The 144,179-nt window shown below is 42.5% G+C and overlaps 1 protein-coding gene across 1 annotated transcript; it reads left to right on the top strand.

Moving 5' to 3' along the window:
• The first annotated feature begins 43,289 nt into the window (after positions 1-43,289).
• On the top strand, positions 43,290-117,613 carry ANO6 (anoctamin 6). The gene is made up of 21 exons (XM_072146842.1): positions 43,290-43,384; positions 43,469-43,652; positions 56,372-56,454; positions 66,879-67,016; positions 87,832-87,897; positions 89,253-89,531; positions 90,406-90,519; positions 90,620-90,735; positions 96,050-96,184; positions 99,236-99,341; positions 100,071-100,131; positions 101,839-101,984; positions 102,072-102,149; positions 102,570-102,795; positions 104,807-104,976; positions 106,198-106,295; positions 106,970-107,097; positions 109,258-109,463; positions 112,555-112,757; positions 113,494-113,599; positions 113,983-117,613. Exons 2-21 carry the CDS (start codon positions 43,586-43,588, stop codon positions 114,187-114,189), a joined length of 2,733 nt encoding a protein of 910 aa, XP_072002943.1. The 5' UTR covers positions 43,290-43,384; positions 43,469-43,585; the 3' UTR covers positions 114,190-117,613.
• The last annotated feature ends 26,566 nt before the right edge of the window (positions 117,614-144,179 follow it).

The raw sequence follows: 144,179 nt of genomic DNA, 5'->3' as shown, positions 1-144,179 counted from the left end.
AGGGGCAGGCTGTATACCAGGGGCAGGCTGTATACCAGGGGCTGATGCTGTACGCCTGGGGCTATGTGCTGTACGCCTGGGGCTGGCGCTGTATACCAGGGGCTGGTGCTGTATAGCGGGAGCAGGCTGTACACCAGGGGCTATGGGCTGTATACAGGGCTATGGGCTGCAATACTGGGGCTATGAGCTGCAATACTGGGGCTATGGGCTGTAATACTGGGGCTATGGGCTGTAATACTGGGGCTATGTGCTGTACACCAGGGGCTCAGGGCTGTATACAGGGCTCAGGGCTGTAATTATGGGGCTCAGGGCTGTAATACTGGGGCTATGGGCTGTAATATTGGGCTATGGGCTGTATATCAGAGGCTGGTGCAGTGTACTGGGGCTGTGGGCTGTATATCAGAGGCTGGCGCTGTATACTGGTGCTCAGGGCTGTAATACTGGGGCTCAGGGCTGTAATACTGGGGCTCAGGGGCTGTAATGCTGGGGCTCAGGGGCTGTAATGCTGGGGCTCAGGGGCTGTAATACAGGGGCTCAGGGGCTGTAATACTGGGGCAGGGGCTCAGGGGCTGTAATACTGGGGCAGGGGCTCAGGGGCTGTAATACAGGGGCTCAGGGGCTGTAATACTGGGGCTCAGGGGCTGTAATACTGGGGCTCAGGGCTGTAATGCTGGGGTTCAGGGGCTGTAATGCTGGGGCTCAGGGGCTGTAATGCTGGGGCTCAGGGGCTGTAATGCTGGGGCTCAGGGGCTGTAATGCAGGGGCTCAGGGGCTGTAATACTGGGGCAGGGGCTCAGGGGCTGTATACTGGGGCTTTCTGGCTGTATACTGGGGCTATGGGCTGTAATACTGGGGCAGGGGCTCAGGGGCTGTATACTGGGGCAGGGGCTGTATACTGGGGTTGTCTGGCTGTTTACTGGGGCTGTCTGGCTGTTTACTGGGGCTGTCTGGCTGTAAAATGGGGCTGTCTGGCTGTATACTGGGGCTGTCTGGCTGTATACTGGGGCTATGGGCTGTATACTGGGGCTGTCTGGCTGTATACTGGGGCTGTCTGGCTGTATACTGGGGCTGTCTGGCTGTATACTGGGGTTATGGGCTGTATACTGGGGCTATGGGCTGTATACTGGGGCTATGGGCTGTATACTGGGGCAGTCTGGCCGTATACTGGGGCACGGGCAGTCTGGCCGCATACTGAGGCACGGGCAGACTGGCCGCATACTGGGGCACGGGCAGACTGAATATACTAGGAGGGCTGGCTGGCTGTATACTGGTGGGCTGTATATATACTACAGTGAGCTGGATGTATACTGTGGGGGGGTTGGCTGGCTATATACTGGGGGGGGGGGTAATAGTAGCTATATTCCTGTACATAGGGGGCAGTATTATAGTAGTTATATTCTTGTACGCAGGGGGCAGTATTATAGTTATATTCCTGTACATATGGGGCAGTATTATAGTAGTTATATTCCTGTACATAGGGGGCAGTATTATAGTAGTTATATACCTGTACATAGGGGGCAGTATTATAGTAGTTATATTCCTGTACATAGGGGGCAGTATTATAGTAGATATATTCCTGTACATAGGGGGCAGTATTATAGCAGTTATATTCTTGTACATAGGGGGCAGTATTATAGTTGTTATATTCTTGTACATAGGGGCAGTATATAGCAGTTATATTCTTGTACATAGGGGGCAGTATTATAGCAGTTATATTCCTGTACATAGGGGCAGTATATAGCAGTTATATTCTTGTACACAGGGGGCAGTATTATAGTTGTTATATTCTTGTACATAGGGGGCAGTATTATAGTAGTTATATTCTTGTACATAGGGGGCAGTATTATAGTAGTTATATTCCTGTACATAGGGGGCAGTATTATAGTAGTTATATTCCTGTACATAGGGGGCAGTATTATAGTAGTTATATTCCTGTACATAGGGGGCAGTATTATAGTAGTTATATTCTGGTACATAGGGGGCAGTATTATAGTAGTTATATTCTTGTACATAGGGGGCAGTATTATAGTAGTTATATACTTGTACATAGGGGGCAGTATTATAGTAGTTATATTCCTGTACATAGGGGGCAGTATTATAGTAGTTATATTCTTGTACATAGGGGGCAGTATTATAGTAGTTATATTCCTGTACATAGGGGGCAGTATTATAGTAGTTATATCCTTGTACATAGGGGGCAGTATTATAGTAGTTATATACTTGTACATAGGGGGCAGTATTATAGTAGTTATATTCCTGTACATAGGGGGCAGTATTATAGTAGTTATATTCTTGTACATAGGGGGCCGTATTATAGTAGTTATATTCCTGTACATAGGGGCAGTATTATAGTAGTTATATTCTTGTACATAGGGGGCAGTATTATAGTAGTTATATACTTGTACATAGGGGGCAGTATTATAGTAGTTATATTCCTGTACATAGGGGGCAGTATTATAGTAGTTATATTCTTGTACATAGGGGGCAGTATTATAGTAGTTATATTCTTGAACATAGGGGGCAGTATTATAGCAGTTATATTCCTGTACATAGGGGGCAGTATTATAGTAGTTATATTCTTGTACATAGGGAGCAGTATTATAGTAGTTATATCCCTGTACATAGGAGGCAGTATTATAGTAGTTATATCCCTGTACATAGGGGGCAGTATTATAGTAGTTATATTCCTGTACATAGGGGGCAGTATTATAGTAGTTATATTCTTGTACATAGGGGCAGTATTATAGTAGTTATATTCCTGTACATAGGACGCAGTATTATAGTAGGTATATTCTTGTAGATAGGGGGCAGTATTACAATATATTTTACTTAGGGGCAGTAGTATTATACTAGTTACATTCTTGTTTATTGGAGAATGTATTGTAGTATGTTTTTAGTGTACATATATGGCAGTATTAAGTTGTGTGCTCTTAAAATAGAAGTGTTATTCCTTTACAAGGAGGCAGTATGAGTCTCTTTCTCTGCGGTGTACATGTTGATTTAGACCATCTATTAACAGTTTGCATGGAGTTTAGTAACTCCACCCACATCACAAGGCCACGCCTACTTGTTTTGACCCCCGCCCACCGAATGGGGCCACTTTTACAGTTTTTTCCAGGGCCACTTTAAATTCCCAGTCCGCCCCTGTCTGCATATCATCTTTTGTGAAAAAAAACCCAATCTCAGGTCACATCACAGGGTGCACTTACGATAGAGAGACTCACATTTAGTACATAAAGCCCAGTCCCTCAAAGTTGTGCTTCTGCCTACTCCCTTAGGCCCCTTCTACACTTGCGAGTGTGATGCGATGAACTCGTATCACACTTGCAACGCGTGCTGCCCGGATCGCACGGCCCGAATGCTGCAAACTGGAACAGAACTGACATGCTGAGTTCAGTTCCGGTTTGCAGCGTTCGGGTCATGTGATCCGGGCAGCGCACGTTGCGAGTGTGATGCAAGTTCATCACGAGTATAGAAGGGGCCTTAGCCCTCTCACTAACACCAATACTCACTGCCACCACCTATACTTTTCTATAAGAAGGCAAATAGGCACCTGTCTACATAAATCCCTCAACAATTTAGAAATCCAAAGTACAGATTACCCAATTAACTAAAAGACTGCTCAAAACTGATATCAATAACGTTATATTTTGTTAAGGCTACAAGCAGAGACTAAAGTTTTAAAGATTTAATGGATGTGCAGTGAAAACATTGAAATCAGACATAAGCCCGGTAGAGAGGCACAATTGCCTCCAATCAAATGTGCACCTCATTAGCCTCCACCCTATATCAGACAGGAGGGTTTTTTTTATCCAGGAATGGGGGTGTAAGGTGATTTAGTATCATTAGCCCACTAGATTTAAAACATTTTCATTGGTAACACAAAAGGTGACTTCTCCCACTCCCACACCTTTTTCTTAAAGGACACCTGTCATCAGGTCTCTGTCACTATTTCTGTCACCTCTACCTGTTGGAGCAGCTCACAAGGATCCATCACAGCCTTTATCTAGTCAATTCATACATTAATCATTATAAAATCATATTTTCTTTATTATGTAAATGAGGCTGGTCACATGGTCAGAGACAGTGATGTCACCCCTGTTACCCCTCCCCTCTCCTCCCCCTGCTCATGTCTGTGTGTAATGTATAGTAAAGTATTGCTATTGTCTGTGCTTTATCAGCTGACAGGCTCTCCCTCCTATACACATGTATGAAACACAGACATCAGCTACACAGGTACCTGACATGTTCTGTGATACACATGGCTGCCTGCAGATGTTGTATCTCTCCTATACACACACCGGCTGCAGGGGGCGTGGCCAGCACCAGGAAGCACATGGAGGAGCCATTACACCATTATACCTCACATCATTATACAGGCTGTCAGTCAAGCACTGGGGGTGGGGCTGTGCCTCCCACTCATGAATAAGCTGGACAGCTTGAATATGATAATGACTCACTGGACATCTTACAGGTCATTTGTTTACAGCATTAGGATCTCATTGCTTAAGTTTACAGGCATGTAGAGGGACAATGAAGGGATAGAAGGGAAAAATGGCAGTTTTTGAAAATATATTTAGTTTAGGGGGTTAATTTGCCTGACAGGTTCTCTTTAAGTCCTTGTCCTTTACCATTTCTTAAAGGCAACCTATCACCACATTTTAACATATACAGCCAGTGACAGGTTATAATAATTCTTTCTATAATAATTCTTTATTTATATAGCGCACACAGATTACGCAGTGCTGCACAAGCATGTCAAATTGGTCCCTGTCCCCAAGGGGCTCACAATCTAAACAACCTAACAGTATGTTTTGAAGTGTGGGAGGAAACCGAAGTACCCGGAGGAAACCCACGCAAACACGGAGAGAACATACAAACTCTTTGCAGATGTTGACCGGGGTGGGATTCGAACCCAAGAACCCAGTGCTGCAAGGCAGATGTGCTACTCACTCAGCCACTGTGCCGCCCTACTCAGCCACCGTGCCGCCCTTTGGAGCCATATTAACTGACACCCTTCTATAAGCTAAAAATTGTTTCACTTACATCCAAAAATATAACCTTTTATCTTATATTACCAGGCATCAGAAGGGGCATGTCCTGCTTGGCTGGCCCCTCCCATCTACTCCTCCTCATGCCTTCTGCCTCCTTACTATTAGCAGTTCAGGTCATGGGACCATAGTGACAATCTCAGGTCCAATCACCTGTACCCCATGTATGTATCTGATCACATGTAGTCACAGCTGCCTCTATGGACTTCTACTCCTCTCCATCCTCCATGGAGGCTGCTGTAATTTTATGTGATCACATACAGGGTGTACAGTTAGTTATTGTTAGAAGGTTAACAGACCTATGATGATGTCACTCTGGTCACATGACATGAATGTAAAACAGAGCACTGTGTAAAAATTTACACAATATTTCCTATAAGTAAATAGAGCATTATAAGTCTGTATTTGAATATTAGTAGACAGTCCCTAAGTACAAGTAGGCAGGGCAGTGATTTGAAGAGACACAGAACTGTTAGTCAAAATAACGGGGTGTGGTTGAGGGGTGACACAGTGGTTAGCACTACAGCCTTGCAGCGGTGGGGTCCTGGGTACAAGTCCCATCCAGGTCAAGATCTGCGAAGAGTTTGTATGTTCTGTGTGTGTGTGGGTTTCCTCTCACATTCCAAAACATACTGGTAGATTGATTCAATTTTGAGCCCCATTGTGGACAGGGACTGAATTGGCAAACTGTGTAGCACTGCGTAATCTGTAGGCACTATATAAATATAGGAATTAGTGAATTATTATTAAGAGTCAGAGCCAGCAGACAAGCGTCAGGAAAGCTAATTTGCATATCAGAAAAATGGCTGTAATTAAGGTATAGTGCCTCACTGGAAGCTGATTTCAGGTGATATGGGGAGGACTTGTAAACCTTTATTGACAGGCCTTGTTAGCCAGGGTTGTAAAATTCTGGTGGCAGGTCTTTAAAGTCACATACCACATCTAGTTTGCTTTCCCATCTTAGCATATATCCTAGCTTCTGTTTTTAGGAGCATTATAGGATTATTAGGCCATATAGGATATTGAGATGTTTCTTTTTTTCTGTACATACAGCGATCCTAAGTGAGCACCCTGGCTGAGATTTGAGGCATCCGTGGTCAGGATTACTGGATTCAATCCCTAGAAGAAACGACCTTCCTGAAACCGGTGGGGACCAGCCACCATTGAAGTTCCGCTTTCATCATAAAGCATTCAGTTGTTCATACCTAATGGAGATCTGTCCCAGGCGTTGAGGACTGCTTGCCCATGGAACAGCCTCTATTACAGAGGTCAGAAGCCCCAGAGATTTCACCGATTAAATTACTATACATTGTGAATCATGTTCTCTATTCTTTTTTGTGAGAGAAATAACTTCACTTGAATGGTATCCACAATGTATCCTAGAAACTTTATTTTGGCAGAGGGAAGTAGGATAGATGTGTTCATATTCACGATAAACCAATGTTGGGATAGTATGTTTAGGGTAGCAGATAAATAAGCTCTCAGGATTCCCTGGGACCGTGCCCAAAACAGCCAGTTTTCCAGATAAGGGACAATGTCAGGCGGACCGGAATCTAAGTGGCACCCGGTTTTCACCAGAGCCCGCTGCAAAGCTGATTGGACTTGTTGCGGCATGGTACCACCGGTAGCAGCCAAGGCAATTTACAGTGACTTTGAGCAGGATCGTGGTCAGGGACAGACAGGAGGCCAGGACAGGCAGCACAGGATCGGAGTCAGGGACGTAGCGGAAGGTCAGGACAGGCAGCACAGGATGGAAGTCAATAACGGAATCAGGTCACAACAGGAAATCACGATAACAGCGCAGGGCATAGGGACAAAGCTCTTTCTAAGGTAGAAGGCATGAAGATCCTGCAGGGGTAACAGGAAGAGGCAGGGCAAATATAGAACACTGGATGGCTGGCGCCAAAATCAGTGCACTGGCCCTTTAAGTTTCCGAGAGCGAGCATGCGCGCCAGAACACAGGAGGCATCGCAGGAACACGGCCATACTGGGGCACAGGGAGGCACACAGGTGCACCTGCAACCCAGGACATGGGGGCACGATAATGAACTTTGCCGCGATTCACAAAGATTGTGCGCTCGATATCCTGCATCTGTCGCTTCCCCGCTCAGGTCCACCGGAGTTCACCTTCTTGTTACCAGTGTATGCAAGTTCATGTCTTGTGACACAATTTTAAAGTTAAATCCAGCGCTCAGTCCGAATCCGTCAGATCGTCCGACGGCCCATCCCCCTGATTTCTGTCGCATGAAAGTCAGCACGACTTTCTAAAAATTTCTAAAAACCGACGAAAGTGCGATCTGCGGGACCCTAAGTAAATAAGCCCAACTGGATTCTTTCAGAGCTGCCATCAGGACACTATCATTTTGGTGAATTATCAGGGTGCAGAAGTGATGTCAAAGGGTAGGCAAGTAAACTGTAGGTGTCAGGTTTCGTTCTGAAATCTGAATGCTAGGCGAAAGTAATTCTTGTGTTTTGGTTTCCAGTGGATCTTCTGTGGATCTGCCGCCAGAGGTGGTACTAGCCAAAACCTGGGTCCGCAATCCAAGTGGCACCCTCACCTGTAAAGCTTGCTGCGGCAGGGTACCACCAGTTCATTCCACAGGTGCGACTAGCACGCGGTGGCATCCGAAGTCAAGGTTCCTTAGAAGGAGAAAGTCTCGTTGTCACAGTTCGGAGGGGATGAACTGTCTGAGAGTCTCTTTGGGAAGAGTCTGTGGACCCTCTGGACCATTATGGGAGGTGATGAAGCTAGCCGCAACCAGAGCCCCCTCCAAAGCGGGATGGTCTTGCTGCGGCGGGGTGCCAGCAGGTCGTTCCCACAGGTGCGACTAGGTCCGCGGTGGCAGCCAAGGTAGTACTGCAGGAAATGCAGGAAACAGTCCAAACCTGAGATGAAAGCAGGAAACACGGAGGAACACTGGTAACGCTGGCACACAGAAGAACACTGGTAATGCTGGCACAGACTGAAGGGAGGCACAGCAGGACACAGGAATGGCAGGAACATGGAGGAATTCTGGCAACGCAGGAACACGGAGGTACACTGGAAACACAGGGAACGCTGGAGGGATTTCACTTAGCAGAAAATGATTATAAGCGCAAGCCGGATTAACAAGCTCCAATCAGGTGGAGCTCGCTAGCCGCAACCCCGGATTGGAGTCTAAGTGGCACCTGGTCTTTGCCAGGCCAGCGGTGGCAACCGAGCTAGTTACAGCGGAAAATGCAGGAAACAATCCAAACCTGAGATGACAGCAGGAAACACAGAGGAACACTGGTAACGCTTGCACACAGAGGAACACTGGTAATGCTGGCATAGCTTGAAGATTCCGCTGCACAGGAGCCCCGGGAGGCACAGCAGGACAGGAACCCTGGAAGGCATAGCAGGACACAGGAATGGCAGGAACACGGAGGAACTCTGGTAATGCAGGAACACGGAGGTACATTGGAAACGCAGGGAACACTGGAGGCTTTCACTTAGCAGGAAATGATGCTGAAGATCCGGCGGGGAGTGAAGGGAGGTGCCGGATTATAAGGCCGAGCCGGATTAACGAGGTCCAATCAGGTGGACGCTGACCCTTTAAATCTTGAAGAGTGGGAGCGCGCGGCCTAGTCGGGAAGCAGGAGCACAGCCAGTAGCGTGGAGAGGTGAGTCCAGGCCGGGGAGTGGAACAGCTGCAGCGGGGACCGCGGCACCAAGAGGGAAGACTTCAGGAACCTTTTGACAACCAGAATGAACACGTGTGCCATGTAGGGTGCATGGACCATCCCTCCTCGGTGCAGTGCAGACACCATGTTCCTCCCATTGTCTGTCACCATGGTTCCGATTTGCAGTTGTTGTAGAGAAAGCCACCGATTGATTTCTTCTTGTATGAAGCGGAGCAGTTTCTCCCCTGTGTGACTTTGTTCGCCCAGGCAAACCATGTGTAGAAAAGCATGACACCGCTATGCCCTGCACACGTGGAATGATGGAGGAGCACTTGTGGAGGCTGAGGTGGTGGTGGAGAAGGAGGAGTCGGGGATTGGCGCAAGAGCAGCAGAGAAAGCGGCTTCTCCTGTTCAAGTTGTTGGTGTGGCTGGGCAAGAAGCACATTCACCCAGTGTGCCATAAAGGACATATACTGGCCCTGACCGTAGTTACAGCTCCACACATCCACGCTGCCGTGCATCTTGAAAGAAATCAATAAGCTCAAGGAATGGCCCACCTTCTGTTCTACATATCTGTGAAGGGCTGGAACTTCCTTTTTGGAAAAGAAATTTCGTCTTCGAACTCTCCACCTCGGTTCGGCACAAGCCATTAGTTCTCTGAAGGCTGCAGTGTCCACGACTTGGAAAGGGAGAAACTGCAGTATCAACAACTTGGACAGGAGCATAATCAGCTTCTGCACTTTAGGATGGCTGGACACAAACAGTTGTCTCTTTCAACGACTGTTGGCGCCATGCGTAGCGAGGAGCAGGAGCATCTGGACCGGTAGATGATGTCAAAGACAAACAGCTCCCTTTGGCTGCTGTTGCTGCAACGCAGGATGGATCACCAAATCTGAGAAACATTTCTCCCAGGCCATTGGATGGTGACGCTGCATGTGTTGACGCAGGGCTGTGGTGCCAACGTTAGTTCCCTGGCCATGCTTCACTTTCTGCCCGCAGTTCTACATATACACACGTTCGGCTCCTCTGGTGTCTTAACAAAAACCTGCCACACCACCGAGTTGGTGATTTTACCGCCAACACTCTGCACTGAGTGACTACTAACGCTGCAGCCTCGCTGAGCCCCTGTGCCACTGCTTACTTAGACCTGCGGCCATTTGGCTCCCGTCCTCGCACTGCTGCCACCCTGCTGACTCACGGCCACAGTATCAACTTGCTACCTACTTCACTGCCTGACGTGCAAGCTGACACCCTCTTCTCCGATGATGATGATGATGAAGTCATTGCTTCACCCAGCTCCTGAATGCAATCTGTTACATCATCATCGATTTGTGTTTCCCTGTCACTGCTATTCTCCTCAACGGTCTCAGAATGCACAGCCTTACTACTTGCAAGTGCAACATAACCTCCTGAGCCACTCTCCACATCTCTACTTTCCCACCTACTGCATGAAGCAGCGGATGTCTGCCCCATCTCTTCACTGCCAAGCAGCTACTGACTGTCCTTGAACAGTTTGTCCTTGCTGTATAGTGGCGCTTAGCCCAGACCACCTAGCAGATCTCTCTGGCTGAGGGAAATGAATAGGAAAGAGGCTGGTTGAGAACAGGTGAGGGCCTCTGACCTGCTCCTGGGCCATGCTAACTAAGGGTTGTATCTGATGAACCCACGGACTCTTGGCTGTGGTTGTCAGATGTCATTGGGGAGGAAGTGGATTAGTCAACCAATCGAGAACCTTTGGGTTGTTCATCAACACACTGCTGCTAGATGACACCGGAAGTTCTGGCCTCACAGAGTCACCAATGCTGCGATGTCCCCTTACTGTGCTGCAACCTGTGTTTGCTCCACCTGCCACCTCTCTGTCTGAAATATTGGTTAATCAACTAGGTTGATTTGACACAGATTTTTTGATATACTTGATACTCTTGATGCTTTAACAACAAAAAGAATAAAAAAATGGGGAATACAGAACCCCAAAAACTGGCACCCTGGACTTTGAGAAAAAAAATCACTCCAGCAACAATGTGGATTTGACACCGATTTCTTGATATCAACTTTAGCAACACAACATAATTGAAATTTGGGGAATACAGAATCCAAAAAACTGACACACTGGACTTTGAAAAAAAAATACCCCATCAACTATGTTGATTTGACACGGATTTCTTGATATCAACTTTAGCAACAAAAAAGAATTGAAATTTGGGGAATAGAGAACCCAAAAACTGACACCCTGAACATTGAGAAAAAAATCACTCCAGCAATTATGTGGATTTGAAACGGATTTCTTGATTTCAACTTTAGCAACACAACATAATAGAAATTTGGGAAATACAGAACCCCAAAAAATCACACACTGGACTTTGAGAAAAAATCACTCCAGCAACTATGTGGATTTGACATACATTTCTTCATATCAACTTAAGCAACAAAAAATAATTGAAATTTGGAGAAATACAGAACCCCAAAAACTAACACTTTGGACATTGAGCAAAAATTACTCCATCAACTATGTGGATTTCACACAGATTTCTTGATATCAACTTTAGCAACAAAAAAGAATTGAAATTTGGGGAATAAAGAACCCCAAAAACTGACACCCTGGACTTTGAGCAAAAAATCACTCCAGCAACTATGTGGATTTGACACGGATTTCTTGATATCCACTTTAGCAACAAAAAAAGAATTGAAATTTGGGGAATACAGAACCACAAAAACTGACACCCTGGACTTTGAGCAAAAATTACTCCATCAACTATGTTGATTTGACATGGATTTCTTAATATCAACTTTAGAACCAACAAAGAAATGACATTTGGGAAATACAGAACCCCAGAAACTGACACCCTGGACTTTAAGCAAAAATCACTCCAGCAACTATGTGGATTTGACACAGATTACTTTATTTCAACTTTAGCAACAAAAAAGAATTGAAATTTGGGGAATACAGAACCCCAGAAACTAACACCCTGGACTTTGAGCAAAAATCACTCCATCAACTATGTGGATTTCACACAGATTTCTTGATATCACCTTAAGTAACAAAAAAGAATTGAAATTTGGGGAATACAGAACCCCAGAAACTGACACCCTGGACTTTGAGCAAAAATCACTCCACCAACTATGTGGATTTGACACGGATTTCTTGATATCCACTTTAGCAACAAAAAAATAATTGAAATTTGGGGAATATAGAACTCCAAAAACTGACACCCTGGACTTTGAGCAAAATTTATTCCATTAACTATGTTGATTTGGCACAGACTTCGTGATATCTACTTTAGCTACAAAAAAGAATTGAAATTTGGGGAATACAGAACCCCAAAAACTACTCCATCAACTATGTTGATTTGACACGGAATTTTTTATATCAACTTTAGCAACTAAAAAGAATTGAAATTTGGGGAATACAGAACCCCAACAACTGACACCCTGGACTTTGAGCAAAAAATAATCACTCCAGCAACTATGTGGATTTGACACGATTTCTTAATATCAACTTTAGCAACAAAAAAGAATTGAAATTTGGGGAATACAGAACCCCAAAAACTGATACCCTGGACTTTGAGCAAAAAATCACTCCAGCAACTATGTGGATTTGACACGGATTTCTTGATATCCACTTTAGCAACAAAAAAATACCGTATATACTCATGTATAAGCCGAGTTTTTCAGCACAAAAAATGTGGTGAAAAACGTCCCCTCGGTTTATACACAAGTCTATTAAAAAAAAATTGCCCACTTAAAAAAAATAAACTTATATACTCACCCTCCGATGTCAGCGTGGGTCCCCGATGTCGGCGCAGCTTACCGATGTCCCCCGATGTCAGTGTGTTCCGTCTTCTTTCTTCGCCGCGGCTCCTCCTTATATATGGTAATTGAAATTTGGGGAATACAGAACTCCAAAAACTGACACAATGGACTGACAAAATTCACTCCATCAACTATGTTGATTTGACACGGATGTCTTGATATCTACTTTAGCAACAAAAAAAGAATTGAAATTTGGGGAATGCAGAACCACAAAAACTGACAAACTAGACTTAGAGCAAAAATTACTCCATCAACTATGTTGATTTGACACAGATTTCTTATTGTCAACTTTAGCAACAAAAAAGAATTGAAATTTGGGGAATACAGAACCCCAAAAACTGATACCCTGGACTTTGAGAAAAAAAATCACTCCACCAACTATGTGGATTTGACACAGATGTCTTTATTTTAACGTTAGCAACAAAAAATACCGTACATACTCGTGTATAAGCCGAGTTTTTCAGCACAAAAAATGTGCTGAAAAACGTCCCCTCGGCTTATACACGAGTCAATGCAGAGTAAAAAATACTTAAAAAATAATAAACTTATATACTAACCCTCCGGTGGCCCCGATGTGCAGCGCTGCTCCCCCAATGTCCGTGCGGCTCCTCTTCTTGCTTCCGCGCCCGTCTTCTTTCTTCTGCTGCGCGCCGCCATGTTTTTTGCCCCGGGCAGCGGCTAGTATGACGTCAGCAGCAGCGCGGACATCGGGGGAGCAGCGCTGCACATCGGGGCCACCGGAGGGTGAGTATATAAGTTTTTGGTTTTTTTAATGCGGGGCAGGCTGTATACTACTGGGGGCAGGCTGTATACTACTTGGGGCAAGCTGTATACTACTGGGGGCAGGCTGGACTGGCTGTATACTACTGGGGGCAAGCTGGGCTGGCTGTATACTACTGGGGGCAAGCTGGGCTGGCTGTATACTACTGGGGGCAAGCTGGGCTGGCTGTATACTACTGGGGCAAGCTGGGCAGGCTGTATACTACAGGGGGCAAGCTGGGAAGGCTGTATACTACAGGGGGCAGGCTGTATAATACTGGGGGCAGGCTGGGATGGCTGTATACTACTGGGGGCAAGCTGGGCAGGCTGTATACTACAGGGGGCTGGCTGGCTATATACTGTTGGGGTCTGAGACCAATGCATTTCCCACCCTCGGCTTATACTTGAGTCAATAGGTTTTCCCAGTTTTTGGTGGTAGAATTAGGGGTCTCGGCTTATACTCGGGTCGGCTTATACTCGAGTATATACGGTAATTGAAATTTGGGGAATACAGAACAACAAAAACTGACACACTGGACTTTGTGTCAAATCCACCTAGTTGCTGGAGTGATTTTTTCTCAGATTTCTGGATATCGACTGAAGCAACAAAAAATTAAGGAAATTTGGGGAATATAGAACCCCAAAAACTGACACCCTGGAATGAGCAAAAATCACTGCATCAACTATGTTGATTTGTCATTGATTTCTTAATATCAACTTTAGCAACAACAAAGAATTGAAATTTGGGGAATACAGAACCCCAAAAACTGACACCCTAGACTTTGAAAAAAAATCACTCCAGCAACTATGTTGATTTGGCAGGGATTTCTTGATATCAATTTTAGCAACACAAAAGAATCGAAATTTGGGAAATACAGAACCCCAAAAACTGACACACTGGATTTTGAGCAAAAATTACTCCATCAACTATGTGGATTTGACAGGAATTTTTTAATATCAATTTTAGCAACAACAAAAAATTGAAATTTGGGGAATACAGAACCACAAAAACTGACACCTTGGACTTGGAGAAAAAAATCACTCCTCTAATTATGTGGATTTGACACAGATTTTTTGAGATCCACTTTAGCAGCAAAAAAGAATTGAAGTTTGGGGAATACAGAACCCCAAAAACTGACACCCTGGACTTTGAGAAAAAAATCACTCCATTAACTACCGGTATGTTGATTTGGCACAGATTTCTTGATATCTACTTTAGCAACACAAAAGAATTGAAATTTGGGGAATACAGAACTTCAAAAATTAACACCCTGGACATTGAGCAAAAATCACCCAATCAACTATGCAGATTTCACACAGATTTCTTGATATCAACTTTAGCACCAAAAAAGAAGTGACATTTGGGGTATACAGATCCCCCAAAATGGACACCCTGGACTTTGAGAAAAAGCAACACAAAAGAATTGAAATTTGGGATATACAGAACTTCAAAAACTAACACCCTGGTCTTTGAGCAAAAATCACTCGATCAACTGTGTGGATTTAACACGGATTTCTTAATATCAACTTTAGCAACAAAAAATAATTGAAATTTGGTGTATACAAATCCGCCAAAATGGATACCCTGGACTTTGAGCAAAAATCACTCCATCAGCTACTGAGTACAAGCAGCTAGACGCTAGAGACAGCACATGCAGTGTGAAATGGCGGAATTGCAAATAGTCGTCTGTTTTATAGGGCTGTGACATCACATAAGCCTGCCGGTCGCTGATTGGCTTACATGTCTGCACATGTGATTGAGGGTGTTCCTTTCTTTGCAGCCATTTTGCTAATAAAGAGCAAAAAAAAAAAAATTGTTCCCACAAATCACTGTAAACTTTGGATTCATGCTGAACCGCAGTTTTCCTGAAATTCTAAACGAATTCCACTTAGTTAGAATCGATTCGCCTATCTCTAATCAATAGCCAAATCACACAAATATTCAGATGCTGCCTTAAGCATGGGTAATCCATGTTGAATCTGTTCTCTATCTACTACCTCAGTGAGGTCATGGGACAGGTCACTAAGCCAGATCCTTAGGGCTCATGCTACCAGAACCGCTGGGGTTGCAATCTTACACAGTGTAGCAGAAGAAGTATATGTTTTCTTGAGAATGGAATCAGCTCTTTTATCCATTGAATCCCTTAGTAAAGAATTTTCTTCTGAAGGAAAAAAAGGACTTACTTGACAGACAAATCATTGGAAGGTCCACCCCTGCAAGAGACTCTCACTCAGTAAAAGGCCTTGGCATCAAGGCCAATCGTTAGGAATCGGCTGATGGCCCTTTGTACACAAGCTATGTTTGTTTTTTCTACTCCTTCCCTCGTTGAGGGAGAGGAGGCTAGAGGTGTGGGGACCGGAGAGGCCATCTGCATGAGAAAAATACACCAAGTTAGTTTACAGCATTGTAAAAGCATCTACAGGGAATAAGAGCAGCGATAAATACCCTGTGTTGCACCCATATGAGATGCGCCATTTTAAATAAGTGTTACCGGTTCAACCTCTGGGGCTGTGAAACTTTCCGGAACCATCCCAGCAACATGAGTACCCTGGGGAGAGCCAAGTTTTGAGTTAAAAAAAAAATAAAATGATGAACATTTTTTTTTACTCGAAACGCTTAGCTGTTTGTGGATACCACTATGTGCTGATCGATTTAATATAATGATTTAATAAAGAAGCAAGAATTTTAAAAAATTATATAAATGATAAAAAGTGCTGGATCATTTGAATTTTTTTCATTTTCCACGCTGAGCGCTGAGGTCCGATGGTAAGCAAATGACAGCACTTGATAACAAACATGGAGAGCAATCAATCCCAACATACCTTATAGTTTCTGGGAGCGTGTCATCCCAGAAAGAGGGGAGAATATAAATCCCCGCCACTAAAGGGAGAAACTTGATCCCTGCTTTTATGAGAGGAAAATTAACGATTCTCAATCAATAGACGAAATTCAAGTCCTTGGAGACAGGGGCGGACTGGCCATACCCACCTGGAGAAATCCCAGTGGGCTAATTCGATTGGGGCCAATCTGGGACTTGTCTGGGGCCGGTCAAAAAATGCCCAACATACTAAAATAAAAAAACATGTACTCACCTTTCCAACGCTCCCCCGTTGCTTAATGCTGTCTGACTGGAAGTGACAAGTCCGTGCGCAATGGCGGCTCACAGACTATGACATCAGCTGCTTGCCGACGTCACAGTCTATGCTACGCCAGCGTGCCTCGAGGTGTCACTGCCGGCCGGACTGCGGAGCACCGTGGGAGCTACGTGGGAGCGTCGGAAAGGTGAGTACATGTTTTTTTTATTTTAATGTGCTGGCAGGGGACTGGCTGTATACAGGAGGGGGCAGGCTGGCCGTATACTGGGGGACTGGCTGGCCATATACTAGGGGGCTGTCTGGCTATATACTTTGGGGGCAGGCTGGCTGTATGCTGGGGAGACTGGCTGGCCATATACTGGGGAGACTGGCTGGCCATATACTGGGGGACTGTCTGTCTATATACTGGGGGGCTGGCTGACTATATACTGGGGGGGAGGCTGGTTGGCTACATACTGGGAGGACTGCCTGGCTATATACTGGGAGGGGCTGTCTGGCTATATACTGGGGGGACTGGCTGGCCATATACTGGGGGGGCTGTCTGGCTATATACTGGGGGACTGGCTGGCCATATACTGTGGGGGGCTGTCTGGGTATATACAGTGGAGGCTGGCTGTATACTGGGGGGGTGTCTGGCTATATACATATGGGGATGGATGGCTGTATACTGGGGGACTGGCTGGTAATATACAGGGGGGCTGGCTGTATACAGGGGCATTGGCTGTATGCTGAGGAGGGGCTGGCTGACTGTATACTGGAGGGACTTACAGGCTATATACAGGGGGGCTGGCTGTATATTGGGGAGGGATTGGCTGGCTATATACAGGGGGGACTGGCTGGCTATATACTGGGGAGGGGCTTGTTGTCTATATAATGGCGAGGGCCTGGCTCCCTATATACAGGGGGACTGGTTGTATACTGGGGGGACTGGTAGTACACTGGGGGAACTGGCTGGCAATATACAGGGGGGCTGGTTGGCTGTATACTTGGGAGACTGGCTGTATACTGGGGGGGTGGCTGTATAATGGGGGGGCTGGCTGGCTGTGTACTGGGGGATGTTGGCTGGCTGTATACTGGGGGGGGCTGTCTGGCTATATACGGGGAGGCTTGCTGTAATCTGGGAAAGGGCTGGCTGGCTGTATACTGGGGGGCTGTCTGGCTATATACAGGGGGTCTGGTGGTGTTATATGGCATAGTAGTAGTAGTCCAGTACATAGGGGCAGTATTATAGTAACTATATTTCTGTACTTAGGGGGCAATTTTTATTAGTAAAAACAAACAAAAATATACTATACATTCAGGTCAGAATAAACAAACAATTATTTAACAGAGATCAAACACATCAGCAAATAATAAATTAAGAATAACTTCAAATTAAAAAGTCCATCACTGGCAAAAAGGAAAAATGAAGAAATAAACAGAGATTCATGATACATAATCTATCACTGTAGATTTATTTTCCTCTATAACTGAACATTCTCACTCTTTTTCCCAAACTCTAATGATCGGATCCACCTTCGCTCTGACTGTATCTGTTTGAAGGACTTGGCTGGAAGGACTTGTTATCGGTGGACACTCCTGATGTGACAGTGGTAGTACATATTTACCGTAATGATCAGGTACATGGTCCCCCTGTCTATGGCAGGAACTTGTGATGTCACCCCATAGTTTATATCAGGGTAGGTTAGAGACTGCAGTCTTCGTATTCTTAATCTGCAAGACAACTCCCGCCATATCTGCCTCCCTCCCAGGCATTCGGTAGTAAAGTGCTGCATTGTCTCATCCTGCTGACATCCCAAGGGGCACATACGATTCAAGACACTCTAACTTTAAATTGCCCCTAACCAAAAGCTTCCTGTGCAGAGATAACCAAGCAACATCAAAGAATTTTGCTGGAAGCCTTAGACCATCGAGGAACCGTATACTTTCCTGCATAGTAACCGTTTTGCAGTCCTTCAGAGCTGGTTGTAATGTATACAATCATCTACAAAGGTCCTTCCTGGTCTTACTCTCCAGATATGTCTTATCTATTCTCTACTTTTTAATGCAACTGAGACCATACTCCAGATACTGGGGGAGGTTGCCAGGAGTCCATCTGCCTCGCACCCAAGACTCTGCAAAAGACAATATCCAGTCCCTGACACTACTTACCCACAGGAGACCATTATTTGAGTCCAGGCAACCAAAATTGAAACATGGACTCAAAGAAAACCATTGGATTTAACGTATCCAGCCCACCATCTCTCCTCTTCAGGTAGGTGATCCCTCTTTTGACTGGGTTCAACCTTTACCCCCATAAAAGTTGGAAGAACAGGATAAAAAGCCTAGCAGAGAAAGATTCTGGCAAAGGAAAGACAACCGAGACATACAGGAAGACAGGGACCAGGTAAGTCTTCAGCAGAGTAAACCCTTCCTCTATAGGTCAGCCTCCAGTTCTTCCAACGCTGAACCTTTGCATTTCCGGCTTCCAATTTCTCTTAACAATTTAGCTTGCCATTATCTTCCCTCACAAATTTTAGTAAACACATCCACAAGGATCAGGGCTAAGAGGTCTCTAAATTTCTTATAAAATTCAGATGTCATCCCATCAGGACCTGGTGCCTTCTTCAGACATAACTTATCAATGGCTTCTTTAACCTCCTCCTCTGTTATTCCTGCTGTCAAAGGAGAAAAATCCAAATCTCTAGTGTTCTTTTTCTGAAATAATTCAGCATAGTAAGATCTCACCACCTCCAGGATACCCTGCCGAGATTCCTGCAAAACTCCCTGGGAGTCAGTAAAACCTATGATCGTTTTCTTAGCCACGTGCTCCCGGCAATTTTCATACGGATTAGGGACGTCTACTTTCGCGTAATCTTGCTCAATTACCAGGGACTTGTAGCAGCTATACTGATACTGCTTTATTTCAGACTTTAGTCAGTTAATCTATTGTTTGTCATCTCCACCCGCGGGAATACAGTTACTCCAATTCTTTCCGCAGCTTGAGATACTGGTTGTACTTACTGTTACCCTTCTTCACTGACAGTCTCTTTAAGAGGGACCTTATCTCCTCCTTGACGTTCTCCCACCAGTCAGATATGTTGTCATAGAAGTCCACTCTTTCAAGTTCACCCTGTATAAGATAATGGACATGATCCTGGACCAAGACTTCTTCGAAGAGACTAGAGTTGATCCTAAAAAAAGGGAGTAGACACAGTTCTGGACATAGACATCATCCAGGATGCTAGAATTAAGCCTCCATAGCGTCTGACCAATATCAGAGCGGTAAGGCCAGATGGTCAGAATATGGGATGACGTTGTCAATCATCCCACTGACATTCTCTGAGGGACTCACAAATGCCATGTCACTCCTACTGTTCCTGTCAACACATGTATCGGTGTACCTAGGTTTCCTTCCACCCAGGGTAAATACATCACGTAGATCGGCCTGTGATAAGAGGCTACAGAGGTCTCTAGAGTCTCTGACCACTGCTGTGCCCGAAGACCTGTCACCTGATGTCAAAGTAACTGTCTGTGGGCCATACATGTTAATCAGCCGGAGCTGCCTACCATGGATGGTCCCTTCCAGCACCAGGCACCTCCCCATAGCGACCTCTGTCAGTCTGTGCACCGTCAAGTCTGTGGTACTAAATAGCATACCGACCATGGCATATGGCTCTACAGCCAGTGACCAATAGGAAGGACTAGACCGCCACTCATGCTCAGCCTCACGGAGATGCCCTACAGTGGTGAGACGGGTCTCCTGTATGAAGATGACATCGGCATCCAGATATCACAGGTGGTCATACACAACGTGCCTAGCCCTTCTTAATTTAAAGCTGTTAACATTGCTAGAAGCAACTTTTAGAGAGAATCCAGTCATTACAATGAAAAAAAGCATAGCAGTGACCCCATCATCATATTTCAAAAGTCACAGTCTCCCTGTCTACCACCAGTCTCCATGTCTGACTCCTCAGGGGCCTCTACAAGAGGGGGCTTATTTTTAGTTGGAGGATCCCCTGTGTCCACCTCACACTCATTGTCAGCTCTTTCTAGTTCTTTTTTATAATCCCCATCTGACTCTGTCAAAGCATCAAACTGGTTATAAAGGACCATGACCCCGGCATCTCCACTGGACTTTCTCCTGGTCTTAGGCTCTGCACTGTACTCCTCAGGCTAACTGGAAGATTTATCTTTTTTCTTTCTTTTATTCTTTTTCACCTCCTCATATTCAGGAGGTGCTACAGAGGTGTCTTCCTGAGGCTGGTCCCGGGTTACAACCTCCACACTCCCCTGAGCAGTATCTGACAGATGAGGTTCTGGTACTGCCTCACCTGAGCCGTGTTGTACCTCCCGCCAAGTCAGAATTTTCCCTGATACCAAGGCCTCCTCCTTTAAGGCATCAGCCTCCTGCACCATCTCATCGTCTGAGAAGTCCCTAGCGATGTTGTGCCAGGCCTACTGGCAATCCTTGTGTGGGTGGGCCATCTCTCCGTACAAATTACATCTAACTGTCTCGCAGTTGGCGCTGAGATGGCCGACCTCCCCGCACAGGTTGCACTTAATTACCGTACATATTTTGGCCACATGACCAATCTTACCACATCTAAAGCACTTCCTTGGTTCCCCAGGATAGAAACATACGCCTTTCTCTCTGCCTATATAGAAGCTGTTGGGGAGATGTAGGGTGATGTTATTATACTGGCGCAGTTTCACCAGCACCTTCCTTGGTGAGGTCAGACACCAGATCACAACGGCATCTGAGCCACACCAGAATGTCCTGAGGTGGAACTGACTCATTCCAGTAGATGATATTCATCACCACGGTATCTGGTTTGGAAATTGGGACAAATATAAACTTATTCCAGCCATCTGTGTCCCTGAACCAGGGGAATTTATCCCAGAACCTGCCCAGACTAGACATGAGCTTAAAGCTGACATCACAGCCCTGTCTGTCTGGTAGGTTGATGAGTGCCAGGATCTCATCTGGTGAGAACCCCATCTGGCGGCACAGGAGATCCCGCACCACAAACCTATCTGGGAGATCTGTGCGCCAGAGGTTAAAAAGGGAGCACCGCGGCTCCAGGCGTTTCTGGGAGGCTCCTGACAGGGTTCACTCTGGTTACTGGGGGGAGGGTCTGATCTAGAGGGACCTGACTCAACTAGGGGAATCGATGTTAGAGGGGTGAAGTCACATACATCAACCTGTTCAACCCCCTTACCCCCCTTCCACCTCTTTGCTATTATCAGATGGCTGCATATCCGAGATAGACCAAGGGTCCCTTCCATCCCCCAACCCATCTGGTTCATCAGAATACCCCCCAGTGTTCCCAGTCTCTGTCACAACAGTACAGTTGTCCTGAGATAATGCATCAGACCGACACATAGAAGTAAATGCACTGTCCTGCTACTGGACAGTCTCTGCTGGGACTTGTTGTACTACAGCTTCATGCTCTTTCCTAGTGACTGCTGCAGAGGCCTGCGGCTGATCCTGTGTCTGTCCCTTCTGAAAACTTGCGGGTTTCAGTATTGTTGTCACACAGGGCGCATCTGGGATCCTGGGTCTGGGGTCACAGTTCTGCTTCTGCTGCGAGAAGCGCTCTCTATTTCTATAGAACAAAGTCCATGTCTCTGACCACCTGTGCCAGCTCTGTGGCTAGTGAGTGCAACTTGGTGTCATACAGTTTGTTACTCTCTGGGTGTGCGGTTTTGAGTCTATACAAACAGTCTATCTGCATGTGCAGCATTTGCTTATGGTGGCTAAGCTCCCCCATCCTCCTTACCAGTCCTGGGATCTCCTCTGCTAACCTCAGCGCTCATACGGTCTACTTTCCCCGCTGTGCTGGTTGGTGTGCTGCTCCAGGTGATTTTGGAGCACCCATCTCTTTTGCTATCCCAGGATTTCTGCTTGCAGTGACTAGTTCACACTGTGCAGGAACACTTTGCGGCTTTGCTGTAGATCTTGTTCACCCTGTACAGGCCATGCTGGAAATCACATCCTTCTGCTGCAGGTTTTCTTGCAGTTTGTCTCTCCAGTGATGTTGTTCTCCTTCTGTGTGCAGGAGTGGGAGGGAAGGGGGGCTGTGCACCTACTTGTCCTGCACTCACCACCTGTGCTTCCTCCATGATGGCCGGGCTTGGAACTTAATTCCATCATTACTTCACTCACTTTTATCTCTTGTGCCTTCTTTACAACAACCACATTCTCTTGACTTTCTTGCTTGCAAATGACTCCATCCATGATTTCCATCCCTTGTAGAAATTGTTTGGGAGTTTACGCCCAGTGTAGTCCTGGAAGCCTGGGCCTTGGGGAATCTCCCAACCCAAGGTTGCCCCGCCCTGGGATGTCTCTAGGCATGAGGAGATTCACAAACACAACTCTCACACGTCCTCACGCTTAGGAGGCAGTATTATAGTTATAATAATAGTTATATTCTTGTACATAGGGGGCAATATTATAGTCGTTACATTTTTGTACATAGGGGCAGTATTATAGTAGTTTTATTCTTGTACAAAGGGAGCAGTATTATAGTAGTTTTATTCTTGGACGTAGGGGGCAGTATTATAGTAGTTATAGTCTTGTACATAGGGGCAGTATTATAGTAGTTATATTCTTGTACATGGGGGCAGTATTATAGTAGTTATATTCTTGTACATAAGGGGCAGGATTATAGTAGTAATATTCTTGTACATAAGGGGTAGTATTATAATATCTTTTACTTATGGTAGTTACATTCTTGTTTATCGAGGAAGTTATTGTAGTAGTTTTTTTGTGTATATATAAAGCAGCCTAAAGTGGTGTTCTTTTTAAAAAAAAGAAGCTTTATTCATGTATAAGGGAGGCAGTCTCTTTCCCTGTGCTGTACATGTTGATTTAAACTATCTATAAACAGTTTGTGTGGAGTTGAGTAACTCATGACCAAGCAAACTTGTTTTGACCCAGTCCACAGAATGGGGTCACTTTTCCAAGGCCACTTTAAATTCCAATCCGCCCCTACTCAGAGATGTTTAAATCCCTTATTCATGGAGTCCTTCTATCCTATGGAGGCAAACAAAAATGCATCCTAAACTTGGTCTTGCTCAACGGGTACCACCAGGTCGTTCCACAGGCGCAACTTTGCTTGGGATTCAAGGTCTGTAGAGAACACCAGGTTATTGTCTAAGTAGACCATGACACAGGTATAAAGCAAGTCTCTGAAAATGTCAATAACAAACTTTTGAAATACGGCAGGTGCATTACAGAGTCCAAAAGGCATGACCAAATAGCCAAATTGCCCATCACGAGTATTGAAGGTGGTCTTCTATTCATCGAATTCACGGATGCGGATGATTTATATGCCCCCCATAGGTCCAACTTGGTGAAAACCTTGGCACCACTTAGACGGTTGAAGAGTTTTGCGAACAGAGGTAGTGGGTAGCGGTTCTTCACCGTAACTTTATTAAGACCGCAATAGTCACAGCATGGGCGAAGGGAGCCATCCTTCTTGGCCACAAAGAAGAATCCAGCATCGGCAGGGGAGGAGGACTTGCGTATGAACCCCTTCTCTAGATTCTCCTTCTCATAGGCCGACATAGCTGCGATTTCAGGCACAGACAGTGGATACACCCGACCCCATGGCAGAGACGTTCCCGGGACCAAGTGATTTTTTTCCAATTTGTCCTGCATTGCCCCGGGTTTTTGGCGCACGCGATAGGATTGTGGGGCATTGGCGCCGGCTTGCATGCGATACAAATTGGGGGGCGTGGACGCCGGACAACCTGACTGATTCAGACAAACCATGGAATTTAAAAACCAGGATCAGATCAGCACTCACATGCACTGGGAAGAAGAAGGTGAACTCCGGCAGACCTCAGTGGGGGAAGCGACACATGCAGGAAATTGGACGCATGATCGTGGCAGCTCCGAATCCTCGTCGGACATTCCTCATCGGCGGCATCAACAGGACGGGTAAGTAAATGTGCCCCAATGAAAACAACCTAAGCTTAAAATACAATAATAATAGTAATATATGTATGATGCCTGGGTAGAACATACAGCAAACAAGAAAGAGCACATGTAATATACAGATACCAGTTCGACCAGTTTTATGAACTGTTAGCATACAACCCATAATCCCCTTTTCTTTACCCAACTATAAGCCTCTAACCTTTTAGGCCCAGTAAGAGTATGGCTCTACTAGAATTGCTGTGTAAAACCGACAGCTCTAATACAACAAAATAAAGAATTGCAATGTGAAGTGCCCTAGTGGGACAATAAAGTTTCATAAAATAATTTAAAAAAAAAACTTGCCTGATATTAAGTTGGCTAAAGGACTTACCGTAAATACTCCAGTATAAGCTGACCCGAGTATAAGCCGAGGTACCTAATTGTAACACAAAAAACCTATTGACTCAAGTATAAGCCGAAGGTGGGAAATGCATTGGTCACAGCTGCCCCCAGTATATAGCCTGCCAGCCCCCTGTAGTATATAGCCTGCCAGCCCCTGTACTATATAGTCTGCCAGCCCCTGTAGTAATAGCCTGCCAGCCCCTGTAGTATAAAACCCCCCACTGTACTCACCTTTCCTACGCCCTCTTCGGCTCTCTTCAGGTCTTCGTGCTCGGCCAGCACACACAATGACGCCAGCCGCTTGCCAACGTCATTGTTTGTGAGCTGCCGCCATCACGAGTGGACCTAAAGAGGAGCGGAACGACCCGAAGAGGAGTAGAATGACCTGATGGACCCGAAGAGGCACTGGAGAATCGTAAGCAAGAAGAGGATCCACAGGGAGAGTCAGAAAGGTGAGTACAGTGTTAATTTTTTTTTAATAGACTTGAGTATAAGCTGAGTTAGGGTTTTTTCAGCACAAATTTAGTGCAGAGAAACTCGGCTTATACTTGAGTATTGTGAGAAAGTAAGAGGTGTTGTGTGGGAAAACCGTTATCTGTCATACAGGCAGATGAGGGTGTGTGGTAAAAGCCCTGGATTTGTCTGCAGTAACCCAAGGGTTAATGCAGACATATAGTAAGCAGGAATAGTCTGTTTGGTCCCTGTTGGCCTAGCTAACATGGACACATTGGTAATGTCCGTACTGGGTCTGCTTATTATGGAGTAGGGGTAGGGTGGTAGTGGGACTCCTACTCCATCCGGGCTTTGGTCCTGGGCTTTTGTATAGCCCACAGGTGTGGTTCCCAGGCCTCGTTAGAGCCTGATTTAATCTGCAGGCCAGAAGCAGTAGGAAAGGCACTACCTGGAGAGCTGAAGGCTAAGACTGAGTTCACACAGCAAAGGTAACTGAGTGCCTCCTGTACTACTGCTGGCCAAGAGGGTCTGCCAGGCAGCCTGGTACCTGTATAGCTAGGACCTGATATTGTATTAGGCAGTGCCTAGCCGGGCAGGATTTATTTTGTTGCATTATATGTGCCAAAACCAAGGCTGAATTTGTGTTGTTTTCTGAAGTGTGAATAAAACAATTTATTTGGACTTTAACCCTGCATGTGTCCCTGCTTCCTGCACTACTACTACCAGGCATCTACCTGAGCAATTCCCCACAGTATATACGGTATCCAAAAAACAAGCCATTTTTAGTGAACATATGAAAGTTATTGCTCTTAGAATTCGTACACACAAACAAATGATTTACTTCATAACAGGTCATTTCCACATATTGGCATAACTAGAGTCCACTGGGCCCTGCGGCAAAAGTCCTAACGGGGCTCCCTCCCCTCCAATCGTAAACCACCACCATTACTGCTACACCTTTGTCATTTGTAGGCACTGCATTTGTGTTGAAACCCATATAACATAAAAAATGTTTCAAAATTTTCCAAAAATACCAAATTTTAAGGATTTTTAATTCTTTTATTCACTGATTCTCAATTACATAGTAAAATCCTTTTGGGACAAAAAATTTTTACATCAACACCATTCAAACTCTGAGGGTCAGGCGCGTTACTAGGGTCATAAAAAATCTGGGGCATGGTTCCAAATGGTTATGAATCAAATTCTCTGTAGTATCAACTCTTGCACACATCCACCCAAATGCTTTTGAGTCAAATACACCAGTTTGTATAATATGCAGATACAGAAATCACAAGAGAATTCTCTTCCTATTACATCCAGTGAAGTTGGGGTCATTTTCAACCCAGAGGGACTTATCATATATCCTGTGGAAATACTAAAATAATAAACATGAGAATACCCCTCTAATAATACCCACTCAATATGGCACTCAAACCTTAAACTGTCTACACCAATTTCCCTGCTATGCCCCACCTAATAACCCCCCCTCAATGCAGCCCCCTACACTTAAAGGAAACCTGTCAACAGATTTGACCCCATTAAACTTCCAACTCCGCAGGTAGGGTATGAAATGTGCTCTCCAGAATTTCCTATTTCATATTAAATTTCACCTTTTCACCTATATAAAAAAAATCTTGTCATGTGAAAATGAGCAAAAAAAAGAGTCATATTATGAGTAAATCAAAGTTCCAAATATGGACGGCACCCAAACTGCGTCTCACCTTGTGCTTGTGGATATTAACAGTGTATCTAAATTAAGGAAATGGCCCCGGCACTTCGAGGTAGCTTTTAACTTCTTTTTATTGTAGGTACAATTTGTCATAAAGTATAGCATCCATTTTATATTCCGGACGCATTTTGGCTCTCCTGAGCCTTTTTCAACCTTTGTTAATTACCTTCCCCTCGTTCCCCCGCAGCAGTCATGATTGCTCTTCTCCTACCAGGATTTTGAAGCTGACTCGGAGGAGAGGGACGGGAACAGCCTAGGACAGTGATGGCGAACCTTTTAGAGACCGAGTGCCCAAACTACAACAAAGACCCGCTTATTTATCGCAAAGTGCCAACACAGAAATGTAATTTGTGATTTATACTCCCTTCTCTGTCACAGCTTTCATTGATACCAGCACCTGAGGACACCAATAATGCAGAAAATAGTCCCAGGTAGAGCTGTCACTTTAACATACCTCTGTGCACAGCAAGTCCTGGGCTGTCTGGGACTGCAGGAAGATACCTGGAGTCATCTCTGGTGATGGCCTGGGTGCCCACAGAAAGGGCTCTGAGTGCCACCTCTGGCACCAGTGCCATAGGTTAGCCATCACTGGCCTAGGAAATGTCTGATAAAGAGATGAATCATATATGTGTGAAGGTAGCAGGAAGCTAATCCTGTCTCTTGGTTTTGTTCCTTCGGCTGCACTGGCTCTGCAGTTTGTCAGGATTGGGACCAGTAGAGGGACAAAGCAGGACACAATTGGACAATCACCCAACCACCCAGGACAGCGGGAAAGCAGTTAAACATCCCAAATCTGGGATGGGTGGGACATATGCAGACCACAGTGCCAGGTACAGGACTATGCATAATAGTGTTATATGATACAAGGAGTTCCAGTGTAGCAGGCCAGAATAACCCCTGAGTATAACCATGAGTCAGGGGCATAACTACAGGGGTAGCTGCCATAGCTAGCTATGATACTTAACTCATAGAATGAATGGACATCTAAAGCTGCTCATGTATAGATGATACAAAGGGATACACAAATTAGATATTTAATTGCTAAGACAGATCCTACCTTTCAGAACCATACATGCTTCTGTTGAATGTTGATACTGTATGAATTTTATAAATATTTGCTCATCTAATCAATTGAGTATCCTCATATTAGACTCTTTAACCCCTTGCCTCTCTGCGCCGTAGCTATACTGCGCTGAGTCCCGCGAATAGCGCTCAGCGCAGTACAGCTACTGCGCAGAGACAATCCCGGTTCAGCGCTGCACAGCAGCCGAACCGGCATCGTTAGCCGCGGCATCCCCGGCTAACACCCGCGGTCGGAGTGGGCTCCGATCGCGGGCGTTTAACCCGTTAAATACCGCGGTCAACGCGACCGCAGCACTTAACATGCCTTCCGGTGGGCTTTACCCCACGATCGGCCCCCCGCACCGTTTTCAGGGGGGGGGCGATCGCTGTTTTGGCACCTCTGGGGTCCGATCGAGACCCCAGAGAAGCCTGAAGGCAGTGCCTTTAAGATGGCCTCTGTGACGTCATCTTAAAGGCAAAGTGTCAGCCTATGCATCTGCATAGGCTGGCACTGCTAATACCCTGCAATACAACAGTATTGCAGAGTATTATCATGAACAAGCAATCAGATGATTGCTTGTTCATATCCCATGGTGGATCAAGTAAAAAAATGTAAAAAAAAATGTTTTTCAATAAAAAATAAATTTATAAATCACTAAAAATGCCCATAAGCCCCAAAACATATAAAGAGACATATAACGCTCAAAAAAGTCTAAATCATAACACAAACCGCACATATATAGTATCACCGCGTCCGTAACAATCCATAGAATAAAACTAAATAACTATTGAACCCATATGATGAACGCCGTTTTTAAAAATGTTAAAATCCCGCCAAAAATTATGATTTTTACCTATTATATCCCACTAAAAATGCAATAAAAAGTGATCAACAAAACATATATACGGCGATGCAAAAATGATAGATTTTTCCCCACATTAGGGTTTTATTTGGCAAATTTAGTAAAACATAAGAAAAAATATTCATGTCTGGTATCCCCGTAATCGTATCGACCCATAGAATAAAGATAACAGGATTATTAGGATATACGGTGAACACGAAAAAAAAAAAAGTAAAAAATCCAGTACAGAATTGATGCTTTTCTACTCATGACCTCAAAAAAAGTTCCTAACTTTTCAACAATAGGCGATACCAACCCCGAAATGGTAACACTGGAAAAAGCATCTCGTCCCGCAAAAAAAATGCCGTCACATGGCCCAAATAACGAAAAAGCAAAAATTTTATAGCCTTCAAAAGGGGCCAATGAGGAAACTAAAATCCTGGCAGCTGCAGAGTGCTCCTTCCCTTCTGCGCCTCGCTGTGCCCCCATAACACAAGTAATGTCCACATGTGGGGGGTTGCTGCACTCAGGAGAAATTGTAGAACAAATTTTATGGTGGGTTTTCTCTTTTTATCTTTTGGAAATGTGTAAATTTTAGGGCTAAATGAACGTATAACCGACAAAATTTGACCATTCTAAATTTCACCGCCATTTTGATTCAATTACTATGAAGATCTCAAGGGGATAACAATCTTTGTAAATGCTGTTTCTGATTGTTTGAGGGGTGCAGATTTGAAAATGGGTTGGTTATATAGGGGGTTTTTGATGCTAAATATGTAAAATTTAATTTCAAACAGTATTTATCCCAAAATAGTCAATTCTGAAAATACGGAAAATCGCTATTCGATTTGTAAGCCGCGTGACGTCAAAATAAATTATCCAAACATTTAAAAAATTATGAAAATGTAAAGTAGACAAATGGGAAATGTTATTCGGCAAGTTATTTAGGTGGTAAATCTATCTGCCTGAAAACGCGGTGATTTTGAATTTCGAAAATGGCAAATTTTTCTAAAAATTCGTCATTTTTTTTCTTTTTTTGGTAAATAAACACAAAACTTATCAGCCAAAATTTACCACTAAAATGAAGTACAACATGTGGGGAAAAAACAATCTCAGAATCGCTTTGATAAGTAACAGTGTTCAAAAGTTATAACCATATAAAGAGACGCAGGTCAGAATCCAAAAAATGGGACTGAGCCTTAACGGAAACCTACCATTTAGAATGGTAGGGGTAAGCTGTAAGTACCGAGCACCAGCTCAGGGTGAGCTGGTGCCGGTACTTACTTTTGTTAGTGTTATAAACCGCGGTATCGCGGTTTTAACACTTTTTAAACTCTAGACCAGAACAGGCTTCGGCGCTATTTCCGCTATTCTCCTATGTAGGCGCGCGCACGTTCGTGCGCACGCAGCGCCGGAGCCTGTTCTGGTCTAGAGTTTAAAAAGTGTTAAAACCGCGAAACCGCGGTTTATAACACTAACGAAAGTAAGTACCGGCACCAGCTCACCCTGAGCTGGTGCTCGGTACTTACAGCTTACCCCTGCCATTCTAAATGGTAGGTTTCCTTTAAGCTGTAAAATGGCTGCGTCCTTAAGGGGTTAAATGACATTGTATGAATTTATTGCATATACCTGTTTATCTAGCCCATTAAGTGTTCCGTTATTATATATTGTTTCATAAAACAAACATCTTTGCGACCAAGGAGATATGTATAGATATATTTGTCGTATAATGCAATCCAGGCAATAATTTTTTCTCACAAAGGCATGTCACTAAAATCCAGTCCACAGTTTTTATAAAAAAAATTTTTTAGATCATGGTATCCGGGCCAGGTTTTCCAAAATACCCTGAACACTACTATAAAACAGAGGAAAAGACAAGGAGGTTTACAAAGGCTACTGAGGAAAGAGCTGTTTGCTCTGAACAACCACTCACGGAGAAAGTACCAACAATTTAAAACACAGCTCTTACAAGACCCACAACGGAATATTCCTTGTTACAAACTCTATCGCTTGGGATGGACGCATCCCACTGTATGTAACAATCACTTACTTAGTGCAAGAGGAATTATCGGGACTGCGAGAGGAGGAGACGAGACAGCCAGAAGCTTTGCCGTTTGACGCAGGAACCGCGCCACAATAGCTGTCTCGGAGCGCCATTGCACAACACACGTGGCGGTGAAGACGCCAAATTGTACATAACCTACATAACCCTCCTTTGCCCTCCATCATGAAGAAACTTTGATTAATATGAGAACAAGCCTGAACCGACTAACCGTGAGTGCATGACCACAACTATATAACGTTATCAGTCATTTTCATTGGGCTGATCCTATTCTTAGCCATATACTGCAGGTATATGGCCTATGTCCTGCTAGTCACAAAAGATACCTCCCGGATACTTATCCTTTTTTTTTATACGATATCTGAACTTTTTTACAAAAAAATTTTTTTCCTCTCCTTTTTCCTTTTTACTTTTTTATACCGCATAATATAAGTCTAATATAAATCCTTGATGTATCTTTAGATCGCTAGAATCTTTTTATTTTAAGCTAGTAGTCTTTTTGTTATAAAGACCAATTTTTTCATTACAGACGTCTGTAGGTCTGATTTTTATATTTATATGTATCTATATGTTTTGGACTGCACAAATTAAAACTACTATTTTAAGAAACCTGGAACCAATCCTTATTAGTGCCCACCTATACATTTACTTTTATGAGGTAGCTGCCATAGCAGCTGCTATGCACCCCACAGTGTAAGGGGCCCCGGCATCTGGGGTATTGGGTGTGAATATTCTGTATTTGTGATATGCATATGTGATGTGTATATGCTGTATGTCTGTGTATATGATGCATGTCTGTATATGGTATGGTATGTACAGTCATGGCCATAAGTTTTGAGAATGAAACAAATATTATATTTTCACATGATCTGTTTCCCTCTGGTTTTTATGTGTGTTTGTCAGATGTTTTTATCACACACAGAAATACAAGTGCAATCATATTATGAGGAACAAAAGTTTTTATTGACAGTTAGAATGAGTTAATGCAGCAAGTCAATATTTGCAGTGTTGACCCTTCTTCTTCAGGACCTCTGCAATTCTCCCTGGCAGCTCTCAATCAACTTCTGGACCAAATCCTGACTGATTCAGTCCATTCTTGCACAATCAATGCTTGCATTTTGACACAATTTGTTGGTTTTTGGTTGTCCACCCGTCTCTTGATGATTGACCACAAGTTCTCAATGGGATTAAGATCTGGGGAGTTTCCCGGCCATGCACCCAAAATCTCTATGATTTGTTCCCTGAGCCATTTAGTTATCACCTTTGCTTTATGGCAAGGTGCTCCATCATGCTAGAAAAGGCATCACCAAACTGCTCTTGGGCGGATGGGAGAAGTTGCTCTTGGAGGACATTCTGGTATCATTCTTTCTTCATGCATGTGTTTTTAGGCAAGACTGTGAGAGAGCCGATTGCCTTGGCTGAGAAGCAACCCCACACATGAATGCAGGATGCTTTACAGTTGGCATGAGATAAGACTGGTAGTATTGCTCACCTTGTCTTCTCTGAACAAACTGTTTTCCAGATGTTCCAGACAATCGGAAAGGGGATTCATCAGAGAAAGTGACTTTACCCCAGTCCTCAGCAGTCCACTCCCTGTACCTTCTGCAGAATATCAGTCTGTCCCTGATGTTTTTTTCTGGAGAGAAGTGGCTTCGTTAATGCCCTCCTTGACACCTGGCCTTGCTCCAAGAGTCTCCGCTTCACAGTGCGTGCAGATGCACTCATACCTGTCTGCTGCCATTCCTGAGCAACTTCTGCACTGCTGGTAGCCCGATCCCGAAGCTGAAACACTTTTAAGAGACAGTCCTTGCTGGTCCTTCTTGGGCGCCCTAGAACCTTTTTGGCAACAATGGAACCTCTCTCCTTGAATTCCTTGATGATGCAATAGATTGTTGGCTGAGGTTCAATCTTTCTAGCTGCGATACTCTTCCCTGTTAGGCCAGTTTTGTGCGGTGCAATGATGAATGCATGTGTTTCTTTAGAGATAACCATGGTTAACAGAAGAGAAACAATGATGCCAAGCACCACTCCTAAAGTGTCCAGTGGTGTGATTCTTACTTAAAGAGGACCTGTCAGCACCCCAGACTTCCCAAACTGAGCATACCGGCATGTAGGCGCTAGTATCCTGATTCTGGGGCACTTGGAATTTCCGTTCTAGCCCCCTCCGTTCCCGAGATATGCCCCCCGTGATCTGACGATTCCGAGGTCTGTATCGTCAGAAAGGAGGAGCTTCAGCATGGGTGGGGGGCGTGAGCATGCTAAAATATTCTGACACCATCCAATCAGCGTGGGATGGTGTCAGCTAAGAGACTCCTTTGCCTTCTGATGTGGGCGCGCTGAGCAGCAGCTGCGCGCTCCCGGCATCGTGTGTCTGCAGTGCCGAGTGCGCGCTGCCGCTTGTCCCTGGCAGTACACGGAATACAGCATGATCTTGCGAGATCACACTGTGTTCCGGAAGCCGACGGCAGACAGCATCGCGGGAGACGTTGAGTGGCGTGAGGTAAGTATTATACTTCACCACTCCTATACAACGAGCAAACGTGAGGCCACAACCAATGCCACTATATCAACGGTACTGACAAGGAGAAGTAGCCCATATACCCCCTGGCAACGAGCAGTAGGCCATATACCCCCTGGCAACGAGCAGTAGGCCATATACCCCCTAGCAACGAGCAGTAGCCCATATAGCCCTTACCCCCTGGCAAAGACATGAGCGTGCCTATGTTAGTCCCCCTGGCAAAGACATGAGCGTGCCTCTGTTAGTCCCCCTGGCAAAGACATGAGCGTGCCTCTGTTAGTCCCCCTGGCAAAGACATGAGCGTGCCTCTGTTAGTCCCCCTGGCAAAGACATGAGCGTGCCTCTGTTAGTCCCCCTGGCAAAGACATGAGCGTGCCTCTGTTAGTCCCCCTGGCAAAGACATGAGCGTGCCTCTGTTAGTCCCCCTGGCAAAGACATGAGCGTGCCTCTGTTAGTCCCCCTGGCAAAGACATGAGCGTGCCTCTGTTAGTCCCCCTGGCAAAGACATGAGCGTGCCTCTGTTAGTCCCCCTGGCAAAGACATGAGCGTGCCTCTGTTAGTCCCCCTGCAATGTGTACATAAGTAACATCTGTATCATATCACTATAATAGTATGCATCAGTATCCACAACACCCCTGCCGATGAGCATGGTGTGCATCAGTAAACACAACCCCCCTTATGAACTCTTACTTGATAACTTCATTACTTCAATAATATGATTGTTGCTTGGGTATTACTATGACCGGCTTCTAGATTCCTTTTTTTAAAAATTACATTTTCTTTTTCATTTATTATAGGCTAGATATTAGCAAGACCACAGACAAATTTAAAAATCCTCAGTACATGTACAAACAGGTAAAAATAATGGCATATTGTCAAACCATGTTTTAAAATTTTGGATTCTAACAATTTTTTAAAAATTTTTATAAGACAGGTTTCCAAAAGAAAAATTTCAATTGGTAAGTAGGCTAAAGGGAAGTATCTCAGAGGTTCATCAATGGAGAGAGAAATAAGAAGAATCACGTTATTATTGGTTTCATCAAACCATTGGTTTGTTGCCATGGAAGAAGAGTTTGTTCAACAGTTTGGAGTTCAAGTTATAATTTCAGTTACACAAGTTAGAGGTGAGTTCTCAATTCTTTACAAATTTTTTATAAATTGCTATTTTACCATGCTGATAAACCTTATTTTTCTTTTTACAGGTAACAAAAACATGCCAGTGTGTTTGGTTTCTAGATGTTTTTTTTAAAGCTGGCCAGATCTACAACGGCCATGAAATAAAACTGCATTCTTTTCCAAATTCGGTTGAGCGTATAAAAGAATGGCTGTTACAGGTTGGCCAGCCTTTCCAGGATATTAATAATTTGGCCCTGAAGATTTTGGAGAACAAGCAAAAGAATTCCAACAAGTATCGCTTTTGCTCAAGACACTTTGCTGACGATTCATTTATCCAAAACGTCAGTGGCCGTGTTTTAATACCAAACGCCATACCCACCATTTTTGATAACATTCCGGAAGGTTCAAATCCAATACGAGATGACATTGAAAAAAGGAAGAGTGTCAAAAGGAAGAAAACAGATATTTCTTGCTCATCACAACAATCTTCTGATAATACAGACAAAACATCATTTGAATTCTTCACTTCTGCCCGCGAGTTAGAATCTCAAAAGCAATACCGGGATTGCGAAACTCAAACGGACTTCACCATGGAAAACTCCGTCATCACCTTTAGTGCCCAAACTCAATTAAATTTGCAAATGCATAATGAACAACAAACCACAATAATGCTTCATTCCAACGCCTATACCTGTCAAACAACAACATTGTGGCTATTTATGTCCCGAAGAGATAGATGAGATTAGTGTTTCTCCATTGAAAATTGTAAAAAAATCCGCAATGTGAAGAAGAGAATTTTGAAGAACCATTTTTAGCAGAGGACCAGGTAAGTGGTGTTTTTCCTTTAACAGGTCAATTTCGGTGTGAAGGCTCAACACAAAGTAATTCAAGCATACAAGATGATGGTCAACTTTACAACCCAATGGATGCATCTTACAATCCTTTATTAGAAAGCTGTTGTTCTTTGGAAAATAATGAGATAACGTCAATTACAAATTCAGAAGTCATTTTTGAAAGAGAATTGGATGAAAAAGAGATATGTAATGATCGCAAATTTATTATCTTTGAAAGCTGCTTGGATAAATTAATCAATCAAATAAAATTCAAACACGAAGAAGGATGCAATCTCACTGTTGTAAAAATAAGCAAGGAGAAGAGAGGAAGTGCATTAATAATACGTGGCAAATGCAGAAGAGGGCACACATCACTCATCTGGAGAAGCCAGCCGAAGACTGGAAGATTCTGGAGTGGAAATGTTCTTTTAGCATCTTCAATTTTGTGCAGTGGTCAAAATTTCCACAAAGTAGAGGAGCTCTGCAACATTCTCGGCCTATGTATTATTTCGGAAAAAAAGTACTACTGATACCAAACCAAGATGATCTTTCCAGCTATTGAACTTGCTTGGCTTGATGAAAAAACAAAAGTTAAATCGGAACTGTGTGTCATACCAGTGTGCTTGGCTGGAGACGGGCAGTGTGACTCACCAGGTCACAGTGCAAAATACTGTGTCTACACAGTGATGGATCTCTACACGGAAAAAATCATCGATTTTGAGGTAATACATAGGAGTCAGTGTACTTCTGGCTTTCAGACTGTAATGGAACGTGTTCTTCAAAACGGTTTTGACGTTTGCATTTTTGCTTCAGATCGCCATGTTGGAATAAAGAAGATGATGAGAGAGATGTATCCAGACATAAACCATCAATTTGATATCTGGCATTATGCGAAGTCACTAAAGAAGAAACAAACTACAGAAGGCCAGTAATGGCATTCAAGGAAGAATTTTAAAACCCTGGATTGAAAAAATTTACAATCATTTTTGGTGGACAGCAAAAACATGTGACCACAATGAAGAGAAATTCAGAGAAAGGTGGTTCTCGTGCCTCAATCACATTGTCAATATTCATGAATGGAAAGAAGGTGAACACTATAAAAAGTGTGTACATGTAGAATTAACACCTTCAGAAGAAACAGCGGTCGGTTGGATAAAGAAAGGAAGCTCAGCTTATCGGAAAATTGAGGAGGTTGTGAACAATCAACAAATGATAAGTGACATTCCACATCTTGTACGAAATTGTCACACTGGACCATTAGAGGCCTTCCACAGTTTAGTATTAAAATATCGTACAAAAAGAATCCATTTTGGCATTGATGGAATGGAAGCCCGTACAAAACTAGCTGTTCTTGCTCATAATAAAAACGTGGGAAGACAGCTTGCAGTTGTTCAAGTGGTGAAGAAAAATACTGCACCGGTCGGGAGCAGAAGAACAAAATTAGTTGTTCCTAAAGGAAAAAAACGGTGGAATGTGAAACATGTCTACAAGAAGATGAGCAATGATCACTTGGAATATATTTTAGTTGATTGTCTGAAGATAGCCAAAGGAGATCTCAATCACACTTGGATCAGTAGAGCGCCCACCCTTCCACCAAATATAGCAAATCTTGAAACACCCAATAAGGATGAAATCGTGGCTTGTCATTGGCCATGTTTCGGTGTCAAATAGACCACTTTTTGCAAGATTATTACTTTAAAGGTTTGGTTTCATAGAAAAGTGTTTTTGAATGTTCTTCAGCTGTGTTTTTGTTATTAACAGTCTTTTTCAAGTTTTTTTTTTTCTAGTTTAAAGTTGAATTATCCTTCATTGGACTGGACAGTTTAGTTGAGGTAAGTTACTTTTGTAGAATTTGAATAACATTTTGTCTCATTAATCAGATGGGTAAAGAACAAGTTTTAGTGTTTCTTAGTTCTATGTAACTTAATTTTTTAGGGATGAATTTCTTCTTTGTGTCTAATATTTTCTTGCCGCAAGTATAGCGCCGCAAGAATCAGCAAAGAAAAGAAAAACATATGTTCTGGTTGTCTATTAAAATAAATATGTTTGGGTTGTCTATTTAGAGGATCAGTCAATGCATCCTTCTTCCCTGGAAGGATTAATCGGTTTTGGCGTCTCCGAAAAACCTGTTGATGTTCCATTTCTTCCATCGCAGACAACAGGTAAGCCGAAAGTCTGCATGTGTAGTGTTGCTATCTTATGTTACTGAGAGTGACTTTGCTTCCTTCTTCCCTGGAAGGATTTATCGGTTTTGGCGTCTCCGAAGAACTTATCGATGTTCCTTCAATCAACTATATAGGTTAATTGTTGTTATTTTTTATTCCAAAAATCATTCACATTAGATAATCATGTATAATGAATAAATGTCAAATGTTTTTGTGTTTTTTAGATTGTTACATTGCGTATTTGAGAAGACTTTGACTATTTTCTTTATTTTATAGGCATAGTTAAAGCTTTTTCTAATAAGCTCACTGAAGAAACTGATTTATTTTTTTTTGTCTATTAATAAAAAAACTTGTTTATTATAAATGTGTGTATACTGTATATACTCAAGTATAAGCAGATTTTTTAAGCACAATTTTGTGCAGAAAATTCCACACTCGGCTTCTACTTGTGTATATAAAAAACCCCCATAGTACTCACCATTCTGACATCCTGGGCAGCTCCTATTCTATCTTGATGCTCGCGGCAGGTCCGCGACAGCACCGCGCGCATGGTGATGCTGGCCTGGCCATGCGCACGGAGCTGTCACGGAACTGCTGCGAGCATCAAGATAGAATAGGAGCTGCCCAGGACGTCAGAATGTTGAGTAGTGTGTTTTTTTTGTTTTTTTTTTACGGGCTGGCTATATAATAGTGGCTGCCACAAAATATGTGTTAGGTGCGGAATGGTAAAGGCTATGAGGGGATATGGAGGAGGCCTTGCCTTGTGGCAACTTTTTCAATATTCAAATTTTCGAACAACAAAATACTAAAATGATCCCTTTTCTTGTAACGGCAGATATATTGATATATTGATATATTTGTAAACTAACAGTTCTGCTTGCAATAAAGCTATGTTACTTCTACTTATTGAATTGCATTGACTTTATTAACCACATCAAATTCTTTGATATTCCAATAACATTTATTATATAACAAACAATAAAACAATAAAAAATAATATATCAAACAATAAAATTTCTTAGTGCAAACTTTACACTGCAAGAGGGTGGGAATAGGGGTTCTGCTTTTTCTATTCCATTGCTAAATATTCAGCTGGTTCTTCCGCAAACATTAAAAACCCACAATAATTTTCTTCTGGATCAGGAAAATTCGATCGAATACGATGGACACAGCATGAAGGAATTGGCCGACGGTTTCCAATACCCAAATAGCCATGGATCCATGCTAGAAATCCCCTGTATGCTGTTTTTCTAAGAAGCCTAAAAAATACAAATGACAGTAAATACTATTTCCACAGCAGATGTACATTGTCACATAGTTGTTAGACACTGATAACATGATTCACCTATTCAAATCCTTATCAGGGGGAGGTCTTCTAACTTGTGCAATAGCGCGCATTGAAATGCGAACAGAATCGCGATTCTTCACGACTAGCACTTGGACATGGTGGTGTGCCATTATCTTCACAGCTTTCTTTCTCCATGGAAATACAATAATTTTTCTAAAAAAAAACAAGAAAAATTAGATGGTCGTTACTAGAGAGAGAAGACTAATGAGGCACATATTGCTCATCGGCAGGGGGGGTTGTGGATACTGATGAATACTATTATAGTGATATGTTACAGATGTTACTTATGTACACATTGCAGGGGGACTGATAGAGGCGCGCTCATGTCTTTGCCAGGGGGGACTAACAGAGGCACACTCATGTCTTTGCCAGGGGGACTAACAGAGGCACGCTCATGTCTTTGCCAGGGGGACTAACATAGGCACGCTCATGTCTTTGCCAGGGGGAATAACATAGGCACGCTCATGTCTTTGCCAGGGGGACTAACAGAGGCACGCTCATGTCTTTGCCAGGGGGACTAACAGAGGCACGCTCATGTCTTTGCCAGGGGGACTAACAGAGGCACGCTCATGTCTTTGCCAGGGGGAATAACATAGGCACGCTCATGTCTTTGCCAGGGGGACTAACAGAGGCACGCTCATGTCTTTGCCAGGGGGACTAACAAAGGCACGCTCATGTCTTTGTCAGGGGGAATAACATAGGCACGCTCATGTCTTTGCCAGGGGGACTAACAGAGGCACGCTCATGTCTTTGCCAGGGGGAATAACAGAGGCACGCTCATGTCTTTGCCAGGGGGACTAACAGAGGCACGCTCATGTCTTTGCCAGGGGGAATAACATAGGCACGCTCATGTCTTTGCCAGGGGGACTAACAGAGGCACGCTCATGTCTTTGCCAGGGGGACTAACATAGGCACGCTCATGTCTTTGCCAGGGGGAATAACATAGGCACGCTCATGTCTTTGCCAGGGGGACTAACAGAGGCACGCTCATGTCTTTGCCAGGGGGAATAACATAGGCACGCTCATGTCTTTGCCAGGGGGACTAACAGAGGCACGCTCATGTCTTTGCCAGGGGGACTAACAGAGGCACGCTCATGTCTTTGCCAGGGGGACTAACAGAGGCACGCTCATGTCTTTGCCAGGGGGACTAACATAGGCACGCTCATGTCTTTGCCAGGGGGAATAACATAGGCACGCTCATGTCTTTGCCAGGGGGACTAACAGAGGCACGCTCATGTCTTTGCCAGGGGGACTAACAGAGGCACGCTCATGTCTTTGCCAGGGGGACTAACAGAGGCACGCTCATGTCTTTGCCAGGGGGACTAACATAGGCACGCTCATGTCTTTGCCAGGGGGAATAACATAGGCACGCTCATGTCTTTGCCAGGGGGACTAACAGAGGCACGCTCATGTCTTTGCCAGGGGGACTAACAGAGGCACGCTCATGTCTTTGCCAGGGGGAATAACATAGGCACGCTCATGTCTTTGTCAGGGGGACTAACATAGGCACGCTCATGTCTTTGCCAGGGGGACTAACAGAGGCACGCTCATGTCTTTGCCAGGGGGACTTACATAGGCATGCTCATGTCTTTGTCAGGGGGAATAACATAATCAAGCTCATGTCTTTGCCAGGGGGACTAACAGAGGCACGCTCATGTCTTTGTCAGGGGGACTAACATAGGCACGCTCATGTCTTTGCCAGGGGGACCAACATAGGCACGCTCATGTCTTTGCCAGGGGGACTAACATAGGCACGCTCATGTCTTTGCCAGGGGGAATAACATAGGCACGCTCATGTCTTTGCCAGGGGGACTAACAGAGGCACGCTCATGTCTTTGTCAGGGGGAATAACATAGGCACGCTCATGTCTTTGCCAGGGGGACTAACATAGGCACGCTCATGTCTTTGCCAGGGGGACTAACATAGGCACGCTCATGTCTTTGCCAGGGGGAATAACATAGGCACGCTCATGTCTTTGCCAGGGGGACTAACATAGGCACGCTCATGTCTTTGCCAGGGGGACTAACAGAGGCACGCTCATGTCTTTGCCAGGGGGACTAACATAGGCACGCTCATGTCTTTGCCAGGGGGACTAACATAGGCACGCTCATGTCTTTGCCAGGGGGACTAACATAGGCACGCTCATGTCTTTGCCAGGGGGAATAACATAGGCACGCTCATGTCTTTGCCAGGGGGACTAACATAGGCACGCTCATGTCTTTGCCAGGGGGAATAACATAGGCACGCTCATGTCTTTGCCAGGGGGACTAACAGAGGCACGCTCATGTCTTTGTCAGGGGGAATAACATAGGCACGCTCATGTCTTTGCCAGGGGGACTAACATAGGCCCGCTCATGTCTTTGCCAGGGGGACTAACATAGGCACGCTCATGTCTTTGCCAGGGGGAATAACATAGGCACGCTCATGTCTTTGCCAGGGGGACTAACATAGGCACGCTCATGTCTTTGCCAGGGGGACTAACAGAGGCACGCTCATGTCTTTGCCAGGGGGACTAACATAGGCACGCTCATGTCTTTGTCAGGGGGAATAACATAGGCACGCTCATGTCTTTGCCAGGGGGACTAACAGAGGCACGCTCATGTCTTTGCCAGGGGGAATAACATAGGCACGCTCATGTCTTTGCCAGGGGGACTAACAGAGGCACGCTCATGTCTTTGCCAGGGGGACTAACATAGGCACGCTCATGTCTTTGTCAGGGGGAATAACATAGGCACGCTCATGTCTTTGCCAGGGGGACTAACAGAGGCACGCTCATGTCTTTGCCAGGGGGAATAACATAGGCACGCTCATGTCTTTGCCAGGGGGACTAACAGAGGCACGCTCATGTCTTTGCCAGGGGGACTAACATATGCACGCTCATGTCTTTGTCAGGGGGAATAACATAGGCACGCTCATGTCTTTGTCAGGGGGAATAACAGAGGCACGCTCATGTCTTTGTCAGGGGGAATAACATAGGCACGCTCATGTCTTTGCCAGGGGGACTAACATAGGCACGCTCATGTCTTTGCCAGGGGGAATAACATAGGCACGCTCATGTCTTTGTCAGGGGGAATAACATAGGCACGCTCATATCTTTGCCAGGGGGAATAACATAGGCACGCTCATGTCTTTGCCAGGGGGACTAACATAGGCACGCTCATGTCTTTGTCAGGGGGAATAACATAGGCACGCTCATGTCTTTGCCAGGGGGAATAACATAGGCACGCTCATGTCTTTGTCAGGGGGAATAACATAGGCATGCTCATGTCTTTGCCAGGGGGACTAACATAGGCACGCTCATGTCTTTGTCAGGGGGAATAACATAGGCACGCTCATGTCTTTGCCAGTGGGAATAACATAGGCACGCTCATGTCTTTGACAGGGGGACTAACATAGGCACGCTCATGTCTTTGCCAGGGGGAATAACATAGGCACGCTCATGTCTTTGCCAGGGGGACTAACATAGGCACGCTCATGTCTTTGCCAGGGGGAATAACATAGGCACGCTCATGTCTTTGCCAGGGGGACTAACAGAGGCACGCTCATGTCTTTGTCAGGGGGAATAACATAGGCACGCTCATGTCTTTGTCAGGGGGACTAACATAGGCACGCTCATGTCTTTGCCAGGGGGAATAACATAGGCACGCTCATGTCTTTGCCAGGGGGACTAACATAGGCACGCTCATGTCTTTGCCAGGGGGAATAACATAGGCACGCTCATGTCTTTGCCAGGGGGAATAACATAGGCACGCTCATGTCTTTGCCAGGGGGACTAACATAGGCACGCTCATGTCTTTGCCAGGGGGACTAACAGAGGCACGCTCATGTCTTTGCCAGGGGGACTAACAGAGGCAGGCTCATGTCTTTGTCAGGGGGTAAGGGCTATATAGGCTACTGCTCGTTTCCAGGGGGTATATGGGCTACTGCTGGTGGCTAGGGGTTATATGGGCTACTGCTCGTTGCTAGGGGCTATATGGGCTACTGCTCGTTGCCAGGGGGTATATGGGCTACTGCTCGTTGCCAGGGGGTATATGGGCTAATGCTCGTTGCTAGGGGGTATATGGCCTACTGCTTGTTGCCAGGGGGCTATATGGCCTACTGCTCGTTGCTAGGGGGTATATGGGCTAATGCTCGTTGCCAGGGGCTATATGGCCTACTGCTCGTTGCCAGGGGCTATATGGCCTACTGCTTGTTGCCAGGGGGTATATGGGCTATATGGGCTACTTCTCCTTGTCAGTACCGTTGATATTGATATAGTGGCATTTGCATTGTTGCAGAAAGATAACAAATAATCTTAACTTCAAAAGCAACAGAGTGCGTGACATTATTCTATGTGATGCTATGGGGCAGAATCCTCCTCAGACAAGATGTTTTGTATACAATAGCCCACTGTATAGCTATACCCCATGAAGCAGTCACTGAGGGTACAGCCATGTGCTGGTGTCACCCGGCAGTGCCCTGTGCTCTGCTGTAACATAACAGGGCAGTAATGCTGCCTCGCCCTTGTCTCTACATCCTCCAGGCTTCGTGCACTGAGGCCGGGGAGCCGCTCTCTTCTTGTACATGTCTCCGGGCCCCTCCTCCCACCTTGTGAGCACTGCCCCACAGCCCTGCTCCTCACCAAGACCTCTACTGAGCTCCGCACTGCTAATGCCTGCTCTCTCCCCTCTATAGAGAAGGACATCCCCGGTGTGACCCAAGGAGGAAACCTCCCTCCAGCCACGGAGACAACACCCTGACAACTTCACATCGCTGCCTGCAGCTGCGGAGGAGCCCCATCCTGCACTCACTATGGCTTTCCACAGCGATGAGAGCGCCCTGGAGATGGATGACATGTCAGAGGACGGGGAGATGATAGGTGGGTAGTAGCTATGTGTTACCCGCTATCCCCCTGGATGCACAGAGACTCTAGTCCCAAGTTTTCTAAGCTCGGGAGACAATGACCGCGCATGAGCAATGTGTTCTACTGTCTCCTCAGAGTTGGAGACGGAGCTGAGCCAACTTCTCACATTACTGCTATTTTGCTGAGCCCAGTGGGTTGGTGTGTAGTCCTGACAAGTGAAAAGTTGTGACCAATCTGTTACAGACGTATTAGTGATTAGCGCTGTATGTAATGCACGTGACAGTGTGTAAGGGATGTTTAAGGTACAGGCAGACTAATTTACCTGCTGTAACCCCTTATCTTCGCTTATACTTGTGAGGAAAGCAGAATCGGGCCTCAGCAGTTTTATAGGACTTGTTTTGTATTCCAAAAAAACATGGTTGCTTCCTAAAAAACAAAAACCCATTGCTGCAATAGTCTTCAGGTTGTGTGTGGTGCTGTAGCTGCCGCTTCGTTGAAGTGAATACCACACATAACCAGGAAACAGGTTTGGCTCTATTTTTGGAAAGTAAATGCAGTGGGGCAGATTTCTGAAAAATGTCATAAGGTCAGAAAAAACTGTGTTATGCTGCACAAGATCCATAGAAGCGTCTGGTGCTGGATAATAAATGTGTCTTTGGCCTTTTGTCCACAGCCAATTGTAGTCAGTGAAAAAATGTCCCGTGTGCTGAAGGGTGCGTTCACACGTTCAGTTTTCAGATGCAGTTTTAGAGTAAAGTAAAGACAAAAGCAGTTGTAGAGCATAATGGGGGAGGACATATCATTGAGAGGTGCTTCTCCTCCTCTTTTTCACTCGACTTCTGGTTTGGATATTGAAAACTGCATCCGAATCGATCTCCTGACCCGAACATGACATGCTGAGTTCATTCCAGTGATTGCAGGTTCAGGTCGGGAGATCCCTTCAGCACACAGAGCAATTTTCACTAATTGCACTTGCTTATGGGCAAGAGGACACACTTGGCGTTTTTAGTTAGTGCGTTTTCAGATTGTAAAAAATGCATGCATTTTTAAAAACGCATCAGTTTTTGTCCATTTTTGATTGAGCAAATTCGGAAAACCGGACAAAAACGGCTGCGGTTTTTAAAAACTGATGCGTTTTTTAACGAAAACTAAAAACGGCCTAAAAACATCACCCTAAGGGTGAAGACACACATGGCGTTTTTGGTCCGTTTTTACTAAGTGCGTTTTCAGATCGTTAAAAACGTGTGAGTTTTTTGAAACCGCATGCGTTTTTGTCCGTTTTTCCGAAATTGCGCAATGAAAAACGGACAGAAACGCATGCGTTTTCAAAAAACGCATGCGTTCTCAAAAAACGCATGCGTTTTTTAACGCATGCGTTTTTAACGATCTGAAAACGCACTTAGTAAAAACGGCCCAAAAACGCCATGTGTGTCTTTCACACAGGCGAGACTACAGCCACGCGCTGGAGAGGAGCATGGGTGAGAGCTGCTCACCCTTGCCCTCTCCATAGCCAGGCACAGTGCCCAGATGTATGTACAGGGAAATATACAGCATACAGGCAGTCCCCGGGTTACATACAAGATAGGGTCTGGAGGTTTGTTCTTAAGTTGAATTTGTATGTAAGTCGAAACTGTATATTTTATAATGGAAGTTCTAGACAATTTTTTTTCTTTTGCCCCAGTGACAATTGGAGTTTCAACATTTTTGGTGTAATTGGACCAAGAATTATCAATAAAGCTTCATTACAGACACCTTACAGCTGATCATTGCAGTCTGGGACTATAGTAAAGCATCCAGAGAGCTTCACCAGAGGTCACAGTGGGCAGGGGGGTCCGTCTGTAACTATGGGTTGTCTGTAAGTCGGGTGTCCTTAAGTAGGGGACCGCCTGTACTCTATATTTTCCCCGTGCAGCTGTGCACTGCAGAGGAGGAGGAGGTGACCCCTCTAAACCTCCATAGAGAAAAGCAGCACACGGCGCACACACAGGGAAAGATAGTGTGACACCATACCGCAGCCGGACCGCCATTGCCATCTATGGGGGCCTATATACATCCCCACAGATGGCCGTATGAATGTACTCGAAAACTGTCTAGTTCAGGGGTCCCCAAACCTTTTACATAGAGGGCCATTCACTGTCCCTCTCAGACCGTTGGAGTGCCGGACTAAAGTTTAAAAATAAATAGCGGTACATGTCATCGCATCCATCATACGGACGGACGGAGGCCCCTGCCCGACTGCCGAAGGCCACCGGGGGCCCCAGTAGGAGTCTATTAAATGGCGCTTTTGGTGTGCCAGCTCGGGGGCCCCCAACCAATAGATCCGGATGTGGGGGCCAGCACTGCCGCTCCAGGAGCGCCAATGATGACGGGGCCAGATAGAAACGGTCTGCGGGCCGTAGTTTGGGGACCCCTGGTCTAGTTGTATTCTGCAACTCCTATTACTTGTCTTATTTTACACCAGAAAACTGGGACAAAATTCTGTCAGGTTAGCATTATTTTTGGTGCAAGGCCACAGCCCTATACTAGGTAGAAGTACCTGAAAACTACTGACTAAACCCCTTTATAAATGTGGTGCAGACAGTTTTCACAGGGAAGGGCTTGGCCCAATTACATATGCATTTAAACATTGTTTACCTACAAAACATTTTGTCCTTGTTACCAATCACATACGTTTGGCTGAAAAGTATTTGCTACCTGGCTAAACCCCTCCTTGCTCTGGCTTACTTTATGCAAGTCAACCGGAATATTTAAACACAGTTTAAACATGGGAAAGCAGCCTAAAAAGCCACATTGTAGGGTCAATGTAAAGCCACGTTCACATGCAGCATTTGAAATGCATATGAGCAGCTCTGCCCAATTGCTGAAACGCTAGCGATCGAGCAAGCTCCTCTCTTCAGCATTTGGATAGTTATTCCTTAGGCTACCTGTACACGAACATGTGCTTTTCTCTGGATTCAAACAGCAGATCTATGGTCGGTTTTTGTGGTCCATGTGTCATCAATGTGTAATCCAATATCCATGTGGGATATTTATCATTGGGCAGGGACAGTTGGCACTGTATGGCGCACGATGACGTAACACAGGGAAAGATAGGACATGTTCTATCTTTTCCCTGTGTACGGAGTGGTACGGCACTGTATATACGCCCCCCTATGGACGTGTGAATATAGCATTACCATTTATGTTCAGTAAGTATCAAATGTGGCATATCTAAAAAATAATAGTGGGGTGATCTGTTGGATGTTGTATGTATATAGAGTTACCCTCCGAGTACCATTCAGTGGAGCACCAAACAGACTTTAGCCCCCAAATATCAGGTATTAGGATAAAAATCCTGTTCAGCTTTGTATACAAGCTGAGCTGGTCCTCTACTTACGGATTGAGTTCAGTTATCCTATGTACAGGGTCATCAGGAGAGGAAGTTATCTGGCTGTGATCTTATTCACCAGCACAGCCTTTGTGTAGTAGAATATGCATAAACATTAATGTAAAAGGCAGTTTATGTCTTGATTCATTTTTGCATCATGTGGATGAGATTACCCCATGGCAGCTAATCTGCTGAGAATAAGTCCCATGTGGATGTATCATATGGTACTGTAAATTGTTAATAACTCTTACTTTTACTAACATGGAGGGCAAAACTGACATTGTAATGTGCACAAATCATGGTCTGTAGTGTAGTGAAGAGTTCTGTGTCCTAATGAGTGTGTGTATTGTAACATTAGCCTTTTCTGTAAAGATGTTAGTATAGTATAAAGCTCACCCTGTATTTGCTTTTTAGCTTGTGAATAACCTTACCGAAATCCACTTTTACTATCTGCAATCTTTGACGGTGAATTGCTTAGCAGTGGAATTCCAAATATCTGGGATCCACCTTTGTAATAAGAGCTGTGATTTTCTCAAGATCCCGTTATATTTTAGCCTGGGATTGTGCAATGGATTGTGTTTTTCAGAACTGGAGGCGAGCGCATTACTAATGTGCTATACTTATCCAGACTTGTCTGTGATTTGGGGCGTAACGTGACAATAGTTCAGGCTACTACACTTCCTGTAATGTGATAGAATGTTACCTCACAGTAGTTCTGTAAAACCACGTTAACTAGAATTTGACTGCTAAAAAAAGGACAGTGTTTCCAAGTAAATTCAGTTTGTTCATGGCTAACAGCACTACACAGTTCTATACATTTTGTCTTATAATGAGAGCAGGGAACGTTACCGTTACCTCCTATAAGTCAAATAAAAGGATCAATGTGTTCATGGCATTGTATAAACACAATTACATGTATTGTGTACTCAGAATTAGCAATGTTACTGTCCTCAATTCACTCTGTATCAGCTGTGCATGAGGAAAGCTATACGGAGTGTAGACATTACTGTGTATGGTGTATTCATTTGGTGTCCACTCTTTAACCCCTTAAGGACGCAGGGTTTTTTCGCTCATTTCTCGCTCTCCACCTTCAAAAATACATAACTTTTTCATTTTTACGTGTACAGACCTGTGTGAGGGCTTATTTTGTGCGTAACAAATGTTACTTTCCCGTAATGTTATTTATTTTAACATGCCGTGTACTGCGAAGCGGGAAAAAAATTCCAAATGTGGAAAAATTGAAAAAAAAAACTCACGTTCTTGTGGGCTCAGTTTTTAAGACTTTGACTGTGCACTCAAAATAACACCTCAGCTTTATTATTTGGTTCGGTGCGATCGCGGTGATACCAAATTTATACAGGTTTTATTGTGTGTTAATACATTTTCAAAAATTAAACAAATGTGTACAAAAAAGAACATTTTTGCCATCTTCTGAAGCTAATAACTTTTTCATACTTTAACGCACGGAGCTGGGGGAGGTGTCATTTTTTGCGAAATGAGGCAACGTTTTCATTGCTACCTTTTTGAAGTCTGTGCAACATTTTGATCATTTTTTATTCCATTTTATTATGTGATATAAAAAGGTGTAAAAGTCGCATTTCGGACATTTGGGTGCCATTTCCCGTCTCGGAGGTCACCGCCGGCCGTAACCGTTTGTATATTTTGATAGATCGGGCATTTTGGGACGCGGCGTTACCTAACGTGTCTGTGATTTTTACTGTTTATTATGTTTTATTTCAGTTCTAGGGAAAGGGGGGTGATTTGAATTTTTAATATTTTATTAATTTTTTTCTTTTAATTTTTTTTTTTTCTTTTTTTCTTTCACTAATTCTTAGACCATCTAGGGCAGTGATGGCTAACCTATGGCACTGGTGCCAGAGGTGGCACTCAGAGCCCTTTCTGTGGGCACTCAGGCCATCACCAGAGATGACTCCAGGTATCTTCCTGCAGTCCCAGACAGCCCAGGACTTGCTGTGCACAGAGCTGTATTAAAGTGACAGCTGTACCTGGGACTATTTTCTGACCCGAGGCTACCATGGCAAGCGATCGCCGTCGCACCCCGCCCCCCCCCCCCCCCGATGACGTTCGGGGGCGCGACGATTGGAATAAAGATGGCGGCGCCCACATGCCGTCTTTTAAATGCAGCCGGCGACTTTGCCGGCAGCAATGAAAGGGTTAATAGCCGCGATCGGTGCAAGCACTGACCGCGGCTATTAGCGGTGGGGGTTTGCTGCAATATGCAACAACTCCCCACCCTTGTATGAAGAGGATTCAGCCCGTGAGCCCTCTTCATACATTCCCTGTACCTCTGCGCCGTAGAGCTACAGCGCAGAGCGTTAGGGGGTTAATACTCTCATTACATACACTATGGTATGTACTATTCTCCCCAGGATGAGTTGGATATATACTAAAACTTTTGACATGCCTTATTGCATCTGTTTTGATAAGTAAAGCTGAATCCAGTATCCAGCAAAAGTGGATACAAATTCTTGTATGATAGATTTATTTTTACAGAAGTGTAAACAGTAAAGTACCACTATGAAATACATGTGACTAGATGCATGTGAGTGTACACCTGAAGTGCACTGTGTACAAAGCCTTGGGGTATGTTTATATCATCTTTCTATTCAATCACCTCCTAAGTGGGTCAGCTTAAAATCCAAACATCCATTTTGCTTAGGTTATAATTTTTTTTGTTATTTAATTGTTAATCTGTTATGGTCCCTGTTTTTTTTTTCAGTTTCTTGTGTTATTTTAAAGCATTTGGGAGCACAAAAACTAAATGTTAACCACTATAAAGGTATCTTTTTAAATGACATGTGTAAAATTGTAAAAGAGAAAATGCACTCTCACCTCATGGATCTGTTTAGTGATGTTGTAAGATGGGGCAATGTCACTGAAGATTTTTACTGATTGAATAAGGTCTATTCCTACAAATGTAATGGAGACCGATATCTGGCACCATTATCTGTTACTACGGCGGCCCTATGCTCCTCTCTAGTGCTCTGACACATTCTTAGCTGGGCAAGCACACGTTCGGATGAATGTGCCCTTATGGTGAAAATCCACTGTCTTGGGTCAATATTAGATTATACAACCCCTATTTATAAAAATCTAAATTTATTGCAAAAAGGTGGAAAACTTCTACAGTTTAAAAATTGATTCTATACATAAGCAGTCAGGTAAAAACGTGGCAAGTACTGCACAGATAGAATTCATCCCAGACAACCATGGAGAGAAAAATAGCATCAAAAAAGTATCATGAAAGGTTACTGAGACCATAAAAACTATGGTAAATATAAATTGGGATATGGTATAGCTGAGTTATATCTAATGTCAAAAGAGAGACACACAGCCATCTTCCTTATCCATAATAAAGAGGGGTTTTAAAGGACACCTGTCATCAGGTCTCTGTCACTATTTCTGTCACCACTACCTGTTGGAGCAGCTCACAAGGATCCATCCCAGCCTTTATCTAGTTATTTCATACATTAATCGTAGTAAAATCATCTATTTTTTATTATGTAAATGAGGCTGGTCACATGGTCAGAGGCAGTGATGTCACTCCTGTTACCCCCCCCCCCCCTCTCCTCCCCCTGCTCATGTCTGTGTGTAATGTATAGTAAAGCATTGCTGGTGTTTGTGCTGCATCTGCTGACATGCTGCATCCTCCTAATACACATGTGTGAGACACAGACATCAGCTACACAAGTACCTGACATGTTCTGCTATAACATGGCTGCAGCCTGGAGCTGTTGTATCTCTCCTATACACACACAGGCTGCAGGGGGCGTGGCCTCCAGCAGCAGGAAGCACATCATTATACAGCCTCACATCATTATACAGGCTGTCAGTCAGCATTGGGGGGTGTCTGTGCCTCCCACTCATGAAGAAGCTGGGCAGCTTGAATATGCTACTGACTCATTGGACACAGGTCATTTGCATACAGCTTTAGGACCTCATTACTTAGGTTTACAGCTATGTAGAGGGACAATGAAGGAATAGAGGCAATGCTCTCTAATGGTTTCATAGTTTATGAAAATCTATTTAGATTAGGGGGTCATTTTGTTTGACGGGTTCTCTTTAAGGGTTGCTGGGATGATGTCCACCCCAATGCTTCTTTCGGCTAGGCATCCTATATCTGGGGGTGGCGTCATCCCAACAGCGAATCCGTTTTTTATTCTGCTCTCTTCAATCCCCAAAAAAAGAGAATCATTTGTGGACTAATGATTCCTGATTATTTATTATGTGGCAGGATCCAGGCCAACTTTGTTGAGTGCCGTCTTTCAGAAGTGAGCACATAGGCTCATGTGATCGGATGCAGACACGCAGTCAACAGCAAACAATTACTGGATACTTTTATTTTTGGCCTCCATTTTTATTTGGCAATATTGGTATACATTACGTGAAATGCAGAGGGACTAAGCACATTTATTTCCATGGAAATCATGGCTTACTAATTTCACTAGAGAGCGCTCTTGTGCTTTGTGTTTTGAATTATTCAGAAGGTTCCTAAGCTCCCTCCAATGGTGACTACAGGTAGCCAGAACATAGAGCAGTGGCGGCGAACCTATGGCACGGGTGCCAGAGGCGGCACTCAGAGTCCTTTCTGTGGGCACCCGGGCCATCGCCCCAGCACACCGGACAGGACTCAAAGAATCTTCCTGCAGTTGCATGCCACTTAAGAGACGCTGCTTTTAGACATATTTTGATACTTGCTTCTCGACTTAGAACTGTAGGAAGAGGGAGAATGAGTAGACGGGGCCGAATTATCTTTGGAGGAACTCCTGCTGGCCCCACGATTCTCTGTGTACAGAGGGACACTGAAAGAAGAATTTTCTATTTTTCTACTGTGTTGCTGTCCTCAGGAGGCTAATCTGATTGAAAGTTGTTGAAGAACAGGGAGCAATAACTTACTGCTTTAATTTTTGGTTGGCACCTCGCAATAAATAAAGGGAGTTTTGGGTTGCAGTTTGGGCACTCGGCCGCTAAATGGTTCGCCATCACTGACATAGAGGATATTGCAGAAAATAAGTGAGGGAGATTTAACAATGTGGCGCAGGCTCTGCCGGTGCAAAGATAGATGACACAAGTTTTTTGCTGCGCCACATTTATCACTGTGTGGTTAAGTTCTGATGCAGTTTAAGCTGTGACATTTTACTTTTCTCCTTCATAGAGTTCTTCTAAATTGTGCAGCACAATCTGGCGCAAAGTCAGATTTGGCACATAGGCTATTTTTTGCCTTACCACCCTGTTCTCACAGACCTTTTCCCCTTAGTTAAACAAGTTGGAAAAGTTTAAAATCCTGTCTATTTTGGAATGAGCAGCTTAGGTTTTGCATTACTTGCAAGAAAAACATGTGGTGCTCTTTCCAAAATGCATGCATTTCTGTGGAAATGCATATGCTTTTTGGCCAAGCCCCTCCCACTTGCGATTTGTATGCGTTTAAAAAACACATCCAAAATGCTATGTGTGAACGCACCCTGAAACAGAACCTTAAGCTATGATTGGCCCTCATGTGCTGCCTGAATTTGATTCTGTTTCCATCCAGTTCCCCCCTCCCATCACAGAAGCATCCACAAAACACTCCTGCTGAGTTACCAAAGGGTTCAGCTTCATATGACAATACAGTGCGCCTCTTCTGCATCACTTTCTATGACTGCAATGTGTATATAGCTTTCTGACAGCAGACGGTCTGTTCCTGGTAAGTGTGAAGTTTATTTTGGGGAAGTGGGACCTGAAGGAGTCCTGTTTGGACTTTTATGACTGCTGTGATTACTGGGGAAGTGATTGGTTGAGGGATGTGACGAATTCAAGGGAAATGTGGAGGGAGAAGGGGGTTCTTCATTGATTATCATTAAAGTGAGATTTATTGGGGTTTTTCTGAAAGTTACAGAAATATCCTTGAAGGCTTGGGTACATGTTAAATTATTTTTTACTTGATACTATTTTGAGTCTCTAACTGTACTTTTATTGTTTCCAATAAATCTCATTTTGATATTTCTTTTTTGGATTAGATTAATTCTGACTGTTTGGTGAGAAACACTTCAGACATTTCAGCTAATTGTAGGGTTTTGTTCTCGATTTTCTTAATTGATCTCATGTCCTAATCTGTAAACAAAACAATACATTCGTGACTTACTGGATCCCCTGAGAAAATATAAGGTGTAAAGATGCCTTATAGTGCATAAACAAAGGTGCGTTTCTGTGGGGACGAGACCATTTTCTTACGGTCTATTCCTGTAACACTATTCATGAGAATGGAGTGTATATGTTATATAGGAGAAAGATCAGAGAGTTTTAGATCACATTTTGTGTATGTGGTAAGTACATTTTTATTTGTTTTTAAGTGGTTGGATATTGAGCACAATAAATACTTTATGCTGTAAAAATGTGGTTAGGTGTAAGGAACAGTTGTTTGTAAATTATGTATATTACATTGGAATAGTTTATGGTGTTCTCTAGGGCGCGTTCACACTGTGCGTTTTGGCTGCGCTTTCATTGCGTTTTTAAACACATTAGAACAGCCGTGGAGAATAGATATACCTAATTACATTATTCTTAACATTTGTGTTTAGAAAATGCATCGTAAATGCGATGTTAACACATGTTTTTATTAACACATACGTTAAGATTGTGTCAACAAAACCGCACGTGTTAACATAGCGTTTGTGATACATTTTGTAAACGTAAGTGTTAACAATTATGTAATTGGGCAAATCACCTCTCTTCAGCTGTTCTAATGTGTTTCAAAACGCAATGAAAACGCAACCAAAATGCACCGTGTGAATGTGCCCTAAGGGTTTTAAGTGAAAATGGTGAAGAATCGGATATATATTAAATAAAGTTATGGTTATCACTATGAAAATGCAGTCCACTCTGTAGGCAGCATGTTTCACAGCAAGGAGATATGCAATGGTTGGTAATGTAACAAGTTCCTAGCTACAGTGAATGAGCATAAATACATAAAGTTGTTTGACGTTTTGATGTTGTTTGGCCAATTCAAAAAGAAAATGCAGAAACATTACTGTTTACACAGCGTATACTGTTTGCTGTAAGGCTACATTCATACGATCGATGTAGCTGTAATTGAATAGTCAGATGTTCAATGTCTGGTACAATGTTTAAGCCTTATAAATGTCAATTAGAAGGAAAGAAATTGTGTTACGTGTATCATCAAGGAGCTAATGATTCTCTGCTCCAAGAAATGGAATGGTAAATGTTTGCATTTCCACTTGAGGGTGTAACTTAATGTTTTAGCAACTCCTGGCTGCAAAGGAACAAAAGGGTATACACAAAAGTGTATTCTTACACTTTATGGGAATTTAGACACATTACTTCAGGAATATTCTGTTCAGACCATCTATTATGTAAGTGAAAGGGAATTGCTGGGCACAGTGACTGTTATTACATATGACTCTAGGGGACAGCGATCTGATGGCTGGCATATAGCTATTATGATTTTTTTTGTCACATTATATTATTTTAGAGACTAATCATAACTGCAAATTATGTAATTGGGTTTGCTGTAGTCTGTGCCGCCGTAAAACAACTCTAATTTTAACAAATTTGCTACTCCCTGTAGTTATATTTATTCCCTATCCACAGGATGAAGCATACTACTTTAAATGGAGATTGTAGGAGTCTGATAGAAATGTCATGTTAATAAGCTGTTTTCAGCACAGTTTACAGAGCAGGTGTTATTTTATGTTGTGCAGTGGCTGTTCAATTCCAACTTACAGGTATCTTTTATTCATCTGAGTTACATTAGCATGTATTGTATTGTATTGTATCGTAAGTGAAGTAGGAAAAAATACTGTGGTGTAGCATTTTCAGATCTTTATTTGTTTTAAACTGCTATGATTTTTCTCGTTCAGATGAAAATAATAATGCAGAGTTGGATAGATTGGAGAAGACCTAAGCTATCTTGACCTTTGTTATTGGTCGATGTGTAGAACGCTGATGGTTCATAGACTAGATTCTGATTTGATACTAGACATAGCATTCTTGGAAAGATCTATGCATGCATCTGCTTAAACCTGAACATATACTATTTTGGGAAACTTGACGTTTTTGGTTTCAAACGGCTGGCTCTGAAGGCTGCATACTGCATACTGACCCCACAATTCTGTCTGCTATAAGGAGTTGTCAGTCTTGTAGACTTCCTATGTCTGTGACCCAGGAATGCACAGAAATGTGGAGAGTTTGAGGACTGAGCTAGTTATTAGATCATACATGGTAATGACTCCAGTTTTATAGATGCCAATGTGGGGATTTTACACTGCTTCTACCCATGGACGCAGCTTGATGTACCGACCGGGACGCAGGGGGCATGGCCTTTATCATATGTCCAAGCACAATATATCCCCCCCCCCCCCCATCTCTGTATGCACCATTAAAAAGTTGATTTCTCTGAAACATTAGACAATGCTAAAATCAGAGTGTCTGTCAGTACTTGGGCAGAGGGCAGCATAAAGGTGATGATTGCTTTCCTTCAAGTGACCTGCTGTCTGTGCCTGTATATAAGGCCACCACTTGCTTACATTAATTTCAGTGACAGAGTTTTACTGAAAATTGCATCAAATGTGCAAGTAGGCTGTGCAAAAATTTTTACTGATAGCCTATCCTCTGGATAGACCAACACCTGGCCTCTTCAATGATCACATGTTGCAGTCAGCTGAAACTCAGATCTGCGACCTGGCATGGGCTATGGCACTCCCTGAAGTAAATGAGCGCTATTACAGCTTCCAAATATTATTCATGACATAAAGCCATCTGCTTTCAACTTCACGCTTTCTGTTTATGAAGGCAATAACAGCTGATGATTGCGGTGGCTGCGTATTGGCATCTCAAACATTGATGGCCTACACTGAGGACAGGCCAGCACTAAAATACTTAAGAAAATCACTTTAAAGGAAATCTACCATCAAGCGTAGATAAACTAGTGACACTTACTCATAGCTCTAGGCATTATAACTGCGGTAATCTTTTTATTTGTTATCTATGACCTCCTTTCTTCCATAATTTTAAAATCACCTTTTGAAATTATGCCAAGGAACTTCAAGGTCTCCTGTGCTGCAGATTCACAGGCTGTTACACTGTGCAGGAGCACTTCCCCCTCCCACTGTGTGCTGAAAATACCTTTGCTCCCTTTTGAAGTTGATTTTTAGAAGGAAGGAGGTTATGGATCAAAAATTATATAAGAATATTACCACAGTCACAGTTCCTGTATATATGAGTAAGAGTCTGGTTTATCATGCTTGATGGTAGCTATCCTAAAAATAACAGTTTAACAATTTATGTTGAAATATGGTTTGTGAAGAGATCCAGTGTTATTCTTCTTTAACAAGTCTTTATTTTATTTTAGTGTCTGAAGAAATGGAGCAAACAATTTTACCAACCTATGGAACTATACAGGAAAATGGAATGAGATTTCATACTGCAGAAATGGTAAATCTAAGCACAAACAATAGTTCAGAGACTGTATATTACAGTCAACTCCAAATGAAGATAGTTATAATTGGTGCATAAACTGAATCAATTTTTAGAAGCATAAATCCACAAGCAATCCTCTCAATATAGATGGCTGAAGGCACTATTTGTGGTGTTCTTGCACCATACCACTTAAAGGGGTAATCCGGGAATATGAACATTTTATACAATGCTGTCAAAACTTGATGTCAACAATACAACAAAACTTGATGTCATTAATCACAAAAAAGAGCTTAATCTACCATTTGTTTTCATGCATTGTGAACCAAACATAGCTTGAGAATGCTGTAGCAACACAGAAACAGAAACATATCTTGTTTCATCCCTGATCCGAGTGGTTTTGCTCAAAACATAATTATAAAATTCAGGACTGGGTTGCATGCTGGCTGCCATTCATTACACCGAGCTTTCTGTCCTGTCCAGACAGGACTAATCTGAGCTGGATGACTGGTATACACAGCAGCTGGGGGATGATGCAGTGATTGATTACTTTTGCCTGTCAGGGACAACAAACTGATTACATCATTCTCTGGAGCAGAGCATAATTGGGGTAAGAGGAGAAGTGCTGAGCCAGCCGTAGCAGCAACAGAGCCTCATTTTAATAATTTTATAATTGTTTTTTTTAGCAAAGCCAGTCAGTTTGGGGATTTAACAAGATGTGTTTCTGCATCAGTGTAGCTACAGCATTCTCAAGGTATGTTTGGTTCACAATGCTTAAAAATGATTGTTATATTTCCTTTAAATAGGTTGCTTCTATGATCATGTAAATTGTATGGGCTTTCTAAAGGCAGAGTTGTCTCTAAGATATCTAACAAAGGATACTACCACTTTTATGAGCCCTCAGTTTCATTTACAGCTTTTCCCTCTCATGCTCTACTCACAACTTTTGTGCTGTTACCTAAGTAATGGCAGTTAATAAACCACATATTTATCTCACTATACCTGTGTCACTTACATGACTGCACATAACCTCAGCCCCACTCATATCGTGTCTCACCACAATATTGGCCATGCTGGATGTGTTGTGTGCAGGATAAATCCCACCCTATATCAGTCCTGCAATCAGTCCATGTCCTTCCATATGCTCATTGCCTCCATCTAAATCATCATCCAGACCCCTCGAACATACAGTGCTGTGTAAAACCACATTCTCTTCATTTAAAGCTTCTGTCTAGCATTTGGCATGTATTCATCACCACACTTGACTACAGTTGTGCTGATATTATAGCTCAGCTGTAGAAAAATTAAAGGGGTTGTCCACTTTCATCAAATAATTGACATGGCTTGTATTTCCCACATGCTCTCTATATCAATTCCTCATAGTTCTAGAACTCTAAAAATAGAAACTCACTGGCGTGGTTTTAGGTTGAGGGGTGCTGCAATATACAAAATATCTCCTATCATGATATTAGAGAGTACAACAAATTATACATAACAAAGTATTTTGCGCTATATATATATATATATATATATATATATATATATATATATTAGATGGCAATAACTATTTATTTTCCACTCACTAAATCCAACTGATGTATATATTTGCTGTTGCTTGTAATCCAATCAGGACTGTAGAGTTCGCATTGACTTCTTACTGCAGCAGATCCGATTCAGCCCCGGCCAGTAGTTGTGTTCCGTGTCCGTAGTTGCTATATAATGTTCGCAGGTTTCTGCTTTGATGACGTCAGCAATTGGCTACAGAGGACAGTGAAGTGAGAAATTTGCTATGCGTTTCGGAAGCTATTTGGCTTCCTTCGTAAGAGATCTAGATCTCTGCCTGCTGTCCTTCTATAGAAAGCTTCTATGTTAACTTCCAGTGGATAGAAATCTGTCCTGTTACATGATGATCCCAATGCAGACTCTCTTACTGTGCGTCAGTACATGTGCATTGTGTGTAAGGTCTAGTTCACACCTCCTGTGGGGAGTCCATGGCAAAATCCAATATTTTAATGGCACTAATAACTCTAGTTGCAGTGCTATTTTCAGTTATAAATAACAGGTGCATGACAGAAGGCGAGTGGGAGTCAATAGGAACGGATGCTAAATGGAAGGGCTTCCATTTACCATTTGTTTAAGTTGTCCGTTTTTCTAGTCCATAATCGAATAGACTAATAGACACCAGTTAATTTCTCCTAAGAAGCCAGCCACTTTACACGTAGATCATATGGGCAGGCGCTAAATTACAATTGAAATAGTGCATGTGCAACACCCTCGCCGATGCAATGGCGAGGTAGTGCTTGCGAATACGTCCCATCTGTAGGTAACACCACATTACACTACATGGTCCTTATAGGATCAAGGGGAAATTGCAGTGGTTAATCCTGCCTGGCAAGGCAGATGTTAATTTGTGATGTAATTATGTCAACCAATGTCTGTGTTACATCCTGCCTCTGTGCACTGATAGGTAATTGGAGGAGCAGCCACCACCTGACCAAAGGGAGGTAATAAAACCCCCTAGCCTGGAATGTTCTGGAGGAGAAGGAGAGAAGTCTCTCCCCAGAGGAGAAAGAGAGAAATCTCTCTCAGGAGAGAGACCGGTCCTAGTCAGGCCCTCTGGGTCTGTAGGACACAAGCAGAGAGTAGTTAGCTGAGCAGCAGCTCAGAGACTCTAGCATACCAGACCAGTGCAGGAAGAGCCTAGCCCCTGCCTGAAGTGGAAGCTAAGACTAGAGGTAGTGTAGTGAGGAAAAGGGGTATCATTCCTACCTTCAAGGGTGATACCTGAAGAGATCCAGGACCGAGCTGAAGCCTCCTCTAAGGACACAGCTGCCTCCCAGCCTGCTCTTACATCCAGGCTGGTGAAATACATCCTGTGGCTCCCTCCAAATACCTCTCCAGTACTCCACCTGTTAAAGACACGTTTTCTGCAGTTCCTGCCGGTTGCAATAAACGAACTGTAAGTTGTTTTCTTCAACCTCTGTCTCCGTCTGGTCCCTGCTACTACAACTCCCATCATCACCGGCACCCTGTCCACCACACAGAGACTCACACTCGGGACATTAAGGGGTTGCCCCAGGGAGATCCGCTATAGCAGCCTCTCCCTCATCTTTTCTTGCCAACACCACCCTGCTGGAGACCTGCCAGGCTGTAGGACAGCCCTCCGGTTCCCCCGTACCAAGCACCGTGACAATAGCGTGCTTAGGCCGCAACCGCCAGCCACTCCGGTACCGCGGGCCCCGGCTGTCACCAGGCCTCACCTCAAGGGCTAGGCCCCGGTGGGGGATCCTGTTCGTGACGCCACTTGCAACATCCCCCACCGGGGCCTAGCCCTTGAGGTGAGGCCTGGTGACAGCCGGGGCCCGCGGTACCGGAGTGGCTGGCGGTTGCGGCCTAAGCACGCTATTGTCACGGTGCTTGGTACGGGGGAACCGGAGGGCTGTCCTACAGCCTGGCAGGTCTCCAGCAGGGTGGTGTTGGCAAGAAAAGATGAGGGAGAGGCTGCTATAGCGGATCTCCCTGGGGCAACCCCTTAATGTCCCGAGTGTGAGTCTCTGTGTGGTGGACAGGGTGCCGGTGATGATGGGAGTTGTAGTAGCAGGGACCAGACGGAGACAGAGGTTGAAGAAAACAACTTACAGTTCGTTTATTGCAACCGGCAGGAACTGCAGAAAACGTGTCTTTAACAGGTGGAGTACTGGAGAGGTATTTGGAGGGAGCCACAGGATGTATTTCACCAGCCTGGATGTAAGAGCAGGCTGGGAGGCAGCTGTGTCCTTAGAGGAGGCTTCAGCTCGGTCCTGGATCTCTTCAGGTATCACCCTTGAAGGTAGGAATGATACCCCTTTTCCTCACTACACTACCTCTAGTCTTAGCTTCCACTTCAGGCAGGGGCTAGGCTCTTCCTGCACTGGTCTGGTATGCTAGAGTCTCTGAGCTGCTGCTCAGCTAACTACTCTCTGCTTGTGTCCTACAGACCCAGAGGGCCTGACTAGGACCGGTCTCTCTCCTGAGAGAGATTTCTCTCTTTCTCCTCTGGGGAGAGACTTCTCTCCTTCTCCTCCAGAACATTCCAGGCTAGGGGGTTTTATTACCTCCCTTTGGTCAAGTGGCGTCACGAACAGGATTGATACTTCTGTGCCTTATTACGGCATTAAAGACTTTCCTTTATTAAAAGACTGTGCTGCCTAACCCTGCTGCCATCCGGGTTTAGGCCCAAGGACTTGTGTGTTTCTGGAATGAACTGTGTTATACTGCTGCCACGTGTGGTCGAGCGCCGCTCCCGCACTCCAGAGGTTAATCCTGGCAAGAACTGTACCAGCTCTGCTACATCCGGCGCTGCCGCGCCTAAAGATTTTTACCTCAGAAACTGTGGCGCAGCAAATAATTCCAGCCCGCCAAAACCTTCACTGGCGGGAAACCCAGATGACGCATCAAGCTCCACCCCCGCGCGAAGCCCGCCTCCTGTGGCGCAGGAAAAATTAGAGCCCGCCACAGCTCTTGGCGGGAAGGACTTGGACTCCTCCCACTGGCTCGAGGCGGACTTCCTGCCCTGCCTCAGAGAAGCGCCAGAACTGGAGTGGACTTTGGACAGAGAGGACAACGCCATGTGGGGTCCTCCGCCTCTCCCTCCTGTGGAGCGTCCGGACTTTTACGAGGTCCTAGAGACTATGGTGGTGGTCTCTGCGCAGCCTGTCCGGAGACCCTCCGCTGGACATCGGCTGCACCGAGGTTTGACTCGGGCCTTCGTCACCAGGACATGCTACCAAACGGTGACGCAGTATCAAATCCCACCCGGGCGGTTCCTCGTCCCTATCCCGGCTACCATCCCGGTACCGCGGGTCCACGTGGAGGCGCCACGTGGGGAGGCCCCGACTCCTGCTGAGCCAACGCCTGGGCCTAGTGTGGCCGCTCCACCTGCTCCGAGGCCCACTACTCCTGCTGCGCGGCCTGCTAGCCCCGCTGTGGTGATTCCTGACCCTCCGGTGGTTCCTGCTCCTGTTCCGGCACCTACCTGTCGTCCAAGGAGATCCGAGCCTGCACCGGAGCCACGAGCCCCAGCACCGGCACCTCCGCAGCCTCAAGGCCGAGGTGAGGCCGCCCGCCGGCAACTCCGAGACGCTGTCTCGGACCAGCGACGCAGAGAGAAGGAGGCCCAGCGGTACATGGCCGGTCGATCTACAGCTGGAGCCTGGGTCGAGAAGAACCGCACCACCGGCATGGTCCGGTTCTTCGACAAGCGGAAGGACTATGGCTTCGCCACCCAGGACTACACCGGACGGGAAGTATTTATACCCCGCCGGTCTGTCAAGAGGCCTGATCTGCCAGAGAGACTGCACAACCTGAAGCCGGGAGAGTGCATCGAGTTCTCCCTGCAGGAAGGACCTCGAGGACCCTGGGCGGCTGGTGTGATCCGGATCCCCGACTCCGATGAGGACCGCTACTTCCCGCAGGACGACTGGTATGAGGACGACGAGTGGCCGGAGTCTCCGAACACCTCTTCCTCCTCGGCTGCAAGTCCTCGGGCGGTGACCCACGTGAATGCCCCATCCACAGAAATTGTGAGTACGGGTCCCATTGCCATCCATGGGCCGGGCATGATACAGGGCGCCACCCCCACCGGTTCCCCTGCCGGGAGCATTGCCAGGTCCCGCGGCTCTTCTGTGGGAGAAGACATCCCGGCTAGCGAACCTTGTCCGGAGGTTCCATCTAGGCCCGCATCTCCCCTTGCCGGTTACCAATGGGGTGATGACCCGGCCCCGGAAGAACCGGAGCTGGAAGGAGCCGCGGCGCGGCCGCTGGACTCCGTTTATTTTTTCCTGGACCCCTCCGTGGTCCCTGGCTCAGTTGAGCCCCCGGCTGGAACAGCCGACACCCCGGGCGACAGCGCTCCTCCCCCTGAAGGTCCGGAGGATGTTGCTGCACCTGCAGTACCCACTGCTGCCACCGGGTGTCCCCAGCCGGCACCTACTCCCGCTGAGGACGCACAGGATTCCCTGCAGGAGCTGGATCCTGTCTTTGCTGAACCCAGCGATACTGACTAATCCCTGAAGGGCTGTAGCCCTCTCCAGGTACTTTGTACATATTGTGTGTATAGCTCCATTTTCCCCAAAGAGCCAGAGACAGTCCTGAGACTCTTACCCTTATTTATCTCAGTCAAGAGACTCTCCTTGAACTGATTATTGTCCTGTGCTATGATAGCACCCTTTCTCTGCCACAGCAGAGAATTTCTTCAAAGGACTCTGTCCCTCTACACATAGAGGAGACCCTTTGCATCTTCATTGCACTTTTCCCCACATCAAGGGCTGTACCCAGAAGATGGACTTTGTCAGTAGAGACCTTCTGAGAGACTTTCGCCAGATACTCCAGGGAAAAGTTGCTATTGCTATTGACTATTATTTTGCACTTAATGCCTTCCTTTCTAGGTATGGACATTCTGCTTGCACTTCTTTATGCCTTTTTCTTTTCAGGAAAGAGACATTTGCTACCGTGCTACTCTGAGTAGCCTATCCACCTCTGTAACGTTATGTTATAAGATGTGTACCCATTGGGCTGCTACGCCAATGTGATTTTGCTAACCTGTTGCACACTGTCATATCTGCCAGTAGTCTGCATTAACCCTTTTATAGGCTTTTCAGGTTGTAGTGTGGCTGTGTCGGACCGTCTTTTTGTGTAAAACACTGACTGTTACCTTATCCCCAAACCGAGGTTTGCACATGGGGGTAGTCCGTAAACTGCGGGTCCTTCGGGGACCGGGGGTGTTACACAGATAGCACCTGGATGCCACTCATTCTATGGGTAAGGACGTCAGGAGGTACTTGTGTCGCATATGCTAATGCAATGCAGATAGACACACTATATAATTGCCGCCAGGGAAGAAGCGTTGATCAAACAAATATACAGGCCTTGGTGCAAGGAGTGGATTACAGGACATGACACCACACCTTTCCTACTGTACAGTTCGGTTTAATGGCGTCAGCGACCAACTGTCATACAGCTCTTACATATTTTTGTCTTAGTCCGACACCAACCCAGGTGCCTGTCTCCAGGACCATGGGCGGTTTGTCCCTACACCTCACATAGCCTGCACTTCCCAGAGGTGCCCTTAGCCCCCTCTGTGCCCCAATACATCTGTAGTCGAGCCGAGGGCGGCTCTTTCAATTGCCCCCGGGGTATGCAACACCCTCGCCGATGCAATGGCGAGGTAGTGCTTGCGAATACGTCCCATCTGTAGGTAACACCACATTACACTACATGGTCCTTATAGGATCAAGGGGAAATTGCAGTGGTTAATCCTGCCTGGCAAGGCAGATGTTAATTTGTGATGTAATTATGTCAACCAATGTCTGTGTTACATCCTGCCTCTGTGCACTGAGAGGTAATTGGAGGAGCAGCCACCACCTGACCAAAGGGAGGTAATAAAACCCCCTAGCCTGGAATGTTCTGGAGGAGAAGGAGAGAAGTCTCTCCCCAGAGGAGAAAGAGAGAAATCTCTCTCAGGAGAGAGACCGGTCCTAGTCAGGCCCTCTGGGTCTGTAGGACACAAGCAGAGAGAAGTTAGCTGAGCAGCAGCTCAGAGACTCTAGCATACCAGACCAGTGCAGGAAGAGCCTAGCCCCTGCCTGAAGTGGAAGCTAAGACTAGAGGTAGTGTAGTGAGGAAAAGGGGTATCATTCCTACCTTCAAGGGTGATACCTGAAGAGATCCAGGACCGAGCTGAAGCCTCCTCTAAGGACACAGCTGCCTCCCAGCCTGCTCTTACATCCAGGCTGGTGAAATACATCCTGTGGCTCCCTCCAAATACCTCTCCAGTACTCCACCTGTTAAAGACACGTTTTCTGCAGTTCCTGCCGGTTGCAATAAACGAACTGTAAGTTGTTTTCTTCAACCTCTGTCTCCGTCTGGTCCCTGCTACTACAACTCCCATCATCACCGGCACCCTGTCCACCACACAGAGACTCACACTCGGGACATTAAGGGGTTGCCCCAGGGAGATCCGCTATAGCAGCCTCTCCCTCATCTTTTCTTGCCAACACCACCCTGCTGGAGACCTGCCAGGCTGTAGGACAGCCCTCCGGTTCCCCCGTACCAAGCACCGTGACAATAGCGTGCTTAGGCCGCAACCGCCAGCCACTCCGGTACCGCGGGCCCCGGCTGTCACCAGGCCTCACCTCAAGGGCTAGGCCCCGGTGGGGGATGTTGCACATGTGCTAGTGCTATGATTTACTGATGGGAGCTGAGTTGCTCAGGCTCCAACTTGATCAACTGTATAGATACGGCATTATGGTGCCAGGTATGAATTGATACATATGAGTTGTGACCTATTTTAAAGATGGGTCAACAATATGAAGCAACCCTTTTAATAGATCAGCAGTATGGATGTGTGTGTTAAAAAATAGAAAAATCTTTGTATGCGCAGGCAATGTTGAATGGATAATATTGCAAATAATAGGTTCTAATGAAAATAAACTAGGATAAATGTTTTATATATGGACTTTATCTTCTTTAAATAATTGAAGGATTAGGAAAGTACTTTGTGACCAGATAACATTCTATGTTCAATATGGAATTGGCACACAGAAAGATGCTTTTACTTCCTTTATAGCTGCATTTGAATTACCACTTTCTCCTAAAATATAGTTACATCTGATATTATAATCTTTCCCTGATCAACCAATCACAAAGCAGCTTTATTTTTTCAGAAGCAGAGTAAGCACTACTGAGGGCAGTAAAGAATTTTGCACATGTTTATATGGGATATATATGATGCAAGGTCGGCGACGGAGCAAGAGGTCAGGGCTGGCAGCGAAGGGGCAAAACACTGTGGAAAGCTTCCTCATAGGCATGAAGCACTAAGATCAGGCAGGGAATGCTGGGAGCCGCCAGTCTTTATAGGAATCTGGGAAGAGGGTAGCGCCAATCAGTGGCATGCTAGCCCTTTAAATCCGAAAGTGCCGGCGTGCACATTGGCCAGCCGGGACGGGAGCCAGAAAGTGGTGAGTTGAGTGAGGTTGGAAAGGGGCGCCACCACGGAGAGGGGCAGAGGTGTTCCTGGGATTCAAGACCTAGATCGCAGGGGCACCCGTGACACTAGGACTATCTATCTACTAGGGGGCATGTGCATATTGTACGGCTCTTACGCAATAACATTTTAAAATATGTGGCGTTCATGGCTCTCTCAGCCAAAAAGGTTCCTGACCCCTGCCCTAGAGGGTCCAAAAATTGTAAAAAATTTTCAAAAAAGTTTTAAAATTTATTAAAAATGGTAAAAAAAAAAAACTAAAAGTTCAAATCACCCCCCTTTCCCTAGAACTGATATAAAATGGAATAAACAGTAAAAACCACAGACACAATAGGTATCGCCGCGTCCGAAAATGCCCGATCTAAATATAAAACTGTTATTGGCCAAAACGCAACCTTTACACCATTTTACATCACATAAAAAATGGAATAAAAAGTGACCAAAATGTTACACAGACCTCAAAATGGTAGCAATGAAAACGTCAGCTCATTTCGCACAAAATGATACCAAACACCTCTCCATACGCCACTGTATGAAAAAGTTATTAGCGTCAGATGATGGCGTAATTTCTTCTTTTTTCTTTTTCGTACAATATGCAATATGCAGCAAAGACTTACTGGCTATGGAGAGGGCTCAGCCTGTGAGCCCTTTCCATGCACCGGTACCCGACGCACGCCATACTACTACAGGGCATGTCGGTAAGGGGTTAATAAATTCCCTCCAATGTGTTGAGAAAAAAAAATCAGCTGGATATCAGTGTTCTAAAGCTATAACCACATAAAAAAAACATTATGGCTTCAGCATTAAAATAAATATATTTGCATCCATCCAAATACAATTTTTTTATACTATGTTTTATACTAATACTGCAGAGGTCAGGAAGTGATGTCTTTCCCAGCCATGCTTTTGGTTCCTGTTTTTGTCATTGGTGTGGCTGTTAGAGTTTTTTTAGAGAGAAAGCAGCAACTTGTATGAAAGGTAGTGTGACTTTCCAAAAAAGCATAGGATAAACAGTGTGATAAACCAAGTACAGGCAGTCCCCGGGTTACATACAAGATAGGGTCTGTAGGTTTGTTCTTAAGTTGAGTTTGTATGTAAGTCGGAACTGTATATTTTATCATTGTAATCCCAGACAGAACTTTTTTGGTCTCTGTGACAATTGGATTTTAAAAATGTTGGGTTGTCATAAGAATCAATATTAACACTAGACACATTTGATAACTGTTTCAGCTGTTTATTGTAGCCTAGGACTAAAGTACAATAAATTACCAATATCCAGAGGTCTGTTTGTAACTAGGGGTCGTATGTAAGTCGAGTGTTCTTAAGTAGGGGACCGCCTGTACTCTGGTAGCTCTGTTAAGTTATTTTTAACGTTTTAATGTTTCACAGTTTAAATTTTTTTTTTTTTTCACAATACTAGGTGGAGTTTAATCAAAACTCAGAATCATTATACTTCAATGATGATCAAAGGCGAATCGATTATGTATTGGTTTATGAAGATGAGATTCTCAAGGAGCAGACCAAGAATACAAAGAAGAACCTTCTCCTAAAGCAGAAGGTACATGACTGTTTTAGAATTTGGGATTTGCGGTGGTTTGTGAATTGTTAGCATAATTTACAAACTTTGCTGATAAACTCAAAATCAAAGCAACAAATTTTTTCCCCCAATTCGATTTTTTTTTTTATATTCTTGGGTTAGTGCACTGCAGCTATCTTCTTAAAATCCCGCCAAAGATGTTCTATGGGGTTCATTTCAGGAAACTGTGATGGTCCACTCCAGAACCTTCCATGACTACATATGTGTGCTCCTTATACCCTGGCCATTATCTTGAAACATCTAGCAAAATCTCACCCTGCTGTCACTGTACCCGCCACAGTTACCGTATTTACTGTAGTATAAGCCGACCCGAATGCAAGCCGAGGCCCCTAATTTTACCACAAAAAGCTGGGGAAACCTATTGATACGAGTATAAGCCTAGGGTGGGACACGCATTGGTCACAACCAGTATATAGCTAGTAAGTCCCCTTTCCCCTAGTATATAGCCATCCAGCCCCCGCCCTAAGTAAATAGCCTGCCAGCCCCGGCCCCCAGTATAGCCTGCCAGCCCCGGCCCCCAGTATAGCCATTAGCAACTGCCCCAGTATATAGCCTGCCAGCCCCCTGTCCCCAGTATATAGCCAGCCCCAGTTTGCCTAATTCATAAAAAAAGAAAGTCAATACTCGCTTTTCCGACACCACCCGCTGGTCTTCTCTTATTCGGTCCAGCATCGGACGGCGCACACCCTGATGTAAGCTTGTGCGCCAGAGGGTCACATGGACCTGCCGCTGCCGAACTGAAGAAAAGACCTGCGGGGGCATCAGAACGCTGAATAATGAGCCAAGTTTAGGCTTTTCAGCACATTTTTTGTGCTGAAAAACTCAACTTATTCTCTAGTATATACGGTAGTAATCAGCATTGCTGGGAGAAGGGAACACCCCATCAGAGTACATTAGCCCTGCCAAGACTTTAATGTGCTACCATTGTATCCCAACAAAGTTACCGCTCAGCAATTCTGGGGAAAGGGAACACCTCATCCAAGACTGTAGTTAAACTCTTATTGCTGGCTGGACTTCCTTGCTATCTCCTGTCACAGCTTCCCCGATGGAGAAATTTAAAAAAATTAAAAGGCAAGATTAAGTAAAGGAAGTGGAAGTAGCATAAGCTGACCTTTTCAAGAGATATGGGCCAAGATGTATGGCATCTATAGATTTTTAACCCCTTATCACCAACACTAGTTTTCAGCTCAATGACCAGACTCAATTTTTCAAATCTGCCGTGTCAGGATAATTGGTTATAACTTCGGAACACTTTAACATATCGAGGGGATTCTGAGAATGTTTTCTCGTGACGCATTGTACTTCATGTTAGTTGTAAAATTTAAGTGATAAGTTTTGCGTTGCGGTCTGAAAAAAAAGGGAAAATTTGGCAAAAGTAGGTAAAAATACTTCATTTTCCAAGTTTGAAATGTTCTGCTTTCCAGACAGGAAGTAAAACTACCCAAAAAGCTTGATAATTAACATTTATGGAATGTCTGCTTTATGTTGAGATTATATTTTATGCATCCTCTCATTTTTCTAGGATGATATGAAGCGCAGAACTTTAGATGCGATTTTTCTCAATTTCATGAAAATCCCCAAAACTCACATTTTGAGGGACAACTCATCTTCCAAGTGACTTTGAAAGGCCTAAATAATAGTAAAACCCCATAAATTACCCCATTATAGAAACTTCATCGCATGTAAAACAACTTCTATTGAGTCTATTAACCCTTTAAGTGTTTCACATGGGTTAAAACAATATGGACCTGCAATTTAGAAACTTTTAAATTCTTTTGGAATATACATTGATTTAGGCCAAAACTGACAGTTTCATAATAAATTAAATGATGAAATGCTCAGGAATGTTTGATGCCCAATTTCTCCTGAGTGTACTGATACCCCATATGTGGTGATAATCTGCTGTATGGGCGCACGGCTGGGCATAGAATGAAAGCAGCGCCATTCACAGCGTATTTGTAATGTCACATTGTACAAGCTATAAATTTTAATTTTTTTGGTAATGCGAACATATGAGGCTTATTATTGGTGGGATGAGATACAATGTATAGATATTATTTTTGGGGGCCTTAAGCTTATTCATGAGATTTTATTAACTATTTCAAGGGGGACACAAACAAAATCATCAATTTTTATTTTGGATTTTTAGCACTTTTTTTTCCCCGATCACTGTAACGTAAAAATAATATTTTATCTTTATTCTTATACTCGGGTATATAAAAAAATAAACTCAATACTCACCATTCAGACGGCCCGGGAAGTTCCGCTTCCATCTTCATGTCCGCAGCGGGTCCGCGGCAGCTCCGTCTGCAGTGCCTCTTCTTCTTCGGGCGGGTGTAGGACCGCGACAACTCCGTACTCCCCGGCACACGACTGTGACGTCAGCAACTGTGATGTCACAGTTGTGTGCCAGCAGGGCCGTGCGTACTGTGGGCAGGCTGTATACACCGATGGGCTGGCAGGCTGTATACACCGGTGGGCTGGCAGGCTGTATACACCGGTGGGCTGGCAGGCTGTATACACCGGTGGGCTGGCAGGCTGTATACACCGGTGGGCTGGCAGGCTGTATACACCGGTGGGCTGGCAGGCTGTATACACCGGTGGGCTGGCAGGCTGTATACACCGGTGGGCTGGCAGGCTGTATACAACATGGGGCTGGCAGGCTGTATACAACATGGGGCTGGCAGGCTGTATACAACATGGGGCTGGCAGGCTGTATACAACATGGGGCTGGCAGGCTGTATACAACATGGGGCTGGCAGGCTGTATACAACATGGGGCTGGCAGGCTGTATACAACATGGGGCTGGCAGGCTGTATACAACATGGGGCTGGCAGGCTGTATACAACATGGGGCTGGCTGGCTGTATACAACATGGGGCTGGCTGGCTGTATACTGGGGAGGCTGTGAGCAATGCATTTCGGCTTATACTCGAGTCAATAGGTTTTTCCAGTTTTTGTGTTAAAATTAGGGGTCCGGGTCGGCTTGTACTCGAGTATATACAGTATATAGTTTTGATTATCTTTGCTCAATTTTACTGAGCAAAACCAATATTGGAGAAAATCGCACTGTTTTTACTATTGACAAATTTTCAGGGCCAAAACTTCTGTATTTTTCTGTTGTCAGATCTAGTTGAGGGCTTATTTTTTTGCGTATAGAGTTGTTCTTTTCAGTCGTATCGTATCAGGGAACATAACTTTTTTTGATCACTTTCTAGAACATTTTTTGTGATGGTGTTTGATGAAAAATTGTATAGTACGGGAAGTTTTTCGTGTTTTTTTTTTTTTTTACGTCGTTCACCTTTTTCACCTTTTTCACCATTTTTCACCTTTTGTTCATCTGATCGCTTGTTCAAGCCTTTACACTGCAATACACTTGCATTGCAGTGTATAGTGTAAGTAACTGAGCATGCTGAGCATGCTCAGTTACATACAGCCGGGTCCTGCCGGGAGGGGGAACCCGGCGGGGCCAGAATCCAACAGCCTCGGGTCACTCGCTGGAACCCTGGACTGCAGCAGGAGGGATCGGATCCAATCCCCCGGTAAGCTCACCGGGGGGTGCGATCCACGGTGGGGACACTTACATGCAGCGGTCATGCTTGACCACGGGGTGTAAGGGGTTAAACACCCGGGATCAAAGTTTTTCCGAACCCGGGTGTTAGTGCCGGTTCTGGGCTGTGATATCACCAACCTAACCTGATGTCCCGAAATCATCTTCTAAGAAAGGCGTTGCGTCAGAAGAAGTACCTTTAATGACCGCCAGAAAAAGCCGATAAGGCGGTCATTAAGGGGTTAAGAATTTTTCTAGAAGTAACACAAAATTCTAAATGATGGCCATCGCTGGATATATATTTTTTAATATCTGGTCTACTTTTAATAGAATCCAGGCTTGCACAATTAAAATCTGTGCTGTGATTATAATTATTTAATTTACTATAACAAATAAAAGCTTTACATTAATTGGTTACCACCGGTAACTGACAGTTGCTTCTCTTAGAAATCTACCCCATTGTTGTCATCTCTAGTCATTCCAAGACTGCATAATACTTCTAAAAAATGTTTAACGTCCCCGTTATACCTTTTTTGTGTTTAAATTCAGTTTCCAGTGCAAAAGAAAGTAAAATTGTCAGATACATAACCCCTGCCAATACCCTTTTGTAATGGAATAAACACACAGCAGACACGCACATCCTGCTAGTGGGATATTTCCTGCCGCAGATGTGTTGGTAGGACTTTTTTTTTTTTCTTTTCTTTAAACTACTATACATTTGGTGAGATCAATAAAAACCAGAACAGCATTTGTTTTCCCTTCTAACAGAATATTAGAATACATGCATGGTTTTCATTTGCTGTGTCTTATGTAGACTCATGTTTTTTCAATTTAAACCTGCATGGGAAGTAGGGCGAGTCATATAGTTTGTGGGAATCTTCCAGTTTACAATTCATCGGAGAGAGAGACCTGGGAGGTTCTGACTCACATTCTTTCCCAGCAACATGGAGGAGATTAGGAAAACATATTCTTGTTGCTTATAATGTGGTAGATTAAACTAACCAGTCTAATCACATTATAGCTATAGCTTGGATTAGCTTTTTATTTCTGTAGAACATGTATTGATATAAAATAAAACTTTATTTATCCAAAGGGAAATTATTACTTCTGTATATACTCGAGTATAAGCCTGTGCTGAAAAACCTCACTATGGATCCAGGTAACATGTTACACAGAAAAGTAAATGCAAAACAATGCACATTGGTACAACAATAATTAAAAGGGTTATCAGGGTTTAAGAAATAACTTCGGGCTGGGCGGTGGCAGGCTATTTTAAAAAATAATAAACGCGTACTTACCTCCGTCACTGCTGATGTCCCACTCCACGGTCCGTCTGATCCGCACCCCTGTTTGTTTACAGGGGCACAGAAGCCACGCACAGGGAGCTTTGCCCAGTAAGACGTGACTTGAGAAAGGTGAGAAACTTTCTGCTTCTGAGGAGAAAGTTGGTGCGGTGGAAGACCAAATCCCTCCAATTAATAGAGCGGTCAAAAAAACTTCGCCTCAAGTGGCAAATTTGATGGCTAAAGCTGATGATATTGAAAATGGGCTACGCCGCATTAATGTCCGCATTATAGGGATACTAGAAAGAGCGGAGGGCAATAATCTGGGAGAGTATTTTGAGAACTGACTCCTTAAAACATTTGGCAAAGAGGCCCATACACCTCTGTTTGTGGTGGAATGCACACACAGAGTTCCAACCCGCCCCTTGCCACCGGGGTATCTATTGCAGTCTGTGCTAGTAAGGCTACTCCATTTCAAGGACAGGGATTGCATTTTAAGAATGGCCAGAAACAAGCCTCAGCTACGCATCGAGGGGGTGGAAAGGTTTCCCGCTTTCCTGATTTTTGGGCTGAGGTAGAGTGAAATTGTGCCCAGTTCCAGAATGTGAAGAGAAGGCTCCTGGAGCTTCAGCTGCCATATGCAATGTTTTTATCCTGCAAAACTGTGGGCATCAGCAATGGATACAAACCACTTTTTTGAAACACTACAAGCCGCCACCTCGTGGCTGGATATGAAGGAAAATCGTCCATGAGCTGACCAGGAAGCACGGCACTTGATCACTATGACCTATGAGGAGTCAGTATATGGTGGGAGAAATTGTTCTGCATGGTTGGATTTGCAATTATGTTACCTGTTTTTACCTTTTTCTCCCTGGAGGAACTGTTACGGTTTAATAGAGACAAATGGGTAGAGACGTTTCTATTGAGGGTCTCTCAGAGCAGTGGCTCTTTTACCCCCTTGAGCACCCCAACTCACAGCACGAGCAGTGCTAATTAGATACACTTCTCAATACTTAGGTTGTGGTGTTTTTTTCACCCCATGTGCTATTGTTCTGGTTGTCCGGTGGGTGGGGGAGGGGTGTTTGGGTTTAGGGTATATATTTTCCCTTGTCGCTGTCACACATAGACTTTGGCAATGACAAAGTGATTACACTAGTCACTCAGGTATATTATTTAACTGAATCTCTATTGGATCATGCCCCAATAAGGGTCGGTCTAGAGCTGGGAGATTATAGGCGCAGTTGCCAGGATGTGTGGAAATTGATTGCGTACTGGTTGCCAGTGCTAAACAATTCCCCGTAGATTCAGGCTGATATGGTTGAATTCTTTGCTGACAATTTCAACTCCGTTTGTACAGCGGTATTGTGGGACACGGCAAGTCGCACTTGAGAGGGCAGTATAAGAAACATATTTTGGGCATTAAGCAGAGCACTGTTCTTACCATTATCCCTAGACCTGGCAGTGGCAAGCTCCACTACGGGACTTGCTAGAGAATAAATGGCTAGAGTCTAAAGCTCCTGACGGAACACCTACATCAACAAGCAGCAAAGAAGCGCATTTTCACTAAGCAACAGTTATTTCATTGAAGGGGAAAAAGCAGGACATTTACTGGTCTCTGTGGTTAATGCACAAAACGAGGTGTCGCATATCCCCTGTTTAAGGTCCCCTGAAGGTACGTTAGTGGTGGAGTCGGCAGCAATTGAGGCTGAAATCCAGAGGTATTGTAGAGCGTTGTACTCCTCTAGGCTATGCAAATCTAGTCATACCTAGAGGCTGTAACCCTGCCTTCACTAACAGGGGTGGGGCTGCTGCAGGGAGCAGAGAAGATCTTAGCTCCACAGCGCAAGACAGAAAAGCAAGATGGCTGCCAACCCTAAAGTCAGAAGATGCATGGTCGGAAACTATGGGCAACTGAAATTGTGTACTCAAGGACTCATAAACAGGTTGGATAATTTCTGTGAAATGCTGTATTTTTGTTAATAACAGGGAATTAACTCCTTAAGGACCTAGCCCTTTTTTTGTTTTTATCCATTTCCATTTTTCACTCCCCACCTTCAAAAATGTATAACTTTTTAATTTTTACACGCAAAGAGCTGTGTGATGGCTTGTTTTCTGCGGAACAAAATGGTGAGTTTTCTTGTGGGCTTGGATTTTATGGCTTTTGCTGTGCGCTCCAAATGCAGTACAAACACGGGATTACCAAATTTCGTATAGGTTTTAATATTTTTATACATTTACAAAAAAATTTTGGGGATTTTGCCATCTTCTGGCGCTAATAACTTTTTCATACTTCGTTGTACGGAGATCAGGGTGGTGTCATTTTTTGCAACTTTTTGATGATGTTTTGAATTCTATCATTTTTAGGCCTATATGACCTTTTGATCACTTTTTTTTATAGATTTTTAAAAAAATATTTTTCAAAATGCAAAACAGTGCCACTTTCGACTTTGGGTGCTATTATATATTTTATAACAGGGAAAGTGGGGTGATTTGAATTTTTAAGTTTTTTATTATTTTTACAGTATGGCAGTATATGGGGATTTTCCTCCTCATTCATTGCAATTTGCTAAAAAAACGAGACGAGACAGCCTCTGGTCATGTCACGGGGAGCGATGATCCTCGGCAAGATGGCGACCCCCATGATCCGCCATCTTCTCAAAGCCGCCGGCAGCTTTGCCAGCGGCGATCAGCGGCATAACACCCTAGCACCGTTCGCGGGTGTTACCAGTAAGTCTTTGCTGCAATATGCTACAAAGACTTGCCGGTTATGGAGAGGGCTCAGCCCGTGAGCCCTCTCCATGCACTGGGACCCAACGCGCCTTGAATACACGGCAGGCGGTCAGGAACCGGATAACAGTTGATATCTCTGGCTCTGTGAGGCACCCATACACAATATCATATTAAAGGGAAGATTCTCATGGTTAATTTGATACCAGAATTGTGTTTCTAGATAACCGGGTCTGGAGATATAGCAGTTTGAAGTTGGCTACTGTCATGAGGTAAATTAATGTCTTTTTGGCAATTTGTCACAGTAAAAGCTTTATATTTATATGGGGTGGTCGTGAAGAGGTTAAATGAGTTTATTTTGTCCATGTGACTGCTTGTATCCATTGCATCTGTCAACTTCCTTCTTCTGTTTCTCCTTCTCCTCCTTTGACCTTCAGCTAACAGACTGGAAGGTGGGATATTTCAAACCGTTGATATTGCATAAGCATTGTGTTTCTAGGTGCCACACAAGCAGTATTAAAGTTAGTCATAAGGGTGAGTTTTAGAAATGGCTTCCACTCCAGGCTGTACCTTTAACCGTGGACATCTCGGGTTCTATGGCACCTAGAAACTCTGTTTAACCGGTTCGCGACCGCCCGCCGTGAATACACGGCGGTCGCGTTCCGATGCATGGAGAGGGCTCGCGGGCCGAGCCCTCTCCGTAGCCGGTAAGTCTCTGCTGCATATTGCAGCAAAGGCTTACCGGTAACACCCGCGATCGGTGCCGGCACCGATCGCGGGCGTTTTCTTGCAGAACGCCGCCGGCAAAGCTGCCGGCGGCTTCAAACAGATGGCGGCGCATCCATTGCCATGGTAGCTTCGGGTCTCACAAAGACCCGAAGCTACTTCGGGTTAACCCATTCATTACAATGTGCTGTCAGCACATTGTAATGTATGAGGAGTAAAATCCCCATATACTGCCATACTGTAGTATGGCAGTATATGGTAGGATCGATCAGACAACCTAGGGTTAAAGTACCCTAGGGAGTCTGAAAAATAGTAAAAATAAAAATTAAAAAAAAGTTTAAAAAAAAAATAATAAAAAACCCTAAAAATTCAAATCACCCCCCTTTCCCTAGAACTGATATAAATAAACAGTAAAAATCATAAACACATTAGGTATCGCTGCGTCCAAAAATGCCTGATCTATCAAAATATAATAACGGTTTTTCACTGCGTTTAACCCCGTAACGGAAAATCGCGTCCAAAGTCAAAACTGGCACTTCTTTGCCATTTAAAAAAAAATTAAAAATTCTATAAAAAGTGATCAAAAGGTCGTACATTCCTAAAAATAATATAATTGAAAACATCATCAAAAGTCGCAAAAGATGACACCACCCTCAACTCCATACACCAAAGTATGAAAAAGTTATAAGCACAAGAAGACGGCAAAATGTAAAAAAAAATTTGTTCATGAGGTTTTAATTTTTGTAAATGTATGAAAACATTATAAAACCTATACAAATTTGGTGTCCCTGTAATCGTACTGACCCAAAGAATAAATTAGATGCGTCATTTGTGGCGTGAAATGAAAGCCGTAATATCCAAGCCCACAAGAATACGACACAAATGCGTTTTTTCACCATTTTCACTGAATTTGGAATTTTTTTCCCGCTTCCCAGTACATGGCATGGAATATTTAATACCATCACTATGAAGTGCAATTTGTTACGCAAAAAACAAGCTATCACATAGCTTTTTATGTGTAAAAATAAAAAAGTTATAGATTTGTGAAGGTGGGGAGTGAAAAATGGAAATGAAAAAACGGGAAAGGGCCCGGTCCTTAACCGGTTAAGGAGTTTGTCCTTTTTAAATTATATTACAGCTGTGTTTCTAGGTGCCACGGATCACAATGTACAGCCATTGTAACAAGGGCTTATTTTGGGGTAAACACCAAAGGATGGCATCCCATTAAATGCAATTGTATTTCTGCTTCCTTTCTAATATTCCAGAAATCTTTTTAAATACCGGTATGTTTAGTTCTTGATTAGTAGTATCCTAAAACCAAAGTAGTGGTAGTGAACTCCAAGGACCTTTTGGCATAAAAAGAAAAGTCCACACAACCTTTTATCATCCACTTGTAACTTGTCTGTGCACATGCTTTCTCACAACTTAAGAAAAGTATGCACTGAATGATGTGGTTGCCAACCATGAATATATTTATCCTTAATTATAGCATTGTTCTTATATTGTGGTGAGAGCAGAATACCTCAGAGATTTGTGTTGCTGTTGGTTTGTGTCTCAGTAGTATAATTAAGATGGTTAAGGGTTGTATCTTTACTACCACGTGAGGCAAAAGTATGCTTTAGAGAAGAATTCTTCTACTCTCTTGTAAAAATTTGTATGTGCATATAATAAGATTGAGGCTGTGTTCATTTCATGATAGTAGCCTTCCTTTGACTATATATTTTGGGTGAATCCATGTATACATTTGGCAGAAGACTGTATTGTATGCCACTGTAAAGGCATGGAACACCAAGGACACCCTGTTAACCCCTTAATGCTGAAGCCACTTTTCACCTTCCTGACACGGCCCATTTTTTAAAATCTGACATGTGTCTATTTAAGTGGTTATAACTTTGGAACGCTTTAACATATCCAGTTGATTTTGAGATTGTTTTTTCATGACACATTGTACTTCATGCTGGTTGAGAAATTTAATCAATATATTTAGTATTTATTTATGAAATAAATGGAAATTTGGCAAAATTTTTGAAAAAAACAATGTTTTCCAAATTCAAAAGTTTCTACTTTTTGAAAAGTTGGTCATATCACTAAAATAACTTGATAACTAACATTTTCCATATGTCTGCTTTAACTTGGCATCATTTTTCAAACATCTTTTCCTTTTTTTAGGATGTTAGGAGGCTTATAACTTTAGGTGCTATTTTTCAGATTTTCATGAAAATCATCAAAACCTACTTTTGGAGGGTCAATTTAGTTAGAAGTGACTTTATAAGGCCTACATGACAGAAAACCCCCACAAATGACACCATTTCAGAAACTACACCCCTCAAAATATTCAAAACAACCTTTGGGAATTTTGTTAACCCTATGAGCGTTTCATGAGGATGAAAGATAAATGAAAGTGAAATTACAGAAATGTAATTTTATCTTACTATAGATTCATTGAACACTAAAATTTGCACCTTCACAATGGGTTAAAAAGGAAAATGCATTTTACCATGTTTAGGGCAATTCCTCCTGAGCATGCCAATACCCATTTTGTCACTGTACCCTGCTGCACGGGCACAGGGGGGCACTTGGAAGGGAAAGAGCATTGTTTCGTTTTTGCAGGGCAAATATGGCTGAAAAAGTTTTCATGTGTCAGGATGCATTTGGAAAGCCATAATGGTACCAAAACAGAGGAAAGCCCCAACAAGAGACACCATTTTGGAAAGTACACCCCTTGGAGAGTTTAGCAAGGTGTAATTTGTGTAGTTGCCCCAATAGTTGTTTGATTCAATTAGGCCCCAAAAGGGAAAAAAGGTGAAAATTTTCTCAAAAAAGTCACTTTTACCCCAAATTTTTGTAAGCCACAAGGGATAAAAGATGAAACAACCCCCATAAATGTGTAAAACTATTTCTCCTAAGCACAGAACTGCACCACTTTTGCATATAAAGTGTTGTATGGGTACACAGTGGGGCTCAGAAGGGAAAGAGGGCCGTTGGCCTTTTAGAAGCCAGATATGACAATCATCCTTTACAAGTGTCAGGATGCATTTGGAGAGCCCTAGTGGTACCAAAACAGAGGGGAACCCCAACAAGTGTCACCATTTTGGAAAGTGCACCCTTTGGAGAATTTAGCAAGGTGTAATATGTGTATTTTCCCCTACAGGTGTTTGTTTCAATTAGGTCCCAAAAAGGAAAAATATGAACATTTTCCCAAAAAAGTCACTTTTACGGCTATTTTTTGTATCCCATAAGGCATTAAAGATAAAACAACCCCAAAAAATGTGTACTAGCATTTCTCCCGAGTATAAAATTGCCCCACACATGCAAATAAAATGTTGTATGGGTACGCAGTGAAGCTCAGAAGGGAAAGAGGGGCGTTGGCCTTTTAGAAGCCAAATTTGACAGACATCCTTTACATATGTCAGGATGCATTTAGAGAGCTGTAGTGGTACCAAAACAGAGGGGAACCCCAACAAGTATCACCATTTTGGAAAGCACACTCCTTAGAGAATTTAGCAAGGTGTAATATGTGTATTTGTCCATAAAGTTGTTTGATTTAATTAGGACTTAAATAGGAAAAAGGTGAAAATTTTCTTATAAAGGTCGTTGTACCCCTAATTTTTTATAGCCACAAGGGATAAAAATATGTAATAACCCCCCAAAATGTGTAGACCTATTTCTCTCGAGTGTAGAAGTACCCCACATGTGTATATAAAATGTTGTATGGGCGCACAGTAAAAGGGAAGGGGGATGTTTGCCTTTTATAAGCCAAATTTGACAGAAATGTTTGACATGCATTTGGAGAACCCTAGTGGTATAAAACAGATAAGAATCCGAAAAGTGACCCTAATTTTTGAATGCACACCCCTTAGAGAATTTTGCAATGTGTAATATATGTATTTGCTCCTACAGGTGAATGATCCAATTAGGCCCTAAACATAAAAAAGGTGAACATTTTCCTATAAATGTCACTTTACCCCTAATTTTTGTAAGCCACAAGGGATAATATATTAAATAACCCCGAAAAAGGTGTAAAACTATTTCTCCCGAGTGTAGAAGTACCCCACATGTGCATATAAAATGCTTTATGGGCGCACAGTAGAGGAAAAGAGGGATGTTTGTCTTTTAGAGGCCAAATTTGTAAGAAATCCTTCACATGTGTCAGGATACATTTGGAGAGCCGTAGTGGTACCAAAACAGAGGAAAACCCGAAAAGTGACCCTAATTGTTGAATGTACACCCCTTGGGGAATATAGCAAGGTGTAATATGTGGTGTAGTGTAATACACGTGGTGAAATGAGCATTTTGAACATACAGGTGGTTTCCAAATATGATGTGCAATGGAGTCCAAGATGGAAATTGCAATTATTTCTGGAAAGTTCAGTGCCCGTTATGTGGCGCCCCTTATGAAATAATGGAGGGTTATAGGGAGCAACGGGACCTAACAGTTGTTACAATTATTCATTTTACCTAAATGAATTCACAACAGGTTGGGCGTGAATTGTGAATGTGTTGCGTATAAGGAGGTAGATGATACCAAGGGACCAACTAAACTTTTGTCACTCTAGAGTTGTTGCAGGTCTCATAGTAGTATGTAGTGTCCATCCCAACTCCTCTTTTGGAACAGACTCTTTATTGAGTCCTACAATTAGAAGCAGCAGAATTCACCGGGAAAATGCTGTCCTGACAAAACACAGGAACATCTAAACCAGAGGTACTGGGGCCCCGTCCTTCTTGTCCCAATATTAGTTTCCTAATACCTTCCTCTTGAAAACGGAGAAATGATACGGCAGGACCTGCACATTGGAACAGCATGTAAGAGTTGTACAGCATCATCTGTACAATGTGCACGGCCAGCGCTTTTGTACCATATCTTCGTTTTCCGTAGGGAAATTATCGCCAAGTGTTGCTCTTATTCACCTTAGCGATGCCCATTGTGACGAATATTGCTGCTTTTGGCTGGACCAAATCGACCAGCCAATAGCGGCAAACATGGACAGAGGGGGGCAGCAAAACCCTTCTGGAGCACAAGGCACAATTGGTGGCAGTCAGGAACAGCCGCCACCCTGCCCCGATCACCGTGTCTACAGACATGGTGACCGGTATTACTGACGTCATAAGTAAATTCACTTCTATTGGCTGGTCTGAATTGATGAGCCAATAGCAGGGATCGTGAACTGGGGGTGTGGGGGGGACGGAACCATTCTGGTCCATGGGGCAGGATGGATGGCCGTCAGGATCAGCCGCCATCTTGCCCCGATCATGGTGTCTGTACCGTGTGGGCAAGTCACTACCCACCGCACCGTTCTATGACAACGCGCGTTGGGAATAGGCTATACAATCTTTATTTATTTTTTAAGCAATTTAAACAAATAAGGGTTTATTTTTTGCGAGACGAGATGCACTGTAAAAAAAACCTTCATTTTAGTGGGTTTTTAGTTTATTGAAGCAATTTTATTAATTCTTTATATGTAGAGGAAAATAAAATCATCAATTCTTGTTTTGGATTTTTAGCATTTTTTTGGGGGGTTGTTCACTGTAGCATAACAATAATATATTATCTTTATTCTACGGATCACTACGATTACGGTGATACCTCATTTATATAGTTTATTTTATATTTGTCCAATTTTATTGAAGGAAAACTAGAATAGAAAAAATTGCATTTGTTTTAGTATTGTCATTTTTATAGCAGCATAACTTTAGTATTTTTTGGTTTACGGAGCTGGTTGTAAGCTTATTTTTTGCGTGACAAGTTGTTCTTTTCAGTAGTATCATTTTGGTGCTTGTAACTTTTTCGGATCACTTTTTAGAACATTTTTTGTAAAGCAATTTGATAAAAAGTTTTAATTTTTGGCAAGTTTTGGGGGGTTTTTTTCTACCATGTTCACCGAGCGGGTCCAATTATGATTAGGATTTATTGTACAGATTGTTACGGACGCGGCGATACCAAATAAGTGAGGTTTTTTTGTGATTTAGTGTTTTTTATACTTTATTACTTTTGTACAGGGAAATGTGGTGTTTGGGGGGACTTTCACTTTCTTTTATTATTTATTTTTATTTAAAAAAACTTTATTTATTGTTTTAACTTTTTTTTACAGTAACTTACATATTAGCTTGAACAAGTGATCTTCTGATCACTTGTTCAAGCTATTTTACAGGTTACACAGTGCAATACAGATGTATTGCACTGTGTAATGTAAGACACTGAGCATGCTGCGCATGCCCAGTGTCTTACAGCCGGGTCCTGCCAGGAGGCACGGACCCGGCACCGGGAGGAAGATCGCGCAGCCCCGGGCACCGGCAGTCCCGGGGCTGCGATCGGAGCTGCGGACCCCCCCGGTAAGTGCCGCGGGGGGGTCCGATTGACATCAAATACTTTTTAAATGCCTCTAACAAGCCGCGGTCAGCGCGACCGCGGCATGTTAGGGGTTAACACCCGCGATCGGAGAAATCTCCGATCGCGGGTGTTAGAGGCGGGTGTCGGCTATAATATATAGCCGACACCCGCAGCTTCTGGCGCCGGCTCCGTTCAGGAGCCGGCGCCAGAAGTTTGACGTAATAGTACTGCATTTTGCGGGAACGCACCTCCCGCGATGCAGTACTATTACGTCAAATGTCGGGAAGGGGTTAAAGACAAATAAAAAAGCAGGAGGGTAATAAACATGTACTTAGCTCAGTGGGTATGTGTGAATATAAGTATTTTTTTCACAAAAAGAAAAAGTTTATGCATCGACGAAGGAGTACCATTTATACTTGAGTATAAGCCGAGTTTTTCAGCACAAAATTTGTCAATTAAAAAGTCTATTAAAAAAATTAACACTGCATGTCCCCCGTAGGTCCTCTTCTGCTTCCAATGCCGCCTTGGGTCCTTTGGGTCCACTTCAGGTTCTTCGACTCCTCTTCATGAAGTTCCGCTCCTCTTTGGGTCCCCTCGCGATGCTTGCTGCTCACAAACAATGACGTTTGCAAGCGGCTTACATCATTTTATGTGCCGGCCGAGCGTGAAAACCTGAAGAGGAGCGGAAGGACCCGTGGTGGTATTGGAAGCAGGAGAGGACCTACGGGGGACGTTGGAAAGGTGAGTCCTTTTTTTTTTTTTTTCTACAGGGGCTAGCTGGCTATATACCAGGGGCTTGCACAATATATTTACCACAGGGGGCTGGCAGGCTGTATACTACAGGGGCTGGCTGGCTATATACTACAGGGAGCTGGCTGGTTATATACTGTGAGGCGGTGAACAATGCATTTCCCACCCTCGGCTTATAATTGAGTGGATATGTTTTCCCAGTTTTTTTGTGTTAAAATTAGGGGTCTCGGCTTATACTCGGGTTGGCTTATACTTGAGTATATACGGTATACAACTTTTATAAGCAGAACTCTAATTTGTCCAGAAATAGATCCCTGATTCTCTACATTCTGTTCTCCTGGATTTGCCTATTAACTATGACATGGTGTTAACATCTATGAATTGATATAAATTGTATCCATAATATATTGTCTAGATTAGCCATATTAAGCACATTATTTATATATGCATATTTTATTGTATGAATATAGTAGATTATACTTATACACACATGTCCACAGTTTCTTTATTGAAATTTTTCCTTAGACCCTTGGTTTCACATTGAGAGCACAGTAACTCGGCATAGATTAAATTAGGGAAGTGCCAGTAAACCCCACTTTGGTTTTTTTTTATTTGAAAAAAATCATATTTTACCAATTAAATATACTTCTCCCATAAAAATAAAAGTATTACATTCTCTGAATAAAGTTACATTCGCAAAAGTGGGATAGTACAAAGAGATTGAATAATAAAAGCGGGACTGTACAAAGCCAAAGTGGGACTTTTTTCCTGTTTTTTTTTTTTCTTTTTTTGTGTTCATGCATTCATGATTCAGAAACATTACTATGTATTATGTACCAAACATACCTTGAGAATGCTGTAGCTACACTGATGCAGAAGCATATCTTGTTTAATCCCTCAGCTGAGTGGTGCTGCTGAAAAAACAATTATAACATTCAGGATCTTGGGAAAGCTGGGATGGATTCACTACACAAGCTTCCTGAACGTTCCAGACTGGACTAATCAACCTTAGCTGGATCACTCGTACACAGCAGCTGTTGGATGTTAAAGCGACTTGATTACTTCTGCCTGTCAGGCACATCAGTGATTACATCATTCTCTCAAGCTGTGCATACTTAAAGGGAACCTTTCATCAGAAATTGGCCTAATAACCACTACCAGTATGTTGTCTAGCAGTTGAACAGCTTCTAGATCAGGGGTCCCCAAACTTTTTACATAGGAGGCCGATCACTGTCCCTCTCAGACCGTTGGAGGGCCGGACTGAAGTTTAAAAATAAAAAAAATATAAGAAATTACAGCGCTAGCGGTACATGCGACCGCATCCGTAATACACTGGGCCCCCCTCAATTAATTATTTAATATTCTGCACCCCTTTGTGAACTATTTTATTTATTGGCCCAGTTAATGAATTAATTAGGTCAATTAATTATTAAATATGCTGCCCCCCCATTAATTACTAGACTGCCCCTCATAATTATTTCCTATGCTGCCCCCCACCATTAATTATTTCCTATGCTGCCCCCCACCATTAATTATTTCCTATGCTGCCCCCTGCCATTAATTATTTCCTATGTGGCCCCTCATAATTAATTATTTCCTATGCTGCCCCTCATAATTAATTATTTCCTATGCTGCCCCTTATAATTTATTATTTCCTATGCTACCCCTTATAATGTATTATTTCCTATGCTGCCCCTCATAATGTATTATTTCCTATGCTGCCCCTTATAATGTATTATTTCCTATGCTGCCCCTCATAATTTATTATTTCCTATGCTGCCCCTCATAATTTATTATTTCCTATGCTGCCCCTCATAATTTATTATTTCCTATGCTGCCCCTTATAATGTATTATTTCCTATGCTGCCCCTCATAATTTATTATTTCCTATGCTGCCCCTTATAATTTATTATTTCCTATGCTGCCCCTTATAATTTATTATTCCCTATGCTGCCCCTCATAATTTATTATTTCCTATGCTGCCCCTTATAATTTATTATTTCCTATGCTGCCCCTTATAATTTATTATTTCCTGTGCTGCCCCTTATGAGGAAATAATTCATTATGAGGGGCAGCATAGAAAATAATTATAATTGATTATTCCCTATGCTGCCCCCTCATAATTATTCCCTATGCTGCCCCTCCATTATTATTTTCTATAATGGCCCCATAATCCATAATTTCATATATTAGGGCAGCCACAATGTTTCTACTGCTGTTTTAAAAAAAAAAACAAAAAAAACCCTGTACTTACCTCTGGCTCCCGCGTCATCTTTCTTCTGGTTGCTGCCGCGCATCCAGGTTCAGGGAGCGATGTGCGCCAGGGTTGTCTTCCGGCCACATCGCTCCACCTGCAACAATAGTGCTCGAGCGGCCGTTTCCGGCCGCATTGAGCACTATTCAGTGACGGGCAGGAGCTTCCTGTCCGGATGGACGGAGGCCCCTGCCCGACTGCCGAAGGCCGTGGCCCAATCATAGGCCACGGCCTAATCATTGACCCTACTGGAGCGCCAACCCGGGGGCCCCCAAATAACAAATCCGGATCCGGGGGCCTATAGAAACGGTCCGTGGGCCGCAAGTGGCCCGCGGCCGTAGTTTGGGGACCCCTGTTCTAGATCATGTTACTGTCATGACCCAGCTTTTTGTCATCATCCAGAAAATTTACTTTGAGGTTAGATATGTATCTATAAGCTGCTCAGCTGCTTGACAACATACTGCAAGTGGTTTATTGGGTCAATTTATGATAACAGGTTCCCTTTAATGTGAGAGGAGAAGCACTGGAGTCAGGCACAGAAGAGACAGTCTCATTATCATAATTGTATAATTGTTATTTCAGCAAAACCACTCAGCAAAGGGATTAAACAATATATGTTTCTGCATCAGTGTAGCCACAGCATTCTCAATGTATGTTTGCTTCATAATACATGAAATCAAATGGTAGATTTCCTTTAAAAGTTGGTAAATTTAGATTGCATTGTCTACAGATCTTTTGCACAGGGTTAAATGAATAATTATTTAGAAACGGTCAGCCACAATTCTAGCATGTTTAGCTGAAAGGTATGTGCTGTTTTACGTTTGTCTTCTTCATCAATTTGCAAAACAAAGTGTTTCTATGGAAATCAGGCAAAACGAGTTTGCCTACTTTGTATACACTATAACATTACAATGTTGAGTTCTCCTGAACATTTTTGTTGTGTTATATTTTTAGCAGGATTTAAATCCACCATAAAGACTAAATGCAGATATGCAATTAAAATAATAGTCCCTTAGATGGATGGTTCTCATAAGCAGTAGACCATTGGTCAGTTCTGCAGAATTTGGCTCAGTTCAGTTTAGTTTTAGTTCTATGCAATTATGACTCACATAATGCATGTCTCATTTTTCTTAAAAGGAAACTGTCACCAGAGGGCTATATTTGACTAGGTACAGGTTCCCATGCACGCTATAGAGTGCATTACAGCTTTTATAATACCTTAGTGTTTAGTTGTTCATTTACCTGGCTCCATGCCAGAATCTTCCAGAAAGTCCTGGGGGCAGTTGAATTTCAAAATATGACGTCTGCATTCTAATTACCATCTTTTATTTCCTCAGCGTCCCGCTCATTTATATTCAACACAACCCCTCCCACATCCTTCCTCTGCTTTATGACTAGGCAGAGCGTTGGGACGCAAACTTGCTACTCAATTTGCATCCCTCCGGCCTGCCTAGTTACACTTCATAGGAACACATGCGCAGTGAGCATCAAAACGCAGTGAGCCGGCTCGATGCTCACTGGAGATAGAAGGCATCATCATGAGGGGGAGGGGTTGTGTGGAATATAGATGAGCAGGACGCTGAGGAAATAAAATATGGTCATTACAATGCGGACATCATATTTTGAAATTCAACTGCCCCTAAGACTTTCAGGAAGATGCTGGCATGGAGCCAGGTAAAGTTTAAGAAGGTTTATTAAACAACTAAACACTAAGGCAGTGGTGGCTAACCTATGGCACGGGTGCCCGAGGTGGCACTCAGAGCCCTTTCTGTGGGCACTCAGGCCATCACCAGAGAGGACTCTAGGTATCTTCCTGCAGTCCCAGACAGCCCAGGACTTGCTGTGCACAGAGCTATTTTAAAGTGACAGTGCTACTTGGGACTACTGGAAGAGTGGGGGGGGGGGGGGGGGTGCAGATCTGGATTATCATTGTAGCTCCTGCTCCGGCCCTGACAATTCTTCCCGTTTATGGAACCCTGGAGGGAAGCTACAACGATCATCCAAATTTCTTCTATTTTCTGCTTTATTGGTGTCCTCAAGGTGCTGGTATCAATGAAAGCTGTGACAGAGAACAGAGTGTAAATCGCAAATTACATTTCTGTGTTGGCACTTTGCGATAAATAAGTGGGTCTTGGTTGTAGTTTGGGCACTCAGTCTCTAAAAGGTTCGCCATCACTGCACTAAGGTATTACAAAAGCATATCTGTAATGCACTTTATAGCGTGTATGGGAACCTGTACCCAGTGAAATATAGCCCTCTGGTGACAGAATTTGGCTGTTAATGGGAACCTATCTTTAATATACCGTAGTCGTGCAAAAGCAAGTTTTCGTTTTTTTGCATGCATATGTATAATACCAGGGTCTCTATGTAGCCCAATGCAACACACTTTATGATATGCAAATGGAATTTCATTGTGTATGTATGACATACATAAAACCGCACAAAGAAAGATTTGGTAAATGAACTATGTTCAGCTGTGTGTGACCTCTTATGGTCCATAATAGTCAATCTTCCACAAGGACTTATTGTTGGATTTTGCTTGATGTTAAGTAAAAATTGTGCCTGGAAGCAAGTTAAAGACTGGTTCAAGTCACTAGTTTTCCTTATGAAACAAATGGTAAATTCATGATGGTTCTGCATGATATCTGAATGAGCACTCTGTTTATAAGGAATAGACTCTGGGTTATAAGTTGGGGCTTTTGTCTGTTGTATAAAGATGCACTGTAGATGAATCACTGATGAGCAGGTGGCTGCTGTGAGATTGGCGCAACCCCATAGTCCACATTCACAAACTTTTTCGGAAAGTTTGAATCATTCTGCCAATACAAAATTATATTGTTAATGACTTGTTGAATGTCAAACTCTGTTTCTCACCCCACCTTAGTTACAGTGACAAACCGGAATGGAATGGTAATACTTTTCTAGTACATGCATTATAATTTGCCTTAACTGAAAAATAACTAAAACAGAGTTTTCTACTTTATTGTAGATTACACATTTTCTTTAATAAATATTTTAGAGCTTTACAAAAATAAATTTTGCAGGTGGTGCATATTTTATTACAAAATCTGTACTATAAATGTAATTTTTTTTTAAAGGGATTGTGTATTAAACCATTATTGTTCTGTGGCAGTAAGTCTTCAGAATATTTTTTTGCAGAAAAAGCGTCAAGCATATGAGTCCAATCTTATGAGAAATGGATTACAGTTAGAGGCAACTAAATCTGTAAGTTTCAATGTTTTCCAAAGCATAAGAATATCTATCCTGATCATGTGCCTTTGATTTAATTTTAAGTTAAATGAGTATTCCCATCTGGGCATTTAAATTTAATTTCATTCATTTGCCATATGTAAACATTTCATCAATTGGATGTTATTAAAAAAAAGTGTTCCGGTGTGAAGATAATTTCTCATAAAATGTAGCCATGTTGCCCCTTAGAAACAAGATGGCTTCCTCGGATACGACCATCTCACATTTAGGCAGCAGTGGCCAGACATGCACTATTGAGCCCTGCCTGACCCCCTGGCTTCAGCGATCATTGCCACAGGAAGGCCGTGGGACATAACTCCTTGACATTTCATATACAAAACTTTTTGTTTCTTTGTGCAATCCCTCCAGCAGAGGAGGCCGTATCCAAGGACACAGCCTAAGGGACCATTTGACTACATTTATGAGAAATTATCTTCACACAGGTAATTTTTTTTAATAACATCTAATTGAAGAAATGTTTATATATGGCAGATTAATGAGTCTGGATGTGAATACCCAGACGAGAATACACCTTTAAAGAGTATTTTGCGATGTACAGTACTTATTTTTTTAATTAATTGGATAGATGATCAATATAAGATCATCAGGAACTGGCACCCCTACCGATTTAGCTCTTTGAAACCGTTATGTCCATTTATCACATGGCCTGTTTCCAGATCAGTTCCATTTTGGTGGCTGGAGCCGTGCTACAGTACAAGTATAGCTGATGAACAATGTATGGCACTGTGCATGGTAAGCTGTGAAAATGGTGCACTGCTCATCTCAAATCAGTGATCTCTTTGAATAGCTGGTTGGCGGTGGTGTCAATTGTCAGGCCCCTGCCGATCTGATCTTATCAATAGAAAGATAAAGAGATAAGAAGCCCAAGTTAACTTACAGGTGTGATGGATGTACTATGTATGAACACATCAAGTCCCAGTGTTGTGGGTCGCCTACTGATGTTGTGCTTCTTTGATCAGTCACTCCAGGATGACTTCACTATCACTTGTCTCCTCTGAAAAGATAAACTACAATACAGTAGTATATGGTAAATGCATTGTAACCTTGCGCGATAGATGTTATTTTTGGTTTTAATAAATCCATCATTTACAGAGATTACTTTTCCTAATAAAGTTGCATTGAGACTAGGATGGAGCCAATATTATTAATTTTAATTTCTTAATTTATATTTTATATGGTCGCATTAAGTAATTTAGAAACTCTGCCCTTAAAGACAGGGTGGTTGAACCATGATCTCAATACCGCTTTTAAGCTAAATTAAGTATATGATACTTTGTCCTGAATATTTTGATAACTTAATTCTGCTCTAGGTTTCAGATGATGGTCTAGTGTTTGTGAAAGTGCATGCGCCATGGGAGGTCCTATGCACATATGCGGAAGTAATGCATATCAAGCTGCCGATACAACCTAATGATCTGAGACAAAAAAGTTCAGCTTTTAATTGGTTTACGAAGATTTTCAGTGTAAGCGAAAATGTGATTAATCCAGAGCAAGAGTTCTTCACCGCTCCATTTGAAAAGGATCGCATCAGTGACTTTTATATAAATGACAGGGATTCCTTCTTCACTCCAGCTACAAGAAGCCGCATAGTAAGTAATCTTTTAATAGGACTTTTACTAATGCGTGAGAAAAATGTGTGCATTTTATCGTGTTGGATTGTTTTAACAACTAAGGCTACATTCAGACGAACATATGGGGGTTGTACATACGGCCGATATATGTACCCCATAGACGGCAATGGGTGCACAGCGCCCCAACGGGAACGTTACGGTGCCGCACACGTGCAGAACCGTACCGCTAGAAGGATAGGACATGTTCTATCTTTCGAGGGAATACAGCGCTGTGCGCCATATATTCCTATGGAGAGGGGCAGGAGTGAGCAGCGCTCATCTCCTCTCCCCGCGAGCCGCCCTGTTCCTGCCGTGCTACAGTACTGCGGGCAACGGCCGTCTGAATGTAGCCTTAAGCAGTGTGGCAAGAGATGCTGCTACATATGTGGTGCCTACTTGCTGATATCCTAAGCTAATTCGAGAAAGATTTCAAAGGGTCAGAGACCATATCAAAGCAGTTGGACAGATTAGCTGGCCAGTATGTCTCTAATGAAGAATAATAATTCCTTTATATAGCGCCAACAGATTCCTTAGCGCTGCACAGAGCTTGCCAAATCAGTCACTGTCCTCAATGGGACTCACAGTCTAATCACCTACCAGTATGTTTTTGGAGTGTGGGAGGAAACTCACGCAAACACAAACATTTACTATGAAGTGAACTATTGCGCTGCCACTTATTTGGTTCTTCATTATGAAAAGTTTAGGTGCTTTTGTTGTCTATATGTTATAAAACAAGATTGTAAATCATATATTGAAACATATGTGATTTATAGTGAAGATGAATACAACAGCTACTACAAGAAAGTCATTTCTGGCTCTGGTTATTTTTACAGCTGTATTTTTATATTTATAGGTTCAGTTCATTCTGTCTCGTGTTGAATATGCAGTGAAGGATAATGTGAAAAAATTTGGCATCAACAAATTGCTGGATTCTGGGATCTACAAAGCAGCATTTCCTCTTCATGACGTAAGAAGTAAATTCTAAGAGTTTTTCTAGATTGTTTGTGTGTTTCTAGAAAAGACTTCCAGAACCACAAGTTTACCTGCTTATTTTGTTCATTTTGCAGTGTAGATTTAATGTCAAATCTGAAGATGCCAGATGCCAAAATGAAAGATATCTGCTGTACAGAGAATGGGCTCACCCTCGTAGTTTTTTTAAATTACAGCCTTTGGATTTTGTAAGGTAGAGAGTACTATTGTATTATATAGTGCTTTTAATAAGTCATTTAATATTTTGAGTTTACGGTAACAAAGAAGGCTTTAGAGTGTTTGGTGGTGTATAGCATCATAGATGCTTCTACAGGCAGCTTTATTCCTTGAAAAAGTTTATTGCCTATTAAAGGGAATCTACTATGGGGAATCTACTTTCTGAGAGATTCCCCATTGTAGGTTCCTTGTTTTTCACAGATTTTGGGATGCAACTGCTGCAAAAATAAAGTTTAATGCTTAAATATACTAATTAATTTCTAAGGCTAATGGGGGCAGTAAGTAGCCTGAGACCACTCCGGGTACAAAGGCTACTCCACCATCCACCCCACCCCTCCCCACTAGCCACTACTGACCCACCTCTACCTGCTCCCATCTCCAGCATCATTTGCACTCTGTGCAAGTGCAGTAGCTTGCTGTCAGCAATATGCTGCAGGGGAGCTTTTCATGTGCGCAGTAGCTCTCATTTGCCTGCTGGCGACACACGCCGGCAGCAAGCTTGCGCAGAACACCCCAGCAGCAGGCGGTAGCGAGCTACTGTAATTACAACATCAAATATTATACTTAACGCCAACAAACCATATATATTTTCAGAAAGCAGACACTTTCCCCACTTTTAAAATTACATTAAAGAGTTTATAGACGAGGGCACCTTCATGCAATTTTGATTCAAAGTGTATATGCTGACTGTGATGATAAAAAATGTACCCCAAACATAAAATATATCGCTTCACATCTCCTAAATGTATTAAATGAACATGTGTAGATTTCACGGATACCTATGTTCACATGAATTAATCTTCATAACATCACTAAAACAAAAATAACGAAAGTCTGCTTTTCAGCTAGAACTTTTAAGAATGTCACAACTTGCAAAATTTATCAATAAAACAAATAAGGCACCTATAAAACCTATATACTTTTTGAAAGCATAACACCTGTAATTTGCACTTGTTTTGATTTAACAGTTGAAAGCCTGTACCTTTTATAATGCAATTCTGTGACAAACACAAATTGAACATAAAATGTTTTGAAAATGCAATGAAAACATATATTTTTACATACACTCACATCAAAGCAGAGGTTTATGCACAAATTAGTATCTAAAAATAATGCAAAGTGAGCAGATCTATATATACCACAATACACAACATCAACAAGAATTTATACCCCCAAGAATGCTAAAACAAAAGCCTTGCAATATTTGGTTTTAATCCAAAAATGTATTTAAAAATATATAATGCACAAAGTAAAAATCTTTTATTCAAAAATCATATTTTTTTCAGAAATTACGGCAAGTGTATTCTCTGATTCTTCTGGGTAGGAAAGGTTGAATAACATGAACATTAGTTAACGTTATCCCTTATCAAAATTTAACAACATATAAAGTCAATATTTATCTGTGAGGTGTCATCAGTTCCTCTCTGCAGCCTAATAATCTGTAGTGGGAAGTTCTACAACTTCCAATATGTTGCACCTAGAATCTCCTCTTTCATATGAATCTAACTTGGTGTTTCTAAGTGCCAGGGAACTGGAGATATTAAGGAGTGACTGTAAAGGTTTTTTTCACAAATCAATAGCTCTTGGAATGTAAAATAATTTTGCCTATTATCTTTGTTACCTATATTCATTAGTTTCCTTGCTATCCCCCTCAGATTACCTCAGTGCTGCAATAGCTGCATCCTCTCCATGTGCCGATAAGCCCTATGAGTCCATACCGTGTTTAGACTATGTAGCAGAGCTGGATGTGTACAGTAAATGCAGATGTCACCTGCACAGAGTAGTGAGGTACAAGATCTCCCTGTTCCCTATCCGTTCCTCCACCCCAGTCTTTATTCTACAGAACTTTATCTGTCTGTCTCCTGTCCTTAAGCTGCCCCCCCCCCTGTCATTGGCAGTATCAGCTCTGTCCAGATAAGCTATTAACCCTTTGTGCTCACACAGCACAGGATTTAGACTGGACATAACTGGTTTACTTGGATTTCTTCCACTTATTACATGTTTCCTGCTCCTACAGGTGCACTGTGCTGTGTTCACTGGATTTACTTGTGGGGCACTAAATGGATTTAATGCTAAATTACTTTGATAGATAAAACACAAGGCATCATGGGTTGTGTGGGGCAAGCTAGCTGGCTAGACAGACCTTAGTCTCCGCACACTTCACCTCTAGTGAGAAACATTTTTGTCATGGCATATTCTCTTTAGAAAGTGTTTAATTTTGGAAAGAAAAGGACGATCAGCACAAAGTAGGCATTGTTCTGTTTATTTTCTAACGGGGAATCACATATAATATTTTGGTAAAATGAAAAAATCAAGCTTTAACTGTTAAAAGGGTGTTATGAGTGATTTTTATACATAAAATAAAATCACACCCGAAATTGTCACTTTTCCTCACAAATCTAGATTCACACGCAAGAGGAGATTCTCCTCATATAGAGGAAAAAAATAAGTGAGATTCTTTTTGCCACAAATTGGGAGTTATAGCCCTCTAATTAGACCCAGTACAGCTCTGATCAGAATCCCCTGTGACAGGTGGTCATTTCCCCTGTAACTGAGGCGCTTATAGATGCCTCAGGTACAGGGGAAAACTTGTAAAAGAAAAAAAATTAAGTAAAATTTAAAAAATAAATAAATTTTAAAAAAAAAATATAATATATATATATATATATATATTATTTTTAAAAAATGGCCCCCTCTACACTAAAAAAAGCATCTCCTTAGTCGCCCCAGACTATACAAATAATACATCAAAACAACCAGAATAAAATACGGAATTCATTATTAATGCTCATTTTGAGTTACCGCAAATACTCGTGTATAAGCCGAGTTTTTCAGCACAAAAAATGTGCTGAAAAACGTCCCCTCGGCTTATACACGAGTGTATTATGAAAAAAATTACCCAGTTAAAAAAAATAAACTTAAATACTCACCCTCCGACGTCAGCGCGACTCCCCGATGTCGGCGCGGCTTACCGATGTCCTCGATGTCAGCGCGCCCCGTCTTCTTTCTTCTCCGTGGCTCCTCTTCTCTCTTCTTTCTTCCGGCATGGACGCGGCCATGTTTTCTTCATGGGCGCGCATACTATGACGTCAGCAGCAGCCGCGTCATAGTATGCGCATGCTAGAAGAAAACATGGCCGCGTGCATGCCGGAAGAAAGAAGAGGAGCCGCGTAGAAGAAAGAAGACGGGGCGCGCTGACATTGGGGACATCGGTAAGTCGCGCCGACATCGGGGAGCCACACTGACAGGAAGGTGAGTATTTAAGTTTATTTTTTTAAGGTCCGTGGGGGTAGGCTGCTGTATACTACTAGGGGCTGCTGTATACTACTAGGGGCAGTGCTGTATACTACTAGGGGCTGCTGTATACTACTAGGGGCTTGCTGTTTACTACTAGGGGCTTGCTGTTTACTACTAGGGGCTTGCTGTATACTACTAGGGGCTTGCTGTAAACTACTAGGGGCTTGCTGTATACTACTAGGGGCTTGCTGTATACTACTATGGGCTGGCAGGCTGTATTCTTCTGGGGGCTGGCAGGCTGTATTCTTCTGGGGGCTGGCAGGCTGTATAATACTGGGGGCTGGCAGGCTGTATACTATTGTGGGGGGGGTTGACCAATGCATTTCCCACCCTCGGGTTATACTCGAGTCAGTAGTTTTCCCAGTTTTTGTTGGTAAAATTAGGGGTTTCAGCTTATACTCGGGTCGGCTTATACTCGAGTATATACGGTAATTTGAAAATTTACTAAAAGTACTATAAATTACAAAACAAGCATTTTTACCAATTTTAACCCCAAAATAAAAATGAAAGCTTAAACTTCTATTACCTTTTTAACTAGCTCTAAGTGTCCCAAAAAGGTAGCATGCAAAAAAAAAATTATGGCCCTTAAACCGGCTCTTACAAAAATTTGCCAAAAATGCTTGGTCACTAAGGGGTTAAGAGGACTCGCAGGTTCGGCCCTCACCATACAGAGGAGGTCACAGCTGTATTATATATATTATTAAGAATATTCTTTGATGGGGGTTTTTTTGCCCCTTTAAAGTACAACTGTTAAGTATAAAAATATTTGCCTGGCTCTGTACTAAGCTAATAACAGTACATTAGATAATTGCTTATTTTTGCTCCATTTCTCATGCTTTCTGGTAACCATGCAGCAAGTTCACAGGCGTGGGGACATTAATAACCTGCGCCGGCCCACTCCTGGCCGGCCGTGCCCTCTGCGCCCCCCCTTACCCTCCCTTCATGCCCCACTGGTATGAAGATGGCGGATTGGGGAAAATATTTGGGGAAAATAATGCTAGCAATAAGCTACGATAATTTCAGGGCTTCTATGCCACTGACGTGGCACAGAGGCCCTGTTAAATATTCCCCATAGAGACGACAGGAGGCTTGTTGGGAGAGGCAGTAGGACCTTGAGTGACATCACAAGCATGTAATTCATCACATACTTCAGCTCATCCTATTACACACATGCTGTCCTGGCTCTTTTGAAAGTCCTTAGTGCTAATCACATGCTACAGAAAGGCCAATTCAGGAATCGTTAAATATTTCAAAGTGGTTTTCTGCATAAACATCAACATACAGAACATACATTTCATTATATTATATTAACATATATATTAGTGAATCCTTCATTCTCTGCACCGTACATATATATGTACGGTGCAGAGGTTGTATGAAGAGGGCTCATCATACAGAGATGGGGTTTGCAGCAAATACCCACTGCTATCGGAGCCGCCAGCAGCATTTAAAGGACAGCGTTGCATGGGCACCGCCATCTTTGTTCTGATCATAGCTCCTCGGAACTTCATTGGGGAGCTGTCTTCGTCAGATCCAAGGCTGCATGGCTTCAGAAGATTCGTCACAATGAGGCAGTGGTTCATTGTAATGAATACTGTGTAAAATGCCATTGTAAAAAAGGTTGCACAGTCCTCAAAATGGTAGCAATGAAAACGTCAGCTCATTTTGCAAAAAATTACCTCACACCAAAGTATGAAAAAGTAACTGTTGAAAGCTATGGTATGGCTTGGGACCAATGGTCAGGTATAGTGATTACCACAATCTGGCTGTTGCAACCCGACAGGAAATTAGTGAGACACTGAGGATTATATACCCTCTATTCAGAAATTGCAGGTAGTGATTGGCGACCTTCTGGTCACATCATAGTTCATTATTTATGACTCATTCATTATATTTCTGGCTGTGAAAGTTCATTAGTTAAATATTCATTTTAGGGGGAGGTTACTCTAAGCCTCTCCGCAAGGACCTTTTATATGTGCCTTTTTCTTCTCTAGGAAATACTATGGTGAGAAAATTGGAATTTATTTTGCTTGGCTTGGCTTCTACACACGAATGTTGCTGCTGGCGGCAATCGTTGGACTTTGCTGTTTCCTATATGGTTATAAATCTCAGGAATCCTGCACATGGAGGTAAGTCTCTGGACTTGCATTAAAACATCCAGTTTGTGTTGCCAAGCACAAAATGATGAAAAAGATATTCTTATTAATATGTTGTTTTTATTCTTAATATCTGTCTGCCTGGAATATCTAAAGAGGTCTCCATCCTTGAGAGCGCCATGAGAGCTTATTTTGGACAGTTGTAAAAGTACTGTTTCCATCCCCAGCCTCCACTGAGCGTAATGGGAAGGGTCATCAGTGATGTAACTGTCCATATACAGCAATGGGGAAACACCCTGAATATCAATAGCCAATTTCTGTCTGCTGCTGATGTTCACTCCTTCTCCTGCTTGCAGGGGGTAGGGATGGAACAGGCTGAGCATACTGTGGGATATGGCCTAGTCCTCCAATGTAAGGATATGTCAGGAATCTGTCCGACGTACCCTTACAATAGAGGGCTACAACTTAAAGGGAACCTGTCACCAAGAGACCCATTTTTAGCACTCCCCAGTCCCCATAGAGCATAGTACATACACTGCCAAAGTGTTTTTGTATTAAAAAATAGGTTTTACAGAAAAAAAGGTATGTTATATTGTACCTTTCATTAGCATCTGCTGTGTGACTAGGCACTTGTCCCTTGGGAGTGGCTGGAAAGGAGCAGATTCCCCTCTACAGCCAATCCCGAGTGTGGGGAGTTATTCATATATTAGAAAAGGACACATGGAAAGGCTGTTTCCCAAGGGTGGGGGGGAAACTGCTCCTTTCCAGCCAGTCCCAGTGGACGAGTGCCTAGTCACACAGCAGATGCTATTGAAAGGTACAATATAACATATCTTTTTTTCTCTAAAACCTATTTTTTAATACAAAAACACTTTGGCAGTGTATGTCCTATGCTCTGTGGGGACTGGGGGAGTGCTAAAAATGGGTGTCAATGGTGACAGGTTCCCTTTAATGTGATTGTAGCCTAAAATATATTTTTCAAGAATGGTAACATTTATGTTCTGATGATCACACTGCAGTACGATGGTTGTGCTTGGTAGAGTCTAGTCACTAAGCTTTGATACCAAATTGCCATGACCACATCATGCAACTTAGGGTCTTGGCTAATCATCCCATGCTAATCTGAAATTGCTCACCTATTTTAAGTGGAGGTTATCAATTTGTAAAAGTTTACCCCTATAAAGGTAAATTCTCGTTATGGCATGTTACTAGACCATGCTAAACATACATGATCAGTAGGGATCTGGGTTACTGTTAAGGGAAACACTCTACGGTTTGTTTGGGTATCTGACAATCACACCCACAGGCAAACAGTGAGTGGTTACAAGTGGTAGAGCTTTTTCTTGACTTACCGTACTATACTTTGCAAACCTTATTAATTACTTAATATGTAAGCACAAGTATACACTGAAAATTTTAATTAAAAACAAAAAGACTTTTGGAGGAAATGGAGATTCTGAAAATTTAGTGGTCTGATATAAACCTGTAAATTTACATTTGTTCAATAGAAACCTCTTTTAACTTCAATGAAGTGAACTAGTTGTTTGAAAAAGAAAACTTTTATAATGATGAATAAGAAGACAGGTAGAGGAGTGGCAGGCTGATCCGCCTGCCTCTGTAAGTTACAGTGAGCTATATTATCATGAACCGTATATGCTGTGTATGGATTCTCCTTGGCAACGCTAAATGGAAGGGTTGTTAAAGAGAAACTTCACATATGTTTATTTTTATTAACCCCTTAACGCTCTGCGCCGTAGCTCTACGGCGCAGAGGTATAAGGCATGTATGAAGAGGGCTCACGGGCTGAGTCCTCTTCATACAGAGGTGGGGGTTTTTGCATAATGCATAAAACCCCCACCGCTAATAACCGCGGTCGCTGATAGCACCGATCGCGGCTATTAACCCCCCCCCCCCCGTTGCCGCCCGAACGTCATCGGGGGGTGGCGATCGGTTGCCATGGTAGCCTCGTGTCTTCTTTTGACACGAGGCTATCTGGCAGCTGCAGATTCGTTACAATGAGCCAGTGGCTCATTGTAATGAATGTGCTGCAAAAATGCCATATATTGCAATACAGAAGTATTGCAGTATATGTTAGCAGCGATCTGACCATCTAGGGTTAATGTACCCTAGATGGTCTAAAAGATAGTGAAAAAAAAAAGAAAAAAAAAAGTTTAAAAAATAAAAAAAATTAATAAAATATTAGTTCAAATCACCCCCCTTTCCCTAGAACGGATATAAAACATAATAAACAGTAAAAATCACAAACATATTAGGTATCGCCGCGTCCCAAATTGCCCGATATATCAAAATATAAAAACGGTTACAGGCGGCGGTGACCTCCGAGGCGGGAAATGGCGCCCAAATGTCCGAAATGCGACTTTTACACCTTTTAACATAACATAAAAAATGAAATAAAAAATGATCAAAATGTCGCACAGACCTCAAAATGGTAACAATGAAAACGTCACCTCATTTCGCAAAAAATGACCCCTCACACATCTCCGTGCGCCAAAGTATGAAAAAGTTATTAGCGTCAGAAGATGGCAAAAAATGTTTTTTCTTTTTTGTACACATTCGTTTAATTTTTGAAAATGTATTAAAACACAATAAAACCTGTATAAATTTGGTATCACCGCGATCGCACCGAACCGAAGAATAAAGTAGGCGTGTTATTTGGAGCGAAGAGTGAAAGTCGTAAAAACAGCCCACAAGAACGTGACGCACGTGCGTTTTTTTTTCAATTTTTCCACATTTGGAATTTTTTTTCAGCTTCGCAGTACACGGCATGTTGAAATAAATAACATTACGGAAAAGTAAAATTTGTTACGCACAAAATAAGCCCTCACACAGGTCTGTACACGTAAAAATGAAAAAGTTATGGATTTTTGAAGTTGGAGAGCGAGAAATGAGCCGAAAAACCCTCCGTCCTTAAGGGGTTAAATAGACTTTACAGTGAGCTCCACTGCACATGGAACGCTGCATACTGAAATGACTGCTATCCTTTGTTTGTGATCTCATTTTGTATCTTTTTATAGTTGTTCTAACATTTTTGCAAAATTTTCAAAAATATTTACTTTGTTTCAGTAAAGAAGTATGTGATCCTAACATTGGAGGAAGCATTATTATGTGTCCACAGTGTGACAAGGAGTGTACATATTGGTACCTGAATATCACCTGTGAATCATCAAAGGTAATAGGGGGTGGGCTCTGCATAAAATTGTTTATTCTATTGTACCAGAACTTTCAAATAACATTTAATACTAGCAGTTCAAAAATGTCTTTATTTGGGCTTACCTTCTCATATGTTCTCTACCTTACCTGTATATTATGAGATGGATTTACTGTTGTAAAATCAACTCTACCTTCATTTTGAGTTTTTTGAAGTTTTAGAAAACTAATTTCTGTTTAGAAGTGGGTGATTAGATAATCTAAAGATGCACCATATTTATTGGCCAGCCTTGGCTATTGTAATAAATTTGGTGCATTTTCAAGTTTATATTGTCCCATGATCCTCAATATTTTCTACTCTTGAAATGTTTCTATTGTATTAAAGATATTATACAGTACTAGGAGTATAAGATATCTAGGTCTGACTTGTCCGTGTGTTGTCAAGCGTTTTTAATATGAAGAAATAAAAGCTATTGGATTTTAATGCATTCTCTGTGACTATGCTGGATTTCCTTTGGATGTTTGCCATATCTGCCTTTACAGACTACTAACTTAATAGGTTGTTGATTGTAATGCACAAATACCTATTTGTAACTTGCAACAACGCCTCTACTTGCTGCAAAATTCACAAGCAAGTTCTATCATTGCACATTAGGTCCGATGTAAAGCTAAAGCATTTGTCAGTAATGCACCAATTGGTATGACCAAAGAGTGGGAAAAATAATGTCATAATGTTTTCTTTCTGTTGCAGAAACTTTGTATATTTGACAGTTTTGGAACCCTTGTCTTTGCAGTATTTATGGGTATATGGGGTAAGGTGTTTCTAGTTCTACATGTACTTCACTTTTTTTCTGCTAATATACATACATTATGTCTATGCAAGGCTAAATATTTGTGAGCCACCTCGGAATCGAAAGATAACTGAGATAAGCCCTTTAAATATGTGCCAAGTTGTTCCCATAAGTCCGCTTATGTCTGCTGCAGAGACAATCTTATTATTCAACACCAGTGTAAATTGTAATGTGGCACTTGGTTGCATCAAGTCTGCTGCAGAGAAAGTTCTAAGTGGGACCATGAACATCCATACAGGCTGTTGCAATGTCTCACCTCCCCCCCTGCTCCCTAAGCACTTCTGCCGTGTTAGCAGAATAGCAGAATTTTATAAGTTGATTTTAGAAGGAAGGCGGCCATGGATAACAAATATAATAAGATTACCACAGTCACAGTGCCTGGATCTATGAGTAAGTGTCCCTGGTTTATCATGCTTGATATCCTTTAACACTTATACATCTACCAACAGGATATAGGATTGTAAACCAAGCACACTGACATACTGGTGTCTGCCTCTACTGGCAGGATCTGCTCTTCTTTTAGCTTCTTATTCCCTGGTTTTTACAAAAGTGACTTTAAAATTATGCAAATGAGTCTGAGGGGTGCCAGGCTTCATTAGCACCTTTAGTGTCCAGAGCCCCTAAGGCTCATTTGCATTTTTTTTCTTTTGGAAAAACAAGGGCATAAGGTCAGATCCTGCCAGAGGTGGCAAACACCAATATGTCAGTGTGCTTGGTTTACAGTCCTTTATCCCATTTGTAGATGTATAAATGTTAAAGGAATTCAAGCATGATAAACCATTTACTATCCATTATCCCGGTGGTAGATGTCCTTTAACAGGGAAGACAGTGACTTGTTAAAAAATTTAATGACTTCTTTACTGCTTGCCCAGTCCTTTTGATTAATGTGGAAAAGAGAATTTTTAAGACTGAAAATACAAACAGGGTCTGCAGGGAAATTTTTTTCCATTAAAAAAAATAAACTTTTTTTTTCTTTTCTGTTTTTATTTTCTTAACATACCGTATATGCTCGAATATAAGCTGACCCGAGTTTTAGTCGAGACCCCTAATTTTAACACAAAAAATTAAAAAACATATTGACTCAAGTATAAGCCGAAGGTGGGAAATGCATTGGGCACAGCCTCCAAGTATATAGCCTGCCCCTGCAGTATACAGCCTGCCCGGCCCCCTGCAGTATACAGCCTGCCCGGCCCCCCTGCAGTATTCACTCACCGTCCGACGACAAACCCCACCCGACTCCCCCACCGGCAGGTCCTCTTTTATACCGCGATGCTCCGACATCGGCTCCGTGTCCCCGCGCTGTCCATCGCAGGGATCGTGATGTCAGCCGCCCGCTGACATCATAGTGTGTGCCAAGTGTCTGACATCACAATCGTGGGGACACAGAGTCGATGCCGGAGCATTGCTGTATATAAGAGGACCTGCCGGAGGGGCGTCAGAAGGTGAGTACAGTGTTGAGTATAAACCGAGGTGAGGTTTTTTAGCACATTTTTTGTGCTGAAAAACTCGGCTTATACTCGAGTATATACGGTAAGTATGGAGGCTGCCAAAAGTGTCTGCAAAAGAGGAAGGTTTACTCTGCATGTCTCCATGATCATATCTATACGTTTATGATCTTCCTTTATGGTTTGTTGGGACTGTAACAATGTCCTTATCATGTTTTATCAGTTACTCTATTCCTTGAGTTTTGGAAGCGCAGACAAGCGGAGCTAGAATATGAGTGGGACACAGTCGAGTTTTTAGAGCAAGAAGAACAGCCCCTTCCAGAGTATGAAGCAAAATGTACCCATGTTGTGGTGAATCCCATTACTCAGGTAAATTCTAGTGTTTACTGTTGGGGAGGTGAATTGCCAGTAGAATTTATATCATTCATCTCTTTTTTTTCCCCATTTTTTTTGTAGCAAGAAGAACATGTTCCTTACACAATGTTTGGAAAATGTCTGAGGATGGCTTTCTGTACAAGTGCGGTGTTGTTCTGGGTAATGTTTATCTACAAATGCATGACACCCATACTTTTACCAATGTGTTTCCTACAATTGTCACTTGAAAAAAATGTTTACATCCCTGTGATGTCACACAGGTGCACGAGCATTTATATCACAAGGCTCTTATTACTGTCTATGATATAAGGCTCGTGCACCTGTATGGCATCACATGTCATGACCACTTTTGCTCCCTGTGGATAAAGCAATGAAGCTTCTTATTGATACAGAAAGTACATTGGAAAATTGTATAGTTTTTTTCATTACACTAACAATATCCAGTTTGTTTTTAATAATAGACAGGCTTTCATAAATACATTACATTTGGGCTTCAGAAGATATAAATTAGAACTTCCCCCTGTTTGTTATTGCTACAGTTTTTTTTCTTTCAACACATTTAATTTCTTTGTTTAACAGATTCTGCTGATAGTTGCATCAGTAGTTGGGATTATTGTGTATCGACTTTCTGTCTTCTTGGTGTTTTCTTCATCACTGCCAAGGCACATTAATGGGACAGAAGCGATTCAGAAGTACTTAACTCCACAGACTGCCACGACGGTGACTGCATCCATCATCAGCTTCATCATTATCATGCTGCTGAACATGCTCTATGAAAGGGTAGCAATCATGATTACAGACTTTGGTAAGAATACAAACTTTAACTCCATTTTTACTCGCTACTTTCAAAAATCTGTAACTTTTGTATTTTTCCATGTAAAGAGCTCTGCACTTCATATTGATGCTATCAAATACCCCATGCCGTGTACTGGGAAGCAGGAAAAAAATCCAAAAGCAGTTAAAGTGGTGAAAAAGCGCATTTTGCAACAGCTTTGGGCTTTGTTTTTACAGCTTTTTACGATGACAAATTTTAATACACCTAGAAAGTTTTAAATATGCTTTTTAAAAAAATTATTTCTTTTGCCATCTTCTGCTGTTAATTATTAACTATTACTTATACTTCGGTGTACAAAGCTGTGTGACATGTCATTTTTGCAACATTTTTATTACCACCATTTTGAGGACTGTACAACCTTTTGATCACAGGGATACTGAATTTAAATAGGTTTTATTGTGTTTTTATACTATCTGAAAAATGTAAATATTCTGTACAAAAAAAAAATCTTCATTTTGCCATCTTCTGGCGCTAATAACTTTTACTCATACATCAATGTAAGGAACTGTGAGGGGTCATTTTTTGCAGCATGAGCTGACTTTTTCATTGCTACCATTTTGAGGACTGTACAACCTTTTAGTTTCACTTTTTTATTTTTTATATGTTGCAAAAGAGTTTTGGACATTTGGGCACTATTTTCCATTACAGGGTTAAACGCTGGGAATAACTATTATATTTTGCTAAACCGGATATTTTGAGAGGCGGCGATACTTGACATGTTCATGATTTTTACTGTTTATTTTTAGATCCCTTTTTGGGAAAGGGTTTTATTTATTATTTTTTAGTATTTTTCAGACTCCCTAGGGTAACTTTAACCCTAGGTTGTCTGATCTTACCATATACTCCCATACTACAGTATGGCAGTATATGAGAACTGTACTGATGTATAACAATGTGCCACTGTAACATTTTAACAAATGATCAGAAACTATACAGCTACGGGTTTTACAAAGACCCAAGGCTGTCTTAGCAACAGATCGTCGCTCCCCGATGACATCAGCCAAAATGGCAGCAAACACCCAGCTTGTATGGAGAGGTTTTAGCCCGTGAGCCCTCTCATACACCCACAGCCGTCACATCAGTGAGGAGTTAAAATGAATCTCGCCTAGGGATCAGCTCAACAGTTATGTTCAGGACTGTCATGTTTGCACCATCTATTAGTCAGTCTTGTTATGACTTTTTTTGGTGCATTTTAGGCAATTTTTGGTACATAGACATGTGTCCATCAGAGTTGGAACCAATCTTGCATCACAGCTGGTGAGGCAGGCTAAAAGGGGATTTCATTTGTTTATTTCTAGTAGCGGAAACAAAGACCTTACTTGTGCGATTGCTAGTTTTTAGTCCAGTTGACACTGCTGTATGCTCGCCTGGGCCACAGCAGCACATTGGAGTGGTGGAGGGGTGAACGGTGCTCCTCCTATCTCTATAGCGAGGCACAGAGCCAGGCCGTATGTCTCCACAAAGGTCATGTGAAAGCATCCCTAGGCTACATTCACAGGAACGTGTACACAAACGCCCCCGTCCTTCTCCATAAAGATGCACAGCACCGTACCGCTCCATGTGCCCATTGCCAACCCAAGGCGGGATGTATGTACGGCCCTCAACGGTTGTGTGAATGTCGCCTTAGTCTGACTATTTTATGAATCTGGATCATGGTTCTGTGTGCATGCTACTTCATTTTGTGCTTCTAGTAAATTTTACATGCAAAACAGAAGAAAATAAAGCGCACTCCAATTACTGCTTTTGGATGGAAATATAATAAGCAATGCAAATTAACATTTTCTATTTATCTAAAGTAGCTTTGTTTAAGCCTCTTCATATATTAATATCTCTTGATATTTTATTAAATCAATTGCACATTGGCTTTAAGGTAAACCCAGTAGACTGACATTTATTTGTCTCTAAAAAAAAAAAAACACTTGGTCATTAACTGTTAACTGTTGTTTTTTTTTGTTTTTTTTGTTTTTGTTTTTTTTTGCAGAGCTACCTCGAACAAAGACTGAATATGAAAACAGTCTTACCACAAAGATGTTTTTGTTCCAGTTTGTCAACTACTACTCTTCCTGCTTTTACATTGCCTTTTTCAAGGGCAAATTTGTAGGGTACCCTGGTGATCCAGTATATTGGTTTGGAAAATTTCGCAATGAGGAAGTAAGTTTATTTGCTCTTTAAAAATTAAGAACTTTTTTTTTCAATGAATTAAGACTTTTACTTAAGGTTTAATACCGATTTGTGAAGGCCAATGGATTTATGGGATGAGTTTTGCCTTAGTATGTGCTGCTAAAGAAAATAAACAGTATAAAGTCTGTTCAGCTGGAATAATATATGTAAAGTGATTTGAAAGACACTTTAAATTAATAAAAAACATAGTATAGAATGGGTAGATGTGTATGTTCTTTTTACTTTTTCTGATGTGGATTTTTACCAATAGAGGTTCTTGTTAATGTAGAAACTAGACAGTAACACTACGGTGGATTCTAAAAAGAAGCTGAGATAACTCTCACCTGTCAGGAGAAAATGAGTAGTGTAGTCTCCGTTCCCATAAATAAAATGAGACATGACCGCTTGGGTGGATGGATGCCTATACAATGCTTTTACTTTTGAGTCGGTAATACACATTGTTCAGCCATACAGTGGCATGCATTGATTTTAGGTTCCCTATATACAATATTTGCATTGTTTCCCTATATACAATTGTAGGACACACCATATTAGTCCTTACAGTTGATAAATATAAATGAGACTCTTCCAAATATCCGGAAATGGAGTGGGGGGGGGGGGTGTTTGACGAGGTTCAAGTGCACTTAAAACAATGTACTTGTAAACAAATTATATTTGTAAATACCAAAAATTGTGCTGCCAGACATTGCCAATATGTATATAGCAGTGGTGGCAAACCTATGGCACGGGTGCCAAAGGTGGCACTCAGAGCCCTCTTTGTGGGCACCTAGACCATCACCCAGCACAAAGTTCACCATTCAGGTCCTCGTCCTGCAATCACAGGAAGCCCTGACTTGAAGTACAGGAAGAGCAAAGAGGTGGGGACAGAGCTGAATTATCATTGTAGTCCCTTCACCGGACCTGTGATTCATCCTGTTAAGGGGACCTTAGAGGGAAACTACAATAATAATCCAAATTTCTTCTTTCTACTTTATTGGTGTCCTCAGAATGTCAATACATTTGAAACCTGTGAGTTAATTTAAATTGACATTTGTCACTTTGTTAAAAATATGTGGCTTTTGCTTGTAGTTTTGGCACTCAGTCCCTAAAAGGTTCACCATCACTGGTATATAGCCTTGTTTGTTTTTTATTTGTATAGTTTACAGCATTCATTTTAAATATAGTATTGTAAGATTTGTCTGGCTTTTCCAGTGTGATCCTGGTGGTTGCCTTCTTGAATTGACAACGCAGCTAACCATTATCATGGGAGGTAAAGCCATCTGGAATAATATTCAGGAAATTCTTCTGCCGTAAGTAGTATTACTGTTTTTATCTTTGAATGCTGTACACAACCTGTTTTGATCTAGCAAATACTGTATAATAAATAGAAAGGCGGTCTCCTATTTTGATCCTCTCCGTATTTGTTAGGCTGCTGGTATTTACAAACTGTGGCCATTATTTTATTATTTGGTTGCCCCTTCGATTCTTGGCTTCACTTGCAGTTTTAAAGAAGACTTTTTGCTATGCCTATAACTCAAACATACCTGGTTCTGTTCCTGTTGCACCCCTGAGTTAATGGGTTCAGTTCATGGCACATTTCACTTTTGTTTTTGTTTTCTTTTTTTAAACTTGCTTTTGTGGGCTAGATGGAATGTACCTTTACATCCTTCATAGAAGATAGATATAGAAGTGACCTAGAAATGTTGTAAATCATATGCAGCATTTTATTTTGCCATTCCACCCTTTCTTCCATTTTTTACATGTATTTTCAATTCATTTACATTACATTTTGCAGTGTTACTTTATTTTTGTTAAAAGGAATCTGTCACCAGGAGACCCATTTTTAGCAAACCCCCAGTCCCTAAAGCGCTCAGTACATACACTGCCAAACCATAGATTGTAATGTAAAGTAGCCTACATAGCATATTACCATCAAATGTTGAGCAACCGCCATTAATAGTATGAACATTTCTTCACATTGTAGCTGGATAAAAAATCTTATCGCAAGATTTCGTTCTTCAGGGATAGAAACAATAAAACCTCGGTGGGAACAGGACTATCGTCTTCAACCAGTAGGAAAATTGGGATTGTTTTATGAGTACCTTGAAATGGGTAGGTTTTCTTACAATATTTTTAAACTGTCGGTTTGTAGTTTATCTAAGGTTTCTCTAAGGTTTTCTGGTTTATCTTAAAAAAAAATGTGTCCGAAATTTTCATACGCTTCAAGAATTTGATATTTCAAGAATCACGCTCTAAAGCACTTCTCGGTGTACTTGCCTGCTTCAGTGCCAGTGCCTGCCTATTGTGGACCCAGGGCTATAAAGAGATGCGTCCCTGTGGGCACACGGGCTGTCTTCCAAGCATAGAGTTTACCAGACATAGCATCTTCCTGTAGTCTCAGACAGTCTGCACTATTTTAAAGTTGGGGTGCCTGGGACTGTAGGAATAGTGAGAAGGTGTTCTTAGGGTTGGTTTGGAGTTATTAGCACCGATCGCAGGTGTTTTCCCGCTGATGCATGACGCATGATGCATGACCCATCTTGCCGAGGATCGTTGCTCCCAGTGACGTCATCGGGTAGCGGCTATCTGTCACCATGACAGCCTCGGGTCCTCCGAAGACCCGAGGCTGCTTCGTGTTAACCCATATGCTATCAGCACATTGTCATGAATGAGGAGGAAAATCACCCATATACTGCCATACTGTAGTATGGCAGTATATGATAGGACCGTACAGACAACCTAGGGTTAAAGTACCCTAGGGAGTCTGAAAAATAGTAAAAATATAAATAGTATTAAATATAAATAAACAATAAAAATCATAAACACATTAGGTATTGAAGCGTCCGAAAATGCCCGATCTGTAAAAATTATAATAACGTTTTTTCACTGCGTTTAACCCTGTAATGGAAAATAGCGGCCAAAGTCGAAAATGGCACATTTTTGCCATTTTAAAGAAAAAAAATTCTATAAAAGTATAAAAAAGTTATTAGCGCCAGAAGATGACAAAATTTCCCCCAAATTTTTTTGTACAGGAGGTTTTAATTTTTGTAAATGTATGAAAACATTATAAAAACTATATAAATTTGGTATCCCCGTAATCGTACTGACACAAACAATAAAGTATACATGTCATTTGGGGCATACAGTGAAATCCGTAAAATCCAAGCCCACAAGAATACGGCACAAATGCGCTTTTTTTTTCCAGTTTCACTGCATTTGGAATTTTTTTTTTCCGCTTCCTAGTACATGGCATGGAATATTAATACCATCACTATGAAGTGCAATTTGTTAAGCAGAAAATAAGTCATCACACGGCTCCGTACATGGAAAAATAAAAAAGTTATAGATTTTTGAAGGTGGGGAGTGAAAAATGAAAACGCAAAAACAAAAAAGGGCTGCGGCAGGAAGGGGTTAATACACCTATTCAGAAAAGCACAATTCAGATTTTTATTGATGTTGGCCAACAGCAGGATGGTGTTGGAACCAACATTTCAGCTGGGAGCTCATCCCTCGCCTGCATTTCAGCAGTATCGGAATACAAAACTAGCTCTGACCTCACATTGGATCGAACAGTGGAACAGAGGTACATAAAAAAGATAATTGGGGGCAACATAGATGAATGGGGAGCATAAAAAAAACAGCAAGGAATAAAGAGCTTGGGCATAGAGAGTTGAAGAAACACTCCAGTCAAAGCAGATTCATTGAATAATAAATTCTGAATTGCTCCATGCTATTTCTTTACAAATATTGACATTCATGATCAAGTGTGGTATTTTAATACTTGTCTTAGCAGGCATTTGCTTTCTTATTGTGTAGCATGTTTCCCATGAATCCATATAAATTCAGTACTATAGAATTGAGGCTTTAGGGACCACTGGAAATGAGTATTTCGGAGAATAACCACACGTGAGTAGGCAACAGAATTGTTTCAGATTACAACTGCATTTCCGTAGGCTGTGTTATAAAACAGGATGTGTATTTGTTGTGGAATTACCCCATGTGACTTTATGTATCTGGCAAGCTGTAAAATCATGGAAACCTACCCATTAAATATGTTTTGACATCTTATGCAGTCCAGAAATAGATCCATTACATATTGAATAATACATGTATAACATAATTTCAGTAATTTTGGAAGTATGTTAGACATAAAATTATTAATATTGCATAATCTGATTATATGGTGTTTGGTTCTTTTATCCACACTATTAATGTATTTCTATTTTCATTTCCATTAATGGCACTTTCCCGCCTTTTTTCCCTTTTACACAGTTATTCAGTTTGGATTTGTTACTTTGTTTGTGGCATCCTTTCCTCTTGCTCCTCTTTTGGCCCTTGTGAATAACTTATTGGAGATTCGGGTGGATGCCTGGAAACTCACCACTCAGTTCAGACGTATGGTACCGGAAAAGGCACAAGACATTGGAGCCTGGCAGCCAATTATGCAAGGAGTGGCAATAGTTGCTGTGGTTACAAATGTAAGTTATATTTTTAGATGCTTAGTTCCCCGATTCCATGTTTTCATGAAGTTTCTAGTTGCTAAAAGTTCCAGCTAATATAATTGCATATTTGATTACTTTAACTTTTTCATGTTTTCATGTTTTAGAATATAAATGATAGAACACTGGTGATGAGGCTTTTGTGGTGGCAGAACAGAAGGTCTAAACAAGAATGCATACTATTACGTTGGCATTTGGCAAGGGGGGCATGTTACAGCAAACACCCAGCACCGAACACCAATGTTAACCCGTAGCATGAAACAGCCATTGGTGCATGAGCGCCTCCCCCTCGGATCAGATTGTCCTCCGGCATATCATCGGAGGGTGACAATCTGTTCCCATGGCAGCCTGGAAATTTTGTTAGACTCCGGATATGCCATTAACATTGATCTGTGACAGCCAGGCCAATACAAATGATGTACTCTGAGGGGCTAAAAATAGTAAAAAAAAAAAAAAAAAAAACATTGTAAAAAGCCTAAGAGTTCAAATAACCCCCTATTCCATATACCTGATATTAAAATGAATAAACAAATTAAACAATTCAAATCATAAACCTGTTACGTGCTGCATTATGATCTTTCAAAATATAATGGTTATTCCCGGTGGTTAACCCGATAATGGAAAACAGCACAAAAAATTACACCTTACAAAGCTATATACACCGGTTTTTAAAAAAGTTATTAATGTCAGGAATGGGGGAAAAAAGGGTTTTCATTTTTAAAAATATTTTGAAACATAAAAAAACGTATATAAATTTGGGAACCCTGTGGTCATACTTAACCAAATAATTAAAGGGAGGTGCCATTTAATAAGTCACATCCATAAAAACGGAGCCAACCAGAAAATGGCACAAATGTGTTTTTTCATCAATTTCCCTGAATTAGGGATTTTTTCCAGCATCCCAGTACACTACATGGAATATAAAATATTGTGACTAGGATGTACACGTATTTACACAGAAAACAAGCTATTATACAGCTCTCTTCACTGAAAAATAAGAACGTTCTGCATTATGGTTTAGAGCAGGGGTTCTCAACCTGTGGGTCGCGACCCCGGCAGGGGTCGAATGACCAAAACCCAGGGGTCGCCTAAAGCCATCGGAGCCTCGATTTTATCGCGTTTTGGGTGCAAATACGACATTCTTGTACATGGTTTGGGGTCACCGCAACATGGGGAACTGTATTGCGGGGTCACAGCATTAGAAAGGTTGAGAACCACTGGTTTAGAGGAAGGGAAGAAAAAAATGGAAATGCAAAAACAAGAAAGGGCATCGGCAGGAAGGGGTTAAAGGCCTCATCATGAACTGTTTTAACCCACATAGTATGACAAGGGGCTTAGTTTTGGCTATTTCGAGAACAGAGCTTCATACCAATTTTGTAGGTCTGCTGTGATCCACAATACTATGGCATTTTGTTACATATTAAATGTCAACAAAAGTTTTGAAAATGCTAAATGTTGCAGCTCTATTCATCATATAGGGTGGTTTATAGATAAAGGATACCATGCACCCCTCGTGTTTTCTGGTGCTCTAAATGATAATAATAGAGAAGTGGGTGTCCAGTGAAATAGTAGTAAAGATTGGCGGTAACACCATATTCGCTATATGAAGAATAAAAGATAGTTTGTAAAGCGTTAAAAGGCTCTTGGACAAAGCAGACATAACCATTGGGTATAATGGGCACAAAGAGATGCTGCATCAGTTGGTTACAAATAGTGGTCTAACAAAACACAAGGCATTTGTATAGCCCCATTCTCCCGTTGAAGCTGTTTACACAGTAAAATATGTTTGGAGAATATTGCTTTGTTTTAATGCACTTAATGATATATCAAATGTGAAGTGAAGAACCATTTTACCATACATTCTCCAATGGCGGCTTGTCCATACATCCTAAACCAGTGAAGTAAGAAATTCTGGATAGACAATGGTCAAGTTGAGCACTGCACTATAACCACAAAATTTTGTTTTATATAACACATTTTAAGTAATTACCTTATATACTCGAGTATAAGCCTAGTTTTTCAGCACAAAAAAATGTGCTGAAACCCCAAACTCGGCTTATACTCGAGTAAAAAATATATAGGTTTTGCAAGGTTTTTGTGGTAAAATTAGGGGCCTCGGCTTATACTTGGGTCGGCTTATACTCGAGTATATACGGTAATAAAAGTTATTTTAGGGGAGTGCTAGTTAAGGGTAGTCATTCACCTATTAGTGGAGCCTAACCCTATCTAGTTAAAGGTCATCTACCACCAGGATGAAAGCGCTTACATGCTGGTGTGAGCCGCCTCTGGCAGAATCTCCTCTTCTTTTAGCTTCTTATGCCCTTGATTTTAATAAATAAAGGCTTTAAAAATTATACAAATGAGCCTGAGGGGCTCCAGGCTCCATAAACACCTATGAAAGCCTCAGGACATAAGAAGCTAAAAGAAGAGTGGATCCTGCCAGAGTGTAAGTGTACTTGGTGTACAATCCTTGATCTTGGTGGTAGATGTCCTTTACTATGTACACTTCTTGATAATATAATTGGGTGTGTACAAAAAGGTAAAATGGTACTTGGCAAGTATTGCTATCGTCATATCGAAGGAGAACCAAAGGGACAACCCATGCTTTTCCTATTATTCACAGCATAGCTGCATATCCAGTTAGATGCCTGTGGACTGGGGAAGCTTGTGGAGGTTTGCCACGGGAGGGTGGACAGCCTTAGTGTATCCATTCGCATATGCCATGTAGCATCTGTTTGGATGGCTAGCGGACGGCTAGCAGTGGGGAATATGGTCCATGGGCCCTAGGCTGGTCACACAAATAGGGCCCCCCAGCGTCCAAACCAACATGTGCCCGGATGTTAAGAATTAAAGGGGGACATCTTCTGTGGAGATCTGCTGTGGACATTTGATTAAAGGGTGAAGACGCGAATCTTCATATAGGGCCCGTGTACAGGCCCCCAGGCGCCCGCCCATACCGCCTATATGAAGATCCGCCTTTATGGCTAGTATTGTATGCATGTCTTTTTTTTTTTTACTTCGGGTAGACACTTTCATATATGTTATGTACCTTTTGTCTTTCTTTCTGTAGGCTATGATTATTGCCTTCACATCTGATATGATACCTCGCTTGGTTTATTATTGGTCTTTCTCTGTCCCACCCTATGGCACCGAGACTTCCAACACTATGCAAGGATATATTAATAATACACTTTCAGTCTTCAGCATATCGGATTTCAAGAATGAAAGCAGACCGGTTCCACCAGCTTGGTTTGGCACAGCAACTACATGCAGGCGAGTAGTGATTTAGATTTTAGTAGCAGCATTGTCCTCTAACTTGTTGCCTAATGTGCAGAGACCAAAAATGTATAAAAGCGTACGCTTTCACTTCACGGTTTGTGTTGGTTTTCCATTATTGCTTTGTAAAGTCTTTAAAATGTTGTAAAATGTGTTTACAGTCAAAAATATTTATGCCTTTTATTAATTCACTTTTCTTTGTGTTTCCATGAAAGAGATAAATCAACATAAACACAAAGCTGTTTCATGCAGCTTTGTGTTAAAATAACTTGGATAAACGTACTCGTCTTTTTTAGCCACCAAGTGCCACCTCCTGTTTGGCTGTTGTCAGATGATCTTCAGGTGAGGTCCGTCCTTCAGCAACCTCTGATCTCCACATGGACTGGCTTTTACAGTGATGTGCTGAGGCTTCAATGTCATCTATCAACAACTGAATAGGAGCTGGCACTAAGAGGCTTGGTTAACCCCTTTAAACCCCACTCTGGTTGTGTAAATGAGAAAGAACTTATACTTGTCTTTCTTTCTCTGGTGCTACAGTCCAGCACTATGCATCGCATCATGCTAGGCTCTCCTTGTATACATAGGCTCAGCGGTATGGTAGATATGTGTTAGATTGATGGTAATAACTTGTAAGTGCTTATCACTATTTGCTCAATAGCCAGGCACTCTTTTGCCCCATCTTGTGGTTACTGCTTGTTATTACATATAACAAAATATTTTTACCGCTACCCAGGTACCGAGATTTCCGATATCCACCTGGCCATGAACACCAATATGAACACAGCATATTTTACTGGCATGTCATTGCTGCCAAGTTATCTTTTCTTATTGTTATGGAGGTGAGTCATTAGAGGTTCTTTTTGTGTGTTGGAAATATAAATACTACAATAAGTATAATAATTTATATTTATGTGGCACCATCATATGCCGCTGCACTTTATAACTTGGTCAGATTGCACAATAGGAGCTTGCAATCTGTGAATCAGAATGGCATTTGTCTTAGACACATAATGTTTGGTTTTGGATAACAGAAACAGTAATGCCAAGTTAACCCTTGTTACTCACTAGTATGGGCATTGATTAAGTAGATGGGGCTTGCTCACTGCATATTTTGCCTTTTGTATAGCAGTTTAATCACAACCTATAGCTTCAGAACACACTGTCAGATGGTTTTAATTTCTGTTTATTTCTATATTTTGACCTGTTATCCTCCCATCCACAGCATATTGTCTACTTCATTAAGTTCATTATATCATACATTATCCCTGACATTTCTAATGAAACCAAGGACAAAATCAAGCGGGAAAAGTACCTCATACAGAAGCTTTTACATGAAAAACATCTGAAGTTGACGAAAAAACAGATGGGAAGTTTGGCTGATAAAATTCTAAAAGGTGTGGACAATCTGACTGTGGACAAGTTGGATTAGACCTCTTTGGTTATACAGAGTATAGGACATTGTGGTTCACATGAAGCCTTAGAAGTTCGTCATGAAAGTCTACTCGGGATAACCCGGGATGGAGAATAGTTACGTCTTTACATTATACAGTATATTACATTGTGTAAATTGTGCAACTATAGCAGTAATCAACATCATACTAAGTGGCAAATATGGAAGTTTTTATATGTCCTAAATGTTTTATACGGAGTTTTAACATATATATTTTATATTTTGTATGCATTATATTCTCTGGTGCTTGTATCTGTATATATGTGCCTATACATGCATACACTAGCAAGCCAAAAGTATGTCATAATTTAACCATGTGTGCTTTTTTAGCACAATAGTACGATCCCTAAAGGATTATGTATGCCTAAAGGGAATGAAACTAGCATAGTGGTTTGCTTTTGTCATAAATGTAGAATAACACCGTATACCAGAATGTCATCATAGCCGGAGTTGTTCTTCTCTGAAGCCATATGCTTTAAGCAGCAGATTTCTACTTCTTAAATTGAATTGAATGGCATGAAGCTTATCAGCCAATGCAATATTTGTGTGGCTGCATAAAAGGATCAACTATTACTGTCTCTAGCAGTATTGTCCGGAAAACACAAGCTTTCCCATATACCTAGATCATGACCAAGCGAACAAGCTATTCATCATAGCAAAAAGATAAATACTAATAAAAATAGTATGGTCATATTTTATATACCTGATGGCAATGCGTGTAGCTAAAGGGCCATAACCACTACTATTCAGGGCTTCCCACAGCATTGATAAGTCCTTACCCTTGCCATAGCTATAGTTGAAGCATTCTCCCATTTTAAATATGGCTTGAAAATCACATTTGAAGTACAGGACAATTCATTATATGTATAATATCTCAAAAGGGATTAAGCCACTACTGCAGCAGTGTGATAAGATACCTCTTATAGATGTGTAGCCTTATGTGTGTGCCACTATATTCCATTCAGTATCACAACTGAAAGCCTGTTACTAAATGGGTCATTCACTAATATATAATCCTGTAACCAGTGCCAAATATGACTGGAATGCAATTGTAATTGCAATCACTATTAGAAGTAATGTGGTAACTTTGGTTTATTTTAGAATTACACCGTTTAAAGTGCTTCTATCCTTTCAACAAGTTTTTCATAAATGTTGTCCATTACATGTACACAAGGAATAACACTACCCTGTTTCCCCTAAAATAAGACATCCTTTGAAAATAAGACCTAGTAGAAATATAAGGCTTAGAAATATAAGGCCTCCCCTGAAAATAAGACCTAGCAGCCGCCATTGCAACATCTCCCCCCACCTCATAGAGTAGTATAAGTAAATCTTTTAGATGCTGCAGAAGGTTGTGACATGGGGATTAATTCATGGAATTAAATCACTGGCTGTTGTGCTGGAAATATGATCCCAGTAGCTACCAGGATAAGAAGGGTCATTTATGGAAAGTGATTTTACTAAACATGAAAGATTGGGGCCAATGGTTCTAATAGAAATGGAGTCAAAAGAAATACAGCAGGAAATTCAGAGTTTGGAGAGTCACAAGGATGTTCGAGAAGTTGATTTTTTTGTTCAACGATAAATGTAAATTCTTGATCATGGAAAAATAAGACATCCCCTGAAAATAAGACCTAGTGCCTCTAGAGCAAAAAATAATATAAGACAGTGTTTTGTTTTCGCGGAAATAGGGTATTTCAGCTCATTATGTAAAGTAAATTCTGTTGGTTGTCTCAGTGCTGGTGGGTAGAGACTAGATGCCATGTTGTGTCCCTTATCCTGCACGCAGGGAGTACAGGAGAATCCAATCCATAAAAGGTATAGTAGAGAAGTATTGACTTGAAAAAATAAGCTATAGAAACCTGTGTCTGTGCCCTTCTCCTTCCTTGTGCTCTCTCCATACACATGTATCTCAATTTTTATATCCATGAGCTAGAACAAAACTGTTTCAGGAGAGATTTCAAAGTGAAATACAAAAATCGCTTCAGAGACTAGCATATAGGACAACTTAAAGTAAAGTTTATTATAATTACAATGATTATTAGATTTACTTATAAAAAAGGTTAGAAACAGTCACAATACTAAGCAAGCAGGTTATATACATAGGAGACTATAAATGTTAATTTATGCTCAATAGTAACAAGATGCCGATGTTCCCTGGTGCAAATCTCATGGCTGTTCCCATCCCACACATTTATATTCAAAAATACACCTATACCACATGTACACTAAACAGACACACATACAATATATATGCATTACATACACACATGTATTCACATCCATTATATATACTGTACTCTACACATTCCTACACCATATATATGCTGCTGCACACACTATATATACCAACTCACTACAATATAGTGTATACTATATTCCCTAAATTATTACATAGTCCCCTAATTAAATATATTTTACCCCAACCTAATCAATTTTTCAGAATTTATATAGAGCACCAACATTAACTAATTTATGTACAGCAGCTCCACCCGCTAAATGAGTTGTAATACCGAACTTACATTTAATGAGCTTAACTCAATATCTTTGAAAATACTTTGAGATCTTATGTTTGTGGTTGTTTTATAGCCTTCTGATTTGGAAATCCTCCTGTTTGTGTCATATAATTTTATTAAAATATAATTACTTCTGTAATCATGTGTTAAATATTTAGGACCTTGCTAGATGTACCAAATGTAATCAAATATGTCAAAAGGACACTGTTATTTGATATGTTAGCTAGACATTGTTACTATGGTAACAACAAGACTTTGAGAGCGAGCTGCCAATATTGCCATAATATTTCTGCCAGTCCATTTACAGTAAATGCAGCAGGTTTTGCTGTGTAGTACCTGACCCTTAGTATGCATTTACATGGCACACAATTTGTATATTTTTTAAGTGCCTACCCCTTAGATGAGCCAAACCAATACAGAATTTTTGCACTAGGTTTGGTTTGCGCTAGTGTCTGTGTGTTACATTGGGGTCCTAATTTAGTGTCTTTCATTAAACTTAGGCCTCGTGCAGACAAACATATGGGGGCCATTTGTGGCGGCATCACAGTCCCACTAAGCATGCACTTTCTCACTGCACCATGACTAAGCTGGGTAGCTGCAAGGAAAACTATAGGATGTCCTATATTTTGCCACTCAGCTTTCAATGGAGAGTGGAGAGGAGAAGAGAGCTATCCCCTTCTCTCTCATGTTGTATGCTCCCATAGGCCGTGAGCACAGTTCGTGTGCACAAGGCCTTCTATGTAGTTATTGTTGGGGGGGGGGTTAACTCCATTTTATTCTTTTGGTTATTGTGAAAGTTTAAAATCATGTTACATGTCATTTGTATACTGAAACTGTTAAAAACTTTGAAACTGTATGCAGTTTAAATTAAAATAACTTATAATCCATATCCTTGTCTTTCTAAGTATTTCTTAAACTGCTGTTTGTGAATAATATATTCTATGTTTCAGATGTAACTATACTTCAAATGGGCTCTCTAAATAAGATTATGCTAAAAATGGGTCTGTTGGGAGACCACACTCATCCTCAGCGCAGAGCCCTCCACTTCACACCTTTCAAAGTAGCAAAGCCGGTTCAGCCTTGATGAGGCTGCTCCCATGTCACCACCTGCCCTGCCACTACAACGCAAATCTGGTAGGCAGTCGTGGCCATCCAGCCACAGCCACGCTCCACCAGTCTGCTCCTGCTGCCTCTGCAGCTCTGTCCATAGTGGTGGTAGTGCAGGTGACCATCCACCAGCTCCTAGTGCAGGGCGGGGGCAGGTTTCTAGATTGCGGTCTTCCTCACAGTGCCCCAGTTAACAGCAGTGACAGCCGCTCGTGTACGCCTCTGCTACCCAGTGCCATCTGGTGCTCCACCTAGTGTGTCAACATGCTTGCTTGAGTGGGATGGTATCTGACTCTGGTCTGTTAGCTTCTCTGTGCTCCATCCTGGGGTGTGCAGCTTCCCTGGCAGGGAAAAAGGGGACGGAAGCGTCGACTTTTACTCCTTCCCTACCAGTTTTTAAGGATACCTATTTTTGTGCCGTTTCTCCCATCAGCACCAGGGACAAGATACTTAGGAATGATTATATTGACATTTGGTCCCTGGTTTCCATGGATTCTGCAACCGTATATAAGGAGCGCCATTTTGAATAGGGGGTTAAAAGAAAGCCATGGGTGGCAAAGTCCTCCCCCTCATCTGCTCCAGGGGCCTCCTTCCGAGCAGAAGCAGCTCGTAGGTCTGGGATGTGTTGGATGTTTAATGACGGTCACTGCCGTTTCTATGGAACATGTAAATTTCGGCATGAAAGATCCAAAATGCGGGGCCGATCATTCCGCAATCTGATATTCCCGACCTGTGACTGTTCCTCCCTGACATCAAGGTGGTAGTTGCACAGAGATGCTGCCATTACTAGACCAGTACCCTAGGAAGACGTGAGCTGCGCTACTTCGGATGGATCTTTCCTTCAGGTTTTTTATCCCTTTTGTACCCTGTGATTTTCCAATCTTCTCCAGGAACCTGATGTTGGTAGGGAATTCCCGAAAGATGCTACAGATAAGGTTAGGAAAGTAGTGGAATTGGGCCATATGGATGGTTCTTTTAGTGTATTGTCTTTCCCTAATTTATACGTTTCCCCCTTGGGGATGGTTCCCAAGAAGGAGTCAGGTAAATTCAGATTAATACAGCACCTATCATTTCCCTCGGGATCGTCGGTTAATGATGGGATCTCAAAGGATTTGATTTTCTTTTCCCATGTTTCATTTGACACAGCGGTAGAGTTGGTTCGCAATGCTGGTTCTGGTGCTTTTATAGCCAAGTCTGATATTGAACCAGCATTTTGTTTGCTTCCTGTTCATGCAGACCGCTTCAATTTATTGGTTTGCCAGATGGACGATGTCTTTCATCACGATATGTGCCTCCTTTTAGGATGCTCCATCACTTGTTACTATTTCAGGTCTTTAGCACCTTCCTGGAGTGGGTTCTTTGCCATCGTCATAAGACATCTTACCCGTTATTTGGTTGAGTTTTTTGCTTGTTAGTCCCAGTGGTTCATCTAATTGCAATTTCCTCCTAAGTTTGTTTTAAACTTATGGCACAGCGCTTTGGGGTTCTCCTTTCAACTGATAAAACTGTAGTCTTCTCGTTTTTAGGAATAGAGATAGATTCCGTTGCTATGAAGACAAGTAACTAAAATTGACATATCTGTGTGCCTGGGTCAAAGAATGCTGCTGCTGTGCCAGGTGCAATCCCTATTGGGCCTGCATTTCTTCACCTGCCAGATTTTTTCGGGATCTGTGTTCATCAGGATATTTGGAGGGAACCCCTTGTACGGGTTCCCTTTGGACCACAATGGAGGCCAGCTGTTCCCGCTTATTAGGTCATCGGTTGCCCAATGTAAGGGAATGTACGGTAAAACATGGCGGGAGTGGTAGGGGTTTGCAGGGGAGCGGGCAGTCAGTAGTGACCCCAATCTGCTCTCGGCCTTAACTTTGTATTTGATAGAACAGCGTCATTTTAAAGGCTTTGAGTTCTTTTTTTAAGTTGTTTGGGTGGCAGGATATGACAAAATGTTTTTTCATTCGTCAGGTCTTCCAACTGTTTTGCGGGCTATATCCGCCCTGAGTTGATTTTGTATTAACACAATTTTTTTTTCAGGTCCATGCCCGGTAGTCTGGATAATAGCCCATTCTTACTTGTATTGGGCGGAACAGGATGCTCAAATTTTGTCCTGGAGGAAGATCACTGAAGTTTTTTGACATAGACATCTTCTGGCATGGCCTCCAGGGTCTGCGCTGGTTGCAGGCTCTTCCTGAAATCGAGGAGATCAGTAGTCATCCTCCGGTTCCCCTCCTCGTGTTGTATCTTTGGGTCAACGACATCTTTCAAATTGGTCTCAAGTGACCTCATTCCCTTAATTTGGTCTGACCTTTTGCTTCATACCTTGCGCAGTTGGTTTTGATGTGGTCAGAAATCATTCCGAGGGGTTCCATCTCACAGACCTTGGCTTGGATATAATTTTATACGACTTAGAATAGGCCTTATTTTGTTGGCTGGGGGTTGAAAAGGTCGGGGTAGGGATTTAACCCCACATATATAGCATCACCACGTTCATAACGACCCGTAGAATTCAAAAAGATCATTATTGAACCTGCACGATGAATGCCCTAAAAAAAAAAAGGTAAAAACCCACCAAAAAATCATTTATTTTTAATAAATTTTACCTATTTGATCCAACAAAAAATTCAACAAAAGGGATCAGAAAAACGTATGTACTCCAGAATAATACTGTTGCACAACATGCACAACTTTTCCCCATCAGCCAGCTCGGTAGGCCAAATAGTAAAAATCTTATGCAACTTGGAAGACGGCAATGCAAAAATGATAGATTTTTTTTTTCCCCTACATTAGGTTTTATTGGCAAACTTCATAAAATGTAAGAAGAAATATGTAAGTAAGGTATCCCCATAATCATAATGACCCATAGAATAAAGATAACATGATTAGTAGGCTATAGCGTAGCATCCTTCATTCTAATACCAGAGCGTGGCAATAAGAGGAGGGAGTGCAAGTGCACTTTGTTGCAGGCACTACTGGCTGAGTTCCCATCTGACAATAAGAGCTCAGTTGCAGCATGAGGAGGAGGAAGCCGCCAATGAAGAATCAAGACCACCATGGCCACGATGTAGAACACTATGTTGAATGGAGAATCGCAGGAATAAAAAGATTGAACAGGCAAGGTGTACATCCCACAAAGCTTCTGGGAGAATGTCTGATGGACAGATGAGACTGAAAGGCACATCACCTCTGTTCACCGACTGTATTGAAAAGAACACAGACAATATTGAAAAGAACACTGTCCCTACTGTGAAACATGGAGGAAGCTCTGTTATATTCTGGGGTTACTTTGCTGCATCCAGCACAGAGTGTCTTGAATCTGTGCAGGGTACAATGAAATCTCAAGGGATTCCGGAGAGAAATGTGGTGCCCAGTGTCAGAAAGCTTGGTCTCAGTTACAGGGCATGGGTCCTGAAACAGGATAATGACACAAAGCACACAGCTAAAAACAATGGACTACTCTGAAGTGGCCTCTATGAGCCCTGACCTAAATCCTATTGAGCATCTTTGCAAGGAAATGAAACATGCTTTCTGAAAATGGCACCTTTCAAACCCCAGACAACTGGTGCAGTTTGCTCATGAGAATTTTCCAAAATACCTGTTGAGAGGTGCAGAAGTCTCATTGCCACCAGGAAATGCCGAAGCAATCCTCTTTTGATGTCTTTGAGATGTCCTGGCAGCATGGATAGTAAGACAGTGGCCAGGGATAAGTCCCTGATAGCACTTCTGATCTTTTTTTTACTATAAAGATCCCAGATAGCAGTCCAGGTAGATGCCACCTCCACCCCCCCACAGTCCCACCAGATGTGTAGCATAGAACCCCTGGCCGAACGACACCGCCAGCAGCCGAACAGGAGTCCGATACCACCTAGTAAGAATTTTAAAACTGATCTCCTAGATATTACCAAACACTGACAATTTATATGTTAGGAGGAGGGATTTCTCCCATTGCTCTTTTGGGAATTTCTCACCCGTTCCTCCTCCCAGGCCCTCATGTAGGGTAATGATCGGTCCTCCCCGTCACATCCAGAAAGCATCCTGGGAATAAGAGACCCCATGGGGTGGAACTGTTCTCAAACAGAGTGAGTTTAACAGAGAGGTGTCCCCCTGTGGCAATTGACTGCAGGAAGCCACCTGCTTGCAGGTAGTGAAGCCATTCGCCTGGATACGTTCTGCTGTTACCTAACATGTCGTTCAGGGAGCGTATCCTGGAATATGAGATCACCAAGTTTCTGTGCCGCCCGTCTTCAGAAATTAGAAGTGGGCAATTTTTTTAGCGTTATGGGGACACCAGGATAACCCAGTATTGGAGTGAGGGGGCCAGGAATGTTTATAAGCTTGGAACTAGAGGCAACCCTACCCCATGCTTTTAGGACTTGTGACATTAGAGGAGAACTGTTGTACAAGTCTCAATTAGTCTTTCTAGGGAGCCAAAACATGTCAGGGAGATGACCCGAATTAAGTATTTAACGTTCCAGATCCACCCAAGGCTTAACTAAATTGTGAAAGGTTACATCAATAACCACTTTACTTATGGTCAACCTATGGTAACGGGTAAAGTCTGGGAGCCCAGCCCCTCCATTCTCTTTATGTCTTGTCAGTATACTGTATTTTATCTGGGGGGAGGATTCTCACCAAACAAACTTAGTGGCTATTCTGCGTAAACATGTTAGAAAGGCTGTGGTTAAAACTAATGGGACTGTTTGGCAAATATAAAGAATCTTGGGTAGGGAGTCCATTTTAAGTGTGTTCATTCTGCCGAACCAGGACAGAGATCCAGGATTTAAGGTCAGTCTCTATTGATCTAAGTAAGGGGGCATAGTTCATGGCGAATACTTGATTTGGGTCGGATGGAATCTGTACCCCCAAATATTTGATGTGGCCTTTGGCCCAAGCAGAGGGGAGGGACGAGGAGAAAGAGGCAACCAGCAACCCCGGGAGTGAGATATTCAGAATCTTGGGTTTTTGGATGTTTACTTTAAAGTTACTGACTTTGTTATGACTTTGCTATGTCTCAAACTCTATCATGATATTTGGAAGGCTAACTACCGGATCGGAAACATGTATAAACAAGTCATCAGCAAACAACGAGACTTTTCCTTTAAACAATCGATCCAGGGTATAGAAATTATCACGTAAGGCGGGTGCCAGGGATTCCATCACTAGGATGTATAGGAAGGTAGAAAGTGGGCAGCCCTGTCGTGTGCTGTTGCACATGGGAAAGGGAGATGAAACAGATCCATTTACCACTGGCCGATGGATTTATATAAAGTGCCATAATCCTACTCCTTGTGCTTGCACCTAGACCTAGCCCTGTAAGCGTGGCTTCCAGGAAGCCCCAATGGACTCTGTTGAAAGCTTTTTCAGAATCCACTGTAAGAAGGCAGAGTGGGATCCCTGAGCGCCTAGCCCACGAGGCCAGAGTCAGCGTTTTCAACGTGTTATCCCTGGATGTGCGGCACGGAACAAAGCCAACTTGGGTGGGAATTAGTGGTGTGAGGTGCAAGGCTATGATTTTGGAGTAAATTATAAGATCAATATTGATCAGGGAAATAGGTCTGTAATTACTGCAAAACTTGTGGTCTTAGCCAGGTTTAGGGATCACTGATATGTGGGCTCTTAGTCACTGTGGTGTGAAGGAGCAGTTGAAGTCTATAGAATTAAAGAGTTCAGTTAAGGGACCGGCCAACGCCTCACCAAAGACTTTATAGAATCTAGGCGTAAAGCAATCAGGCCCTGGGAGGTATTTCCCCTTCCCTGTCAAGAGAGGTAGCCTCCACCTGTGAGAGAGATTTCGGAGGATGTGCGTCTAGGTAAGCAGAGATCTCCCTCTCTGAGAGGTTTGATTTGAGCCTGAGGACGAGTATAGACTGTCTAGACACTTGTCCCCATATTCATAGTAGCCTTTCTTAATTTTGTCTCTAAAACATAAGCTCTTTTTGTCTAGTATCTAGGATCTTGTGTCTAAGGGCCGAGATTTCAGCTTTTAGGTTATCAGAAGGGGTGGTCTTATTTACAGTTTCCTTTAAATCTAGTTCAGAAAACAGGGATTTCAACAGAATTTTCTTTTTTAAGTCGGGCACCATGGGCCATAAAAGTGCATCGTATGCAGGCCCGGCGCCAGCACCTGGCTAACCCGGGCAAGTGCCGGGGCCCCAGGGTACTGGAGGGGCCCACTTGGGCCCCCGGATCTCCCCGGGTCAGCAGGACATCTGCTCAGCTGTCCGGGAGATTTCTTCTTTCTCTCATCATGATCTGTGTCCTCTGGGGGGTCAGTGTGTATACAGGAGGAGGGGGGGGCAGTGTGTATGCAGGGGGGAGGGGTGCAGTGTGTATACAGGGGGAGGATGGGGGTCAGTGTGTATACAGGGGGAGGAGGGGGGCAGTGTGTATACAGGGGGAGGGATGGCAATGTGTATACAGGGGGAGGATAGGGGGCAGTGTGTATATAGGGGGAGGGGGGCAGTGTGTATACAGGAGGGGGAGGGGTGGCAGTGTGTATACAGGGGGAGGATGGGGGGCAGTGTGTATACAGGGGGAGGATGGGGGGCAGTGTGTATACAGGGGGAGGGGTGGCATGTGTACGCGCGGGGGCAGTGTGACTACTGGAGGGCAGCCCATAAAGGGGCCCACTAGGGCTCTGTCGCCCAGGGGCCCACTAAAACCTGGTACCGGCCCTGCTTGTATGGAACCTTTTAAGGGTTTCCCATAGGATCAGCACCCTCCACAAATCAATCAACCTGAGACCAAGTAAGGCACGCCTCAATCTACGGATGGCCAGGAATGAGACTGAGGACCTAACTGTGGAGGAGTACAGGGAAGGTTCAAAGGTATATTGAAGTCACCTCCTAGTATCAAAGCAGAGCCATCGGAGAAAGGGGTTTGGAAAGTAAACATTTGCAAACGTGAAAACATCTCCTAGATAAATGACTTTAAGAAACAGAAAGCGGCCATCTGGATCACTTTCAGAAGCCACAATTGTAGGTTAGAATGACTTATGGAAAGCTATAGAGACCCCGCAGAACTGAGTAGGGTGAGGACTGTGGTGCCAGGTTGGGGAGTATTTGCTAGAGCATTTTGGGATTTTATCCGCCTTAAAGTGTGTCTCCTGGAACATGGCCACTAATACCTTTTGTAGGCAGTACAAAATTTGACTGCATTTCTCAGGCTTGTTGAGCTCTCTGGCATGTGCAAAATGTTAGGACTGCCATGATAAGCGTAAGGAAGTGTCCCAGATGAGGAGTCTGCATAATGTAGGGGGAAAAGCATGGGGAAATCGGGGGTGGGGGGGAGTAGTGTAAAGAGGGAACAAGAACAAACAAAAAAAATTACCATGTTGTAATATACAACCCGGGTCCCTATCAGACTTGGTAAGCCTAGTGGGAGGCATAGTAAGCCAAGACAGTGCCCAGCACCGCATTCCTAAGGGGAGGAAGAGGAGACCGATGGGGGGAGAGTCTCCCGAAACATCCCCGTATTTAAATAGAGATCCTCAAAGAGGATGCATAAACGAAGCGCTGTAAGCAAAACAAAAAAATGTAGCTGAAATCTCTGTTGGCAAAGCCTGCCGCTGAGAGGCAAAACATATGTATTCAAGGAAATAGAAGGTATGGAAAGAAACGGCATAAACAATAACACAATATAATCAGTAAAATAGGGTACACCCTATTAGGTTATGCTTTTAAACTTTACACAGACCGCGTGAGGTCCCAATGGGTGAATTATTTGGCTTGCCTGAGCCCTTTCTGTTAGCTTCCCACTGGGAAGGTAGGATTTAAGTTTATCCTCTTTTAGTGTGCGTTGGCTGCGTTTTTCAAACCAATAAGCATGTGTGCACATCGTAAGGAATAATTCGGACAAATTGCTGATTTAAGTCTCACTCATGCTATCATTGCCTGTGGCAAATCTGCACTGCGCAGGTTTATTTGGTTTCACAAAATTATATAGAAATTAAGAAAGAAGCAGAAGGGGGCGGAAAATTCCCAGCTCATGTAGTCTCTTGATTGGAGAACTTCCTTGACGTCAGGATAATGCATTTCTGAAATTCTTTAGCTTTGAAACTTTTCTGTCTCCGTGCCATCTTGGATTCATTGTTCCGATTACAGTACATTTTAGGAAAAAATGACAGGATTTGATCTATCAGCTAGGTTAACCTTAACACAACCACTTCTCCCTGGGGGTAGCACAGGGGCAAATTAATAAGCGGACAGTCGGGGAGGGCAATCTGCGGGAGCTAGAATGTCCAAAGAAATTTAGGGAGATCTCCCAATGATCTAAACACAGCTGATATGCCGTTTTTCTTATTTTGCAATAAGCTGGAACGGGTAGCCCTATCTATACAGAATGTCTCTGGATTTCAATTTGGCTAGCAATGGGCACAGGGCTCTCCGAAACTCAAGGGTTCTACTTGCCAAGAGGAGGATCTCCTCTTTTTCTTTGAAGAAGTGGATACGGCATAAGATGTCTCTAGGATGTTCAGTAGTAGCAGGTTTAGGGCCTAGGGTGCGATGAATTCGGTCAATTTCGATGGGTGAAGCAGAAGGTTGATTAAGTATCTCTGCAAAAAATGCCTGAGCCCATTCTTCAAGCATGGATGGGTCCACCTCCTCTTTCATTCCCCTAATCCTCAAATTATTTTGGTGATGCCGATTTTCAATCCTCTAGGTGAGTTAGGATATCCACAATATGAGTCACGTGTTCCTGCAGAACTTGGGATCGAACGTCCATTTGATCTAGAATTTTCTCCTGAACAGCTTCAGAATCAACCACCCCGTGGCCAATATGATGTGTTTCTTTTTGCCACCCAGAAAGATCTTTTTTGTGAGATTCTTCTAGACTCATAAATAGCCTATCTATTTCTTGGCTGGTGGGCATACCTCTGATATGTACCTTCCCACACTTCTGGAACATCTGGTGACTTGGGAGATTCTGAGACCTCCTGGGCTGCTGGTGGGGTAGGCAGCAGGGCTCTGTGTGGTGTGAGCGGCCATGAGAAGGGAGAGGAGGCTTGGGCCTGGGGTGGACTTTTGTTTCCCCCTGATAAGAGGGGAGGGGATCCTCTGTGGTTGGGGTACTCACAGCAGAGACAGGAGAGCGCTGAGCCGGCACCTGATGACCTGTCGGCGGCTGCTGAACTGGAGCAGAGATAATGTGTTGTATAATGGCGGATGCCATCTTGGGCGACACATGGGTAGGGTCCTCCAGCTTTTCTGAAGAACGGAGGTGCCTATTTATTTCACCGGGTGCCTTTTCCACAGTAGCAGGGATCCTCCTAGATCCTCTCCTGTGGACCATGCCTGTAATTTATGTGCTGTTTGCCGGTATAATGATTATATCACGGTGATGGCTGGGAGCTCACGTTCTATGCAACTTACTCCGCCGTCGGCTAGCCACGCCACCCCCCACCCTGGTGGTAGATGTCCTTTAAACTATCAGATACTAAAGCTGTATGAAAATGACCTGACAAATGTCTAATGAATCATTATAATATTCAGCTGTCCAGCTTATTCATGAGTGGGAGGCACAGCCACACCCCCAGTGCTTGACTGAGAGCCTGTATAATGATAGGACATTCCTGGTGCTGGCTCCTCTCTATACTTCCTGGTGCTGGCAGCCCCTGCAGCCTGTGTTTGTATATAAGGGATACAACTGATACAGGATGCAGCCATGTGTATAGCAGAACATGTCAGGCACTTGTGTAGCTGATGTCTGTGTCTCTCACGTCTATAGGAGGATGAACATGTCAGGTACTTGTGTAACCCGTGTGTGTCTCTCATGTGTGTAGGAGAACACGGCATGTCAGGTACTTGTATAGCTGATGTCTGTGTCTCTCACATGTGTATAGCAGAACATTTCAGGTACTTGTATAGCTGATGTCTGTATCTCACATGTGTATAGCAGAACATGTCAGGTACTTGTCTCTCACATATGTATAGGACAACACAGCATGTCAGGCACTTGTGTAGCTGATGTCTGGGTCTCACACGTGTAGAGCAGAACACAGAATGTCAGCAGATAAAGCACAGACACTAGCAATGCTTTACTATACATTACACACGGACCTGAGCAGGGGGAGGAGAGGGGAGGGGTAACAGGGGTGATATCACTTTCTCTCTCCATGTGACCAGCCTCATTTACATAATAAAGAAAAGATTTTAGAATGGTTAATGAATGAATTGACTAGATAAAGGCTGGGATGGGATCCTTGTGAGCTGCTCCAACAGATAGTGGTGACAGGACTAGTGACGGAGAACTGATAAAAGGTGTCCTTTCAATTGAAACCTGCATTGAAGTTGACGCCAGCTGGTGTGTTCCTCAGCCAGTGTCTGAAGTAGTTCCACGTTTCCATAACTTAATTTAAAATCTTTCAAATCCGTGTTACCAGAATTTTAAACACTGTAAGAGGAATGGTGTCTGGCTTCTCCATTGCCACTTAAATCCTATATGTAAATAAGTGAGTCCCTGAATGGTCTGAATGCCTTTAACTGCAGTGAGGCAGGGTTTGTGGTTTTCCCATTGCTTCTTAAATCCTCTTTGTAAATAACTGGGTTTCAACACGGCTGTGACATATATTGTTTTATCATACTTTTTTATAATTTCTTTGTTTATTTTTTTTTTTATAATGTTTTGCATGGTTGGTCTAGGGGGGCTAGGGCCCACTAGTGAAATTGAATATGGGATCCCACCTGCTGCATGGAAATGTTACCTGTATATTCTAAGGCCACGTTTATAGAATGCATTTTCATTGCGTTTTAAAAAGGGACAGCAAATGCATCAGGTAAAATGCATCCCAAAACACATCAGTATTCATTATATTAAAAACACGGATGTATTTTGAGATGCATTTTTCCTGATGCATTGCATTTTTTGCAATGTTTTTTAAATAACAATGCAAACACATCATGTGAATGCAGCTTAAGACCATATGCACAAGATGCGATTGAATTATGTTTTAAAATGCATTTTAGGTGCATCTGGAGAATCTCCTTTCAGAATGTCTATAATCAGACTTCAGGGAGGAGATTCCCCAGATGCGCCTAAAATGTTATTCAATCTTGTGAACATGGATGTAAGGTCCAGCATTAGGTAGGACCTATTGAAAGCAATCAGTGCCTCTGCCAACTTCTACTTTGGTTCCTCTCATCTTCTCCTCATATTGTGGGCCCCGTCTCATACGCCCCATGTTTTGGCCCCCTCTCATATGACCCATATTTTCCCCTCTCATAACCATCCCCCATATTTTGGCCACCTCTCATACCCCCATACTGTGACTTATAGTGTGGCCTTCTCTCACCTCTGCCTCATTTTGTGGCCTCCTCTCACCCCCCCCCCCCTCATATTGTGCCCACTGCTCTCCACACCATGTTGTTGTCTCTCATCTCATCTATTAGGGCAGCAAAGAGCAGCAAGTGCACTTTTATTCATGTTGCATTTCAGTATGAATTTGCATTCATTGTCTAGAAAGAAAATAACACATCTAGATAGAAATGTTGGAAAACACAGTATGCAGTTATGTCTCAGGTAGCTATGTTCATGATTAAAGGTGTGGTCTAATTTTGACAAATGCCCAGCATCCAGGCTCTTCATGCAAATCTATATAGGTGTCCCATTATGGACTGTGCTTATATCTGAGAGCTAGTGGCAGAACTACCGTGCTGATAAGGCTCTATTTTACTGAGGTAAGTAAAAGGGGACTGTTAGCTGTCTCTATCAGTCCTGGTGAACACAATTTCGGTTGCCCCTAGACACGCCCCTTTAACTTATGAGTTGGGGTCAGAGAAGCCATCTTGAATTTCTGTGTGACGACTGAGAACTGAGATTTCAAACTGTCTCTCTCTGCTCCCTGCACTCTAGCCCCTCCCATTCCACGTTGGAGCTCTCACACTGACACAGACACTAAATTCCTGCCAGCAGTAGCAGCATGAGGAGTGTAAAGCTACAGACAGATAAGTTCTTTATCTGGGGAGGGGGAAGAAGGCACACCATCTAGTGTTGTGGAATAGCAGAGATGTAGGAGAGCTGACTGGGGTCCTTGTCTCTCTCTCCTATTTTCGCCGCACTTTATATTGGATTCATTTCATACAACATGCTTTGACTCTTGTGGGGGCAGTATATGGTAATGACCACTTGGGTTGTATTTCATTCATTCATTTATTTTTTCTACTCCTTACCATTTGTCCTTGCTTTAGGTTAAGTATGTTTATCTTGAATTGTTATTCACATTGGCTTGCACTTTATAGAAGGGATTTGGGGCTTGCTTTGGTCTGCCCTGAGATGGTCAGCACAGCACATACTGTTAATTTTGTTTTTACATGCCTACGTGCCTTTGTATTGATTATATTGTAAATAAAGATCATTGTTTTGATTATTTTTTGGTCTTTTCGTAAGCATCCATCTTGCTTCTTTTTTTCTTGTACATTGTTCTTGGATGTGTTGACCACTATAACTTTGGTAGTGCCCGCCTCTTTTTTGTTTAAGTAGGATAGCTGACTTTGGGACGCAGCAAGCCATCCCACCGATCATGACTGAGATAAGTTTTCATGTGCAGTGAGCCAACGTCATGAGAGGAAGGGCAGAGGAGGTATGCGGGAGGGGTTGTGTTGAATATAGATGAGTGGGACGCTGAGGAAATAAAATATGGTAATTAGAATGCAGACGTCACATTTTGAAATTCAACTGCCCCCAGGACTTTCAGGAAGATTCTGGCATGGAGCCAGGTAAACGAACAACTACACACTAAGGTATTACAAAAGCATATCTGTCATGCACTTTATAGCGTGCATGGGAAGCTGTACCCAGTGAAATATAGCCCTCTGGTGACAGGTTCCCTTTAAGGATTGTATACAAGGTTTCTTGCATACAGACACTGAAATAATAGCAATTCCTGGTGCACAGCCAGGAGTTGTGATTAATTCCCCCCTTCCTCCCTTCACGTCAAGTGGGCATGAAGGGGGTCGTTCCAGGTAGCAGAGTGGGGCTTCCTGATATATCCAGAATGGAAGGATAGGATTTGTTCCCTTAAAGACCAGATGCCTATGCAGATGCATAGGATTACTTTGGCAATGTTAGATTCTGCTTCTGGCAGGCATCCCTGGGGGCCCTCATCTGACCCGGGGGTTGCCATGGAGACTACCTGTACCCCCTCAGCATAGGCCTGGCTGTCTTTTAGGACTGGCCTCCTTCACTAATTGCACAGGCTCTGCTTCTGAGCACATGTGATCTACAGAGCATATGGGCAACAGGCCACATTTCCTGATGTGCATGTACATCAAAATTTGGCAGTGTATGATAAATCCCCCCAAAAGTTTTACTGCACATGGCTATTATGCTGCATTACTAGTCATACCAGATATAGTTAGCAGTACATATTTAGCAGTAAAGTTTATCCAAAAGTGGACTGTGACACACTATTAAATTCTTATTACAGCCATAGAGATAGGCCAGACCTTTTTTGTTAAATCTGTGCAAATGTATCTTTCCCATCTGTCATTACTCCTGTCCTAATGCTTTCCTGGTCCCTTTTAATAATATAAAAAGAAAATAGGACCAAAGATCATTTTACAAGCAGCACTTTGATAAGTGCATTAGTTTTATTTAACTACCTGCACCAATCACACAGTAGCACTGTTAAAGTGCTTAGACTACTTCCTTTGTCAATGTATCTTAGAAATGCAAGAGGATCTTTCACACACAATTTTAAAAACAGAGAAATGTCAGCTTCTATAATGGTAAAAAGCAGGATGTAAACAATGAAACATGTTAGCTGGTTTCTGCTATGGCTTTTAGCCATGGTATTTGTGGGGTTGAGTTTAACCCCTTAAGGTCATAGCTCATTTTCACCCTTACGACCCTTTAAAATCTGCCTGTGTCACGATATGCAGTTAGAACTTTGGAACGCTTTATCTTACCAAGTTTATTTTCAGACTGGTGATACTCATCATACAGTTAGTCTAACCACCAAAATTGGTTGTTAACCAACATCAACCATATGTCTGCATTGTGCTAACATATTTTTTACATGTTAATTTATTTTATTAGGACGTTAGGAGGCTTACAGTTCGAAGAGCAATTTTCCAAATGTTCAAGTAAATTTCAGATTTAATATTTTTAGAGGACAATTCATAAGGGTTTTCAAAGTTCTATTTATTAGTAACTCTCCACAAATTGCCCAAAACTTTGACAATAAAATGATTATTTAGTCCCAAAATTCATGCAGGATAAAATGAGAAAACATATCTCAGATTTTGTTGTGCAGTTTCTTACCAGTACAGCACATGTCAACGTAAATTAATTTAGGGGCCACAACGGAAGGAGCGCTATTGAGCTTTTAGAGGGCAGATTTTGATGACCTTGCTTTCAGGTACCATTATATATTTGAAAAGTTCCTGAGCTACGAGAACAGTGACCACTCCCCCCTATAAATGATCGTGTTTTGGAAATCATGTTTTACCACACAGCCAATTAATATTGGTTTATATTGAGCTTTTTACCATCACAGATGTTTTATAGAAAGTATTTACATTGGCTTGTCTAAGTGAAAATCTTTTCCCCAAAAACCTTGCTTTGGCCCATAAATTTTTATTTTTAGAAGTGGTTAAAGAAGTAAATTAACCCCATAGTCTGTTACCCAGTTTCTCCTGAATGGAGTAATATCCCACATGTATGCTGCTGTATGGGTGCACAGTGCGGCTTGGAAATTGGCAGATTTTGCTGGCACAGATTTCAGATGCTGTGATAGGAAAGGGGCCGTGTCTGCTCAGGGTAGGTGTGGCTGGTGGGGGCACTGTTACTGCTGGTGGGGGTACTGTTGATACTTGGGGGGCTACTGGGGTGCACTGTTACTGTTGGTGGGGGCACTGTGGCTACTTCATAGGGGTTACTGGGAGGCACTGTTACTGCTGCTGGGGGGCACTGTGGCTACTGGGGGGGACTACTTGAGGGCAGTGTGGCTACTGGGGGGCAGTGTGGCTACTGGGGGGCAATGTGGCTGCTTTGGGGCACTGTGGCTACTGCGGGGCAGTGGGTGCTAAGGGGCAGCGAGGCTACTGGGGGCACTGTGGCTATTGGGTGGCAGTGGGTACTTTGGGCAGCGTGAGTTCTAGGGGGCAATGTGGCAACTGGGGGCACTGTAACTGCTTGGGGGGGCAGTGGGTACTGGGAGCAGTGTGGCTACTGGGGGCCCTGTGACTGCTGGAGAGGCAGTGGCTAAAGGAGGCACTGTGACCTCTAGATAGGCATTATGATTGCTGGGGGTACTGTAGCTACTGGGGGCAGTGTGGCTACTGGGGGGCAGCATAGATACTAGGGGCAGCGTGGCTAAATTTACATAAATTTATGCTTCTGCAGTATCAGGGAATTTTTTTCATAGTTTTTTTGCACTGATTTTTAAATTGTCAGTTTTCCCATGTTTAATACAGAATCAATAAGTTTTTATTAAATGATATATGAATTCATATACAGGCAGTCCCCGGGTTACATACAAGATAGGGTCTGTAGGTTTGTTCTTAAGTTGAATTTGTATGTAAGTCGGAAATGTATAGTTTATCATTATAATCCCAGCAAGAACTTTTTTGGTCTCTGTGACAATTGGATTTTAGAAATGTTGGGTTGTCATAAGAATCAGGATCAACACTAAAGCTTCATTACAGACACTTTTGATAACTGTTATATCTGTTTATTGTAGCCTAGGACTAAAGCACAATAAATTACCAATATCCAGAGGTCCGTTTGTAACTAAGGGTCGTATGTAAGTCGAGTGTTCTTAAGTAGGGGACCGACTGTAATTTTTATGCATATACTGTAGCACTTCTGTTTAAAAAAATGTGCATTTAGATTACTGCATAAATATATATAGGCCAGAAGATTTTTCTCTGATATTTTTTTAACATATAGACTGTAATTCAGGTATTATCTATCTGTTATAAAGAATTCAGCATTTTACATGGTTCAACACTTTTAAATAGATGCTTATTGTGTGTCACATCTGCTCATGGATCTAATTACCCTTAACACATGGTTCTGCAAATGTTATCCAGTCTGAGTAGTGTATAATCCATAATAGCATAACATTTGTTGTATAATGGTTCATATTGTCACTATGCATTTTATGTGCCATATGCAGTTATTTTTATGAGGGTCATGTTTCTGATCTGAGCCTATAATATGGTTTATTATCATTCTGTTGATATTTTAAATTGAGACCTATTTTAGTTTGTTTAAACATGGATCGTTCTTTAGATTTCAACATATGTGTGTTGTGGCTGTCTTCACGCCACAGTCTAAGGCTTCGTTTGGACGTCTTACCTAATGGATAGCATGATAGAATCCCTAAGGGCCCACTCCTCATTATCTACAGTAAGAGAATAAACTGCAGAATATTTTATACAGAATGTTTACTGCTGGATGTTTGATGTATACATATGGTCGGCATTGTTTACAGGTTAAAATATATGATAATTAGATTGTGAAATTTGATGGCTTACTTACCCTTTCATTTAAAATGAAAGAAAGGGAACAGCTTCCCTGTGATGGGATTGGGGCAGCTATTCTATTGTACAGGAGCCTTGTAATGACTTCTAGGCTTCATGATTGCTTACAACTAATGAAGTCTGCCTGAAAATTTAACTAAAAAAACACCACAGAAATGCATGCATGTAAAAAGTTGAATACCACAGTATTTTATGCATCCCAAGACAAAAACTGGCCTCATGATAACTGCAACATTGCATAAAATAAAATACATTTTAGATTTTTGTCTTTGATCCTGCAGCAGAAACCCATGCCTGACCTGCAGGTCTCTACAGTGGTTTCCATTTTATAGTTGCCACAAATCCAGAGTAGGATCTAGCCAGTGCTTTCCAACTCGCCCCAAACCATTTATTACACATAAAAAGGGTGAAGGCTATAGATAAAATGTAGCTTCTAATTGTCTTCATTAAAAATGCACAAAACCACAAGACAAAGACAAAACAATAGAAGTCCTATAGTCAAATTCAGGTTAGTAAACATCAAAGGGACGCTTTAAAAATGTGGCCAAGGAACACCAATTTGGTTGGATCTTACCAATCCATACAGGGTTGGAGCTTGAATGGAGTCCAGCGGGTGGAGTCAGAGGATCTTCAGATCAGGAGAAAGAAGCCAGCACTGTCCTTGGTAGACCCTATGACTAAGAGACATCCCTAACATCCAAGTAAATAAGCTCCTACCCTAACAAGTGCAGTACTAGAATTCACCCCAATACAGGTCTATAATGGGGGCAGCACGGTTGCTTAGTAGTTAGCATTACAGCCTTGCAGTGCTGGGGACCTGGATTCAAGTCACAGGGTCAACATTTGCATAGAGTTTGTATGTTCTCTCCGTGTTTGTGTGGGTTTCCTGTGGGTACTCCTGTTTCCTCCCACACTCGAAAACATACTTGTAGGTTGATTAGATTGTGAGCCCCATTGGGGACAGGGACAGATTGGGCAAACTCTGTGAAGCGCTGCGTAATCTGTGCTCTATATAAATAAAGGAATTATTATTATTATAATGCCCTAATGCACCTTACACAAAAAACCGCAAAATCCCAGAAAAATATTTGGGTTTTTATTATGAAAAAGAAGTTGGCACTGGTGCTGTATTTATGTATAGAACTTGATTCTACTGTTATAAAAAATATATACAGGCAGTCCCCGGGTTACATACAAGATAGGGTCTGTAGGTTTGTTCTTAAGTTGAATTTGTATGTAAGTCGGAACTGTATATTTTATCATTGTAATCCCAGCCATAACTTTTTTGGTCTTTGTGACAATTGGATTTTAAAAATGTTGGGTTGTCATAAGAATCAGGATTAACACTAAAGCTTCATTACAGACACCTGTGATAACTGTTACAGCTGATCATTGTAGCCTAGGACTAAAGCACAATAAATTACCAATATCCAGAGGTCCGTTTGTAACTAGGGGTCGTATGTAAGTTGAGTGTTCTTAAGTAGGGGACCGCCTGTATATATATGTTTAGTGGAAAGAGGGGAGTAAAAAACAAGCACAATGGAAAAGGGTCAGTAAGGAAATGCAAAAACAAAAAAAAAGTCTTTTTTCAGCTCACTGACATAGAAGAATCCATATGTGGATCACGGAGCAGGAGAGTCGGGCCGTACCGAGGCAATATAGAAACCAAATGTAGAAAAACTCCAGCGAGGATCCAAAAAATATATAATCAAAAAAGTAAATGAGAAAAATCAAAAAGGGAGCATAAAAACTAACTTTTAATCCATAAGGTTAAAAAACCATGTGCACATGGGAGAGAGGAAAGCCATACATTCCTCTCTCCCATGTGCACATGGTTTTTTAACCTTATGGATTAAAAGTTCGTTTTTATGCTCCCTTTTTCCCTTTTTGATTTTTCTCATTTACTTTTTTGATTATATATTTTTTGGATCCTCGCTGGATTTTTCTACGTTTGGTTTCAGTAAGGAAATGGCTATGTTTCCTCATATGGCATCTCCGGCTTGATTAGGAAAATATGCAAATACAATTCCCAGAATCCACTAGTAAAGCATCAATGGCTATAAGTCTCCACATGCCAGCAAGATGGCTTCAATTGGTAAATTCTATGTAAAGAGAACGATTACTTTTATGTACTACTATTGTCCCATACTGTAATCCTGCTTTAACCCCTTAGCGCTCTGCGCCGAGTCCCGCGAATAGCGCTCAGCGCAGTACAGCTACTGCGCAGAGACGATGCCGATTCAGTGCTGCATAGCAGCCGAACCGGCATCGTTAGCCGCGGGATTTCAACGGTAATCTACCGTTGACATCACCGGCTAACACCCGCGGTCGGAGTGGGCTCCGATCGCGGGCGTTTAACCCGTTAAATGCTGCCTTCCGGGGGTCTTTACCCCACGATCGCCCCCCCCCCCCCCCCCCGGGGGGGCTGATCGCTGTTTTGGCACCTCTGGGGTCCGATCGGGACCCCAGAGAAGCCTGAAGGCGGTGCCTTTAAGATGGCGTCTGTGACGTCATCTTAAAGGCAAAGTGTCAGCCTATGCATCTGCATAGGCTGGCACTGCTAATACCCTGCAATACATGAGTATTGCAGAGTATTATAATGAACAAGCAATCAGATGATTGCTTGTTCATATCCGATGGTGGATCAAGTAAAAAATGTAAAAAAAAATGTTTTTCAATAAAAAATAACTTTATAAATCCCTAAAAATGCCCATAAGCCCCAAAACATGTAAAGAGACATATAACGCTCAAAAAAGTCTAAATCATAACACAAACCCCACATATATAGTATCACCGCGTCCGTAACAATCCATAGAATAAAACTAAATAACTATTGAACCCATATGATGAACGCCGTAAAAAACAAAACGTTAAAAACCCGCCCAAAATTATGATTTTTACCTATTATATCCCACTAAAAATGCAATAAAAAGTGATCAACAAAACATATGTACTCCAGAATGATACTGTTGCAAAGAACAACATGTCCCGCAAAAAAACAAGCCATCAACCAGCTCTGTAGCCAAAAACGTAACAATGTTATGCCACTTGGAAGACGGCGATGCAAAAATGATAGATTAGGGTTTTATTTGGCAAATTTAGTAAAACATAAGAAAAAATATCCATGTCTGGTATCCCCGTAATCGTATCGACCCATAGAATAAAGATAACAGGATTATTAGGATATACGGTGAACACGGAAAAAAAAAAAGTAAAAAATCCAGTACAGAATTGATGCTTTTCTACTCATGACCTCAAAAAAAGTTCCTAAATTTTCAACAATAGGTGATACCAACCCCAAAATGATAACACTGGAAAAAGCATCTCATTGCACAAAAAAAATGCCATCACATGGCCCAAATAACGGAAAAGCGAAAATTTTATAGCCTTCAAAAGGGGGCAACCAGAAAACTAAAATCCTGGCAGCTGCAGGGTGCTCCTTCCCTTCTGCGCCTCGCTGTGCCCCCATAACACAAGTAATGTTCACATGTGGGGGGTCGCTGCACTCAGGAGAAATTGTAGAACAAATTTTATGGTGGGTTTTCTCTTTTTCTCTTTTGGAAATGTGTAAATTTTAGGGCTAAATGAACGTATAACCAACAAAATTTGACCATTCTAAATTTCACCGCCATTTTGATTCAATTACTATGAAGATCTCAAGGGGTTAACAATCTTTGTAAATGCTGTTTCTGATAGTTTGAGGGGTGCAGATTTGAAAATGGGTTGGTTATATAGGGGGTTTGTGATGCTAAATATGTAAAATTTAATTTCCAACAGTATTTATCCCCAAAATAGTCAATTCTGAAAATACGGAAAATCGCTATTCGATGAAGTGAAAATGAGCATAGCTTAGTTATCTGCACTGGCCTTAGAGCGCTCAAGCCACTAGATGGCAGTAAATATCTTGTATAGAGGAGCTCTAAATGTAAAAGCCACAATTTCTGATATGTTATATATTTCTTTACCTACAAAATCAGTAACAGGACTCTTGGGGATGACTGCATTCTGGTAGCAGTATTAGCCCCATAAAGGCTATGGTCCATATTGACAACAGGATCTGAGCAAATACAATGAAGGAGTCCCTTAGCAAGGCCCTTGAATCCCCCTGATATGTAAATACACAATGGAAATTAGTTGTCAACACCTAACAAAATCTCCCCAGGTCTGCAGCTGAGACTGACTTGTAAAATAATCTGACATGCAGAAGTATTGCAGTGTAGTATTCTATATACAATGATCATCCAAATTTCTTCTATTTTCTGCTTTATTGGTGTCCTCAGGGTGCTGGTATCAATGAAAACTGTGACAGAGAAGGGAGTATAAATATCCCCTGCAGAGGTGGGATCTAGCAGTCTCTCTCCAGCTGGGGCAAGGTGGTTGATAAAAATGCTTCCTATCTCTCAGGCCACACATTGCTGGCATGTAAGATGTAGGAGACATGGTGTACGCAACATGAGATCACGCATCAACGAGTCAAAGCTGCTAGGTTTGAGGCTGAAACTGACCTGACCCAGGCAGATATTTGTGCCATTACACATCGCTTGCATTCCAGTTCCAGAGAAGAGGTAAGCATTTAATTTTTAAACTTTACTATTGGCTACTTTGGGGCAGTCGCTATAAGCTGTGACTATTGTCTATTGGAGCAGTTGCTATGACTATTGTTTATTGGGGCAGTCCCTGTGACTATTGGCTACTGGGGCAGGCCCTGTAACTATTGCCTACTGGGGCAGACGCTGTGATATCGGGCTTCTTGTGATTTATTTAAAGAGAATTGTTCTTGTACTGTTTTTATGTACTAAGTTGAGTTTTGGTGCTCTATCTATGTACTGAGCTTGGTACTGTTGCTTTAAATTTGTACAAATAATTTTTTTTTTCTGTATCTACTAGGCTTGGTTCTGGCGAGTCATTTATAGTAAGATCTGGTATTGTATGTGTTACTTATGGATCTATGCAGCCGACACAATTTTTTTGTATTTATGAGATATTAAAGGAACTGTGCTAATCTAAAAATGAGTGCATATGAATCTCTAAGCAAATAGTCTGTGCCGGCAGGCATGTGAACAATTTCATTGCTTATTAGCTAAATGTGTATTTTAAATTCTAGGCTAGAAAATTTTTAAAAATTAACTTGGGAAAAAAGTAATTGATTGAATTGCTGATCTGTGATGTATACAGACGGTAATAGTTGTTTTCATATTTTGATAGGTGGGGACTTTTAGGACATGACCTAACAATATGTTTGAGTGTTTTTTATATTTCAGTTCTAGGGAAAGAGAGGGGGTGATTTGAACTTTTAGGTTTTTTTTTTGGGGGGGGGGGGTTACATTTTTTAAAGATTTTGGATAAAAACCTCCTTTCCATAAGAGCATTAAATATGGGTCAACTAAGGAGCGGCTCCTTATGAAGCATTTAAAGTCCTGGAGTTGTCTAGCCAGTCTCCAGACCTGAACCCAATCAGAAAGCTTTGGAGGGAGCTGAAACTCAATGTTGTCCAGCGACAGCCTTGAAACCTCAAAGATCTGGAGATCATCTGTATGGAGTACTAGGCCAAACTCCCTGCTACAGTGCATGCAAGTACAGGAAATGTCTGAACTCTGTCATTTGTTTCTATATCAAATGTTTTTTTTTTTTCTATGGGATCAAATACTTATTTCATGCAAAAAAAAATGCTAATTAATTATTTAAAAATCATCCAGTGTGATTTTCTGAGTTTTTTTTTCTTTTTAGATTCTGTGTGTCAAGTTGAAGTGTACCTCCATAAAAATACAGACCATTCTTTGTAGGAGAAATATTTATTTCCCCAACTGTATTTGTTTTGCATATCATCCTACTAAATTCAACTTTTAAAATTATGCTAATGAGCCAGAGGCGCGACCCTAGCCCCTATATGATCTGGCTTTACAGACTGTTACACTGTCTCATCCTCCCACTGCATACTCAGCATTTGTGCTTCCTTCCTAATTTCTTCAGTAGCAAGTTGCTGCCACTAGAGGGAGTTCACAGATGAGACAAAAATACACCTAAACTTGTTTGGTTCTGGGATTTACTCTACATGTGTGGTGGTCATCTGCTTGAGATCTGCAAATAAGAATTTAGATTATGTAGATCTGATGCTTTGAAGCTTGAGAGACAGAGACAGGTATAAGTTTCTCGTTGTAATGGACATAGCAGTATTGTATATAAGTTTCCAGCTGTAATGGACACAGCAGTTTTGTATATAAGTTTCCAGCATTAATAGACATAGCAGTATTGTATATATGTAGTCTATTTTTGACAAGAGAGGCTTATGTCCTCTTGCTGGACGAGTGTTGTATCGGAAAAAGTTTGTCATACACCGGCATAATAGTCAAATATTTTTCTTCTTATGTAGACTAGTTATACCTGTCTATAATCCATAGGTTTTATCAGGGTGCCAAGCAGTCCATATGCCCTATTAGCCCCAATATGGTCCCCACATGCCTCATAGACACTGCATACATTCAGGGCCTTCCAGCCCCCTGTAGTATATAGCCTGCCAGACCCTGTAGTATATAGCCTGCAGCCCCCTGTAGAATACAGCCACCAGCCCCCTGTAGAATACAGCCACAAGACCCCTGTAGTATGCAGCCACCAGTCCCTTGTAGTATACAGCCACCAGCCCCCTGTAGAATTTAGCCGCTAGTCCCCTGTAGAAAATGGCCACAAAATAGTAAACTTTATACTTTCCTCACATTCCCTTCCAGTGATCCCACAACGCTACAGGTTCTTCCTTGCTCTTCAGGCAGCCGCCGGCCACTTAAGACACAGCTGCCATCGCTGGGGGAGATCACCGATGCACTGTTTTGGTGGCAGCATGTAGTGATCGGACGCCGACAGCGTGATGTCATCACTCGCCACCGGCATCTCATCACAACCTGTTGGTGCCAAAACAGTGCATCGGTGATCTCCCCCAGCGATGGCAGCTGTGTCTCACTGACACAGCTGACATCCTAGACCCCTATGTGCAATGTGGGCAGCCATGGGCTGAGCTGAGTCGCTGACTGTCGGAAACTGGTTGGGGCCCCTTAAAAAGCGAAAGTGGTGCGGGCCCCGTGGCTCAAGCCCTAGGAGCCCCTCCTTTAATCCGGCCCTGCATACATTACATGGATGATGATACATTTCTGTGGCTGTCATGTCATGCTTCTGTCATTGCATGGCAGCTCCACTGGCAACTCTAAATAAGACGGCAGAGAAGAGGGACTCTTATTAACTTCTTATCCAACCTACCTTTCGAATTTACAACCACTAATATTCCTAACCTTCGTTTGGGTGATCATTTTTTCATTGGTTATGTAACAAGTATTACAGACAATATAGTAAAATGAACATAGTCAACAATGAATTTGTAACAATCTACAGTTTGTGAATATTCACTTCTTTATGTAGAGTGGCACATCAGAGTACAGGGAGAAAAGAAACAGAGAGAAAGGGTAGCAAAAATCTGAAAAAAGTGAAGAAATGTGGACACAACAGGGTAGAAATAGTACAGAGGTTGGGGGTGATGAGGGGAATAGTTGCATATGGTGTCATTCTGAGTAGGACACTGGGGGGTACACCTAAGTAGGGATTGACAACTTGTTAATGTGTTCAATACTTTGATTCTCTACAGATCAAGCGTTATGGGGTTTTCGGGCTATGTAGTTTGCTGCAAACATGGTAAAATCAGTATTTTTACAACAATTATTGCTAAGAATTTACTGCTAGGTTGTAAGCAGGACTTACAGCTGTCCTGCTCAGTATTTTATTCCTGGTCTGTATCATGAATCGGTTGCTCCTTACAAAGCAGGTCTGTAAATAGGTCTGTGGTTCCTACACTGTTTCTCAACTTAAAGCTTTCTCCACTGCTGATGGTGTGCAAATACGTTGTTCAGGGGTTAGTGCCTTCAGTAAGAACATAACTCCTGGAAAATAATGTTCCTTCCTCTGATACAGGAACCAATCTCCACCAATCTCAGCTCCAATCCCCTGATACAGTCACCGGCCACCGCCTCTGCCATTGCCAGATAAATGAAGATAAGAAAGAAACTCATCCAGACACCAGGCAAAGTGGTATTATAGTAATGTATGTGTATATGTTATGCTATAATTGTCATCGATAAGTTGATATATGGTGAATATTTTCTGCACAGAAATAGAACTGTGCGTTGCATGTACCTGTTTGCTGTAAATTCACATCATGTAAATTCTGCTGAGGATTTTCCTTGTGGATGTCACCCCTCTTGTAATACATACATATTTACCATAGGTTTTCATCTAGATTCTGTTGTGGATATACAGCTGATTTTTTGGCATACACAAATGTACTCTATTTTTGTTAATTTGGTGCAAAATACAGACTTGGGACCATGGCTCCAAGCATCATAGTTATCTATATGCTACAAGTCTACATCTCTGTTCTGTATTTGTTTTTCATGCAGAGGTGACATAAGACGTAAGTCATACATACAATAACATACATTTTGCACCACTTTTGTTTTATATAGAATGCAATATTGGATGTGGGATGCTTTTTGTTCTCAGCCCGGCCTTGCCCTTCATACTAAATTTGCTGTTAAAAGCGCAAAATGCTACAGTTTTTTTTTATTTCATGTGTGTAGGATTTAAAAGCCTCATTCTTATGTATGTTACTGTAAAGTGCGATTGCTTTACAGTCCAGAATCCACAATAAAAATCAATTCAAATTCTTCAGCATGGAAATTCTGATAATACTGATAAAATTATAGAGAACCTGTCAGCCACATCTAGCTTCCCAAACCAAAGGTCCTACCTTTTTTCTGTAGTGACTTGCTCTGCATACTGACACTGAAATAAGTCAGCAGCTCCTGTGAATTATAAAATGAACCCCTCTCCCACTCTGCATTATGATCATGTAAAATGAGCTAGTTGTGTTAGTAGGTTTTCCTGAGATTACCTGGGTCAGGCTACAATACCCCCATCCTCCTCTGTCTTCTTGTACACCAGCCTCCTGCATGGCTCCTGCACACACCTCCTTCTAAGCTGCAGCTCAGAAAGGGGAGTAAGTAATATGTCCAGGAGGAATGTAGAGGGGGTGTTTACAAGAAAACAGAGGAGGAAGGGGGCTTTGAAGCCTGGCTCATCTCACAGGATTAGGCATGCAGAGTGGGGGTCATTTTATAGTTCAATATCATCATTCAGATCAGCACTCTACAGTTCATGAGGTAGTACCTTTGGTTTGGGGGCTAGATGTGCCTGACAGGTTCCCTTTAACTTGCATTGAAAGTAAAAAAACAAATGTATTTAATTTCCAGCTGCAATGATGAAAACATTGTGAAAACTGTTGCGAAGGCAGGAACTAACGTTTAAAAATTGTTGCCACTTTTTTTTTTTAAAATAACATATATTTTCATACATTGTTTTTTTGTTTTTTTTTTAAAGAATATTCATTGAGATGTTTTCTAACTGTACGCTTGACATAGACTGTTGGAAAAAAACAGCACAAAAACAATTTTGTATGTCTTCCTGTTGCTTCTGAAAGTCGGAACAAAAATCATCAACATCACACTCAGCATAACTATAGTCTCCACTACTTGTTATAGAGTGCCTAGCTGTGCTGTTTAGTGAACACCCAGCAGAGGGAAGGCATACCCCATGAAGAAGAAAGTCTGCTTCAAGGAAAACCACCAGGATGCAAGCTCCATCTGTTAATCAGTAAAAACGAATACTGCTTTCTCAGAACTAAGGATGGAAAGCATGGCTGTGTTTCATGTCATTGTTGTTAAACATGGCACAATAGGACACACTGTGCTATTGTGTTCTTAAAGCAATAAAATATATGAAAACAGAGGAACCTAAGAAAGTAAAGATGTACAGTGCATTTCCAGTTTGCTAG

Source organism: Engystomops pustulosus, chromosome 4 (assembly GCF_040894005.1).
Source record: "Engystomops pustulosus chromosome 4, aEngPut4.maternal, whole genome shotgun sequence".
Taxonomy (NCBI): Eukaryota; Metazoa; Chordata; class Amphibia; order Anura; family Leptodactylidae; genus Engystomops; species Engystomops pustulosus.
This window is presented reverse-complemented; position numbering and strand designations above follow the sequence as displayed.

Bases quoted from the DNA above. Each gene is read 5' to 3' on its own strand.
- ANO6 (XM_072146842.1), top strand. From the start codon at position 43,586: ATGGCTTTCCACAGCGATGAGAGCGCCCTGGAGATGGATGACATGTCA. The intron at 43,653-56,371 runs GTGGGTAGTAGC...ATTTTATTTTAG, and splicing joins AGAGGACGGGGAGATGATAG to TGTCTGAAGAAATGGAGCAA. The intron at 106,296-106,969 runs GTAAGTAGTATT...TTCACATTGTAG, and splicing joins ATTCAGGAAATTCTTCTGCC to CTGGATAAAAAATCTTATCG.